General features: G+C 49.7%; 4 protein-coding genes and 2 long non-coding RNA genes across 18 annotated transcripts; 4 read left to right on the top strand and 2 right to left on the bottom strand.

The window, feature by feature from the left end:
• The first annotated feature begins 13,518 nt into the window (after positions 1-13,518).
• On the top strand, positions 13,519-29,792 carry LOC115352201. The gene is made up of 3 exons (XR_003927021.1): positions 13,519-13,769; positions 26,851-26,990; positions 28,171-29,792. It is a non-coding gene; the product is annotated as an uncharacterized LOC115352201 (long non-coding RNA).
• Positions 29,793-31,360: 1,568 nt separating this feature from the next.
• On the top strand, positions 31,361-50,280 carry RASSF7 (Ras association domain family member 7). 3 transcript variants are annotated; one of them, XM_030039993.2, is made up of 6 exons: positions 31,361-31,482; positions 45,335-45,488; positions 45,716-46,620; positions 47,592-47,760; positions 48,440-48,550; positions 49,268-50,280. In XM_030039993.2, the coding sequence occupies exons 2-6, from the start codon at positions 45,386-45,388 to the stop codon at positions 49,297-49,299; spliced, it is 1,320 nt and encodes a 439-aa protein (XP_029895853.1). In that variant the 5' UTR covers positions 31,361-31,482; positions 45,335-45,385; the 3' UTR covers positions 49,300-50,280. The 3 variants fall into 3 exon arrangements, with proteins under 3 accessions (XP_029895853.1, XP_029895855.1, XP_029895854.1); XM_030039994.2 differs by lacking the exon at positions 31,361-31,482 and adding an exon at positions 43,402-43,498; XM_030039995.2 differs by lacking the exon at positions 47,592-47,760.
• A 3,970-nt stretch (positions 50,281-54,250) lies between these two features.
• LOC115352200 lies at positions 54,251-56,633 on the bottom strand. The gene is made up of 2 exons (XR_003927020.2): positions 56,583-56,633; positions 54,251-56,411 (listed from the first exon to the last, which is right to left on the bottom strand). It is a non-coding gene; the product is annotated as an uncharacterized LOC115352200 (long non-coding RNA).
• A 3,590-nt stretch (positions 56,634-60,223) lies between these two features.
• PHRF1 (PHD and ring finger domains 1) lies at positions 60,224-94,849 on the top strand. Of its 6 annotated transcripts, XM_041129407.1 has the most exons (19): positions 60,227-60,371; positions 60,631-60,849; positions 67,530-67,644; positions 67,973-68,092; positions 69,680-69,912; positions 70,892-70,975; positions 71,976-72,097; positions 76,089-76,186; positions 76,730-76,902; positions 81,345-81,474; positions 81,835-81,974; positions 82,806-82,993; positions 83,799-83,918; positions 85,948-86,102; positions 86,960-89,752; positions 90,469-90,620; positions 91,167-91,427; positions 92,555-92,683; positions 93,891-94,849. In XM_041129407.1, the coding sequence occupies exons 3-19, from the start codon at positions 67,554-67,556 to the stop codon at positions 94,023-94,025; spliced, it is 5,124 nt and encodes a 1,707-aa protein (XP_040985341.1). In that variant the 5' UTR covers positions 60,227-60,371; positions 60,631-60,849; positions 67,530-67,553; the 3' UTR covers positions 94,026-94,849. The 6 variants fall into 6 exon arrangements, with proteins under 6 accessions (XP_029895849.1, XP_040985341.1, XP_029895847.1 ...); XM_030039987.2 differs by lacking the exon at positions 60,631-60,849 and having other exon boundaries at positions 60,228-60,371; XM_030039988.2 differs by lacking the exon at positions 60,631-60,849 and having other exon boundaries at positions 60,229-60,371; positions 90,469-90,545.
• Positions 94,850-98,018: 3,169 nt separating this feature from the next.
• LOC115352197 (malignant fibrous histiocytoma-amplified sequence 1 homolog) lies at positions 98,019-106,430 on the top strand. Of its 3 annotated transcripts, XM_030039990.2 has the most exons (11): positions 98,019-98,076; positions 99,072-99,951; positions 100,547-100,838; positions 101,266-101,452; positions 102,477-102,667; positions 102,771-103,258; positions 104,477-104,634; positions 105,145-105,304; positions 105,765-105,835; positions 105,942-106,048; positions 106,280-106,430. In XM_030039990.2, exons 1-11 carry the CDS (start codon positions 98,058-98,060, stop codon positions 106,295-106,297), a joined length of 2,571 nt encoding a protein of 856 aa, XP_029895850.2. In that variant the 5' UTR covers positions 98,019-98,057; the 3' UTR covers positions 106,298-106,430. The 3 variants fall into 3 exon arrangements, with proteins under 3 accessions (XP_029895850.2, XP_040985345.1, XP_040985344.1); XM_041129411.1 differs by having other exon boundaries at positions 105,942-106,430; XM_041129410.1 differs by lacking the exon at positions 98,019-98,076 and having other exon boundaries at positions 98,946-99,951; positions 105,942-106,430.
• Positions 106,431-106,640: 210 nt separating this feature from the next.
• IRF7 (interferon regulatory factor 7) lies at positions 106,641-110,482 on the bottom strand. Of its 4 annotated transcripts, none has more exons than XM_030039991.2 (11): positions 110,340-110,482; positions 110,057-110,219; positions 109,635-109,797; positions 109,464-109,546; positions 109,240-109,285; positions 109,004-109,126; positions 108,754-108,912; positions 108,468-108,593; positions 107,926-108,306; positions 107,670-107,788; positions 106,641-107,089 (listed from the first exon to the last, which is right to left on the bottom strand). In XM_030039991.2, the coding sequence occupies exons 1-11, from the start codon at positions 110,360-110,362 to the stop codon at positions 106,943-106,945; spliced, it is 1,533 nt and encodes a 510-aa protein (XP_029895851.1). In that variant the 5' UTR covers positions 110,363-110,482; the 3' UTR covers positions 106,641-106,942. The 4 variants fall into 4 exon arrangements, with proteins under 4 accessions (XP_029895851.1, XP_029895852.1, XP_040985346.1 ...); XM_030039992.2 differs by lacking the exon at positions 106,641-107,089 and adding an exon at positions 107,109-107,174; XM_041129412.1 differs by lacking the exon at positions 106,641-107,089 and adding an exon at positions 107,429-107,557 and having other exon boundaries at positions 107,607-107,788.
• Positions 110,483-110,787: the final 305 nt, after the last annotated feature.

Genomic DNA, 110,787 nt, shown 5'->3' on the forward strand with positions numbered 1-110,787 from the left:
TGAACTACTCTCCACCCAGAGGGCATTTGGAAGAGGTGACATGGTGCTTATCTGGGCTGGCTTTGATGCTTGGTAGCTCTGCGGGACCACCAAGCACAGGCTTCAGTGCCAGTGCTGGTGGCACTGGGACATGCTGGAGTACCGCTTGCCGGGGGCAGAAACACGTGCCTCGCTTACACCTCCCACGCGGGAGTAGGCAGCCCCAGGAAGAGGCGGCTTGAAAAGCCTGTGCCATCTCATGCGGGCGAGCTGGCAGCTCCATCTGGCTCCACTTCAGTGGAGCTCTCTGAGGAGCTGCCGAGGGTGGCCGGTGGGGTCTGTGGGTGGTGGGCCAGGAGCGGGCGAGGAGGAAGAGGTGGAGGCGGAGAAGGAGGAGCGGGTGGGATACACGTGGCCCGCACTGCCAAGTTTCTCTTGGAGGGTGCTAACCCTTCATTAAAGCAACCTCTCTGTCCCGTGGGTGGGATGGTGGGTTTAGGGGCCCATTCCTGGTGTGTTGCTGTTGCTCAGCTGGAGGGGAAGGTGCTATCGGGGCTGCAGCAGTGACCTGGGGACATGCTGGGCTTCATGCCCAGGAGCTTCATCCCACAAGTACCCCAAGCCGCCACGTGCCTTTGCCATACAGTAAAGTCTCTTTGAGGCTCTGCTCATTTTCTCAGGTCTCACACTTTGCTTTTACTCTCCAAAAAGGCGGTGAAATGTTTTTCTTCAAGCTAGTGGTGTGATAGCAGAGTCATTGAAACAGGGCAGCTGGAGTATTTGTTAGGATAAAAACACATGGGGTTAGCACCGTATCCTTCGCCTCTCTGAGCTCAAGCTAATTCACAGCAAAATTACAGTCCTTATCTCCATCCAAGTTTTGCAGCAGGGTAACTGCAGCCATTTGGTTATTGGCTTCTTCATTTCAATCTCTTTGATCATGTGCCACAATTAATCTGATCTCTACGAGGCAGGATGAGTAGGAGTTAGAAGCAAAATTGTAATCGTCTGTGCCTTTGGCATGCAGGAATGGAATAATTTTGTAGTCTCATCTCTGTGCTGGTAGCTCTAGGAAAAGCCTCCATCACTTTAACAGCTAACACCACCATGCAAGGCTAAGGGACACTGATAAAAATGGAAATACTTGGACTCAGGTACCATCACTGTTCCTTGTTCACTCATTTTTGCGGAGCTCAGCATCTCCATGCTACAAACCACCATGGTCAATGCCTGCAACCCGGTTGGTGTCAATGAGCTCTGGGCATGAAGACAAGTCTATAATAAGCTCCCGGGAACCTTGTCGGTGTTTGGTCTCACCTGCCCTGTCACGATACCAGGCAGCTAATCTCCAGCATTGTTTCATTGCCTGAGTCAAAGGAAACATGAGATTTTAGTGCCCTGGGAGGAGCGGGGCAGGTGGAAGGGGCATGGGGAGGTGACACCGTGCTGCCCAGCCCTGCCCTGGCTCTCCTGGCACTTTTTCCTTGCCACATCCCACCAGTGCAGTGCTGGCACTGCTTTTTCTAGCCTGACAGCTGAGATAGAAGTGTTTCCCCTCGTATAGCCCAGACCGCCTTTGTCCCCACTGCAGATCATTGCTTTTTGTTCTGCCTACACAAACACAGATCTCCATCACAGCCCTTTCTGTATTTGAAACATCTCCTCAGCCTTGCCTTTCCTAGACAAAATTATCCCCGTTCCTTTACTGACCCCTGCCTGATCACTTTGCTCCCCATCTGATTGCTTAACTCTCTTTGAGGGTTTCTTACCCGTCTTGAAATGCATTACCAGCACAGAGCAGAGCTAACCATGCAAGGGACCTGTTTTGCACAATCCAACAAGGCATGATTAACCCATACTGTGGATTATGATGAAAAGTACCTTTTCTATAGAAATTCTTCCTTTCCATCCTCCATTCGTCCAACTGATTATCTCATCTCACCCTCACTTCTGTTGAATTTTGTTCTGGGTGTTTTTTTCCAGAATCTTTCTCTGACTTCTCCAGACTGTTTTGAATCATAATCCCTTTCTCAGGGGTGCTGGCAATTCCTTCTGTTTGCTGTTATCTCCGAACTGAATACCTGAGTGGGTTAACAATTTTGACCTGAGCAACCAGTAAATATGCTCTGTGCACTCCCTGTGCATCTCTACAATTGTTCCCCAGACTTACCTATGAGAATATTTTATCCATTACAATGCCTGAAGTCTTACTAACATCAAAATATGTTGTCTTCTGCTTTTCCCTCTCCCCAAAGCCGGTGGCTCCACTGCAGGATGTGGTTGGATGGGTTTGACACAGCTCACCCTTGACAAATCCCAGTTGGTGATGGCAGGGGATAGTTTAGGCTTGCTCCACTCACTGGAGCAAAAGCAAGAACCAGGCGGAAGATGTGAGCAATGGGGGCTGCTCTCCATCTGGTGTTTCACTGTATGGTCTTGGTTGCATTGAAGAGAAGCCCAGGGTGTCACGCGCAGTCTGACTGGCCTTGCTAACAGTGCATGATAATAGCTGTGGATTGCATCTCCCCGCAGTCTCTCATGCTCTTCACTGCAACACCAGCACCTCCCTGCCAGGCAAAACTGGTGCGTGATCTCAAAAATAAGCATATCCCAGGGGAAGACTTAAGACGAAGGCTATCCTCTCTGGCTGTCCCTCTGGATTTGTCCCCCAGTGTCTTTGTGGTGCTTCTTGCCAGATGCCAGTCGTCACCACTGGTTATCGATAACCTTCGTCTCCCCCTCCACCCCCAGAGGCTGGCTCTGTCAGGGAAAAGCCAGCACATTTCATCTCTGTATGGTTTCCAGGTGCTCAACCCTAGCTGTCAGCCTCCTCAGAGTTTCCCACATGGAGCAGACCCACTTTGCAAAACAGTTTTAGAAGGAAGCCCAGTGAAAACCAATTTAGTCTGAGAAGCCTAAATGAGCTCTCATTAAAATACCTTCAGAGGAGGACTGGCAGAAAGATGCTAGCTCTCAGATGGGACTCCTGTCTGGCACCAGAAGAAAAATGAGAGAAGAGGAGGCGGTTATTAATGCAGGTTTACGGGCAGAGGGGTGGTTCACAAGTCCCTGCAGCCCCATGTGTGGCCCAGGCTGGGTTCAGCCCTTCTCCTGGCTGTCCCCCACCCTCAGCCTGCCCAAAAGCTCATGCAAGGAGCTGTGACTGGTGCTCACTGCTCCCGCATCCACCTCTGCTGCGGGGTGATGGGCTGGAGCAGAACCATGCTTCCTCCTCTCCAGCACTGTGGGATGCGGATGCTGATTGCCCCATTCCTCTTTCTGGCTGGGCTGGGGTGTCCAAATACCCCAAACTGATGCTGGCTTCGGGGAAGAAGTTTTATTGCCTTATGAATGACAATAGGCAACTAGTTGGCGCTCAGCAAGGTGCAATTTTGGGGTCCGTAACTGCTGTGAGCCCTGCACACATGCAAAACCTTAATATGCACCTGCACATTTCTGAACAAGCTTTGACAACTGATCCCCATGGTTCTGGGTCCCCGTGGGGATGCAGGGTGGACTCCCTCCCCACACACCCTCAGGAAGTGAGCTATTCCCTTCCTAAGCCCCATCAGAGGACAACAGGGGCCAGGGAGGTGGGAAGATGTTGAGACTCGAGGGCCGAGAACCCAAAAGGACCATTTCTCTGCTCAAGCGGTCATGCTTCTGTTCACAGCACCGGGGCTGAGGGAAAGGATTGGCTATGTTATCACTTTCCCCAAATCCCCCTCACAGACCCTGAGGGTTTCTTGGCTGCCCAGGGAAACTCCCAGGTGTTTCAGTTCTGGTGTAATTATGACAGGCAATATAAAATCAGCCAAGAGCTGTATTGACAGCCTCATTTGGAACACAATGGACTAATGGTCTCTTCAGTTTAATTAAGGATTTTTTGATGAATTATAAATTAACCTGAATTAAGAGTGTTTATTTCAAATGAGAGTATATACAAAAAGACTTAATGTGGTTCCACTAATCTAAATCTGCAGTCCTCATTAGTTTGGATTCATTTTCCAAGAGTGCACATGACATTTTTATTGGTATAAATACCAGTCAGACATGTGGCAAGTGTTTTGAAAGTGAAATGTTTTTGTCTTCTAAGGGGTGCAACACTTGATATAAACACATCTTTTAAGCATCTTGTACAGGTACTTCCTTCCCAGGCAAGAATAAGCTATGCCAATGTAAAGGATGCTGCTTTAATTTTACAGGGTGATATATATATATATATTTGTGCAAAAGAATGACTGGGAAACTTGTTCCACTTTAATTACTCCAATAGCTTTAAATCAATGCAACTTCTGAATGCTAACAAGGCTTGAAGCAGTGGCCAGAAAGTGGCAGCAGAAGTATCTGTGGTGGTTTACGATCTGTTTTCCCTCCCATTCCCTCCCCTCTCCCTCCTCTCCAAGCTGCTCAGTACTCTCTGACTGCTCAGGATTGATGCACCCATTGCAGAAACTGTGGGAAAGGTTGGGGAACCTCTTCTCATCCCCATAGCACACTCAACCAGGTGTAGCTTGGACAGCCATGGTTCCCTCTGAAGTTCCTCCACTGCCCAGCTGGATCCCTTTAGGAAACAGCCCCCACAAGTCACTTTTCTGCGCAGGGGAAGCCCCCTCAGAGTGCCCCATCCAGTGCAGCTGCTGGGTCACTGCTTCAAAAGCTGCGTAGTAATTGTATTCATCAAACTCTGCATTGCAAAAAAAATCTTTAAAGTACTATGTTTTGCACTACTGTCCTTAATGCCGTTGATGAGACTGGGTGGTTTTGAGTGCAGGGTAGGGCGGTCCACAGCCCTCTGCACAGCGGAACCAGGGGAAACAACCCACTTGTTGTGTTGGAGTTGTGGTACCACCCAGATCATCAAACAGAAACCACTGCTCCACCAGGGACGTCACCATCTCAGCACACACCACGAGGAGAGGGGTGATGACCTTTGCTTTGGAGAAGAGATGCCAGAGCCCGGACCTCAGTTACACTTCTGCAGTACAAGGAAACCTTCTGCGGGTGGCTGAGTCAGTCTGTGAACAACCTGCCTGGCATCACCCAAGAAATCAGCTGCAGAGTCAGGTGCTGAAGCCTGCTTTTCTGCGCACAGCTCAGGTGCTTGCAGACACTTGCAGGTGCGTAGGAGTGAGCTCGTCCTGGGAAAGAGAGACCAGTGGACTTTAGATGGGAGAAAAGCCATGGCTTGCCATTGCTCCCATGTCCTGCCAGCTCAGGGCAAAGCAGCAGCCAAGCTGGCTTTCAAATCCAAGCAGCTCCTCTGCAAGAAAGGGAAACAGGCCGAGAAGAAAGGAGAACTGCATTTTTAAAAATGTTTGCTCCAAGTAACCCCTCCGCCTCAGGGTCTCAGGGCTGAAAGGCAGAGAAAAAGGGCTTGTTGACCTGATGTTAACCTTCAGCTGTCAGCCCTTCAGCTCCCTGGTCCTCACATGCTGCTGCTTAATCCGGGAGGAAAAAAAGTACAAAGCCTGCCCAGAGCCTGTGCCATCTCATTAACATTTGGCTGAAGTGAGATTTTTATCTTGCACTGTGAGTGCAGTGGCTGCAGTTTAAATAGCGCTTTGCTCTGCCGTTGCCTTTCTGGGATGTCCCGGCGGTGTAGGGGTTTATCATGGCTTCTGCAGCGCCGTGCTTTGGGTCTGGGGTCCCTGAGGTGATCACCAGCTAGCAAAATGTAAGCCAGGCAGAGGCATTGGCATTTTTTTGGTTTCATGAAAACTTGAAAAGATGTCTGTGAGGTTGCATGGTCCTTCTTTTGGCCAACTTGAGGTGGTTCCCAGTAGGCACAAGACACAAACCAAACACGGGTTTGGCTGGTGCCTGGAACCTATTGTTGGGGTTGGCGATCCCACGGGGCCATAAAAGCCAGACCGCAGTGTCCAGCTTGCCATCAACACCCCTTGCCATGTGTATCCAGAAGAAGGGAAGGTCAGAGGGACAGTCAAGGAAGACATCATATGGGAGGGACAACAAGGAGCACATGGGCATCTTGAGCTTCAGCCAGCCGTCTCCTGCCCACACGCCTGTGCAGACTTCACTTCATTAAACATTAAAGCTCTGCAGTTGCCTGAGCTAGCAAATATTACATGTGGTTCAGCACACATGAAGTTGGCAGGGGGACCTGCTGCCCTGGGGGTTGGCACGGTGCTGGCAAAGGTTTTCTCTTCCCAGCTGGGAGCCGGCGCTGGTGAAAGCATGTTCCTGTCTGACGAGCGCGTTGGAGGATGGAGGTAGGTGGCTTTATGCTCTGTAACATGAGTGGTGTGCTTTTGGTGGTGGAGAAACATGGCTGCAGGCTGAATAGGGTTGCGTGAGCTTGCACAGGGAGCTTCAACCCTCTAAGAGATGGATGATCCTCTGTAGGCTTGGTGGGATTCTTCAGTGGAAGGACCTCTGTTTCTGCTAAGTTTAACAAATCACCCTTTAGCAATAAGTTGGTTGAGGCTGCGGCTTGGTTTCTTTGATGTAGGCTAGCAGCTGAGGACACGCACTACAGGGAGAAATCACTCACTGTCAGGCTTTCCTGGTGATAAGCTGTAGGACAGCTCTGATCCTGGGAGACCTAATGGGGCAAGACTGGGATCCATGTGGCTGCTTAACCACGAGTAAGGAGAAAATCCCGTACTAGGTCAGACCAAGGGTCTGAGTCGCTGAGTGTCCTAGCGAGCCTTCAGGGAGCAGTAGGTGCTCCCATGGGCAAGTTGCTTAGCACTCCCTCAATTCCCACCCCTTGTCATCTCCTCCAGGAGTGAGGCCCACCTGGGCAGAGCGTGGCCCATATGTCCCTTCACCAGTCTCTACTAACACAGGTTAAGAGCACAGCCTCACATGCTTCCTAAACAGCATGTGTCTGGTTTTTGTAATCCAGATGATTTTTTTTTTCCCCACCAACTTGTCCAGTCTCATCTTGAACCCATGAAAACGCTCACAGCTGACAGCATCCTTGGCCAAGTTGTTCCCCAGCTCTGTCCCCCACTGCATGAGGACCTGTGTGCTTTGAAATCAGCTCCAGTTTTTGCACTGGGAAAAGGCAGCAAGCCAATCCCTATCAGTCTTCTTTGAGCCATGCATGATTTCATAGCCCTCTACCATAACCTCTTCAGTCATGTCTTTTCCAGACTGAGGAGTCCTGGCGTGCACAAGTCCTTGCTTGCAGGGAAGCTCCTCCAGACCTTTGATCCTCCTTCATCCCCTTCTCCATGTTGCCCTATTATATTTTGGGTTTGAGGCTGCAAAGAGGTGCCTTTTGGGGCACAGGTCAGTACGATGGCTTGGCGAGCATGCCTGCCCTGCAGCTCTCGATCCCTCCAGATGCTGCTGTTTCTTGGCCGCAGGCTCTGCCAGCTCCTGTGATCCCGTTTGCTTAAGTAATTGGCACTGCATACCATGCATAACCAGCTTGTTATTATATTTATTTTTTTTTATCCAGGATTCTTTCTCCTCTGAAGGGAAGAGGTGGCGTCTGGGTGTTTTTATGAGCATTGGCCTGTCTCCTGACTGCAAAGCTGTCCTCCCAGTGTTAAATCTGCTTGGTTTTCCTGCACAGACCCCCCATGGTGTGTAAGGGACCATAGGTGAAAGCCTGGTGTTGTCTGAGAGCTGAAGGGAACACATTTAGTGCTGTACCAGCTCCTTCCCTTTGCTTTTCTCCCAGATAAAACGTATTTACAAGACAACATAGAAAAGCAAAGCAAGCAAACAAACCTCACTGTGGTCAATTCTCTCCTGGCTTATTTCACGCCAGTAAGTCAGTGATGGACTCAAACTGGAACTTCAAACTTCTTTGAAGGCATTCAGCCTATTATAAAAGCAAGAACTAGCTGCACGGTTTGGGTCCCGAGATGAACTTTGCTGCAGGTGAGGCTGTAATGTGAATCTGTCTTGAGGAATAATAACTCTTTTTTTTTTTTTTTTGCTACAATTTTTCCTTCCTCTTGGCCTCACCGCAAATCTGTTCTCACCACTCAGCTCTAATCTTTTCTTTGGCAGCTAAAACTGTTATCTTTATTGTTTCAGGGCTTAGCTTCTTCCTGTTAGATCTCCTAATTGGATTTTTACTCTCCTATCCATTTAGTCTCTTCTATGCGTTCAGTAAAACCCTTTAACCCTTCGGCACCCCTCCGCCTCGCTAACTGGTTACCCTTGAAGGTGCTCCTCTTCCCACGGCACTCTGATTTATCTCCTCTCCCTGATTTGCATGGGTACGGCTTTCCTAAGCAACGGCTGTCGTCTCCAGTCTCACTGTAGATAACATGCTTCATCACCATCTCCTTCACTCTTTGCAGGCTGCAAAGACTTGTTGGATTTTTACCAAGAATAAGCAAAACAACCCACATCACCCTTTAAAAGAAGGTCTGTGGCCACTCTAGGGCCAAAAATCATCCAGAAATGATGACATTTTAGCTGTGGCTAGCAAAAGGCTGCTGCTTTATCCAGATTTGCCTCCCACCTCAGAGGAGATAGACGTCCAGCAAGACCAGGTGTCAGTCCCATACTTCTGGCTGTCTTAAGAATATTAGCAGCCACCAGAGAGGTGATGTAGCAGTGGGGCTGCATCCACTTGTGGCTCTGCCATGGGCATCTGGGCTGACCGCGGGCAGGTTGCTCAATCCTCTTTGGAAAATGCAGATCATAAAATGTGCTTTTTTCCACCTCCCATCAATCTTGCTCCTTTGGCTTGCAAGCTCTGCAGGACAGGGTCTTGCCTATGCAGTGCCTCACGTAACAGGGTCGGGGTCTTCACTGGAGGCTTTGAGCATGCCAAGATTGATCCAGTTGCATGGCAGGTGCTTTCCGTACAGCTGCAATGATCTCTGTCCTCGGTACCAGCAATGACCTCTGTCCTCTCCATGAGTAAATCAGTGCAAACCTGGGAAAATCGTGCTTTGGTTTATCCAGCCAGCAGATATGCCTAAAGCTGTCCTTTGAGCACAGGTAAACTGGCAATGGGATCTGGTATGGAGGGGACTTGGGTACCCCATATCCAAAAAATGGGCTGTTGGGCCATGCAGCTCATCTCATAGGAGGAGGATGGAGCCAAGGCAATGGCATCACGCCACTGGTCTGGTTTTTTTCATCAGGCTGCAGTGATGCAGTGCTGTGATTTTCAAGCAGCCAGGGTCTTCGTTTGTATGTGTCTTTATTATAACTCAGGGCACAATGAAGCAAGCTCTACTCCAATCAAGCCCAGCGGTGGCAAACGTGGTGGAATAAGACCTCTGCTTAGCAAGATGCTGAGATGTAAGTACAAAGGGAGGAAAAAGGGGGATAAGGGATACCAACATCCCTACCACCTGGCTGCTCAACCTAGGTCCAGGTAACTGGCTCTTGACAGGCCTTGATGGACCTGGTGCCTCTCCTCCTTTCATGCTTTTTTCCAGCCTTTTTACAACCTCAGAGCTGTTGTGTTTGTAATGCTGGAGTGTGTTGCCATGGTTAAAGCTCTTATTCACAGCACGGTTCGCATCTTACCTGTGAGGCAGATAGATATGGAGGTGGAGATGTGCATGAATACACGTGTTTACCCTCATTACAGTTCCCACTGGGCACGTGGAAAAACAAATCTGATGGGGAATGAAAACCCTTCAGGGGGAATGGGGAGAGAGGGAGAGTGCCACCTCGGAGGAGTTTGTCTGAGGAAGACATAGGCTAAGCCAAAAGTATGGGAAACAAGAGATGATCACCTGAGAGCAGGTGATGTGGGGAGGCCAGAGATGGGCATAGGTTTGTGGGAGGTATTATTGGACCGAGAAAATACACAACTTCAAGCCAAGTCTATTCTAAGGGTGCAGTGTCCATGTGGAAAAGTGGGGGTCATGGTTCCTTCCCTGTACACCATTCCCACACTGGCAGTGCCAACACAGCCTTCTTCCTCACCCCCGGCATTTTCCTGGGCTCTGGTTGCTCTGAATGCTAAAGGGGTTTGCAGGTTTTCTTTTTTCCTTTTTTAGATGTGCTTATCAAATATGTATTTTTTTTTCTTAATTTTACTTTACTCTTATTTTATAATATTATTTATTTGAGGTAGGGGGAGATGGGGAATCAGGTCTTTGGCACGTTCCCGCAGGGTATTCTTGTCCAGAGAAAAGTGATAGCAAAAACTTTGGCTTTTAGCCTCTTAGGGTTTTTTGCTTTGGTGTATCAGGCCAAGATCATTTTATTGTTGTTACTTAGAGACTGATTCAGAATAATGAATCTGCTAGGAAAGACGGACCAAGTTCCTGAGTTTTGTGGCTAAAGTTATTATACAAGTTTGAACTGATGGGACAGTTCTGAACCGCTTCACTCAAACATGCATCAAATGAAGAATTGAATCAATAACTGCTGGGCCCTCTTCCAGCCCCTCCAGAAAGAGCTGATTGATTTCTCTCTTTCCACCAGCCCACCAGCTTTGGTGGTGGCTAGCTGGCGATTTTGGGCAGCTCCCAAAGGTGTAACCGCTTGAAGGGAAATCACACTGTGATGCTGCATCCAGATACAGTCTTATCCCATCGTGCCACTGCATCCATGCATGTGATGTTGTATGGCTGTGGATGGGACATCTGCACTGACAACGGTCAGAGCAGCTCTTGCTTGGAGAAGCAAGAAGGGGCAAAACTGAGCCACTGGACCCTGGAAAAGACTACCTGCTTGCTGCCCTGGATGGTTAACTGGTTGAGTCCACTCTGCTCCACCACGGTGTTAGTTTAGCACTTTTCATTGCTATGTTTTAGCCTTGTCACATGATGACACTCATAGTGACATGGTGGAGGAGGTTTCTGCTGGGACCCTCTTCCATTATAATCCTTTCAAAGGGTCCACGTTCAGATGTCTCATCTGTCTGGACGAATGTCCATTGTCCAGTGACACAACAGCTTTGCTGACAGCTGGGCTGCAGGAGAGCTGTGCAGAAGGGGATTTTGTGCTCCCTCCCCATGCTGGCAGCATCTTCAGGTCTAGAAGGAGCTGGTGAGTCCTGGAGGAGGGAGCTGAGCTCACTCGCCCTATCCACCAGCGCGGCCCATGCCTGGACAAAATGTGTGGGGCTGGTTGGTGGTGACTCCTAGCTAAGGAGTGAGGCCCAGGTCCTCTGGAGTATTTTGGTATCTCACATCCTTTGATTTTGCCTGGAGACAGGACACATCTCCCATCTAACATGAGGCACTTGACTATGCATGGTTATACCTGGCTCCTGCCTACATGGAGGAGGGAGATGGCACCTCCAGCCATCTAAGAGAGAAGTCGCTCTCAGGTGTGTTTTTTCCATTGACTGAAAATCTCCCCAGGAGACTGAGACCCAAGATTAGCTGCCTACATTAAAACCTGAGATAAGAGATGGCGCGCCAGGGGGCTGGAACTTCACTCCTGGCTCAGGTGGGGACAGATGGGTAGAGGATAAAGGGGAATGCTTCTAAATCATGTGCAAGAAGTGCAGAAATGGCTCTTTCTCCACCAGAGGAATGCTGGTATAACCCCAGCTCGGTGTTTGTGACAAGCCCCACCGCTCGCCAGAGCTGGCCATTTGCCTTTTGCATGGGTGCAACATTGCAGCTCACTGTCATGTGCTGCTACACCATGGCGATGCCCAGCCAGCCAGGTCTTACTGCTTTGCAATTTTGTTCGGCCCTCATAACCTGCTGTTAAAAGCACTAACAGCACTCGTGGGGATGTCCTTTCCTATCCACCTGGCTCCGTGCTGATACACACCTGTTCTCTTGCCATGTTGTCTGTTCCCTTTGGGAAGACTCCCAGAAATACCCTTGTTTTCTCCCTCCTGTGCTGTGTGTGCCAGTGGGGCTGCAGCCCTGCCTGACAGCTGCCACCCTCCCCAAGCTTTGTAATTGGGATGATGGAGCTAATGAGTAGGTGAAATCCATCCCATTGCTTTCTGTGATTGGCGTTCCCCTTCTCCTCCTACATTGAGTCAATGGAGAAATCTGGTATCTGAGCCAAACAAGGGACGTCTGTAACCATGGTCCTACTAGCACTGCTGGAGGCTGATGCCAAGGATGAGCAGAGCAACCTCAGAGCCACATGGACACCTCCCTGTGCATTTGTCTACTCCATAAAATCACCACAAATTAACTGTAGGTATGTCATGAAAATGAATGAGTTAAAGTCCTTTACAGCCTCGCGTGGGCCATCTTCTGCAGAAACAGTGCCCTTAATTCAATCATACCTTATTTGTGAGGTGCTGTGTCGAGCCTGAAGGCAGGGAAGGCAGTCTGGGTGCCTGGCACTGTGCAGGCAACATGCGGGTCTGCTGGGAAAAGGCTGCTGCAGCTCATCTGCGTCCACCTGCGGAGCGGAGTGGGGTGAGGAGCCAGCCTGGATTCGTTAATTGCTGCTAGCACTGGGTGGCAAGCAAACCAGCCCCAAGTGCTGGCCGCAGGAGTGGATTGCACCTCGGCAGCATAGCTAATTGATGGAGTGAAATGAGTGTTTGGGAGGTGGTATAATGGAGAGGTGAGTCAGGCACAGCAGCACACGTAGCTGATCCTACAGTTCCTCCCTCCAGCATGCTCAGACCACGCCTCAGGTCTTCTTCTCCCAGGAGCTGGCAAAACCTCAGCTGCCTTCTGCTGGGGAGAATAAATGACAGGCAGCAGGGTTAGCAGAAACCAGGTGCTTATCCCAGCGGCTCAGCATCTGCTCTGGGCTTGGAGGATGTTATCCTGCGACTTTGTTCCATGAGCAGGAAGGAGATGTGCATAGATGCCTGGGTTGGAGACTCTAAGGGGCTCGAGGGAAGGAACTCTGCCAGGATACCTGGGTGCCTGTTGTCATCCCTGTTGTCCATCCCCCTACCACCACCACCAAGATGACATGGTGGTCTCTCTTCAGTATCTACCCAGGCACCTGGACCTACCCCACCTTGAGAAGGAGCCTGGTTGGTCTAACCCTCCCCAGCTGTGGAAAATCAAAATGTACCAGTTCCCACCACTAGCACTGAAGGCACAAAGATGATGGCTGCTGCTTTCACTTAGGTGTGCACCTTGGTAGCAGCTGCGCGTGTTTGAGCAGGGAAGCCAGCATCAAGGATGGTCCGTCTGCATTGTGCACCTGAGTCCCCAGTGCTCATGAGGGGCTTTAGAGCTCCAGTTCTGGGCTCTGTAGAAAACATGTTGCAGGGTCTGGGTGGGAGAAAAAAACACCCTTGCAACTGCATCTGAGCCAGAAAGCATCCCTGAAGCTGTGAGTCTGTGGGTCCATGTCCATGCTGCATGGTCTGGGGCAGAGCTAGGCAGGTGGAAGCAGCCGCACGAGGAGCACCCTGCCAGGGCTGGGGAAGCTCCGTCGCTCCCAGGCAGAGGTGAACCGGGCGCTGGCTCTCCCCGGTGAGGTGACCACCGGGGTCTGGGCTGGAGCCAGGAGGTGGAGAGGACATGCAGAACAGCCCAGGCTTTCAAACTCGGTTTTTGCAGTCAGAGGGAAGAGCTCTTTTCCCTTCCCTTCCCTTCTCCACGGCTCTTTTGTTTTCCGCAGCCCAACAGAAGAGGCTTCCAGTAAGCGGCAGGGGTGGGGGCAGAGCCCACCCGCACAAAGGCAGCTCCCCATGGGCTGTGTGACCGCTGTCACGCTTTTTTGCTTAAATAAATGCCAGCAGCGGATGACGTGGGGCTGGTGCTCCCCAGCCCTGGGGCTGATTGGTCCCAGCTCAGGTTTGAACGCCAAGGTGTCCTGGCAACGAGAAGCAGAGGAGCCAGACTTTCCCATCCCCGCTCCTCTCCGGGAGCGCGGCGGGCGCTGGGAAAAGGCGGGCACCGCAGAGCAAGGAGCGGCGTGCGGGTCACCGGCCCTTCCTCCAGGTACCCAATGCGCGGTCCCGGCCCGTAGCCCAGCCTGGACTCTGGGGCTGGGATGAGTTCTGCCCAGCGCGGGTGTTGGGTGTTCGCCGCTGGTGTTGACTTTTCAGGGCGCTCAGCCAGCACCTGCACAGACACAGCAGCAGAGGAGCTTGTTTTAAGTGGGAGGACAGCAGGGGAAATCACTGGGGTTTTGGGGTTCTTGAAAGTGACTGTTCAGTGGGGCTTGTGGGAGGGCTGCTTGGGGAGAAGTTGTGTGGGCAGAGGGGAGTGAAGGGGCCTTCAGACAGTTGTGTGGTCAGCTCTCTTGCCCCAAGAGGACGGAGCAGGTGATTTAGGGTAGGTTTGGGTTCACCTCGCTAATCAAACTCACAAAAGCTCTGCAGGGCACCCAGGGCTAGAAGCTGTGCTAGAAGAAGGTGGCTTTAAATTGAAATGAAAGTGCTTTTCCTGCTGATAGGGAGCTGCTCTGCTTTTGCCTCAGCGTGACCCACCTGCACGCCCGTCCCCCTGGAGCCAGGGGGGTGAGGAAGGAAGGGCCCCCCGGGGCTCAGCTGCGTGCAGGGAAGCAAGGGGCATTGGGGGGGGGCACGCTGTAAAGAAAGGGCTTTTTCATCCACTTGGGAGATAGGAGCAGAGATGCAAGGAGCTGGCAGGGGGAGGACACTTGCCTGCACAGGGAGGCAACGCTCAGCACAGTGCATTTTTGCACCCATCAAAACCAGCAGAGCCACACGTGTGAAACCCTGTGCCAGGCGTTAATGATGGGGCAGGTCTGAACTGTCCAAGATGAGAAACCCCCTCCACAGGGTAACATCCATCCCAGAGGAGCCTCCTGGCTCGGTGGCAGGTCGCAAGCTTGCAGAAGGGCTGGCGTCCTGCACGGATTCAGTGGGATGCATTGAAAAGCAGCACCACAACTCAGAAAAGTCTTGGTGCCGTAATTGGGGGACAGAGTGGGCTGGCAATGCTAAGACCTTTTGGCTCACGGCTTGTGTTATTTATCAGGGCACAGGGCTGGTGGCTGCCTGAACAAGCCTTTCCCGTACACCCGAAGGCACGGGGAGACTTGGAGATCCCTCCTAGCATCATGCTTGTAGCAGAAGAGCAGTTCCTCAGCATTCTGGTGGCAGGGAAAAGCAAAGGGCCATCGCAAAATGAGCAGAGAGGGTTTTGCTGACAGCGTGTCAAGCAGAGCCGGAGCAGGAGGGGGATCCTTGGGCTGAGGGGGCATATTTGATTTGCCCCATCCCCGAAACAGCATTTGGAGTCTTTGTCCAGAGATCCCTCGGGAGCACACCTGGCACAGGGCACATGCTTTGGCAAAGTGACTGCAGCCATACAGCTGTTTCCCTCCAACTCCCCAGGCAGATCACAGCTGAATCTGTCCCTGGAGTGGGGTGATGGAGCATAGGAGCCATCCCGGACCATTCTCCATACACAGGGACTTTGGGAGCAGGACATGACAAGGGCTCCTCTGCCAAAGAAGTCCCCAAACCAATGGTGCAATCACCAAGCAGCCTCATGATGGGAAGCAAACTTCTGGTTATTGCTGACCTGGATTTGCACTGATGACCTGGAGGTGTAAGATTAGCATAGCCAGCCCATCCCCGGGCTGTGGGGGGATTAGAGGGAGGGAAAGGGTCATGCCTGTTACATAGATAATTTTTCACTGTTTAAATGGGAATATGTAGCACAAGTTGTCAGTTAAAAAAAAAATAAAATCTTGCATCATGCAGTGTTGCCAAAGTTTACAGTTTTAGAGGGAGCCTTACAGCAGTATAGGCTTTGCCTAGAAGACCCAGTTGCTGGATCTGTGAGATCAATGATGCTTTTTGTATCTAAATAAAAGTTAAAGAAAAACTTCTGTCTCATGTAATTAGAGGAGGTTTGACCTAGATGAACCTGGAAATTCAGAATCCTAAAGGTGGATGAAATGAATTGAGTATTTTAATTACTTATTCAACAATCATGGTTTTAGAGCCAATTTTTAAAGTTCAACAACTTGGGACTGGGCGATGCTGCTCCTACTTCGACCAACAGCTCTCCCTGCTCCAGTTAGTTCAAATGAGCCTTGTTTTTCTGAATGGTTAAGCCAACTACATTCTTCAGGCTTTATTAAACCCATGAACAGTAATGTCAGTCTGAAACCCAAGAGAGAGGAAAACATACCCACACCTTGCAGGCCATAAACAGGAATAAATTCAGCTCTCTGTATCTCCCCAACAGTTCTGTTGTTGAGGCAGTTTATGACCTGAGAGCTCTAGCCTCAGAGAAGCAGGACTTTCCCAGATAGTCATTAAATAACTTGTCTTTCCTGGTGTTTTATGGAATAAACACTGCCTGTTGCTCTCTAATAGCATCTGCTTTTATTTGAGTGGGATCATATTTTATAACAATCCTTCTGCTCAGTTTGCATGTTTGCAATGACCCCAGCAAGTAATCACTCTGTGGCTGGTAGTAAATTCACTCCCAGATGTTTAATGATGGTATTTACTGTTGACTGTAGGAGCTACCAGTTTTAGGGCTGTAGTGCCGATGTAGTGATTAGGGTGGGTTGATGGGACACAAGGCAGTTGGGTAATTGCTAGCAATGAGCTAGTGAACTCCCAGGTAATTGCACCTTACCTGGAGAGGTGTGTTGTCATGAGCAGTGTTTTAAAGGCAAAGCTGTGAGGTGTATAAAGGACAGTCATTGACTCCATATGACAGTGCTGAATCACGACCAGGAAATTATCCCTTCTCCCTACCAAGAAAAATAATGCTTGATCTGTTTTCTTTCCTCTTGCTTTCTTAAAGAAGACACTCATGGTAAGACTTGAGCGCCTGTCAGTCCGTGCCCCTTCCTTCTCTTCATACCCTTTAAACACTGTTGAGAAGTAGAGATGCTCTGCTTTGGGACCCCTACAAGTGTCCCAAAAATGGGTCTTGAGGGGAAGAAAGAGAAAGACAGACTCACTCACTGCCCCTGTGAAGGTCCGGCATAGACATCAGGGAGTCCTCGTAGCAGAGGGGCCCTGGCAAAGCTCACTCACCAGAAGGCTTCAGCATTAGCTCAGATCTCTTCCATAGACACGAGCCCCAAGCAATCCTGGTTCCTAGGAAAGCAGACATCATTAACGAGGTTATTAAAGGGAGACATCAATTTTACTTTTAATGAATGTGGGATCTGCAGGAATTCGCACGGTCACTTGCTAGAGCCCCATTGGCCCTTGGGCAAGATTTCCCAAGTCCCAGCCATCTCCACACGTGTTTGGGCTCCTCAGGATTACTCAGCCTGAGCGTATGCGGAGCTGGTCGTCCTCACCTAGCCCTAACATCTGGGTCTGTCTCCAGCTCTGCATCACCCTAGCGCCTGCAGTGTCCAGCCTTGGCACTTTGTGTTTTTTCACCCTGCGTAGCCATCAGTGGAGAAGCCAAAATTGCTTTGCCCTCCCTGCTCATGGAGGAGAGGGCTGGAGACTCGATTCCTATAATGCCACCCTCTCCTACCCTGGAAAGGAGTAATCCCCAAAGCAATGATGACACTAGAGTCCCCTAATGCTTCTGGAGTCTTCCTCAGCAGGTCTTGGAGGGCTTTGGGAAAGGCGCTGTATGCATTACTTCTATTTTATGGCTGGGAGTATGGAAGCAAAGCGGTGGGGCAGAGCCTTGACACACACTGCCAGAAAGAGAGCAAATGGCAGGTTTAGGTAGGGGCTCTCCCAGCAGAGCCAAGGGGCTGATAGCGTTGCTCTCACCTCACCCAAGGGAGCAGCTCGTCAGGTGGGTCTGGTACTGGGAACACTCTGGTTGAGTGGCTCATTATCTGCTAAAGCCTTTTCATTTTGCCTTGTGATTAAGAGACAAAGACAGGGAGTGTGTCTCTTCTCTCCATTTTAATGAGCTTTCCTCTCCCTCTGTAGTAAGAGCGAAAAATTGCAGCAAAACCAGCAAAACAATCTTCAGTACAACATTGTTCCAGTGATGGGGAGAAAATAAGTAGTTTATGGGCCCAGGACCACCCAGGAGGGGGGCTGCTCCTGGCCTAACAATGATTTAAGGGGTGTAACAAGTCAGGAGTGCTGACAGTAAAGCTGTGGCAGGGTTATCAATTTTGGGCAACCAGATCAGATATTTCCAGGTACAGGCTGATATAAAAAACAGTGCTGGTCCAGGTTGCTGTAGCTCCATTGCCATGCCTGGAGCTGCTCTACTGCTATGGTTAGCAATGGGAAAAGTGGCTTAAGCTGTTCTCATCCCCCAGCCTGATCCAAGCATTCAATCCTCCACCTTCTCTTTTGCTGGCATGAGCATTTCCCTGACTGCCTTATGCAGAGGCACCGAATCTGGCACAAAAAAATAACTGTTTTCTCCCCTGGGGTTTTTCTACCACTGGACCAGTCCTTGATGCAGTTCTCTGTACCAAGAGTAGAGCTGACGTGATGGAGGGGGCAGCACAGGCTGTCGGGCCACGACTGCCTGCTTTAACCAGTCCAAAATACCAGCTGGGATGAGAGGTCATGGATAGATTCTTTCCCGTGGTGCTGTTAAGGGAGCCACATGTTGATTGTGGTTTTACCAACCACTGCCAGATGTTTGAAATTATTTAGTTTAATCATTGGTCCAGGACCACTCGGTCCAGTGGCAGTGACCACAGGAGCTCTGAGCTGAAGCAAATCCCTTGAAATCTGCTCTCTGATACGAAGATGAGCACCAGGCTTCACAACACCGTTTTTGAACCTGAAGGTAGTGAGGCACAGGCAAAGATCAGAGCACGGGATTCAAAGGCAGGAGCTGCTGAGTGTTGATCCTGGCTCTACTGCCGACTCTTTTTGTCCTGGGGCAAATTATTTAGCTTTCCTTTGCCCCACTCCCATCCCCTTTCCAAAACTTTTGTCACATGAGGGTTGGGGAGAAGCTTGCCAAACGCCTGCTGAAGTGCTTTGAAGATGGAAAGCAATATGCACAAATGATAAGTTGTACAGGCAATATAAACAAACTGGCTATACATCTCCCAGGCTAGATGAGGAAGAAGGAGGGGTTAACTGGTGGGTGGCACCCACCTCCTAATTACAAGGCTTGTTTCCAGATCCCTTCAGTGTGAAGCATCCTCTTGGCTGAAAAATGGCTGATATAGTCACACCTGAGCAGAGGTAGGGGAGGAAAAACTTGTCACATGAGTGAACCGGAGTGGCCAGAAATTTCCTTTGGGAGGAAGGGGGTGAGCGGTGGGTGCCAGCAGTGGGCTGGAGATGGTCTCCTGGACCACCTCCAGACCTAAGGGTCCTGCTCTATCTCCTCTTGCTTCTTGTCTGGTGAGTTTTTCCAAGTGATTGCAATGTGGTCCTGAGGGTTCCACAGAACCTAGGGAAGTCCTTCCTGCAGCTGCTGTTAGACTCCATTTATCCTCTCTGACACCTGATTTAGCAGGGGGGAGCCTCTGGCCTTTTAGTACTCTGTTGGTCCCACGCTAGTTTGTCAACTCAAAAAGCAGCACAGCCTAGAAGTGTAAGATTGAAGAAGTAAATTGTGGGTATGCTTTGCTTTCTGAACCTTTGCAGCATTTCTGGGTCACCCTTTGCAGCATTTCTGGGTCACACTTCTAACGTGTCTTCACAACAGCGGGAGTTAAAACCTAATCGTGCGTGTATATGTGCTAAGAAAAGTGAGATATCCGCATAATCAGCTACTGTTGGGGTGACAAGAAACATGGCAGATGATGTGAGGGCTGATGGATCTTCTGAGATCAGCCCCAGCCAGGTGTCTTGGTCCTCTTCCACAATGCCTGTGGCTCTTTCCTCACTGTCGCGTCTTGCATTTCACACGTGCTTATGACCTTGCCCTAAATCTAAGTCATTCTTGCAGGCATAGCACCCCCTGAAGAGCACGCGGGATAGGTTTGCAGGTCTGGCCCCTTGTTTTGGCCGAGTACGACAGCAGTTTTCTGCACAGGCAGGGAAGTGCAGGTTTAGCAGCCTGGGACCAGGGAAAGCAGTTGTGATTCGTGCCTCTGCCTTTGATGCTTTGCATCTTGGGCACAAATCAGCCCAGACCAGTTGTGTGAAGACATATAAGTACCTAAAAATGCAGGTTGATCATAGAATCATAGAATGGTTTGGGTTGGAAAGCACCTTAAAGATCATCTAGTTCCAACCCCCCTGCCATGGGCAGGGACACCTTCCACTAGACCAGATTGCTCAAAGCCCCATCCAGCCTGGCCTTGAACACTTCCAGGGATGGGGCATCCACAACCTCTCTGGGCAACCTGTTCCAGTGCCTCACACCCTCACAGTGAAGAATTTCTTCCTTACATCTAATGTAAATCTACCCTCTTTCAGTTCAAAGCCATTACCCCTTGTCCTATCACTACATGCCCTTGTAAAAAGTCCCTTTCTGGTTTTCTTGTAGGCCCCCTTTAGGTACTGGAAGGCTGCCCTAAGGTCTCCCCAGAGCCTTGATATCTGCATGCTGTTCATTTTGCTTTTAAGCTAGCTCTGAGAATTTGGTTCTCCATTTGGGAAATAGGAAGATGTCTCTCATTTTAATAGTCTTCTCCAGCCTGAAAACCTCTGGGGTAGGAGATGTCCTCATATGTGTGCGACTGCATGTTGCAGGCCCTGATCTCAGCTGGAGACTTGTACTAAATCACACAAAACCAGCTCTGGAGCTGAGCAGCCCAAGATGCTCTTTAAGCCTTGCAGAGCTGCATGTAGTAGAGGGTATTTTTTCCCTGCTGAGCATTTGATTCCCGCAAAACTATGGGGAGAGTGGGATATCTGCACCACCTGGGTGTTCCTCCATTGCTCGCTGGGGCCAAGCAGCACCCATTTGCAACCGATGCTTCACCTTGGAAACCCCTGAGGGGTGCCAAATCTATCTGCTGCCTATTTTCTCTCCTGGTCTGCATTGTAACAGCCTGAGAGATTATTGCCCCAACCCATCCCACTTGCCAGACAGATGTTAGAGACGGTGATGGATATATCTGCTCTCAGATTAAAAAGCTGTTTAAAATGCATCCCCAGCCAGCTGTGGCCTTCTGCCCTGTTAGCTTTCCAGCACTCTCTTGAAAAAAAAATCCTCTTTTTTCAACTCAGCCCTACCCTTTCCTACAGTCTTCTCCTGCTGTTTTCTGCCTGGCAAAGCCCCAGCAGCAGCCCCCGAGCAACGTGGCACGTGTAGTGGAAACGACTTTGGCTGACTGGGATGCTTTTGCAGGGAGCCCAGGTGCTGTACACAGTACAGTGGGGAGGAGAAGACGCCTCCGGATGGAAGTTAGAGATCTCCTCCTCCTCCCTTTTTTCTCCTGGATCCAGCAATTCAGCGGTTGTGTCAGCATAACTCAGTGGCATGGGGATAGGGAGGAGCTGGAGCCTCCATAGCATCAAGCAAAAGCTTCACTTCTCTCAGTCGCCTGTTGCAGGCACCTATTTATGTCTCCTGGTTATGGAGGGAGAAAAGGAGCTGCATGAGAAGGACACCACAGGACAACTCCTTCAGGGAGAGGGTGGACGCTTTCTCCTCTGTGTTGGATGTTTGTATACCAGCTTGCCCTGCCCCGATGTCTCTTCATGGGCAAGCTCTCCCTTGGCATGGATTTTCCTGCCTTTCCCCAGGGACGCTGAGAGCTAGTCGTCCCTGGGCTGCTTTTCCAGGGCTTTTCATCCTGCCAGAGACTGTAACAGCATGGGCTGTGGTGCAGGTCTCATTCATTCCATGGGTTTGCCTTGCAACAGTGGCAGCAAGGATGTGCTGGTGTCCCTGCATTTGAACTAAAGGCTAGCAGGCTGCCCTTTTGCCTAGGTAGATTTAAAAGTCTAAGAGCAGCAATGTTCAAAAAAATACCTCCTCCTTTGGTAGGAGAGCTGGGTGAGAAATTCTGGCTCGGGGCTGATGTTGTGTTGGGACAGGGATGCTGGGATGGCAGCGCCGGTGGGAGAGGGCTGTGCCTGCATTGCTCGTGGTGGTGGAGGGGAAATCCTTAACCCGGAAAAGGAACATGTACATTATGTGTGTTCAATAGATAGATAAAGCATTACTTCTACCAACACTGTAAATTAAGCCATTTCTCCCCACCTCCTCACAGATTTTACCAGCTAAACTGGAATTTTCTGTGCAATATTTTTTTTTTTCCCTACTAAGACTTGAAGGAACTATATTTGCAAGCAGCCAGTGACTGCTTTTTTCTAAAAATCTCAATTTTCCCCTGAAGTCAGCTCAGAGCACCTGTCTCTTGGAAAACTAGGCCCCTTTAAGATGTCTCAGGCTGCTTTGAATCACTAATTGCTTCTGAATAGGCAGGCCAAATGTCTTATCACTTCAAATTCCCATAGCAATGCAAATCTATACAGCTGAGAAGCCTCTTTCTATGCATGGGGGTGATGGGTATAGATAAGGTTTAAAAATGGAAACAAATTCAGCTTGGGATGGGGGTCCTCTTTGTTCCTCCCTGCCCTCAGAGGGGTTGCCAGGGCTACATTTGTTCCCCTGCATCTTTTTTGGACGGAATCCAGGGCTCCCTGAATGCAAAGGCAAGAGGTAGAGTGGCTGGAGAGGGCTGGATGAGGTCCTAGGTACATACATATTTCATTGCCCATGCCAGGCTCTGTATTGTCTTCTTTCTCTGGTTTCACAAAGGTGGTGTTTTCTAAAACTCCCCCTCATTGAGGGCATCGTGCTCCAAGCTTCATCCTGTCTAAAGTTTCTGGCTGTTCAGTTGTTTTCTGCTTTCTCTGAATGCCAGCCAGGCATATTTCCCATGCCTGGTGGGAAAAAGGGGGATGCTTGGTAGGAAGAGCAGGACCCGCCAGAGAGCCCTTTGGAGGTGGCAACATCTGCCATGGCATGTCCTTCTCGGAGTTGTTTTGTGTGTTTTGGGGCTATGCTAGCTCACACAAGGTGTGGGACATGAGCAGCACTTTGAGAGCCTCATCGGTGCTGGGTTGCCTCTGACTCCTTTAACTAACCCACAGCCTGAAGGCAAATCTTGACTATTAAGAGGTGGAAAATCTTGGTGAGCAAGGGCAGCCTAAATTCTCCTTTTTGCTTAGATCGCCTGTTATTAGAGCTGCCTGCCATGTGCCGAGTACGACTGCGCTCAAAAATTGCCAAGAGCTCAGCATTATGGAAGCGAAAGCCAATTTACTGACTGTCCAATAGAAAGGAAGATACATGCTGAATGTGCATCTGTTGGATGATATTTCTATTTCAGGGGTGCTGCTAACATACAAATGGAAAAGGAACTTTGTCTGCATGATTTATGTAGTTACTAGAAAACCTTGGGTTAAGAATACGGTGATACTTTGTAGGCATGCGGTACTATTTATTCTTAGTACAGTAGGTAATAAAAATCTATTTTCTCTTTGGCTTTCCAAGTGAATTCCAGTTGACTGAGATACGTTACCTAACCTACTCAAGCACTCTGGACATGGAGAGCAAATACAGTATCCTAACAAATAATATCTTCATGCAAAATCAATAGCTAATAAGAGATTAGTCCCTTAAAGATGATAACAACTTATCTTTAAAATTAAAAGAAAAATGGCAAAATTTTGTCAAAGAGGAAAAAAACCAAAACTCTGCTCCTCTTTATTTAGGTGTTGTTCTTTCTGTGTTTCAGATGCATATAGGACCCACTTAGGACTTGAAGTAACTAAAGATAACTATTGTTATCTTCATTGTACTTATATAAGAGACAGCTGCTTGGGTGCTTTCCCACCAGACTGGGATTTCCAGGGAGGCACAGATGAACTGAGAGGATGTGCCAATGCCCCCCCCACCCCCAACACACACAAACCTGGAGCGATTTTAGGCCTCCATTCATCCCTGTTCACCAAAGAGCTTTGACTCAACAGGACCAAAACCCAGGCTTAAATCCTGCAGGGGTTTAAGTCTTTAGTGACGGATTGCAGCCCAGGTGTAACTATCTTGCTGAACTGGGGTCTTCATACATAACCCTGGTCTTCCTAGCTGGGGGGGGGAAGATGATTTTGAGTATAAAAATAACACAGGACAATTAGAAACTAGAGAACTTGTCTGTCCTTTGCAGGCTTGTGTCTAGAGGTGGTCTTGGATGCCCAAGTCAGTACCCAAAACAATTCAGGCTTGGGACCCTCCTCATTTCCGCCTGAGGTCCTCACTTGGGTACCACCAAGGCACAGAGCTGGTGCAGGATTGTGCTGTGCTCTGACGCCTGGCACCAGCAACTGCAGCCAAACAAGGCCATGGGAGAGGAGCTCGGGTTTTGGTGGTGGGAGAGGGCTGTGAGGCTGGAGGTGCGGGGCTGGCTGTGTGCAACATGGGGGTTTATGAGAGCACAGGCTGGCGGGTGGCTTCTGAGGCACGGTGTTGGAAAAGCAATTTGCGACCAGTGGGAATAGCATGGGTAGAGAGCAGGAAAAGGTGTCCCAAAGGGTGGAAGCCATGCTCCTCCCCAGGCTCCGGCGCCCTCCCAGTGCGAAACTTGGAGCCCAGGCAGGTAAGGAGGGGAAAAGGCAGCAGTGAGAACCGGAAAAACCTGCTCACGCCAGCCCAGGATTCACATTACTCACACTGGTTTAAAACAGGTCAGGTTCACTTTGGTTTCAAGGCAGAGATGGCCAAACTGCCTAAAGGCTGTTTTCAGCCCAGCTTAGAGCAGGTCCGAGCTCCCGCATGTCTGTTTGCTCTGTCACTGCCCCCATGCTCTCCTAACCCACCACCAGTGCAAGGTCTTACCAGGGATTTAAGTCTTTTTAAGCAAAGGCTGGGCTAGGGGCATGCACACGGGCATATTCCCCAGCCTATCTGAGGCATGATAACCATGAGCAGTGGGATCGCATCGAGGCGCTTGCACCTCCTGACCTGCAAAAAGCTTTGAAGAAGCTCACACAGCAAGTTTGCTGGTTGAAGCTAGACAGGAGTCAGCTTCTGGGGATGCTCCCCATTGCAAAGGAAGAGTGGTCTGCCTCCCCCAGATGCCATCGCAGGTGAGAAGCTCGTGGCAGTGGTGCAAGTTGAGGCTGCCCTGCTGCAGGTCTCATCCACGCTAGCTCCAGGGCTGGCTGCCCCACGCTTCTTCTTCCCACCAGAAGATGGGCTACATGGGTCAGCCCCACATGATTTATCAGGTTATTACAGTCAACTGGGTGTGCGTAGTGGGGGTGAAACCACACTCCTGTTGGGAAGAAGGAGGAAAAAAGAAGCTAACAGAGTTAGAAATCAGATTGTCCGAGGCTAATGACTGTATCTGCTTATTAGGCAGCAATAACAATAATTTACCTTGAATCGCAGTAATCCATCATAATGCTTTGCACCTACCTCATGAATCCTCACCGCTTATCTCACCCCTCTTGTTCGGGGATCTGAAAGCACTTCATAAACATTAATTAATTATTCCTCCACACCCCTGCAAGCAAAGTAAACATTATCCCCATTTTGTAGCAAGGGAAGCTGAGCTCACCTAAGGAGATAATAACTGAGCAGGGATGCAGGAGCCCAGTGAGTATGTCCCTACCCCAGCTCCTACCACAAGCACCTTTCTGCAGAGGACTCTGCAGCATGGGCATCAGGGACATAATCTGGGGTAATTCAGACCCTCACCCATGCACGTTTCTGTGCTTACCACCATTTTCAGGTGACAGGAAAAGTATAAAATGGGTGAGGGCTGCTCCTGCCTTGGAGATGTCTGCAACACAGAGCTCAGCACTACCTCACCACCTTCAAGCCTCCAACACCAGGACCAGGCACCTGCCAGTGTGAAGCACCCGTCATTATTCACAGTAGGACTCTCCCTTTTTTAATGACTACATTAATGACCCTAATCTGTTGGTGTGAATGTGGTTAATCCCACAGCTCTAGGGACTGGCAGTTCAGAAACTTTTCCTCTCCCGCCTCCTCACACCTCGCTTTGCATCCTAACCTAACACTTCAGCACCGGGATGAGCTGGTGGGACTCGTGCAAAGCAGAAGGCACCGACCCCTGTCCTGGCTTGGAATTCTGGCTGCTGTGAGTAAATATCCAGGATACAACAGTAATGAACAAGACCATCCATCTCCAACCTCTCAGCTTGGGGATGTGACGGGCGTAGTGCCATCCCGAAACAAGAGGCTTGAAGTTAAACCTGTGCTCAAGTGCTTTGATGGTTCTTGGTCCTTGAGGAAGAGGGAGTCTGGCACCACGGATATGGTGTGTGACAAAGATGTAAATTAAGGGGAGGATGTCCTGTGAAAATAATGAGCCTTGGCAGCAGAGAGGAGGATGAGACCAAAGGTCCATGTGAAGCCAGCGGTAGCCTGTTGGCAGGGGTTTGGGTTTTTTTTTTTTCCAGAAACCAACTGTTGACTTTTGGAAGCCAAACAGATGCCAGCATCAGAGCAGGAGGAGAGTCGTGTTTCATAGACAAGTCACGGTGGATTAAATGTAAATGAATCTGCAGCTTGATGGACAAATGGGATCAGTGCCGGGAACCCCATCTCCTGGTGGGGGATGGATTAGTAATGGGTACCGGTGCATTTGCACACAGGGAGGGAGTGAATGGCAAGGCAGGGAGGTTTCCAGCATTGCCCTGCCTATAGCAATGCAAGAAAGAGACATCTCCAGGCTCAAAGAAGAGAGGTCAAGCCTAGATAAACACTAGCTTGGTCCCCCATCAGAGAATCACTGAGGCATGAAGAAAAACTTTAACAGCTGCAATGCTGCTTTTGAACCTCCTAGTAAAAGGGAGGGTCAGGAGGTCAAAACTTTCAATGCCTCTGGGAAGGAGAGGACTTTTCCCGGCAAGCCTTTGAAAAACCCGAACTAAATTAGCATGACCACGCTGCTAAATGCTTGGGAAACCCGGGCGGCTAGGGTCACAGGCTCCCCCAGCAGCAGAGTGGCAAAGAGCTGTTGCATTCTCATACTAAACAGCCATAATTAATGGGGCTATTTCCTACGCGAAAGGCAGATCTTGAGAATCCTACCCAGCACCTGGATGGGAAATAAAAGCTCGTGGGATGTGCCCTGGGCATCCTCTCTCCTCCCGGCACTGTTGCCCTTTCCCCTTTCTATTTCTCCCATCCCATTTTCTCTCTCTTCACTTCCATCCACCAATGTTTTGGCTGTTTCTTCCTCCTCTGTTCCCAGTGTCGCACGGCTCAAGTCGCTGTTGAAGTGGGGAACAGCAATGAAGCTGTAATGACCCAGCCGTACTCTCCCCTGGGGCCACGGGACGGGAACGCAGGAGCTCCGATCTGATTTTTTTTCTACTTTTTGTTGCAAAAGGGGTAAGCGAGAGCCCTGCTCCTCATTTTGAGTTATTCACTTCTACTTTGAAGGCAGATTTTGCTGGTTTGGACCTTTTGCAAGAGCCATTCTAGCAAAGAGCAAGCAATGCGGGTTTCTGGAGGATGTAGGGACCTGAGATTTCTGGCTCTGACCCCATCACAGATTTTTACAATGCTGCCTTTCCCCTTGGCTCCCATTCATCTGCACTGTGAGCTTCCCAGGCACCACTTTTCACGAGACCCTTTGCAGGTCATTTCCATTCACAGCTCCCACCACCATAGGTCTGGAAAGCAGATAGGCATACACAGACATTGCAGCTGCTGTTAGTGTTTTTGGGAAAGTGCTGTATGCCTACAAGGTGCAATCCAAATACGTAAGAAGACCAATGTAGCCCAAAAGTTTATTGTCTAGGGCTGCAATCCTGCAGGTTGCTGTTGAGCATCCCCATTCCTATTGCAGCCGCAGGAGACAAGCGCTCAGCAACTTTTGCAGGCTTGCTGCAGAAGGAGAATGAATACTTCATTGAATAAAGCAGGAGGACAGGAAATACATCAAGTTTCAGAGGCCAGAAGGCCTGCCCTTGAAGGAGAACGCCTAGTGTTCCCACCAGACCAAGGTCTCTCCTTCCTGCAAGCCCTAACCCAAGCAGGGCTGCGGGTGGGACTGGTAGGCTGTGGTCTGTGGTATGCTAGCAGTCAGCTGCAGTGGCCCTGTGGTGCTGAACCCCGATTTGGCTTTCCTGTGATGCTGCAACATCTTTTCTTTCTCATGTCTCTTGTTGTCCTAGAAACAGAGGAGAAAATCCTTCCAGACAAGCCCTTTTGTTACACTCGAGGCAGCATCTTCTGTCTCTTAGCAAAACAGTGTATGGTTGCATAATAAAACCCTTGCCAGAAAACCAATGGTGGGTTCAAAACCTTCCAAAGAAACCTGGAAAAGCTTCACACCCTCCAAACTTTCCCAGTCCTAAAAGTGCTGAAAGGGTCAATAGGCACTTCCCAACCCTGCTACAAGTATATGGGGAGCAACAGGAGGCAGTACTCCTGTATATACATTATATATACCCATAAAAAATATATATTTTAATCTATATTTATACATGTGCAATTATATATATTATTTATATTTTTATATATATATAGATATATGTACATCCTCACTTCTGGCTTTGAATTACAGCTCTTGATATAGGGGGGGGTCTGCTGGAAGAGAAAGTCAACATGCCATATGGTACCAGCCACTTTTCTCTCCCAGTGCCAGGGCTCCCCTGGAAATGCTGGGATTTTGCCTTTATTTGAGAGGGAAGCTCGTCTTCTGGGGGAAACATGTCCTTCTGTGTGCTGAGCCAGGCAAGGGATGCGCTGGGTAATTTCTCAGTGGCACATGAAATGTCATGGCTGCGTCGGGGAAGAATGGTGACTGACAAATTTCCTGAGGCTCGCGGGGTCTGGAGGCGCATTCCCAAGGTCTCAAGGAGTCCACAGCAAGAGGAGAAGGAGAAGAAAGCACCATGGGGACCGTGCAGCCCTTGTCCCCCAGAAGGAAGGGGACTGAAGCTCCTGCCTCTGGCAGTGCCCAGTGGGAGACAGTGAAATAACAGATGACCTTCAGGCCGGCAAGAAGGTTTGATAGCCCTCATGATGCTGACCGGATCCAGCTCCTGTGGAGACCAGTGGATGCGGGGCACCTCTGAAAATCTGACTTCTCACTCTTTCCTTTTGGAGATCAGCCTGAAAAAGAAACTTTCTTCTACTCTCCCCTTCCAACAACAGCGCAGAGGGTTTTGGCTTTCAGCACAAAGCCAAAACCCAACAGCTCTGCAGATTCCAGTGCCTCAGATACCTATTTTCCCCTCATCCCCCACACTGACCATGCAGTGCTGTGCTTGAGCTGGCTTGGGTGGCCATCTCAGCGGAGATGTGCTCTGTTAAGAGGAGGTCACCAAGAGATGACCTGCTGCTAGCACACGGTATGTCTGTATTCATGAGGGGGTTTTTTTGTGGAAATGTATTCTGTGTCTTAAGAAACCTCAGAGCAAGGAGTCTTCTTGTTGCATTTCTGAGCACACCAGCAAGACAGCATCATCTTCGAAACTCGGATAGGGTTACTATCTCATCTGCAATAGGAAGGCTGCTAGCAAGACCGAAGGACCTGCTTGGTTATAATTCAACTGCTCAAGATGCTGAGATAGCTCCGCTCTCCTCCCGAAAGCAGCTTGGCTGCTCAGTGTACAACAAGCATGCGACTTTTCAAAACTTTAAGACGCCTCTTTAGAAAACCCAGCAAGGAACCAGCGAACACAAACCCAGAAATCAGTTTGGTCGCTATTCCTGGGTCAGTCCCTGAAGACGGCCTTGGCACTGCAGGAGCTTCTGAGCTTTGGAAATAAACATGGAGGTGGGCTGAGACACCACAGGGGCTGGAGGAGGTGGTCCATGTGTAGCCAGTCTGGAAGAGCTCACCAGTATGAAACTATCCCCTGGACACTTTCATCCATCTCGGTTGATGAAAGGCATGGAGAACTCTTTGTAGGGTGGGGGATCAAGGGATGACTCAGATGTGCGGGTGCAGAGTTGGAAGTTTATTTATTTTTTGCCGTATTAGCTTTACCTTTTCAAGTGAAAAGGGATTTCCAATCTTTTTACAAGCTGCTCTAGGTAGAAAGATTTAAAACTCAAAATCTTTTTATTAAAATGAAGACAACCATCCTCACTACTGGCAAATGAACCTCTGCTCAGTTTGTGTCTGATTAGGATCTCAGAAGAGTATCCAAGCTAATAAATAAGATATGTATCTCCTGAGAACAGCTTTTGTTGTTTTCTTATATAGATCTTTGTTCCTCCTGCTCTGTAAGGTCTCCAGGGCATGGCCTGTGTTACAGAGCGCCAGATGTATTATCTGATTTTAGGAGATCATAATTATGAGGAATATGTCAGAACAACAGAAAACTTCATTTAAAAACCCAATTAAAGCTGCCGAGTGACAGCTACATACTCGCGTGTTGCATCACCTCCTAATCCCAGCAGCTCGGATGTGGAGAAATGAGTAGTTAAGGATGTCGTAAACCTGAGGAGGTCCATGTGAGATGGGGATTTTTCTGACTATAAGTGAAAATTAATGCACATTTCGTGATGGAGCAGCAGCCCTGAAATCCATTTTAGAGCAGCCACCTCAGGACCCATGGTCTGATGGGTGGGTTATCCTTTCTCCTGAGCGGTAGGACATTTCACAAGATCTTCTGGATAAAGAAATATAAAGTTAACTGTGTGTCCGCCCCGCTGTGGGACGATGCTTGGCACCGGGGTTGCACCAGGCCCAGCATGGCTGGAGCGCCCTCGCAGGTGGAGACCCCAGGGATGGGATGCTGAGGCTGGTGCCACCACAGTCATCCTCGTTGCCTGGCGGGCCGTGGAGGAAGGGCATCGGCGTGCAAGGTGGGGGGAGCTTTCGGGTGGGGTTTTTTGGGGAGCTAGGATGGGAAAAGGAGGCGGAGGGAGGAGGTGAGGAGTTTCCAAAGCCTCCAGCACAGCAGCAGGCACCTGCTTCTTCCCAAACCGGCTGAACCTGTCTCCCTCCCCTCGCCTCTCTGCGGTTTTAGGGTGTTCGAAGCCCCCCGGCCGGCTGAAGGGCAAGGGGCGTGGGGGCCGCGCACACCTCCTGGGCCAGGCCAAGCTCTTCCGCTCCGAAAAAGGGGTTGTTTCCTCCGTCTCGCCTGGGGACCTGCTGGGGCAGGTGGAGGTCTGGGCCCTGCCATCGGACGGGCACAGGATTTTAGGTACGGCTGAGCGCTTCCAGCAGGGAATGAGCCCACCCGCATGGCCCTGCGGCGCTGGGAGCCTGGCATAGAGAAGTACAGTGTGGTTTTGTTTGGGTTTTTTGTTAAAAAAAGGAGAATTTAAGACTTCTTTTAAAAAACGTGATAATGATTTAAGACCTTTTTTTTTAAAAAAAAAAGAGAGTGTAAGACCTTTTTTTTAAATAAAAGGAGAATTTAATACTTTTTTTTAAGAGTTTTTTTTTAAAGTAGAATTTAAGGCTTTGAAAAATAAATTAATTTCAGAGTTCTTTTTAGAAAGAAAAACAGGAGAATTTAAGACCTTTTTTTTAAAGGAGGATTTTAAACTTCTTTTTTAAAAAAAGGAGAATTTAAGCCTTTTTTAAAAAAGAATTTAAGGGGTCTTTTTTAAAAAAGAAGAATTTAAGACTTTTTTTTTCCAAAAAAGGAGAATTTGAGACTTCTTTTCGTAAAAACACCGCGGAGACTATAACACTTTGGGGCGCTCGGGGCGGGGGGAGGGGCGGCGCTCACCTGGCCCGGGGGCGGGGCTGGCGGGGGGGCGGGGCGGCGGTAGGGGGCGGGGCTGCAGGTCGCCGCGGCTCCGCGCTGCGGAGCGGAGCGGCGCGGCGGGGCCGGAGCCGAGCGGCCGCCGCCGAGGAGCGGATCCGCACCCGCACCCGGAGCCGCAGCCGCCGTCGCCGGGCCGGCGGCAGGTGAGTGCGCACCGGCGCGGCGGGGCCGGGCCGGGCCTCCCGGCAAGGGGCCGCCGCCGATTTGCAGCACCGGGGCGCGGCGCGGCCCTGCCCTGCCCGCAGCCGGGCCGGCACCCCCGGGAGCAGCCCCGGGGAGGGTGGCGGCTGCTGCTGCGGCGGCCGCGGCGGCGGGGCCGCTGGCCGCGGGTCTGCCCGGAGCGAGCCGCCCCCGGGACAGCCGGCGCCTCGCCCGCCTGGCAGGGCCCACCGGCGGCGGGAGATAACCCCGTTATTTTGGGGCTGCGAAGTGCGGCGACCCGCCCGGGCGGAGGGAGCGGAGGAGGGGACTTGGGGGCAGAGTGCCTGCAGAAAGCCCAAATCCCTTAACGAGAGCCCGGGCTGGGGTGACTGGGAGCAGCTCTCGGCAGCAGCTCGGCGAGACCCCGAGCCCCTTTGCCGCCCGTGCTGGTCGTGTCCCAGTTGGTCGAGCACTGGGAGGCTTTGCCTCCCGCCTGCCCGGGGCACTGGGAGCTGGCACCGGCAACCCCAGCAGCTCCTGCCACCAGCGTGGCCCACCGAAGTCCCACTGGAAAGAGCGGCATCGTGGTCCCGGTTAGCACTGAAAACGCTGGCCAGAGCCCACAGCGGAGGAGCGGCCGAGGTGATGGGGGCTCTCGGCTACCCGTGTCAGGAGCCCCCCCCCTCACAGTCTGCATCCACGGGACAAAGCTGTCCATCCGTCCTCCCTTCAGAGACCTCTTGGGCAAAGCTGTCTGTCTGTCCTCCCTTAGAGACCTCTTGGGCAAAGCTGTCCGTCTTTCCTCCCTTCAGAGATGTCGCCAGGAGAGGGGTTAAATTCCTCGATAAGAGCCTGGCTCCTCGCTGCATACTTCTGATGCCTTCCGTGAACTCTGCCGGCAGGTTGTTTCGTAACTCCGCTTGTGGCTCGCTGCCGGTGGGAGAACAAACTCCTCTCCCTGTTTTTTCCCTGCCCTGCAACAGTACTTTGTAATTGCAGGTTAAAAACCCAAACGTGGGTTTGAGAGTGGTATTATGCGGAGGAAGGGGTCACGGCTGTGCACCTCTCACTCAGAGTGGCTGCCTCCAGTACAGCCTGCAGCACTCCCCTCAGGATGGCTGATTTCGGGAGAAATTAGGAAGAGGCAGGTGGAAACGGGTGAGAAATGATCCTAAGAGGCAAGACGGGAGCTTTGGCTGCTCCTTGCAGTAAGCCAGGGCCAGGTCCCAGGGATGCCGGTGCTAATGGCGCGCTTGCGGGCCCTGGCTCGGTGCTCTGCCGAGACTTGCCAGGCAGGCACCGGGCCCCGGGAACGTGTGGCAGCACGAACGCCAGAGCTCACCTGTCAAATGGCAGGGTCGCTGGATCTGGCCGGGATGGAGCAGCGATGCTACACTCACCTGCCCGCTCACCTCGCAGGGTAGCTGTGTGGGGTCGCACTCCTCATGCAGCAAGACCTGCAGCTCTTCTTAGGGAGAAGAGAGCAAATGTGTGTGAGCATGTGCTGTAGCTGCAGTGGTTACAAGCAGGAAGCGTACCTGAACGCTGCTTGCCTTCCCTACTGGGCAGTGCTCGGGAAAGGGGCTGCAGGGAAGGGGGGATGCTCTTACCTTCTGCTGGTGCCGCTGGAATGCCAGGAATCTTCCGGCACCCTGGTTATCTGCTGGGAAAGCCTGAGCACGGCGCCTGGCCTCCCTCTCAGCATAGCTCTGCTGGCTTCCCTGCAGCCTCTGGAAAGAAATAGCATGGAAATGGAGAAGCCCCCCCACATGCATACATCTTCCTAAAGCCTTTCTTCCACCTTTTCACAGAAAGCTGCGAGGCCGGGGAGCGTGGCTTGCAGCACCTGCGGGTGCCCGGAACCTTGCAGCATTGAGCACTGCGGGTCCAAGGGTCCTGCCCTCTGAAATTTCCTGGCAAGGGGATGCCGATTGCTCTAAAAAATACAACTCTGCAAATGAGTGCTAGAGAGACATGGGAGTTAGCTCTATCCAGGGCTTGAAGGGGGGACCTGAGCAACAGTCTGACCCCAAGATAATAAAACAACTTAAGAATGAAGTCTGATTTATTTTAATTTTTTTTTTTTTCTTATGCTTAAGAAAAGCGAGTTACAGCTGCGCTTGGTAGCTTTGGATACCCGCAGGCCCCAGCGAGCGTGTTGGGGAGCTTGCCAGGCTTGACCAAACTTTTTGGCAGTGGGTGGTGGCTGGCCGAAGCGGTGCCGCGACGGCTGGTCTGAATCATCCCAGGGTGCTCCCTTCCCTGCTCTTTGAAATATGACTTCACCAAAAAAGGGTAGTGTGGTGTAATTGCTGAAGATACAGGGATTTACTGTGCCCAGGCAAATAGAGGAGCTTCTGTGCCAAAGTATTTTGGGGACTGGATGTAAAATGGGGTTGGATGAGGGCTGGTGTGCTCCGGCAACATGCATGCTGTCCACCTCCATAGTGGAGACGTGTCATGGTTGCCTTCACTGTCACCGCGTGCTGCAGAGAAATATTGCCTGAGTGCATCTGCTAGGGTACCCACTGGTTCATCTCATCCGTGTTCTTTCAACATCTCTCTGCCCTGTCCCATTTGTGTCTTCTGCTATGCGGAAAACCCTCCAGCGGTGGCTTGGAAGTGACCCAAGCCCATGTTATGCTGACCCCCATGTGCCGGGGGGGGTGATGCTTTGGGACCAAATCCAGACAAGGGGTTGATCCTCCCTGGCTTGGAGGCCATAATGTGCATGCCAGGGCTTCAAGAGCAGAGTATTTCCTCGAGTCATGCGATGTTGGGTGCTGTGGTGAGCTAGGAAGAAGGCCGGGTGCTGCTTGACGATGGGTTGCTCTGTGCCCGAGTTTAAATACAGGTGTGAGGGATGTTTTAAGTATTAGCTCTGCGTCTATGCGTTGGTTTTAAGAGCATCTTTTTAAGGGATGTTCCTCGATCTGTCCCAGCTTGTCTATGCCCTTGTAAACCTGCGTGGTCAAATTAAGGCATAAGCGTGTCTCCACGGAAGGTTTTTAACAAAATCCTATTATTGTAAATGATTGCTAACAATTTTATGTCCTTCCATTTTTCAGATGCCAAGTTCATGAGCTTCTAAAAGCAGCTGATTATCTGGCTTTTTGTGGACTGGAGTCAGCACTTTCTTGAGGGCTGGGGTGCTTCCAGCTGCCCCAGGCTAGTCATCTAGAATAACTCGTTGCTTTAAAAAAAAAAAAAAAAAGGAAAAAGAAAAAAAAAAAAGCCCCAAACCGTGCAACACTACTTACCTGATGACATGGGTGAATCAGCCCTGAGCTGGAAACCTTGGGGCAGTTGAGCACTGCCTGAATTTGGGAAGGCTTCCCCTGCTGCAGCGCAGGACCTGCTGGAGCTCTTGGTCTTAAGAGCCGAGTGTTCAAATGTCCCCATGTCCCCCCCAGGTGCCTCCCACATAACTGGGAGGACCGGTGATGGGATGCCACAGTGCTCTCAACAGCATTTTAGGGTCCAGTGTCCCCCGTGGAGGTCTCCCATGATGTTAGACCTAGCACTGTGCTCCTGAGCATGGGGAATTTGGAGGCACCTATAGGATCCTGTAGGAGCATAGCTGGGTCAGCAGAGAAGCCCAGCGAGCAACAGCCTCCCCCTTTGCTCCCTGCTTTTCCTGCCAGCCCGGGGAAGCCATTGGCAAGAGGTGTGAGCACCCAGCTGGTATTGTGAAGCTGTGCCCGGCTGAGGGATCGCGGGGAGAGCATTTTTTAGGGTTCTTGCTGGTTTAATGATTCCTACTAGGAGTATTGCTTTCCCTGGGAGGTGCGAGTGTGTGGCAGGGAGCTAGTCTCTGCCTCTGGATGCTTGCCTGAGGCGGCTGGTGGTGTGCAGGGGGTTGGATGAACACCACGGACATTTCTAGATAAGAATAAAGATGGATTGGGTTGGTTTTTTTGGAGGTTTTGTGGTTGCTGGTTTCACTTGCTGATTTTTATTTATTTTCTTTTCCAAGTTCTGGCAATGTTTGGAGGTGGCAGTGCTTCTTTCTGCAAAGAGCCACCCATACTCATGGTGGGAAGGCTGGGTGGACCAGGCAATGGGCTTTTACCTCTTCGCATGTTGTGATAGGTGCTGGCTGGTTCCTGCAACATGAACCCCCCCCTGCTTCTCCGAGGGACAACTTGAGCTTAATTAATTGTCAGAAAGCAGCTCATGGTCTCCTTGGGCTCTTGGCCAGTATGCTCAGGTCTTTGCGTAATGGATTGTGCCTGTAGAAAGTCAGGTGTTTCCCAGGCTTGCTCTGAGAATGTCTCTCCTTCCTTTCCTCCCTGCCCTGATTCCTCTGGGATGGGGCTTTCTCAGGGCAGCTCGTCGAGTCCTTGAGGTCCCATCCCAAAGGGGTAGCTCTGCGAGGCTTTCCCAGGGCTAACCCAGCCTGGGCACCAGGTTGTACCATGTCATACCTGGTCCAAGGTATTCCCACCTGCCCCACCATCGGTGGGGAAAAATGCTGTATCTGCACAGGGACTTGTACCACAGAAAGGATTCCTGTAGGGTTTGTTTGGTTTGTTTTTTTTTAAAAAAGGTCCTTTTCTGTTGCTTGTTCTAGTCTTTTAAAAATCTTATAAACTCAGCATCTTGTGTTGTGAAAGGACATTTGCTCTCCCACTCTGGCAGGGAAATATCCCTGCGACCCAGGAGTGGATGCACTAGAAACAGCATTGCTTTGCATCTTTGAGATACTGCACACCTAGGACTGGTTGTCTATCAAATCTATTTTGCCTCAAGAAATTTTTGGAGTGTTTTAACGCGGTTTGAGGATTGCTGCGATGTTGGACCTGGTGCTGTCCTCTTTGAATTCGTTTGGCTGTTTAATGACCTGCTGGGAGTATAAAGAAGCTGGGGTAGGAGGTTCAAAAGGCTGAGTTTCCCCAAAGTGACCCCAGGTGAGCATGAGTTGCATGAGGATTAAGCTCCTAAATGCTTCTGAAAAACCAAGATGTTTTTATTGCATCTCCCCCTCTGTGCAGGAGGGAGGGCTGGCGCAGTCCCCGGCACCAGTTCCCATTCCATCTCAGTCCTTTGGGTATCACTGAGTGCCGGCAGAGCCCTTGACCCCCCAGCATTTGAAAGGAGGACACGTACATGTGGAGCGGGAGATGGAGCCCTTTGCTGGCACCAAAACCTTTTCAGCCAGAGGTTCACTGCCTCCCAGCAAGGCAATTTGGGGGATTAAAGTTGGTCACACAGCCGTGATCTCCATCACTTGTTGAAGGACAGTGACTGGTACCCCCTGATGAATGGCCCCTTGCTTTTTAGTGCCAGATAGGGGATTGAGTTGCCTCTCCAGAGATGTGCCTCCATTTTAGTGCTTTAAAGAGCTTATTATCTCTGGGTGGGTTCAGGCAGGGATTGATAGCACCTCCACCTAATTAATCATGTGCCAGGTAGTGTGAAAGCAGAGACTTCTAAAATACCCAAGTGCCTTATCAAAGGTTTCAGCCTGGATTGATTCTGGGTCTCTTGTTTATTTGACTCTGCATCTGTGTGTGTGTGTGTGTGTGTGTGTGTGTGTGTGTGTGAAAGAAAGGAGCAATTTCAGCTCCCAGCAAATGGTTGTTAAAGGTCTTTTTAATCCTACAAAGTTATAAATAAATATCTGTGGCAGCATGCACCTGCATATTCATCAGTGCATCCTCTCCTCCGGAGACCCAGCAGTGTGTCCTTGGCATGTGGCTGCTTTCAGAAGCAGGGTAGGAAACTGCGAGTTATTCTGGAAATGGAAAATAAAATCTGGAAGGTTTATCCCCAGTTTTGCATTTGCTAATTTGTTAATTACCCTCTCCCCTAGGATGAGAATTGGAGTGGAAAGAGGATTGCTAGTGGCTGACGCCAGCTCTTCTGAAGGAGGGTGGAAGGCAGGTTGGGGGGAGAATATTTGGAGGTCATTTGGCTTTTTCACGTCCCTGGTCCTACTCGGAGGAGAGGTGCAGAGCCTGAATTTTCCTGTAATCCTATGGAAATTAAATCCTTGATCACTCTGAGATGAGACGGGGAGAGCGGCAGGTCAGCGCCTGTCTCTGCTTGCCTTGTAGGTGGCCAAGGTGCATCTCATCCTCTGGGCTGGACTGGGTGAGCATCACGAGGAAGCTGCACTTTGAGGGTCGTTTCTGGCTCTTCTGGAGGCATTGGGAGAAATAGCTCGTTGGTTGGGTTTTCCCCATTTTGGTCTTGCCCTTGTGGGGGAAAAAAATGGAAATTTGGAGGAAACTGAAACACTTCTCCTCCTCTTTGGCTAGGGAGGAGAAAGCAGGTACTTTGGGTACTTCAGAGTATTTCCAAGGCTTAAACAGGCTCTTACATCTCCAGATTTGCAGCATTCCTTGTGCATCCCGCGTGATGAGAAATATAAGCTATTTTCTGACTTGGGGAATGGGCTGTGTGTAACAGCGGGAGAACAGTCACAAATTGCATCGTGCTTTCACTGATGACTGCTGTGGGAGATGAACGTGGCGATGATGCTGGACCTGCTGGCAGATGTGTGCTGGGGTTGTGTTTGTGTGCGGATGGTCTGGCAAATACCTCTCAGAGCTTGGCTTTTAAGAGCTGGATTGTGAGTCATTGCCCGAAGACAATGGGCATTTGAGCATCCCGGAGCTGCTGCGCTGGGGCTCCCAGCTGGGCAGCGGCTGCAGGTAAAGCAGTGCCTTGGCAGCTGAAGAGCAAGCACCATATTTTTTTGTGTTAAAAATAAAGGCAGTAGTTTTAGGGAAAAATTAGGCATCGGACTCAACCCTGAAAGATTTTCAAGTCCAACCACTAATCCTCAAGGCTGATCTAGGTCAGCCTAGAGCCCAAGGGTACCTAGACCTAGCCTTGCTGGAAGCTGGACACCTAAATACTTCCCCAGCTCCTCTTGGGCTCAGCATCCAGACGGGTTCAGCTGCACGAGAAAAAAGGAGCATGGCAGTTAGAGCCTTTCCTATTTCCCCTCTAATCTACATGTTGTTGCTAATTTTGCTTGGCCCCCTTGAGAAGAAACTATGAATTTACTCTCAGCTGCTTTCATGAAGTTGCTCTTCACTTGCGCGTCTGGGGTTGATGGTAATGGTTACAGCAATAGCAGGTGCTGCTAATGTTTCCCTCGCAAACCTTCATCTTTATGGCAGACTTTACTAGCCAGCCTTGCCAGCTCTTCTCCCCCCATGGACGGTAACCATTAGTGCTGCAAGGGAGAAATATGATGCATTAAGGTGAGGAAGGTGATCCTTCCCCTTCCAGGCTGAAATGCTGTAATGTGAGTGTGTGCAGTAGGTGGAGGGCTTTTTTTCCCTTCTTTTAATTTATAATGAGCTTTCGGTTGGTTGCTCATCTGCGGGCTGGACTGGCTAGTATACATCCCTGAAATGTCATTGCTGCCTGGGATCCTTGATGTTTCAATGTGGCTCTCGACGCTGGCCCGCCATGACCACAAATCTTGGCTTGTTTAAGAGGAGAAAAAAATTTCCCCAGCTCCTTCCCAGTGCTGTTTCTGAAGCCTTCATGTGGGTGCAATGCTGTAGGAGACCCAAAAGGTTGGGTGAAAGAAACGGTGAGAGAAATCCCCGCAGGTGGAGCTGGGATGGGGTGAGCTTCTTCCACATCGGCTGGGGTGGGAGCCTCCCTCCCCTAAATCCCTGCTGAAGGCCGTCACCCCAAGGCCCATCCCCATCCCATGTCGCAGCCCTGGGCAGGATTTGTCCCTGGCTCTTCCCACCCTGCCCTGCATCGGGCAGCCTCACCAATACACCCCAGGCATGTTAGTGTGGGTCTGTAATTTTGGGGGAGGAAGTAGAGCAGAAAATCCCAAAGCCTCTATTTTGCTCTTAATGGGGGATTGCTGGCACGGTGCTTATGGCTCTCCAGAAATCTGTCTCTTTGGGCAGTTCCTGCACGATCCTAATGTGTGGGACACGTCCCCCTTGGGGTGCCGGGGGACTTCAGCAGTGGTCTGTGGCTTCAGGCTCAAGTGATGCTTCAGCTCTTGAGCCATGCAAAGGCTACGGGACTTAGGTTTCCTGGTCTTGGCCCTTCAATCTCCTTTGGGTGCAAAAAGCCCTTGAAACATGGATGTAACTTCTGCAGATGCTGAGCATGCATTAGGCATCGTAAGATGCCCCCAGCAGAAGTAGCTTGCTATTGAAGCCCAATGGAACCCGGGGGTGCACGTAGGCTGGGATCCGTCCCCACATCTCTGGTAAAGGTGCACCTTCAGAGTATGTTTGCAGTGGTTATCCTTGTCCCCAGCTGGGGTTTCTCCAGCTGTGAAGGAGGGGAGAAAAGCAGAGTCCGCTAAGTCCTCATGCGGTTTTGAAATTACTGATTTCAGTAATGTGCTGATTTTTAGGGCTTGCTGTCAGGTGCACCATGGCAGAGCAGAGAGCTGGACAGGGTATGATGGGTGGAACAAGGATGTGGGAACTATTATGGCCACCCCTAAATAAGGCACTTGGGTGTGAATTAGAGCCCCGTGACTGCTGCTTCCTTGCTCCTGGGTGCTTGCGGCCACCTTGCATAAGAGCTAGTGGCTTCGATAGGCCTGGGGGGTGAGTAATGCTTGCACACCCTCCCTGTGACGGTGGAAGGATGAAGAGCTGCCGCTGTGACCACTCTGGTAGGACTCGTTTGTCACCTCTTCAGCTTGTTTAACCCCTGTCAGCTCTTTGCACTGGGATGAAGTAACCCATTTGCTGCCTTGGGCTGGAGTCAGTGTCCTGCCTGCACCCTGATGGCCCCCATGCTGCAGGAGAGGACAATGACCTCTTTGGTAGGTGGCCCTCTTGGCTGCTTTCCACCAGGCCAGGTGATGGTGTCCCTTCAGGATTCTGGGGCCAGCATCCTCAGGACGAGCATGGCACCGTGGAAAGGTCCTGCACCACGTGGCTGCGGGCAGGACTTTGCCTGGTGCTTCCTGCTGAGGTGGCAGTGACCATCGATGGTCACCAGAGTCTGCTGCATGGACAGCTCGTTCAGAACCATGGATGATCATCTCCACCCAGCGTTGGACCTGCCATCCCAGGAAGAGCCACAGCATCAAGCCTTGCAAGGCTGATCTCTGCCCAGTGTTGGACCCGCCAGAGGCATCAACCCTTGGCCACGGCCTCAACCTTGGACTGTGGCATCAACTTCTGGCCTGGGATGGACATGGCATGGAAAGCCCAGCAGAGCTGCTCTATCCCTGCAACACCCCAGCCAAGGGCAGGTGATGCTGCTCCAAAGAGGGGCCGGAGGCAGGAGGACACTCTCAATGGGCTGGAGGGGAGCCTGGATCACGGCCCGTCCCTTCCAACCTGCTGCAGGATGAGTGCTGTCAGGAGGCTTTGGTTCCCCATGCATCTTCTCCATGTTGGGTCACCTCTGCACACCTGAGTAACGGGAAGGCTTCTGTCGCACCAGAAGGTTTCAGCAGGCGGGCGAGTACCCTCTCTTCCCTTCGGTGCCCAGGAGCTGGGCCTGGTGCTTCGGGCAGGGAGGGACCTCAGGAAGCATTAAATAGCTGATGGATGCGTCATGGCAGCAGCTGATCTGTGGCGGTGAGTCACGGCCAGCCTGCCAGCACTCCGGCATGCAGGATGGCAGCACGGGGCCACTCCTCCCTCACCACTTGCTCTTTACTCATGTATTGGGTTTTGTTTTCTTTTTTACTTGTGTGTCTGCATGCAGCTGGGATGATCGTCCTCCCTGGCGTTGGGCGGGAGAGGAGTGAGAGGGTCAGGTTCAAAGCAGGAATGAAATGACCGAGAGCACCCCAGCATCTGCCTGGAGCGCATCCAAAGGGACGCAGAGCTGCTGGTCCCTGTGGACACCTTGGTCCTCCTTGGATGATGGGCTCATCACAGCCTGCTCTCAAGTACAAATACATCTTTATTTATTTATTATGAGCCTTTATAACTCTACGCCCAGCCCAAACCCTGACCCAAAAGGTTAGTCTGCTGGCTTTTTGCAGTTTTAATTAGGCTTGCTGGAAAGCTCTCCCTGTGCCACTGCTCTCCTGCCTGCCCAGCCCCATGCCTGGCGCTCTGCCAGGGGGTGGATGTAGCAAGGGAGGCAAGCAAACCCCCCAAAATGGGTGAAACCTCAGCACTGGCAGGACACTTGGCTCAAAACCTTCATGCTGGTCCCAGATGGTGCTTGTTGGAAGCTCTGATAGAGGCGTTTGGGTGCAGCTGGCCTTCCTGTTGGGTGCAAGATTGTTGTTCTTTTTCTAACTGACTTTTTTTTTTTTTCTTGTGTGTGGCAAAACGTGGGGAAAAGGCCCTTGCAAAGTGTTTGCAATCCTTGGCTGGAAGGTGCCGTCTCAGCTTCTGAGAGTCCCTGTGGGGGATGTGGCAGGGGGTCCCTGCAAATCAGTGGCAGTCCTTGCTTCTGTAAGGAGGGTGACTGGCCAGTTTTCTTCGCTGGCCGTGTATTATTTCAGGTGCAGGGAGATGACCGAACCCTTGTGAGTCCTGGCAGCCATCAGGATGGCGGTTTTCAGGAGCTGCACAAAACGTACATCCTCCCGCACGTGCAGAAATGCTCCTTCATCTCCTCTTCCTTTAGCCCAACAGCTTCAGGGGGGCTGGGAGATGGCAGTGCCAGGAAACAAAATAAAGTGCAAGATCTAAGATTGTTAATTTTTTTTAAATCTTTTTTTTAGTGTCAGCATTTGAAATTCCAACTCCCAGTTAGGAAATTTGTTGAAATTGTAGTATGAATCATCCCTACCCTCAATTTTAGGACCCATCGTGCTGGGAAGGGAGCAGAAAATTAGTCACTTTTTTTAATCTGCTTCCAATAAACATGATTTAGAAATCCATAGTGGGGGAGGGGAGAAATGAGAATAAAATGAGAGTGACTTTTGGGAGTGACCGTCATCCATCCTGGTGCCCGCAGCCACCTGCTCACTTCCCTGGGCTGTTTTCAGGGCAGCCGGCAGGGCCTGGCAGCTGCCTGCACTTCTGGTTCATGATCAAAGTGACCTCCTAGGGCAAATACACGCAGAGGCAGCTGGAAACCGGCTTCCTGCCGAGAAGCGCTTCTTCCCCAGGAAGAGTGATTCTCACCCAAAAAAAAAAAGCCCTTTTTGCTACCTGGTGGTGTAACAAAGGCACCCAATAATTAAAGCAGGCAGGAAAGCTGGGGGGGGTCATATTTGCAAGCAGAGCAATGAGACCTCCTCCCAGCTGCTGATTTTGTAATGACTGATGGTAAAGAGCTGGGGGGGCTACAGCAGAGGTGATGCTGGGGGCGAGTTGGAAGTTTTGGGGTTTATTGCCTTGTGGCTTTTAGTGTGCTTTGTTGGGTTTTTTTTTTGAACCAGGGTGATGCTGGTGCAGTGGGATATTGGGATGAGACGCTGCGTGCAGGTTGTGATGTCCCCCCGCCCCAAGCAGGGACTGGGGGGTACGAGGAGCATCACTGGTCCCCTTAGATGAGGATGAGCTGCCTTCATCCCGTCAGCTCTGCCGTGAGCCCTGGGCTTTGGGGGAAGAGGGGCAGCCAGGCTGGTTTTGGGTGGGCTGGGGGAGCTGATCCTGCCCTGGGAAGGGGCGAGGAGGGAGCAGCCCCAAGCCCTATTTACCACCCCCTTGCAAGGGGCAGATAACACCCTGTATCCAGCAGTGAGCTGGGGCTGGTGACCCCCAAAAACCCCAGGGGTTGCGGCAAGCGATCAGTTAACGGGGACCCCCTACGCTCGCAAGGATTTAAGGAAATAATAATAAAAACAATTGGATTTTGGGGTGCTGGGGGATGCGGCAGGGAGAGATGCAGGGGGGGAGGGATGCGCCGGCTGCTTTTTAGGGGGTGGTCCCCTGTATCGGGAGAAAAGCTGGCTGCTGCCGCTCCCAGCTTTTTGGCGGTAGTGTGCCGCGCGCTGGCTGCTGGTAAATGATTGCTGGGGCGGCCGGCCGAGGCGGGGCTGGAGGTTGGTGCCAGGTTTGAACCCAAACAGGTGCCTTGGACTGGCATGCCGGCGGCCATCCCGCTCCCGCACTCGGCAGTGTTCGGCAACCACTGGATTTTTTGGGCAAGGTGAGGCTGTGCGACGCGACTCACCCGGCTAGGTTATTTTTTCCTATTTATTTCTAAGCTCCTGGCCTCCCCGTGGGGTCGGGGCAGGGGAAGAAGGGTTCGATGCTAGCCAGGTCCCTGGCCAGGGTGGGGGCGATGCTCCCCGGGATGCATTGCCACCCCAAATTTGGTATCGGGGTGCCACGGCAGGGTTGGGGACGGTGGCTTCGGGGTGAGCTGGGTGGTGCCGCGGTGGCACCTGGACTTTGCTCCATACCAGGGGCCGGTTGCAGCCTTGAATGCACGGGGGCGGGGGGGAAGCGGTGCCGAAACCCAGCTTTGAAATGAAATTGGGCTAAACCTTGCAAATTTTAGTGGTTTTGGCTCACAGGGAGGTCGGCCGAGCCCAAGGTGCCCTTCACCCCCACCGGTTTTCCCCAGCCGCCCAGCCAAGGCAAACATGAGCTCAGCGCCAAGGTATTTGTGGTGGCTGCTCCGTGCCCGCGTTTCAGAGGTGGGCAGGGGGGTGGCACCAATGGGACGCAGCACCCGCAGGGAACGGCCTTGCCAAGCCGTATCTTCCCCAATTTCTCCTTGCCTTTCTCACACTGTGGCTAAAATCCCTCATCACTGGAGGCGGGACCCTTCGAGCTCTTCCTTTGATTACTCAAGCAGGCAACAAAAAAATAAGCAAGAAGTGGTGTTTAACCCGAGGTTGAGCTTTCTCACAGCCTGGCTGCAAACTTGGGAGGGCTGGAGCTCAGGGGTGGAGAGGCTGCGACCAGCCGGTTTAGGTTGGGAAAGCGGTTTGGGACCCTCTGGACGGAGAGCCTGGAAACTTCCCATACACGTTCTTCCACCCAGGGCTTTCAGATAAGCCTGATGCTAGAAAAAACAGTGTTATAGGGGAAAAAAGACATATATTTGTTTACACGGTGTTTGAAAACATCGTAAGCTCAAATATTTGAGTTGTTTACAGCTTGTGCTTAATTTTTTTTTTTTTTTTTTTTTCTTTTTTTTTTTAAGGCTGTCGCAGTTGTTGAGCTGCTGGAAGAGGCAGGAGTTGTGTGCACCCAGGCTAATGGGTGTTATTTTAACGCAGGAGAAGTAACCACCGGGTGGGAGTCGGGCTGGGCCCCGGTGTTGGACAAAGCATCACCCGGGAGCCCGAGCTTCGCCGTGGGCGTTCGTGCCTGGCTCCCCTTCCCAAACCCCACCTTTGGTCACATTTTTGTGCAGAAAGAGGCTATATTTTAATTTCTTAATCCCCCTCTGATAAATTGAGATGGAGGTAAATAGATTAAAATGTGCATTATCTGCACCTTCTCTCAATATCCAGTTGCAAGGGTGGGCAGCCGGCAATTTCTCCACCTTTTCCAATATTGTTTGGAAAATCCCCTGGTGCCGCGCTGCCAAATTATCAGAGAAATCGCAGTGAAAGTCCAGCAAATGCATTAAAAGTCTGCACTTGCAGCAGAAATAACCTGAGCGTCATCTTCTGCGCACCATGTAGGCACACAAACCCCATCATTTCCCGCCACGGGAAGATTTGGACTTGCTGCCCAGACATGAGCAAAAAAAAAAAAAAAAATGTTGGGGGGTTTTGTGTGTTGGGTTTTGATTTTTTTTTTTTTTTTGTAGGTGAACGTAGTGTTTTAATAATATCAACAAAAATGCAATCCGTGCACAGGGAGAGCTGCAGAGATGGATGGAGGGCAGCAGCGAGCAATTGCTTGGTCTAGGATACACCTTACGGGATGCTGACATTAAAGATGATTTAGTGATGCGGCTCTTAAAGGCTCTCGTGTTCCTCGTTAGCGGTTTGGGATGGAAACCTGGTTTCTTTTCTCCCTGCAGGCAGCCCGTCCTGCGATGACCCAGCACGCCTGAGGCCCGGCAGCCGTGGGGATGGAGCTGAAGGTCTGGGTGGACGGGATCCAGAGGGTCGTCTGCGGTGTCTCGGAGCAAACCACCTGCCAAGAAGTGGTCATCGCCTTGGCACGGGCCATCGGTGAGCCATCTCCATCTGCTATGGGGCTGCCCCTTTGGGGGTGGAGGCATCTGCCGAGGGGACGACCCATCTGCAGGTGCTTCCTTGGAAGAGGAGACCTTGGGTGGGTAGGGTCCCGCTCTGGGGTGGTGGGGACGTCACCAGCTGCTGGCCGTGGGGCGGCAGCCTCGGCGCACGGCTGCTGGCCGTGGCTTTCCCCATCTGATGTGCTCACCTCCTCCCGGCAGGTCAGACAGGCCGCTACGTGCTGGTGCAGAAGCTGCGGGAGAAGGAGCGGCAGCTGCTGCCGCTGGAATGCCCATTGGAGTCCCTGGCCAAGTGCGGGCAGTATGCCAACGACGTGCAGTTCGTCCTGCGGCGGACGGGCCCCAGCGTGGCCGAGCGGCCCTCCTCCGAGGGCACTCCCCAAGCCCCCGAGAGGACGTTCATCCGGGCCAGCTTGCCCATCAAGCCCAGGCCCGCTGGCACAGATGCACCCCGTTCGCGGGAGCCGAAAAAATCCATGACCTTCAACTTGGGTCCTACGGGCCCTGGCGACCCGTTCGCTGTGAGCCGCTGGAGGCAGCAAGCGCGGGAAGGGATGGACTTGGAGGGCGGTGGGGTCGTCCAGCCCTCCAAGGAGGAGCTGTTTAGGAGGGTGCTGTGGCAGCAGGAGCAGCTGCATTCCTTGGAGGCCCACGGGGACACCCTGGAGACGGACCTACGGCTCTGGGAGCGCGGCCGGCTCGCTGGCCAGGAGGATGAGATCCTCTACCTGGAGCACCTGGTGCGGAGGAACGAGACGGAGCTGGGCGAGGAGGAGTTTTGGCAGAGCGAGCTCCGGCTGGAGAAGGAGTGTGAGCGGGAGCGGCAGGAGCGGGTTAGGAGCTTGCGGGCCAGCCTGGAAGAGTACACCCAGAGGATCTATGAGCTGAGCGCCCGGACCGAAGCCCTGCAGGAGGAGATCCAGTGGGAGATGGCTGAAAGGGCCAAGAGAGGGAAGGAGACCCCTGCACCCAGCCCCACAGAGCTGGAGGACATGGCCGCCAAGATGAAAAGGGACCTGGAGGCCAAGGTCAAGCAAGGCACCCAGCTGGAGAGCAACCTGGCCAGCGTGGAGAAGGCCCTGGAGGAAGCTGAAAGGAACCTGCAGGTAGATAGGACTGCGTTGAGCAGCCCCATGGGGTGGTGGGACCTTCAGGATGGGATGGGACCAGCTTTCCGGCAGCATGGGGCTGATGGGTTGAGTGGGGTTGGTCCTGGCCCACCTGGCCGGCGAGCGTGGGGTGGGGTGCACAGAGGTGGCTCGGCGGCGGTGACCGCTGTTTGGGGGGACACCACCGCTCTTGCCCAGCCAGCACAGGGTTCCGCATCCATCGCTCTGCGTGCAAGCTGCGTCTGGGCTGGGGTTCCTGCTGGCTGCTGCATGGGGAGCACAGCATCACCCCACTCTGGCACGGACGATGGTGCTGGAGCAAATGGTCCATGTGTGGGGTCAGTGGTGTTGGTCAATGTCATCTTGGATAAAGGAGTCACGGAGTGGGATAGCGTAGGGCCCTGTGGTGCCTGTGCATGAAGCCTTTTGACCATGCAAGCTGTGTGGGGGCTTGGGCTCATCACGGGGGCTGCACACTGTGGGGCTGAGCCATGATGCCCCCCGGCTCACCTGTCCTGGCTCCCCCTGGCATCAGGGGGTCCAGGCACCGCGTGTCACCTGTCCTCCGCCCACCGGGTCCCCTTTGGTGGAGCAAAAGGGAGAAGCTTGTGCCCAGCCAGGCGGTGGTAGCCACCCTTCCCCAGGGTGGCCGTGCTTCCAGCATCTCTTCTTGAGCATCTCGTTTGCATCTGGCATCAACCAGCACCGTGGTGGCCGCCGTTTGATGGCTGCTCGCACCCTCTTGTGGAGATGCAGTGAAGCAGGGCTGTTCCCAAAACACCACGTTCCTCGTCCCCGCTGCCTGGGCACCCTGCACCCTGCAGTACCCCCGAGGTCCCCTCCGCCAGCTCCAGTAGGGTGAGCCCCAGTTGGGGGAGCAGCCCCGGGGGGTGTACGCCAGCTGGTTTTGGGGCATGGGGGGGGACATGCAGCTCATCCTGTCCCCCTCCTCGGTGTATGTTTTGCAGGCCCAGACCCAAGAGCTGGAGGAGTTAAATAAGGAGCTGAGGCAGTGTAATTTGCAGCAGTTTATTCAGCAGACGGGGGCCACGGTGACCATCCTGCAGGCCAGGTCCGAGGAGGATGCCCAGCCGGAGCCGAGCCCGCGTGAGCTGCCAGCCTGCCGGAGAAACGGAGGTCAGCATGCTGCTGCCGGCTCGGCCGGCGGGGCTGCTCCACGGGACCCCTGCCTCCTCCCTGCCTCCCCCTCCAAGGGGGTCGGCCCCAAAGCCTGGCCAGTTCTGCCCTGGGTGCTGAGGTTAGGCAGCAGGGACGGGGTTTTGGTGCTGGCATGGCAGTCGCTCACCACCCCGGGGGTTTCTCTGAGGCTTGCCAATTCTGGGGCTCCTTCTTCCACCCCATTGAAGCGTCGGGGCTGCTCATAGCCATTGTCAGGGGTTGGATGCTGCATTGCTGCTTTTGGGGCCAGGGCGGCCACAGGGAGCTTTCCTTCGCAGTATCACTGCATACCACCATGGCGGTGGTGGCAAAAAGCAGGTGGCTAAGGGCCAGCATCAGCCCCTGGGGGCTGCGGGCTGGTGGGGATGGGCTCTGGCCACCAATGACCTCCTTGTGTTTGGCGAGGGAAGGGTGAGTGTGGTGCCCAGGGCCACGTCCACATCATCGCAGGAATGAGAGGAGGCGGTGGGGGGCTTTCATGGAAGGAGATGGGGAAAACGGGGACCCAGCCGTTTCTCCTCCAGAACACCTGGAGAGGGTGACGTGGCTGCCCCACAGCACTGCAGCGGCCATGCCCGGTAAGCATGGGAGGAGGTACAAGTGCTGCCTGAGCCAGGTGTTTTTCCCCATCCCATAGGTTTTCCTCCCACCACCAGTGCCGACTCACCTCCCCGGGCCAGCACCAAGCAGCTCCTCAGCCATCCCAAGACCCTGCCGGAGCCCCTGGTGTCCAGCCTGAACCCCGAAGGTGTGTATGTCCTCACGCGCTCCCAGGAGCGCGAGCTGGTCTGGGGAGGATGTGTGGGAGGCAGGAAGAGGCTTTTGCTGCCCAAAACAGGCTGCAGAGAGCGAGCGTGTGCTGGGAGCGGGAGGCCGGAGCTATTTATAGATGCCATTAGGAAGAGCAAAGCTTACACCCCAGCAGCCTCTGCTCTGCTGCCAGGGGCTCCACACACTGGCCGTCCGGCTCTCTGCCCTGCCAGGAGCTGTGGAGGATGCTCCTCATCCCCTCTCCTGCTGCCCCGCATCCCCTGGGGCTAAGACCTTGCTAGGGTTAAGACGGGGAGGATTTGGCTCCCATCTTTTGCAGGAGTCACTTCTGCTCCATCTTGGGCACCTGTTCACCCCAAAACCCTTTCCACCTCCTGTGACCTTTTTTCCACCTTGCACCACGTTTTTGGGTGCAGCAAAAGCAAGCTGTGATGTCCCTGCCTGCCGTGGCGATGCTGCCTGCATCCCGGCATCCCATTCCTACCCATGCCACCATCCCCTCAGCAAAACCCTTCTGCCATCCTCCTCACGGCCCGAAACGTCCATCCCCATCTCACCAGATGCTGTGGCATCTGCATGTCCATCTCCCAGTCCGGGCTTTGCGCTCAGGTATGTCCCGTTTTCTGTTCCCCTTTTTGCAAGCACTCACCCACCGTGATGGGGTTGCTCAGGTTGTTTTTGTCTTGTCTTACAGTTGTATCAACCAGGCAGAGCATCTGGAGGTAGAAGGGCCCGGCCAGCGAAGGATCAATTGCCTTGCAAGTGTAACTGTATAAATAAACCATATTATATATATATATAATTAATATTTTTTTTTACTGCTTTATATCATGAATGGATGTGGACGGCCAGAGTATTTTTACAGACTGTAAAATAAAACCAGAAACTGATGACACAAAGCAATCCTCTTCCCCTGCGGATGGAAGCGACCCCCTTCTGTTTTTTTAAAGTGCTTTCTATATTCAACAGAAAACAGAGGCGCTCCCGTTCCACATAGCCTCCTCAGAAGACCCATCCTGCATTCAGAAAAGTCCTTGCTCCTTTGACTAGGGGAGTGAAGCTGAGGTGGAGACTTGCCTGGAGGCTCACCTGGATGGAGCAAGTTAATGGATTTTACAGCATCTCGCAGCAGCAAGCAGGGCCGTGACAAACAGCCTCTTCTCTGGCTGCAGGGAAGGCACAAGAGCAGCTTTAAGACAAATTTCTGCCTCCCTCTTTTTTTATTATTGTAAGAAATCTGTAGTAGAAACCCCCTTTCCACAGTGCCACAGACCAGGCTTCAAGGGAGCAGGGAACACACAGCGGGGGCTTGTTTTTCTTAAATCCACTTAATTTTTCAACTTGTTTTTAAAATAAAAAAATCACAGAATGAGCCCTTCCCCAGTGGCGGCTCAGGTGGGGAGCAGGACTGAAATGCTCTTGGTGACATTTCACTGATTTGTTTTTGGTTTTTTTTACTTGATGGCCAGTAGTTACTCTCGGTTTTTGTTCATCTGTCCCAGTGGGTCGCCTTGTATTTTAATTGCGAAACCAAAGCAGTTTGGGGAGGGGATGGGTTTGTCCAGGAGGTCCCCGAGCCTGTGTTCAATGCGTCGTATGCAAAAAATGTGACTCGGGCACAGTGTTCGCTGTAAAACCCCACTTTCCCCATACAAATGTAACTCTGTGTGCCGCAGTTTCAATTTTCAATAAATCTTTGGGAAAGGATTTGAGCAAAGTGAGCGTGAGTGTGCTGTTGTGGCCCAGGGTGAGCCGTCCCCACCGGCTCGTGGTCCAGTGCCCGACGGGCACATCCGAGTGGTTTGCATACCCCGCAGCTGCCTCTTTCCTTTCCAAGCCATCTCTTTCCATTTGCCAAATTAAAGCTGTAAGTATTTTATGACTGAATGTATCTTACGCACATGCTGCTTTTTTTTGTTTTCTTTTTTTTTCTTTTTTTTAAATCGCAAAGTGCTTTACAACCAGCGGATGAAGCTTGTTTCCGGTGAGAGGGCGGCCATCTCTGGGATGAAACATGGCAGCGTTTTAATAATGCACAGCAGCAGCTCGAAGCATTTTAGGACAGGAGGCAAAGGGGATGGTGCTCGGCTGCAGGCAGGAGCAGGTAAGGGGGAAACCTCCCATTCACCTTGAAGCCCCTCTGTCTGCACCTGGATAACTGCAAGCGAGAACATCAGCTCTCGCTCTCCATCAGCATCTCCCCTGAGACTCTGTTGGGCTCTGGTCCCTGGGGACGTGCCCCTCTCAAAGCCGATTTTCGAGGTGCCGCTGCAGCTCAGCAGGTTGGTCAAGTGGTAACAGAGGAAAGTTTGCTTCGTTGGGAGAGCGCTGGCACAGCTGCGTTGCTGGATACGACTGAAGAGCTGCCACAGCAGGGAGATGCAATTTGAAGTTGTCTTTTTTGAATCTGGGAGTGGGAGGGGTGTGGGTTTGGGGGTTGTTTTGTTTTTTCGGTTGTCCCCTCTGCAAACTGCATATCTTGGGGAAAATGAGTTAAAAATACATTTGCTCCATGCAGCCGCATTAAGGAGTTTCTCCTCTGTTTGCTTGCTTTTTGGGCTTCTTGTGCTCCTTTTCTGGACTCCCTTGCTTTTGAAATGAGACTCCACCTTGCTAAGAAGAGAAGCAGAGGGTGGTGGAGGTTGTAAAGAGTGTTTCAGTGCTGCTTGGGGGGAAAAATGCCTGAAAAACACGTTCAGAAAACCCACTTGAATGTGCCCAGATTTTGGGATGCTACGTGAAGTCTTCTGCGTGCCCTGAAAAACTGACTTCCGCTGGTTAAAAACTGGATCTTTCATTTTTGGAAGCTACATTTGTAGCTTTGCCTTCTGCAAAATAAATGGGTATAAAGAGAAAAGGGTCATTGCTTACAGCACCTCCCACTGGGAAAAACAAGGCCAAAAATTAATTTGAATCTCTGATTTTGCATGGAATTTTTTGCCCTGTGCTTCTGCTTATATATTATTTGATTATTATTTTTGTGGGTTATTTCTGTTCAGCTGTGATCTGGCAGGCCAAGCCAGCACCACTCTTTCTTGGGAAAAAAAATAAGGTTTTAAAAAATGTATGTCACAGCAGATTTTGACCCTGCAGCTGACACCCCTTGGCTGGGATGCAGGATTTGGAACGGCTGCATGGGATGGGGGACAGTGTAACTTGGCCATGTCCCCCACCGAGGTCTGAGAATCGGGTGTGGGGTTAAGGAGAACACCATGGTTGGGGGCTAACGCTCTTTTTTCAGCTCAAGGCTGTGGCATTTTGCAGACTTTTTTTTTCATTTTGTGTCCTACAAACCATCACCCAGCTGCTGCAAAGGCAGCAGTGTTTCCTAAGGTAATAAATTACTTTGATTAACGCCTCTCCCCCTGCCATGGTGCACAGTGCAGTGGGGGGAGAGGCATTAATCAAACTCATTTATTACCTTGGGAAACTCCCCACCCGCAGGTGACCTATATTCCTCCCAGCGTGGGGGGGTGTGCAATGGCACACTGAGCATGCAGGTCCCCATGCGTTATTTAACCGAGCGAGGCTCGATACCCACTCTGGCTCCCCCGCCTTTCCGCTTTTATCCGCTCTAAAGGCTGTGTCAATAATACATTTCTGCCATTGAATATTTTATTGATGGTTTGACTTTTTTGCTGCTCACAATTCCCATTTCAAGGCTGCATGATTGTTCCTAATTAAAATTTTATGCCCTGGGAGAAGCCTTCTTGCTACAGTGGAGATGATGCTGTCCTTTTCTAGGCCACTACAGAGCGGGTAGGAAGGAATTACTCATTGTTATGAGATTAAATCAAAGCAAATAAATTATTGTTTTTTCCCTTAAAAAACAAACCAAAAGCCCAGCGTACGGCGCGTACTGGAGAAGGAACAACTGGCTCGCGGGCAAGGCAGGGATCCAAGCATACCGGGTGGCTCGAGGATGCTGTGCCTGGGTGAGCGGGGAGTCGGGTCCCCCTGTCCCTCAGGCGCTGCAGGGCAGCTTCTTCCTTTCCCGTGGCAGGCAGGAATGGGCTTCAGGGCCTCTCCCCCTTCGGATGCTTCTTACTGCCAGCTCCAGTGCCACCCAAAAATGATGAAGTAGAGGATATACCTGTTTTTCACTGGTGAACAGTCCCAGCATTTTTTTTTTTCTTTCTAAATAAAATCAATCTGCAGGCTCTGTCAGCACAAGGCACCATTCAGGAGAGTAATTCAGCCGCCTCCAGCCTCCCTGGGGCTCTTCTCCTCTCTGCACTATCTGGGGTTTTTTTGTTGTTTGGTTTTTTTTTTTTAATATTGCATAAGAAAAATGGCTCCCAACTCCTCACCCATCTACCCTGGACTGTGTCAGCTTGTTAAGCCAGGCATCTGCAGATGGTGGTCAGGGCACCAGTGCTGCCCCAGGCCAGTACAGTTTCTCAAGGGCAGCACAGCTGCAGACACTTGAAACACCTCCAATTCACAGTTGTGGATTTGTACAAGTTCCTTTAGGTTTGGGTTCCCCCCCAAATTTCATCTAGAGTTCTAGAAGCATTTGTGCTGCCTCCCAGCCCCTGGATTTGGCAAGCAGCTTTTAAAGCACACACTTCAGCACCAGTTACATAAGGAAAGGTGTGAATGACTGGAGGAGAAAATGCCTGTTGGTTTTGCTCCCCAAGTGGTGTACAGATGCTCTGCTGCTTGCTCCGGGGCATGCAGCTCCTACAAGGGTAGCTCACTGCAGGTGGAGAGGAGGAAGCTATCTGAACTGGCATGCATGTCCGTGCAGGGAATGTTGTCTGCTCTCCCTATGATGGTTTTCCTTTCTCTGTCTCAGGGTAAAGACTGAGTGCATTCTACCTTGCCCTGGGAAAAAAAAAATATCATAAAGCACTAGAGGAGGCTGGGAAATTTTCTTGTTTATGGATGAGCAAGTTTCTCTCCCAACGGAATCTCCTGCCAGCAGAAGTCTGTCTTTTTTTTTTTTTTTTTTTTTGAGGATGTATTATATAAGTCCCTGCTTGCATTTAACTAACTGACTCCTCTTAAACAATTTATGTACTTCTCCTATTCCTCACAGACCAGCTTGCTCCTTTGGCGGGGCTCCCCATGTAGGACCTGCCACTGGCACATCTTATAGACAGAACACGATAGGCGCTTCCTAGCATGGTGCTTCAAGCGTTACGCCTGCTCGCTTCTCTCTGCGAAGCACTGAAACGAGAACAAAACCTTTGAGGAGCACAGAGAGTCCCTTCAGCTTAACGGGCCTGACATTCAACATCTCCTCCTCCTCCTGTAAGGCACACCCCTGCCTCTCCCCAAAAATCTTACAGGATCAGTTCTGAGCAAAAGCTTTTAGCATCCAACTGCTTGTTACCAGGCTAAGTATCACCTTATGAATTTGTTTATTAGCTACTGAAAAACATGAAATTAATGGGCATCTTAGCCCTGGTGTATTTTCTCATTGCTCAGGAGCACTCTGGGGCTCTTGGGCTAGGACAGGGGTAAGGGCACCGATGCTGGGGTTTCTGCTTGAGGGACAACCAGGTCGCACCCTTCTACTCTCCTTTTCAAGCCACCTTCACTGGCTACAGAGGCAAAGTAAGAGATGGGAGGCACAGGGCATGCAATGCACGTCAGACATGTCACTGAGAAGGCACAGCCTTCTTCTACAGCTGGTCTGGAGCCTGGATTACAGTAATAAGCACCCAAACACTGGTTTTGCACTATTTATTGAAGACTTCAGGTGACAGCACAGCAGGTTAGTTTTGAATCATGCAACAAGAATGTTAAAAACAGGAATCCAGCTGTATGCTCTCCCCCACTCTGCTTACTGGGGCGACACAAAAAAAAAGCAAAACCAAACAAACTTCACTTCAACCCCTTGCCTTTGCTTACTGGAGCTGAACAGGATGGTTCCGTAGGTAGCAGGAAGTTGGAAGCATTCATACCACGGTGCTGCTCATGGGAACTGGGACAAGTCTTGCCAGACGACCTGCGGAGCTGCTTCTGCCAGTGGCATCTCCAGGGGTTAGTCATCAGGCAGCACAGTCCCAAATGCAGGGCTATTTCTTCAAAGAGAAACAGAGCACCTTCATTTTCAGATACAGGTTTGTTACATGTGTGGTCACCTATGAAATGGGATGGTAGGGGACTGCGGGGCTTCAGTTTCAGCTCGCAGACACACTTGTACATGGGTTTATTTTGCACCAGGTTCCCCCCTCTCCCTGCTCTCCATGTGGCTATGGTGTGCTCCCGCCTGCTCAGGACCAGCTGTGGGAAGATGCTGTAGGTGTAGCTAGGGAGGAGGCAAGCCTTCTGGGGCTGAGAAAGCTGCAAACTTGTCCCGTCCCGCCCCCCTCCCCCATCAAAAAAGGCCCATTTAGCTTCTGAACAAGCGTGAAAGCAGCTTTGGTAAATCCAGGTGGTTTTCCTCTCTTTCCAGCATGTTTGAGCACCCTGGACTCACCCAGTCTGTGCGGAGCACAGAGGGAGCTGATTTTTCTTGTGGAAGAGCAGATGCTCCTCTGGGACCCAGAGGAAGAAATGACAAATGAGCGCAGGCAGGAGAGATGGGTACAGGCAAAATTTCTCCCTGAGAGACTTTATCCGTACAGAGGATGTTGCTCTGCCTTCTGTGCAATTAAATACTTACTGACCAGAGCACTGCCGATTCCTTCGGATCAAGCCTTTATGATGGTCCAGGGCTACACATGAGCAGCTCAAGCAAGAGGGGGAATACCCGAGCCCTTTCGGGGAACCTTGGCAGGCTGCGGTGAATCCTAGCTGGCTGTTATGAGCTTAAGCTGCTGATAAAGCTGTGCTGCGCTTCAAAAAAGACACTTTTCAACTACCCAGCTTCTTCACCAGCCCAAAAATTGCAAGAGAGAACTTTGTATGAGAAGCAATCTGCCTCGTCACTTCCTCCGTTTCTAGAGATGGCCACCCTGGGCAGCTGAAGGAGTCCCTGCCCAGCTCGCCTTCCTGCTCCTCGGGGCCATGAAGTCAAGAGTCCCCTGTGTGACATCGCAGCACGATCGCACGAGGCAGCTCTACCAATGCCCAGCCAGGGCTGGGGGGCCGACAGAACCCTGGCGCAAGAAGCGGAAAGTGGCGAGCAAAGGCAAGGGGCGGAATGGGAAACAAAATGGCAATGAAAAAGGAAAGCGAGGCTCGTTTCTGCTTTTCATGTAACAGACTAGACTAGAGAGTCTCTCTTTAAAGGTGACTCATCCAGGGCAATACCAGGCACAGTTTCTTCTATTAACACACCCTTGGCAATAGCAGTTCAGTTAGTCACTGACTGGGTATCAAGACGTCACCGGCTGGGATGAAGCGTCTCCTTTAACTTGGTACGGAGTCCACTAGCACTTATTTACTTTGGAGAAGAGCAGGGGAGGAGAGAGGGGGGCACGCCATCCCTCCTGTGCAACTTTACCACTGACTCTTTGCACCCGCGTGCCGGCACGGCCCGCTCCCCTCATCTCCGCTCCCGCCTGATGCACCGAGCCTTGCTGCAAGAAGCATTAAATCTTTTCACGCTCTGCCGTGCAGCGTGGCTAATTGCAGGGCACGTCGGGGGGTCTGCCGGGCCAAGGATGGGAAACCGCTGGAAGCAGGGCAGTAGCATTGGGGGGGGGGGGGGGGGCGCGACTCCTTTGCAGGCCGGAGCCCCTCACCTGGGTGGCGGGAAGGGGATGCAGGCGTCGTGGCGTCGAGGCACGGGTCCGCGGAGGCGAGGCGGCCACACAGCGATGTCCGAGGAGCAGGTTAGCCGCTGTCACACGCACAGTGGAGTCGCCGAGAGCACAATGTGCGTTAGTCAGTGGCTCACCTGCTCCTGGAGGGTGACGGGGGGGGGGTGCGGCGGGGCCCACCTGCAGCACAGGAGACACCGGGCAGCGTGAAGGATGGGGGTCGCGGCGCGGAAGGCTGCAGCTCCGCGCACCCACCCCCGGGACACGCTCCCTCGTGCCTGCCCCGGGGTCGGCGGCACCCCGCCGTTCCCGGGGTGGGGGTCCTCTCTATCCGTCACGGCCGCCGCTCACCTGCGCTCCCGCCGCTCCGCGCTCCCCCCGCCGCCGCCGCCGCCAACTTCTCGCTCTGCCCCGGCCCGGCCCACGCCGCGCGCCGTGGCCCCCTGCCCCGCCCACCCCATCTCGCCCGCCAATAGCGACGCCGCCCGCCCGCCCGCCAGCCCCGCCCCCGCACCGCAGCGCCCAATGGCGTCTCCGTTACCGCCCGCCGGCAGCGGCGGAGGGGCGGGGCGGGGCGGCCCCCCCCCCCCCGCCAGTGACAGCGGCGGGCGCGGCGCGTTCGCTTCTGCACGTCGCTGCTGCGGGGAGGAACCATTTGTACCTGTTGAACCGCCGCCCGCCTCCCGCTCACCCCGCCCCGCCGCCCCCCCCCCCCGCCCTCTCCGCTTCCCCTCACGCCGGCGGCCGCTAGCGGCACCCACCTACCCCTCCGCCGCCCCCCCGGGGAGCCCCTTACCCCACCCCCCTCCCCGTCCCCCCGTCGCCCCCCCCCCCCGCTCTCCCCCTTCCCCTCCCCTCCATCCCCTCCCCGCCCCCGCCGCGGCCCGGCCCATGGTACGGTCCGCCGGGGCCGTGCCATCAGGACAGTGTCGGGGCGCACGTAGGCGGTGCGCGCGGGGCGGGGGGGGGGGCAGCCGCTGGCGGCGCGCGCCGCGGGCGGGAACAGCGGGGTGCTGCCGGCCGTCCTCCCCCCTCGGCTGCCGCCTTCCACATCGTTGTATTAAATTTTACGTGGTTCTATTCATTTTATTTCTTTTTATATTTTTTTAACGTTGTTCCCCGCCGGCCGGGTTGGGTGCGCGGAAGACCAGTGCGGCCCTGGCAGTGCTGGGGGGTGGAGACGGTTCCTCACACAGCCAAGGGTGCTGGGGGTCCCTCAGCCTGGGAGGCCCGGCTGCATCCCGGGGCGGTGGCAGTGTCCTGGAGGGGTAAGGGCCCAGACGCCCCGTGAGTGTTCTTCCAGTAACTTCTTTTGCCCCCCCCAAAAAACGACGGGCAGTTGAAGGCCAGCTGGATGTTGTCAGTGTAACGGTGCACACCTTCCTACGGGGAGAGCTCGCTCTTGCCCATCAACCCGCGAGCCGGCAGCCAAGCAAACAGTTGAAACGCTGAAACTTTTAGGGTGCCTCAGCGAGAATTTGCCAAGCACCAAAGATAAGTGCTTTATGGATGGGTGTAGTGCTGTCCCGCGGAGGTGACACGCAGAGAGTCAGGCATCGAGCCGGCGGGCTGGCTCCCATCTGCCCAAAGCCACGTGCCTTCCTCAAGCGGACCAGAAACCAGAGCACATCTAGGGGAGCGGGCACATTTGGTGGGACCCCCACTTCATCCATACTGCTGATATTCGGGAAAAAAACACTTTGGGTGCCAACGCGGCCACTGACCAAACAGGAGCCAGGCACCACATCCCTGCTGAACTGATAATGCACGCTGTCTAGCACAAGACAAGAGCTCTGCATCCCTTGTGAAAACTTCCTTGGCATCAGCCATTGCAGCTGTGACGGCCGTTTTGCAATCTGGTGCTCTTCTTGCAAGGTGTTTTGCAGGATTTGGAAGCAAAACCCAGCGCAGGCTCCCTGATAGCTGGTGACGATTCCCCACCAAAAGGATTTCCCTGCGTGTTTTGCTGGAGCGCTTACCAGTCACCCATGGCTCTGCTGTCCCATTGCCACTGGGGAGGGGGGGACGCAGGGACAGCCCCTCTTCTGCGTGACAGCCCGCACAATGACAGCCTCTGTTGTCGTTTTGTGCGCGTGCTATGTGGGGTTTTTTTGTTTTCACCCAGCAGCTGTAGGGAAAAAGTCACGTATTTTACATCTTCCCCAGCACAGGGCTCGCGCCCGGATTGGAGTGAAATCGGCCGCGGAGCACCCCGGCCCCTGCACCCTCTGGGGTGAACCAACACAAAAAGCGAGGCACGGCCGAGGAAAGTACTCGCTTTGTTTAAAAACAGGTATTTTGTGCGGAGTAACGTGGCTGGGTACTGCCCCAACACCTCCCTGCCGGCACCACTGCTTCTGCCCGGCTGCTCCGCGGGGCAGACGTGCCATCGGCTGCTGCGCTCCCTCATCTCTTCCAGGTGGTGGCTTACATTCCAGGTTTTACTTAAAAAAAAATTAAAAAATTAAATCCTTCTGCCCCTGACTGTACACGCACAGAGAAGGAGTGTGTTTCGAAGCGGTGCTTGCACAGCTGGCTGCCTGCACAGTCGAGCCCTGCACGTTGCTCAGACCTCCCCAGGTGCCGAGTGAAACCACCCGGCGTGCAGCAGGGCTGGAGGGACGCCAGCCCAGCGGTGCTGCGGTGGGCAAAGCCCTCGCCCGCAGCCCCAGCGAAGGCAGGACGGCCGCTCGTTCCGGAGGTGCCGTTGCCCTGGCGAGGCTCTGGACCTGGTGGCTTTGTGGCAACGCTGGTGGGTGCTGTTTGCCCTCAGCCCCCGCTCCCCCTCTGGCTCCAAACGAGCTCGTGGCTCAGCCCTTAATCTCTGGGATGAAATTTCCTGCTGACGCGGCCGGTGCTGCCCCGGGGAGAGCCCCCGCTTATCCCGGCCCTGCAGCTCTCCCCTTTGTTCCCAGCTGGCTTTCGGTCCCCGCGGCGCTGCCGGAGCTACGATGCGTGTGGTGACGGGGAACCGTGTCTGCTGATAGCGGGAGCGCGCTGCCGGCTGCCCGTCAGCCGCCGGCCCTCCTCACCTGCCAGTGTGCTGCGGGGACCGTGTGTGTGGCCCTGGGGGGGGGGGAAGCCAAAAGGGGACACATGCCCCCATCCTACCCCTGGGGGCCGGCGAACGCCCTACCAATTAACGTGCACTTTAAAAGTTGCCCCATAGCAGCGCAGACCTTGTCTTTTCAAGCAGCAGGCACTTGATGTTTACTAGCTGCACCTTTACCAGGGTTTTCACCCCCACCTGTCCCCCCTCGCCCCTCTCCCAAAGCCCCGAGCGGGCAGGCAGCAGCAAGGCCAGCGCAGGCTTTACTCCGCTCTGTGTTTCCAGAAGGACCTTGTTTTCTCTCTCCCCCACCACCCCCCATCCGATTCCTGACAATGACCCGAGTGTCTGCAGGGACGGGCGCATCAGCTCCCGGTCACGTCCCGTCTGCAAGCCCAGAGCAGGGCTGCGATCCCCCTCCCGCGCCAACAGGGCCAGAGAGGGGGAAAAAAACATCCCTGCCTCCTTCACCTGCCTGCCATCGCCCCGGGGGAACGGGGACATTTGGGTTGGGACCAGCCACAGTGGAGTTAGAGGCCCAGCCCTCGCCAGCCCCCCGCAGGCCTCGCAGCCTCGACACCCGCAAGGCTCGGCGGCCTTTGGCCCCCCCCCCCCAGCTTGGGAAGACCGGCCGAAGGGACAGCGAGCCCCCCGCGGATGTCGCCCCTGCTTCTGTGGGGCAACCAGGAGGCGCCGGGGCGGCAGCCGCCGTCCCCGCCCCCGCAGCCCCCCCCGGCCCGGCGCGACCCCCGGGACCACGGCTCCCTCCCCTCAGGGCGGTGCGGCCCCGCCCTCCCGCGGCTCCGCGGTGGTACAGCCCGGCGCACCCCTCCTCCAATGGTTCAGTCCCGCCGCCCTTCTTCTCCCTCCCCCGAATGGTTCACCCCGTCGCCTCGCTCCTTCCCACCCCCTTCTCCCCCCCCGCCGTACGCGCGCGCAGTGGTTCAGTCTCGCGGCCGCTCCTGCTGGCGCCGGCACCGCCGTGACCCGGAAGTGTTCCCGAAACACTTCCGTGGTGAGGGGGCTTCCGGCCGTGCAGCCCGTTAGGCCGGCTCGGCCCGGTTATGTGAGCGTCGGGGCCTTCTCTTCGCGTGAGTGCCCGGCGACGGGGACGGGACGGGACGGGGGGGGAGCGGCGGCTACCGGGGCCTGCTTGGGCCGAGGCGGGCGGTGGCGGGGGCTGGGCCAAGGGGGGCGGCGCTGGGCCGCGGGCCGGAGTTGCGCGGAGCGGCCGTTCCCCCGCTGCGGCGGACTGCCAGCTCCGGAGGGAAACTGCCCCGCGGGAGTGTTTATATCCACTTAATTTTGTTTCTGTAAACGTACTAGTTTATTGATTTATTCTCTGAGCAGTCGCTGGCGGCTGTCGGAAGATGCGGCTGAGCGGTGCCGCTGCGGGGGGGGGGGGGGGGGACGGACACTGCCCCGGCCCGGCCCCCCTCGAAGCTGTTTTCCGGGCTGTCCAGAGCCGGGCTTCTCGTGGAGATGATCCCGCGGGGTATAAAGTGACCGAGCAGGCGGCGACGGCCTCTCTGCGCGGGGAGGACCGGGGAGCGATCCGGAGCGGTGGAGGCAGCTTCCCTTGCTGCTGCAAAGGAGATTTGCTGAATAAAACCAATTCCTCTGCGCCTCCCCCCTCTTTCCCGTGGTTTGTGGTGCACGCGTGGGTGCATTTGAAGAAGTTGTAAGCTGTTTCAGCCTTCTACAGCAAAGTCAGTGGGCTTCTCGGCTAACAAACATAAATGAGGTTTTCATGCAAGTGTTTTTTTTAACGCACGTTAGCTTATTGCAAAAGCATGTTCAGGCTTAAAAACTTTGCCTTGAGGGACCTGTGCTTACTGACAGGTTTTTAAGCTGTGTAACTGGTGCCCTTCACTGGGCGCCCCATGTTCAGTAACAGCGGGGTGGGTGTGCTTTTTGTGGTTGTAGCTCCTGGTTTTCCTGCTGGTTGTTGCACTGATGCATTGCTGGTGTGTTGCAGAGGTGGTTACTGTGTTATTTCCTTTCTGGAAGGTCAGTAGGTCTTGGTACCTTTTGTTATGGTTGTGCACAAAAAAAAAAAAAATCATAAAAGTGCAGGAGGTTTTGTTTGGTGGTGTGGGGTTTTTGGGGGGGTTCCCCCCCAGTCACGCCCATAAACAGCAGGGAAAGCTGTAGTTAAAGGTGGGAATGGTGTGAAAGACTGATGCTGAAAGGCAACTCACTGGTAAGGGTGACTCTTCTTAAGAAAAGACGCCTGTTGAGAAAAAGAAGGATGTGCAGTGTTGCAGAGTATTTGATTCACAGCTGGAGACGAAGGCAGTGGCTCCAGGGAATTGCAGGATGGGAATTGCATAGAGCTTGGCTGCTGTTTTGCATGCAGAGGTACAAAATGCCCAGCTGCTCCTCTGGGTAAGATGCTGCACTTCAAAAGTGCCTTTGCAGAGCCTGTGCGTTGCTTTGTTTGCGTTGCAAACTCCCGGAAGTGTGCCCTGTCAGCTCCTGGGGAACCTTCGGAGGACAGTTTTGGTCCTGGAATTTAGGGTGGCTAAATTTAGGGTAGGGCCAGGATGGGGTAAAGATAAGCACTTCCTTACCTACCCTGGGATTAATTTTCTCTGTCTTATCTGTTAGGTTCTTAGGCGCTTCCCTTATTTAAATCATTGCATGGGTAGTTCTGATAGTGGTATTTTAGGAGTTAATCTTTTTGTAACTTAAACAGGGCAAAGTTAGATCTAAATTTAGATTTAGAGAGCTTTTTTAAAGCTCCCTGTGCATGCTAGATTGGCACTGTGGGGCTCTAGGCTGTAGGAGTCTCTCATTAATCTGAATACTTTCCCTGCTTAGTTCTCTTACTTTTACCTTTGGAATGTGGGGGTGGCAGATACTAGTCACACCATATCCAGATGTTTTCCAACCAGGTTCAACCATGATTTTTACAACTCTTATTTTCTTTTCTTTCAATGTAGCATATGAAATTGGAAACAAAGCCAAATGCTTTCTGATGTGTGACGTTGGTTTTCCAGAGGGAACTGAATTGTTTGGTCAATTTGGGGGGGGGAAAAAAAAAAACAAGAAACAAAACCCCAAAAACCCCAGCAAACCAACAAATAAAGCGGATGTGCCAATGAGAACTGAAAGCTTGTGTGTTTGAATATTTAGTAGACTTAAGTTTAGTTATAAGTCCTCTTTGGAACATGACTGCTCAATAATTGCCAATGAAATGATCAGCATTCAAAACCACCCTGTGAGAAAATGCAGCTGACTTGTTTTCTTTGCCTGTGTATAATCCCAAATCTTACCCAAGCAGATTAAAATAAATGCCTTGCCTAGTAGCTCTTCTGTTTCTAAAAAGTAGAAACTACTGTAAGAAGTTGGTGATGGAGGAAATCTGTTGGTGCTAGAAAGGAAGGTGTGTACAACTGTGTATTGGGTTTGTGTGGCAAGGTTTTGGTAGCAGGAGGGTTACAGGGGTGGCTTCTGTGAGAAGCTGCTGGAAGCTTCCCCTATGTCCGACAGAGCCAATACCAGCCGGGTCTAAGATGCTCCTGCCGCTGGCCAAGGCCGAGCCAATCAGTGGTAGCGGTAGTGCCTCTGTGATAACATATTTAAGAAGGGAAAAAAGTTGCAGTGGGCACAGAAACGGCAGCCGGAGAGAGGACTGAGAACATGTAAGAGAAACAACCCTGCAGACACCAAGGTCAGTGAAGAAGGAGGTGGAGGAGATGCTCCAGGTGCCAGAGCAGAGATTCCCATGCAGCCTGTGAGGCAGACCATGGTGAGGCAGGCTGTCCCCCTGCAGCCCAGGGAGGTCCATGGTGGAGCAGATATTGATCTGGAGCCCGGGGAGGACCCCACGCCGGAGCAGGTGGATGCCCGAAGGAGGCTGTGACCCCATGGGAGGCCCACCCTGGAGCAGGCTCCTGGCAGGACCTGCGGATAGAGGAGCCCACGGAGCAGGTTTTCTGGCAGGACTTGTGACCCCGTGGGGGACCCATGCTGGAGCAGTGTGCTTCTGAAGGACTGCACGCTGTGGAAGGGACCCATGCTGGAGCAGTTCGTGAAGAACTGCCGCCCATGGGAAGGACCCACCTTGGAGAAGTTCGTGGAGGACTGTCTCCTGTGGGAGGGACCCCATGCTGGAGCAGGGGAAGAGTGTGATGAGTCCTGCCCCTGAGGAGGATGAAGCAGCACAGACAACATGATGAACTGACCGTAACCCCCATTCCCTGTCCCTCTGCGCTGCTGGCGGGGGCAGGTAGAGAAACTGGGAGTAAAGCAGTGCCCAGGAAGAAGGTGTTTTGAGATTTGGTTTTATTTCTCATTACCCTACTCTGGTTGATTGGCAATAAATTGAGTTAATTTTCCCCAAGTTGAGTCTGTTTTGCCCATGACAGTAATTAGTTGAGTGATCTCTCCCTGTCCTTATCTCAACCCACGAGCCCTTTGTTATATTTTTCTCTCCCATCCAGCTGAGGGGGGGGGAATGATAGAATGGCTTTGGTGGGCACCTGGCGTCCAGCAAGTTAACCCGCCACAAACTGGAAAAGTCGCTCGCTGTTGTAGGCGGCTGTGTTGGCTTTGTATCAGAGTGAGATGGAGCTTGAGTGTGTTTTGCAGACTGTGGCTCCTCTGATGGTCAGAAACCTGCACTTGCGTTCTAGCTGGAACATACTCAGAGTACATTAAAACACTGATTTGGGGTAACGTGTAAGGATCTTGGTTCAAAAAACTAAATGTTTACTGAAGGCTTGTTTGACAAACACTTGTTCTGGAGGAAATGCTTAATCTTCTCTGTTCTTAAAGCCAACAGAAAACCCTGTTGCTAATATGGCTTGAAGAAAGTACTTGTAATTGCTCTTTGATTGTACAATTAAAATTACTTAAGGCAGCTCGATGTAAAAATGTAATCTGTCTTAATAGCAAAGCCTAGGCTTTACGATTTACAATGCAGCAGAGCCAGTGCTGTGGTAGGCACAGAGCGCTTGGTGCAAACCCAACTTGACCCTAGTGAGGTTGTGCCTTTGTGAAGGGAACCTGGGGCTGGGGAGAAGCACTGGCACATGTAAAGCGATTGAACACCTGCCGTGTACTCATCATTTTTGCGGTTTAATGTTTTGTTAAAATATTGTGAGGTTCTAAATGAGAATTTGAAAACGAGGGGATGTTAAGGAGGATCACGGTGTCTGCCTTTAGCGGACCTAGTGTGCAACCTGTAATGCAAATATTGGATGTGCTGTGCGCAGACTGCAAATCTGTGAATGATGCACCTGCCTGGGGAATTGAAATGGGTTTCGCTGTAAGCAGTGACACCTTGCGTTAGTGGTATTGAGTCCAAAGACAAGGGATCTCTGTCCAGGTTACCCTGCGTCTGCGTTCGCGAGCTGCCTGCTGGGACACATCTTAAATTACTCTGAATAGATTCTTCAAAGTGTGATGCTGAAGAGAGGATCAGCGGATGTGAGAGCCTCCACCCTGTATGCAGGGTACTGCACACCATGGGATTTCCCAAATGAGCAAGCAGTGAGGGGTTGGGTACAGTGGGGAGGGCAGGTCCTTGGCACCCCCAAAACTGAAAGCAGCTGAGGTTGCCTCAGTCAAATGGCCTTTGGGGATAACCGGTTGCTTTTTAGCAGTCTGGGCTTTTATGTTACAGAAGCGCACAGTTAAGGTTTGCCTCAGAGGGATGACTACAATCTCCTTCTTAATTAAACTTCTGGGTTTACCTAATAATAATAAAAATGCTTCCTATCTATTTTGTATCTGCTGGTTCCATCTCAGGGTGGGGGGGGCGGGTGTTAGAAAAATTCTGATGTGGTAAGTGGTGGAATGAAAGCTGGGCTTTGGTATAGGTTGGTGAGCTGTCTCAAGTGTATCATGAATGTGTTTGTGTTTCACAGTGGTAATTTGTTTGAAATGTCTCCCATAAGAAACAAAATTTGGAAGTGCTGCTTATTGTTCTTAAAAAATAGGAGAACAAGCTCTCATGTTAGGTGTATAATCAACTTTGGTTTCCTTCTTTTTTTTCTTAAGAGCAGCTGCCCAGTTTGGAAAAGGTTGTTAGTAAAGCAAAATTTGTGGTGTGCTTTAAATTTCAAATTCATTTTATCTCACTTGGTTTCTCCTTGTCTATTGCCAACTATCCACAAACCAGACTTTTTTAACTGACAGGATTTGATTGTTTGCTGCGATACCAGATTTTCCTTAACTCCCGAGTTTTGCCTCCGAGCAAAGTACAAGCTTGCATTTGCAGCATAAATATGTCAGTTTAGATTGTCAAGTCACAAGTGCTGATTTGTTTGCCTCTGTGCTTAAAGGATATCCTTCCGTGGGGTAGCAGGGTGAGAATAACATGGGTAGTTGTTTCATTTCACAGCAGTGAAGAAATGCATGCTGTTTGGAAATGTAGTTAAGTATATGTTGGTCAGAACTGTGGTTTGTGGGAATCGCTTTCAAAAATAAAAAGATCCTTTTCTCACTGTGCTTATTGCTTTGCTTTAAGGAGAACCAGGGAGCAGGGGAATGAAGGTCATTGTGGTAGCAAAGTGAAGGCTTACCCACGGTTTTACGCCTGCGGTGGCTTTTGTTGGCCTCTGTTGTCCTCAGTGGCTTGGGAGTGCCGTAGCTGGCTGGACGTGGCACTGGTGGGTCAGCAGGAACCCGCTCTATTCCCACAATCTGCCGACGGAGAAGTGATACAGGCAGAAAATCTAAATGCGCTATGTAAATTCCTGCTACATACATAACAAATACACCTGCCACTGCCCTGCTATGGGACTGGTGTTGCCAGTCTCTGCCCTTATGTATCCTGCTGTAAAGTCGCCACAAATTTTGCAATGCTGTAGTTAATTTAAGTTTTGGGAGGATATTATGTAATTGAGTTTCAGTTTGAATAATTCATACATATGCACTGCTGAAACTTGAAAAATTCCTAGTGTTTCTTCCTATTTTTTCAGTTACATCATGGAGCGACTGGCTTTTGATGAGTCTGCGTGTTTTCAGCCAACAAATTGTTTTTAAACACACTCCTGTTAACAGCCACAAATTTAGCTAAAAGTTTAAACCTCTATTTAAGCAAGATTCTTGCTGAAGTTAGGAGAAATCTTTACTGAGAACTTGGTTGTGTTGAAGCTCGATCTCTTTTCTTTTTAGCTTTTTTTTTTTCCCTGAGGATTGAAGACTCCATTTGCAGTTTAGTCTGGTTTAGCAAAGCCTACATTTTTGAGGCTCTTAAGTGCAGAGCTGTGCTATGTGGCTCAAAAAGGGAGTGTGCAAGTAAAGATATGCATCAAGAGCACTTGAATAAAACATAATGTTTTGTTCCAAAAATTCTCTTAATACGCAAGATATGTAGTGTGGAGCAGGGAGAGTGGGAGAAGAGCACCCAATTGAAACTTCTTTGCCACACTTGTAGAAGAATCCGATATTTTTTCTTCATATGAGATATGACATCTAGCTTTATAAGTGTCAATTAATTATATTTTTCCATGACTTGCTTATAGAAGCTTGCAGGGATCTGTCTTTTTTTAATGCTTTGTTGCGTTATATATTAAAAGCTCTGGTTTGATTGTCATTATGAATTTGGATCATGAGACGTCTCTCAGTATCTGTCAGTTTTATTGTCAGTCTGTGCTAATGCACAGCAATTAATGTGATTGCATTAATATGCACCAGATCAAGTCTCCTCCTTTCTGTGGAATAATGATTGTGAGGTCTGAGACTTCTCTATTTCATGACAGAGCTGTGAAAAGGCCTTTTTTAAAAAAAGACCTAAAATATGGAATCTTTCTTTTTGTTTCTTTTCAATTGAGTGAGAGACTATTTTGATTTGAAACACATATTGTCATCCTGTTGGGCCTTGTTCAAAGGAGTCCCTTTCAGTTTTGCATTTTATTGCTAGTCTACAGGATGGTTTTGGTGTTTGCAGGTTTTCTATTCCTATTTTCAGTGGGGAGTTCTGGTTATACGTTTTTCTGTCATCCAGGAGCCCAAGACAAAGCTGAATCTTTCATGTAAACTGAGTTCCACAAGCAGCTGGTTTCATCCAGCTCAGTAGGGATATGAAACTTCATATAACGGTAACTGCTTACCTGTAGCCACCTCTGACTTGAAACTGGGAAAACTAATCGATGGTGTGAGGAGCCTTTGCTGTAGAGTGATGTCCCTTCCACAGTTCACATCTCCGCAGATGTGTTGGATGCTCTTTGCTGGGCTGACGCCTGCTCTGCTTGCAGAGGTAGTGCACTGCCTCACTGAAGTCTGCCTTCTTGCAGGGAGTGGATTTCCAATGTCCTGCCATGGATGATGACAGCCAGGATGAGCTGATAAACAAGAACGCTGCGCTAGGCAAGGGCAAAAGACAGAGTCTCGCACTCCTCAGTGAAACAGGTAAATGCAGCCTCTGTGCATGTGCCTGTTTCTAGTTCTAGGTTGGAGAACCTATTGGTTTAACGTCCGAAGAGAAGTAAAGATATATTTGTGACCACTTATTTCTTTTTCCCTGACAATTTTTTTGGTTTACATCCTAAAATCTGTATCTCAAACTGCTGGTGTGCTTCCCTTGATTTTCTCGGAACAGGCAGCTTCGATACCACTGAGGAAATCTGGGTTTTCACTTCGTATATAACATCCTGAGCAGGAGTTCTGGTGTGTCCTTTGCTGTTCTGTCTGTCTGTCTGCATCAAATAGGTATTTCCTCTCTTCTTCTCATTTCAAGAAAGCAATGGTGGAAATAGCTGTGATTCAGATGATACTGGAAGTGAGGAGGAAGATGATGACACTGAGGGAGAGGGACGTGAGGAGGACAAGGAAGAAAGTGAAGATGAAGAATTAGAAGGTAGGTCTGTTAATGTGTGTTAACAGGCTTTTTTTTAAATAATAATTGGAGGAAGATGAAAGCTTTTCCTCCAGAAATTAACCATGAAATGTAAATCCACAGATGCTGCTGTGTCAGGCTGATGCCCAAATCCTATGGTAATAAACAAACAAGTAATACTCCCCAATTCCTAAGTTTTTAAAGCATTGGTATGTTTGAAGACTATCTGCTAGCCAAAGTGGTGTAGTTATAGTCAGTAGCAGTGAACTCTGCCCCAGCATGAGTAGAAAAAAAGTCAAAATTGCAACAATGGCTCATGCTGTTTTTTCACTTATGAAAAGTGTGTTTATTTATTTGCTTTGGCATGAGGCTCTAAAGTGAATGTTGTGATGGGGAGTTTTGGAAATAAATTACTATTGCTGTTAAGCCTAGGGTGGAGGGAAGAAGACTAATTTTTCTTTGAAAAAGGGGTGTGGATGTTACTTGTTAATTTTACTGAAAACGTGCTCTGTAGATGCATGTACTTCTGAAACTGCTGCACTCAAATTATTATTTGGATAGAAAAAAATTTTTTTATCACATCTTAAAGCTTGTTGGGAAGGCAAGAGCACAGTTTTCCAAGTTACTAGTTAGACTGATTTGAAAACAGACTAAAAAGTTGACACCAGGTGCCAAACAGCTTTATTTATCCATTGTGTAGAGTATTCTCTGCTATGTCCAGACAGGAGAATTAAATAGAAAAGACAGAAAGACAAGAACTCCATTTTCATTATGTGTAAAAAAAAAAAAACAAAACCAAAAAAAACCCCAGCAACAACAGCTGCCCCCCCCCCCCCCCCCCAACCCACCACCAAAAAACACCAAAACCCAAACAATGAAACAACCCAAAATAAGTGAGAGTGGGTTTTAGGTAACTTTTCACTGCTTCTTGAAAATGTCAACTTAATTCACAGGTTTTAGGGAAAGACTTACACATGTCTCTATTTTGTACTAAAAATAAAAACACCTTTCAGTAATGTCTGCTGAGTGTTTGTAATTAATTTTACTCAAAACCAAGCTTCTTTAAGCAGCTTCCAGCTAGGTACCCAGATCCCTTGACTCAAAATCATGATTTACTGGTGAAATCTTTAATCTGTTCTTCTGCAGCTGAGCATATTGCTGCTTCTTGTCCTCTGGAGTGTCTTTTTTAAAAAAAAAAAGAAAGGGGGGGGGGGGGGAAGTTGGGTACATGATAACTTTATTATAACTTTATTTTTTAACTTCAGTATTCAGTGGTAGCCTGACATATCCTACTCTCTTGTTGTTTTGATAATCTGTTGTTTTTCTGCTGTCTGTTCTTTTAATCTCTTGCAAGACTAGTCACGTTATCAGGCTTTATTTTTCGCCAGAGTAATCCATTGCTTTTTAGTGAAGGGATTTAGGAAAAAAGAAGACAGCAAAAATTACTGCCGCAAACTGGGGAGGCTGTGCTTTGCCCTTGCAGCCCTATTAAAATAAGCTTACTTGGAATTTTCTGTGAGCTGGTACCCCATCCTGCCCACCCCCTCTGTCCTCGCTGCTGAAGCCCTGCAGCACACAAGAGTTGTTTTTCATCTCTCACTTTTTAAGATTGTGAAGACGATGAGGAAGAGGAGGAAGAGGAGGAAGAAACTGAGGCCTCTGTGAGGGGAATGACTGATTCTCTGAAATTAGAGCCACACATAAATGGAGCGAACATTTCGTCTGATGAGGATGGCGAAAACTGCCCCATTTGCCTCAACACGTTTAGGGATCAGGCTGTTGGGACTCCTGAGAACTGTTCCCATTACTTCTGCTTGGACTGCATTGTGGAGTGGTCTAAGGTGAGCTGTTTTGTCCCTGATGTCCTGTGGCCTTTTGGTGTGCTCTGCTCTCTCCCCTCTGATCATGCTGTTCTGCTGTAATGAGAACAAAACACTGTGATATTTATATTTGCTTTCTTAAGCTTTTTTACACGGACTTGGGTTACTGCTCTATTTGGCAGGATTCGTGTTTGTGAAGTGTGGATCTGTTTTTCTTGTACCCATCCTCATCTGTCCTGTTCTCTGAAAGCTCTAATGTCATAAGCAAGTGTGTTTCTAGGCATCCAAATTTTTTTTTTTCAAGTCAAGACACCAGTAATACTGGTTTTCTCTGTGTGTGTATGTATATATTTCTCTGTATATCTATCTCTTGTTGAATTCTATGTTGTGACTGTTGGATGGGGGTCTGTTGTGACAGTGAACTTATAAACATAGAAAAGATATAAAAGACTACTGACTAAATCAGCAGTTTGCTCTCAATTCAGTTTTCAGAGTTCCTTGCCACCTAACGGTGTGGTTCCCATAATCATAATCCAGGGTGAGAATTACAGCAAAATTTACTGTGCATGCAGCAGTACCAGTGGTAATTAAATTAAAAAAAAAAAAAAAATCTCAAAAAATCACTCTTACTGAATGTATTTGTAAGCCATTTCCAGTTGCTCATTCATCCAAAAGAAAGAAAATGCCCTAAAACATGAACACTATTTCAAGGCAATGTTTGGCAGAACTTTTATGTTGTTTTGGCAGTTGAATAATAATTAAATTACCTCAGTATAATAAATGCTTTTCTAAAAATATGTGTTTTCTCTGATACAATAAGTTGCTTGTAAACCAGATAAGTCAGATTAAAGTACTTAAAATATCAAGACCAATAGCCGTTAAAATGATTACTACATTAATTTAATGCTTATTACGTTCATAATTGAAGATCACCTTTTTAAAAATTGAATCAAGAGATGTGCTTATTGACTATAAGGGGAAGTTTTTTTTTTCTTTCTAGAATGCAAACTCCTGTCCAGTGGATCGAATCCTGTTTAAGTACATTAGCATTCGGGCACGTTTTGGTGGTAAAATCTTAAAAAAGGTGAGCTCTCTACTGTAGCAAATAACAAGGCCAATTGCCACAAAATAGCTATTCAGAGGTTTACACTTCTAGCATGTTTATCTGATATTTGGTATCTGGATGAATTATTTCTTTCCTATTTTGAGATTGCCTTTTAAGGAACTGTTACAATTTTTCTTCCTCCTTATCCATGTTTCCCACAGTATTGTGTGTGGATTGAAGTGTGGCATCATTTGTGATGGCAAAAAGGGTGGTTTTCATAACCTTCATGCCATTCTTGCATAACGGACATTTGATTCTAAGCTGTTCTGCATTGATAAGCCTGTCCACATGGGCAAAATGCCTCGCATACTGCAAGTGCTGTTATAATATGAATAGGAGTAATCTAGGTTATACATGATCTCTTCCTTTATGTCTTGCTACCAGCTATACTGTGTAGCGGTTGGGTTTGTAAGGCAAGAGAGACACAAGGCAATAGTAGAGCTCTTAAAGGCACAGGTTGAGTGAGCTACTAGTTTCTCACAAAAGAATATTGAAGGGTTGTCATTGCTCTTTATTAATAATCAGAAGCATGTTGTTTTTCAGGGGACATTTAGGAGTTTGATGCTCTGTTTTGATAAACTGATGGTTTATTATTAAGTGTTTGCATTTTTAACAGAAGTGCGATTTAACATTTAAATCCTCTGTGTAGGGGGGGAAAGCTAAGCATGCTCTATTCTCTTTTCTTGTTTGGGGTTTTTTTTGTTTGACTACTTTTGATCTTATTCTGGAATTTTGGTTTCACCTGTTTTTAAAATGCAGTTTTCTATAGTTGTTGGTATCTGACAGTAGACAAGTTCAGTAAATGTTTTCAAGCATTTGATCATGTCCTACATGTGCTGAATGAACTAAATGAAGGTTCTAGTATGTAGCAGCCATTTTGGTTCATTCACTTTCAGATTTTGCTGCAGGTGCTGTTGATGTGACAATGGATTTTACAATTCTGCACATTCTGCATAAAATGTGAATTCCTCTTATTTAGATTCCTGTTGAGAACACAAAAACTCAGGGTAATGATGGAGAGGATGATCCAACCTTCTGCGAGGTGTGTGGCAGAAGTGACCACGAGGATCGCCTGCTGCTGTGTGATGGCTGTGATGCAGGGTAAGAAAGGTTGAAATAAATGTAGCACCTGCATGATTGCAGGTGGCAGTGCAGGGCTGGCCAGTGCAGGGCTGGCCAGTGTTTGGTCCACAGGCACTATCTGGTCTGTAGGCTGCCCCTTGCTACTCTCTTCAGGCTCATCATGTGTCCAGACTTGTATCCATGTGCTTATAGCACAGACGTCCCCATGATGTGATGGATCCTTTTCTGGTCATGTAGCAGCATACGTGTGGACCATCCTGCACATATCAGTGCTGCAGACCACCAAAACAAGTGACCATAGCTTCAAGTGATGAAGATGTTTGTGCTCATCCATGCAACATCTGCATGCACAGAGGGTAAAAAAAACATACAGCCTTTATGTCACCTTGAGAGGGTTTATGACTCGTCCCAACTGACTGGGTATTAGTGCTGTGTGGCATTAGCTTAAGATTCACAATTTCATGAAATTTTGAGGTCTTTTCTTTATAGCCACAGCTATTAAATGATTCCCTTACTCTTGCTTACTTCTGTCTCTGCCTAACATATTTTTTTCCCCCCTCCTTGATTAATAAAATAAGTTTTTAAGTAGAGGCATCAAAATACTTGAATACAACTTTGGGCCTAGAGTCTTCTGCTAGAATTTAAAGCTCTTATACTGTTTAATCAGTCTTGCAGCATTATCAGTTTGATGGTGTCAGAAGTTACCCATTGAACAGAGAGAGATACTTGCTAGCAATGAATATGTAAAATAATCTTTCAAAAATTACTTCTAGCAAGCTAACTAGATACCTGGTTAAGTCTAGTTTTGACTTTGTGTTCTGTAGTATCCACATACACTGATTCACCTTCTGGAGAAGAGACAAAATCAGGAACACTAAATATTATTAAGCGTGTCATCAGAACACTGAGTTTAAAATACTTAACCAAAACGAGTGTTTCATAGGTCTTATCTGAAGTCATGTCTTTCAGTTCTTTCTGAACTTTCATAAGCATTATCTGAACTCAGGGTATTGCTTCAGGTTGTCCTTCATGGTCTCTCAGTAGTTCCTCTGATTTTTTTTTTTTTTTTTTTTTTTTTTTTTCCCCCCAAGTCTGATACAGTTTTTGATTTTTATCTTCTTTTCCTAAAATAAATTCTTTATAAATGCTTGACTTCTAGAGTTAGCACTTCTGGAAGCACTTCCTGAAGAAAGAACTTGTTTTTACTAGGTCTCCATGGCTGAGATTCACTCTAGAAAAATGTATAATAGCTTGCTTCAACTCCTAGTTTTATTCCTCTACATTTTCTGTCTGACCTGACACTGGAGTGAAAATTTCATCAGTTATTTTTGCCAACAATTCTAAAGCCAATGGAGTCACCCTGTATTTCTATTGCTTTTAGCTAGATGTGGCTTTCCACAATGTTTAAACTGTGTGGTATAATGCTATTATCTTACAAATTTAAGTTATGGCTTAAGTAATCAAATCTCTTCCCATTGAAACCATTTTCAGGTAAGACTTGTTGGAATGTGACTACGTAACTTTCTGAACTGTGTATCAATAGCATTAAGACTGGTAGGAATACAAAAGTGCACATGTCTAGATACTTGGACAAACAGTAGAAAAAGGGTTAGTTGCATTAATGGTGTGGCACATTAATGTGTGACTTCGCTGAGGTTACCAAGCAGCAAGAAGAGAGTAACACTGATATAGAGATAGGTGTCAAGAAGATGAAGAATAGATGTCATTTTTCTTACTGTTCATGAGTACTGAGACAAAATAGTGAAGCAGAAGCATCCATTCATTCCTTAAAGGTACAAGAAAGAAGTCCGAAATCAGTTCTTCACTGCTAGTCACAGAGCCCAAGAGATATGTTGAGGGCTTGTTGGCCAGTCTCTCTTGCCCTCTGTGTTGCACACAAATAATCCTGGCCAGACCGCTTGGGCACACGGAGTCTTTGTGCTTGTGAGTAGGTGGGTGCAAGAGTGCAAATAAATGAACCTGAGAGAATGAGTGTGAGTAAAATCAGTTTACTTCGAGTTTTTCTGTAGAACAAGTATCACCTTATACTTCTGTAAGATCTGGCATTGAGTTTTGTTATGATGATTTTCCATGTGAAGAGGTTCTTTCCCTATCCAGGGCACTCTAGATAGCTGTTGCAATAGGTTCTCCAGTGTCCAAAGTTTTAGGGCTGAAAGTCTTTGCTTGTCAAGTGGGTCATAACATGACTTCAGAACTCCCAGAGATAATTTGAAAAGTATGTAATGAAGTTCTTGCTAGAAGTACTTTTGTTGACATCAGCCTGAACCTAACAATATTATTTGTCAGAATACTACTTTGGGGAAATGATCTCATTCCTGGTAGCTGGCAGTTGGAGAACGAGCTCTCCTTTCCCAGAGAAGGAGAATACTTTGCTACTCTAATTTTAAAGTAATGTTTTATTGCAAACATTATTTTTCAACTTCATCTTAAATCTCTGAAAGAGTGTAAAATCTCATCTGCTAAGGTGTACTCTTTCATGCAAGAAGGACATGTTATTCCATTTTTTTATTGACAATTAATATATTTTAGTTTAAACATAATATTGGCAGTTTTGACAGTTTAGCTGCAAACTGAGTTTACCACAACGTGGTTTGGAACAGGTTTGAAAGACACAATCTGAAGTTGGGGTGATGGGTGGAAGGTAGATTAACAGCTGTAGTATTTCTGGGGTTTTTGTATTGCTATAAAATGGGATTAGAGTGTCAGATAGACGTTCCTTCCCTTTCCTTACTCTGTGGCCAGGCACTGAGATGTGTTAGTATGCAGTGGATTTTGGCATGGGAAGGTGAAACAGAGAGCTTCGCTCTTTTTCCTTTACTTAGTACAGCATTTAACTCTGAAATACATCAGAAATAACAGTAAGGTTTCCCCTTTTAGAAAAAGAACAAAGTTGGTCATAGAAATGTTGCTAATTTGAAGCTGAAACTCTTACTTGAAGGCTGTGGTCTCCCTGTGTTCCATGCCTAGGGAACTTGGTCTAAGCACTTGGTTTTCATGGGAAGCATCTCATTTACTTGGGAAATCTGTTTTAATTCTTTTTAGCAGTGTAACTTGAACATGAGTTGCTTCAAAAATTCTGTGCTACTAACACATGTTGCTTTGGCTGGGTTTTAATTGCTGAAAATGGAATTGAACAAATTACAGAACCCAAGCTGGGTGATGTTGAAAGACTCTCCTGGGTAGCTTCTCTGTAAGTGGTTGGTGAAACTGTTCAGTCTAGCTGCTCAGCCTGTTGGGTAGAGAACACTTCAAAAGGCCTACCTAAGGGAGCATCATGCTCTCTTCTTTCCCTTTGAGATTTGATAAGGATGAGCACAGTTCTCAGTTGGATGGTGTTTGGAGGTCAGTTTGGTTAATCTCCAGTCCTGCAAGCAGCTGTATGAAGCCACTGACTGACCAATGCTCTGCAACCTAGCTTGTGCAGTTGTGCAGAAATCCTTATCACCACTTGTCTTAATCATGTCAGGCATATGTGGGATGCAATGTGTTTATTCAACATAACAAGGCATTGCAGTTGACCTGTGTCTAGTCATGCAAAATAAAATGTTCATAAGTACCAGTAACATTAATACTATGTTGGTTTGCAGGAAACTGATGTTGCTTTCTGATTGCCTGTCTCCCCAGCACCTCAATACTTCTCTCCTTTCTCTTTGCCACCATGAGTTTTGGCTCTGCACATTTGTTGCAGCTTGGGTTCAAATGGCAAGCAATGCACCATACAGCGAGGGAAAACCACTCACTTTTCTGAGCTTTTCTGAGCCTAAAGTGATCAACATACCATCTAGAATTGAAGACCTTTATATAAGTACAGGTAGCGTTGTTTCTCTGGAGATTGGTAGAAGCAGATGCATAGACCATAGTTTCAAGCTTAAGAAAATGTGTCCGCCTTATGTAGCATGTGGACAGAGGTAAAAGGTTCTCTTCCCTTGGTAAGGAGCACATTGTTTGATTTTTATTTTACTTTTTTTTTTTCTTTTCTTTTCTCAAGGTATCACATGGAATGCCTTAATCCACCTCTGAGTGAAGTCCCTGTAGATGAATGGTTCTGTCCAGCCTGTGCCCCCATGGGTGTCAGTGCTGCTGCAGGTAAGGATTTTGTGGTATCCAGTCAAAGTAAATATTTTTCTCCTGGCTTAGATGATGTGAAGCATGTGCTGTTTTGAAGAGATGTTTAACCCCTGGTTTTATCTGTTTTAAATAATTGTTTTGATAGGCATTCTCTGTTGAACCTGAAGAGTTGACTTGAACTCTTGACTGATAAGAGGATCTTGTTTATTAAGATTTTCATCTGCAGTTACAACCTGTTGAGCTGCTGCTTATAAGCATTCTTTAACCTTCCTGAGGCAAGCCCAGCACCTTAGTGCAACTGCATTGTATTACATTGGAAAGAATTTATTAGTATCCTGATCTCAGATTGCCAAGGTAGCAGCAATTTCTGTGACCTAGAAAATTGTCTTTCTGTGTAACAGTCAGCAGTGGTGTCTGTGCTCATTTCCTTTTGAGAGGATTATGTCTGCTTTGGAGGTGACTGGTTTAAGAAAGGGCATACTAACTTTTTTTTTTCTCCAAAATTCTGGAAATGCTTTCACCTGTAGAAAGACAAGTGACCTGGGCATCTTTTCTTTCAAGATACAGATCATGTCAGTGAAGAAGAGGTTGCTGCCCTCATGGCTGATGTTATTCCTACCACCAGTAGACTACGCCCTCATGTCCGAACCCGAGCTATAGCCAGAACTCGGCAGAGTGAACGAGTTAGGGCAACAGTGAACAGAAACCGGATAACAACAGCGCAACAAATTCAGGTATTTAGGAGTATTTGCTAAAGAGCCTCTGGAAGAACGTTGTGGAAGAGTTGAAATAAGTCCCCCCTTAAGTAGCTCAGCTGTCTGTGTTGGCTGTCCGCAGCACAGTGATTAGTAGTTGTGGAGCTCTTTTAAATTTGGTTGTAGAACACGTGCAAATGGAGTGCAGCACATGACCAAGACTCTCTGTTTTGAAATCTGCGGTAGCTTCCTCTCTTAATCTGCATTTTTATCACCTCAGCTGTGAGCAAAATTGTATTTTTATTCCCAGTGGCTGTTAATGCACAGTTTGTGCACCAGTTCTGGTTTTTTAGCAAGGTTTTTTGCAGAGACAGGGTGTGTTTATTTGACATTTGTGTATTTGCTTGTTTGTCCTCCTACCCCCTTTCCCATAGCAGTAGAACCTGTTGGCCACCCTTAGCCAAATTGAAGAGAAAAACTTTGAAATTTTAAGGTTTCTATGTTTCTGAAAATCAGCCTTTTCTTGAAAAGAAAAAAACCAGATGCTAGTGTCCTTAATGATGTGGCAGTGTGAGTTCAACTACATTAACAGGTACCAGAGAATCTATGCAAGAAAGTATCCCAAATACCCGAAATCCGTCAAATCCTTTACTCATTGAACTGTTTACTGAAGATGACTGCAGCTGAGATGGTTCTGGATGTTTCTGTTTGCTGGGATAATTACAATCCTTTAGGTAACAATTAGTATGCTGCGAACTGAGAATTTTCAAACTTGGGGATCTCCTGCCTGCTCTGCCCTCTGGCTTTAGCTCTACCTGTCAGCTACATAAATATAAAAAGCCTTAAATTGCACAGGAGCATATAGTGACGTAGTGTGTAAGCAGAACCTGTAAATAACCTCCATGGGACTAGTGATATGTTAGTTGGTTCTTCATTAATGCTGCTGTTGGATTTGGTAGAAACGTGTGAAATTCTACAACTTTTGAAAGAAGAGGAGGATCTGGCTTGACATAAAATTGTTTTTCCCTTGGGGATGGTCAACCGTGGGAATAGGTTGCTTGGACAGTTTTTGAACTCTATCTTTGGTGGCTTTCAGCACCTGCCTGAAGAAAGGCTTAACCAACCTGGTTTGAATTCAATGTTGACCAGTGAACAGAAACGTCAGACCCTTCTGAGGGACACCCCAAGATCCTGTCCAACCTGAATTACTCAGTGATTCCATGGAAATAAACTTGGTTTCATTTGACAATAACATGCTGTTTTGATTGTATTAAGTCAGTTTTTTTCCAAAGGTAGGAAAATGTGAAGAGGGAGAAGGGAAGAGTGGATAAAACTAAGTATTTCTTCAAGTTGGTCAGTTGGCTGTGTATTTCAGGTTGGGTCTGCTATAAAGGCTCTTCTTGGAGTGTGAAGCGCAGACTGAAAAAGACTGATTTGGAGGTGGGAGGTCTGACAGATTAAGCTTTGCCTTGTAATCCAGTTGTAAAGGTCAGGTGAGAAAGAAAAAGGGAACGCGCTTGAGATTGTGAAGTGCCTCACTTCATGAGCTACACTTCTATAGTCTGTAACTTCAGGCAGAAGAAGAAATAAAGGTAAATAAAGACAGGCTTAAGGGAAGCAAAACAAAATGCCAAAATCTGGGGGGAAAAGTGGAGGTTTTCCATTCTTACCTACCTTCTGGGTGGGAAGAACAGTCTATTGTTAATTAGCTCCCCAGAGTTTACCTGTTAAATTTCTCATCAAAATCAGTAGGAGGAGAGAAATTTGTAACAAATCCCAAATGATCTGAATTACAGCAGTCAGTATAGTTTGAAACAGGTGCCATGAATGAAGATCTAGCCTGCGTTAAGTTTTTGTCATGTTTTTTTCCCCTTGATGTAAGGACTTCCTAGAGTGCTTTAGCAGTCCTTAAATTCATTATGTCCACCATGGTGGAGATCATCTTATTTGGTTGCCAACCTCCCTGTCTCCAAACCCAGGCCTTTTAATTTCAACTTTAGAAGAGTTAATAAAATAGAAAAACTTGATGAATGATTTGATGCATTGTTGTTAAGCAATTACATCTGAGTTATCAGGGCTATTTGTTGAAAAAAAAAAAATAACCGTAGAGGAGTGTTGTTTGAGGTGAAAGGCTGTGCAAGGTAACTGCTAGTTTCTTTCTTTCCCTACCTGTTGTTTTAGAAGTAGTGTGTAGCTGTCTCCTGCAGATGAGAGGTGGTGCCTGGGGACTTTACCATTGCATAGTAGTGTAAGCCTGGGAGCCCACTACTTCCTATTCAAGAAACCATTGCTAGCTCCACTTCTCAATATGCAGAGATTATTACAAACTATACCTAGAAAGGCACTATTACTTAGAGCCTTTGTCTCTGAATAAAAGTGCATCTTATTCTAGCTTGTACCTTGAGTTGACTTAAGGAGTGCGTAAGGTGTTGTCCTCAAAGCACAGAGAGATGCTGATTTCACATCTTTGGAAAGCTTTAGTATTTGGGGAGGCAGTTTGTTTTGTAATTCATCTGTTCTGTAGGTGCCTAAACTAGTGGTGGTTAACTAGACACACTGTTTTAGGTCCTTCTAGAAAAATAAATATGTTTAGGCTAATGTTCAGAGCTCTCCTTACTCCATCCTGTTCTCCTCCAAGTTAGAGAACCTTATGTAGTAGTTACTGGCACCCATGATACTTAAAACAATGGCGTTCTAATAAAAATAGCTCAGCAAAATAGTTTGGAGCCTGCATTAGTGACACTAACAGAGAAGCCTCGTGAAATTACTTCCATACTAAGATGAATTGAAGCATATATTTCTGTTGGCATTTTCTGTTTTCAAACATTTTGCAGTCTGAAGCTTCTTTGCCACTGCAAGATACTCTAAAGCCATTCTTCTCTAGTGTTTGTACCACATATACACTTTGTAAATGAACAAGGATCCAATGCATATGCTCTGGTAGAAAGTAAGCGCAGTGAATAATCTGAAGCATCAGAAGCATCTCTCCATCTGCTCGTATGAAACTTTATCAAATCTTGATGCGTTGTAGTTGCCTGAAGAAAGGAGAGGGGGTAGGGACGATGTCCCTGCCTGTGGCAGGGGTCTTTAAAGGTCCCTTCCAACCCACACCATTCTATGATTCTATGACTCTGGCATTTTAGGAACATGGTTGGTGTGGACATGGCCAACTTAACATACCTGTTGAGAGAAATCTGCTCTTAACGCCTTTCCAACTGAAGGAAGGAACAAACCTGTGCTAAGTTTGCCCAGCAAGGAGGCTTCAAGTTCACATTCTGAGGCTGGTGGTTCAGAATCCATACGCTTCAGATGTGTTTGTTTAAATGTGGTTGACCCTTGAGTATAGAGAGGAAGAGGAATTTGAACCTTTTATCCTGGTTTCGGCTGGGATAGAGTTGATTGTCTTCCTAACAACTGGTACAGTGTTATGTTTTGGATTCAGTACCAGAATAACCTTGGTAACACACTGATGTTTTCAGTTGTTGCCAAGTAAAGTTTAGACTAAGTCAAGGACTTTTCAGCTTCTCATGCCCAGCCAGCAAGAAGGCTGGAGGGGCACAAGAAGTTGGGAGGGGACACAGCCAGGGCAGCTGACCCAAACTGGCCAAAGGGATGTTCCATACCATGTGACATCATGCCCAGTATATAAACTGGGGGGAGTGGGGCTGGGAGGGATCGCTGCTTGGGAAGTAACTGGGCATCGGTCGGCGGGTGGTGAGCAGTTGCATTGTGCATCACTTGTATATTCCCATCCTTTTATTATTATCATTACTAGTTTCTTCCTTTCTGTTCTATTAGAGTGTTCTTATCTCAACCCACAAGTTTTACTTTTTTTTTTCTGATTCTCCCCATCCCATTGGGGAGGTGGTGTGTGAGCGAGCAGCTGCATGGTGCTTAGTTGCTGGCTGGGGTTTAACCACAACAACCCTGTAGGAGCAGCCCCTGCTTATCACAATGAAGTGATGCTCTGGAGGGGGACTCACCTGCCATTTCAGTGAATTCCCTGAGGTGTGTGTTTGAAATGCCACCTCTGGACATGTTTCACAGTATTAGGTAAATCTGACCTAAAGAATGAGGAGTTTAAGACAAGGGATCTCTACTGTGTTGGCTTTTCAGTCTTTGCTCATTGCACTTTGCTGCATGATGAGCCAGAGGTCAGTTAGGTGGATTTGGGAAAGTTCTTAAGCGAACTTTTTCATTGAGGAAATGTCAGTCTCTGGGATTGTTCTAATTTAAAGAGTCAGTTAGGCGAGCCATGACTTGTAATACTGAGCGAGGCCGAAGAGCAAGGTCATGTTCTCCTTAATATGACAGTCAATAGGTGAGAAAGGTCACATAATTGCTTAACTGGCAGCTTGGTCATACGAATCTGGCAGCTTCTCATACGAATCTCAAATCCATTTTTCATCAAATGCTTTTATAACTAACTTGTTGCTGACCTTTAGATACCTGTATCATGTAACTTCTAATCCCCCACACAGCACGTGCCAAGTTACCTCATGTCCTCTCTTCTGGATGAAACAATTGAGGCAGTTGTAGCAGGCCTAAACACAGCCATCTACCAGCGTCCTCTTACACCGCGGGCTCCTACTAGGCAAAAAAGAAAAACAGGTAAGGGCATCAGACACCTCCTATGGTTCTCATCTGCAAGAATAAAAGCTTTGGGAAGATAAGCCTGAATCATACACAGTACTCCAGATCAGCTGTATGCTGCCACACCTGTGCAGCTACAGAAGTATACCACGTGTTTTCTTATTTCCCCATACCGCCTCTGCCCAGAAGTGTCTTGAAGGTTGCTTTTAGATAAATCTGAATGATTTTACTTTTTCTGCTCTGCTGGTTTATACTGTTGCAGCACACTATAAGTCTCTGAACTGCCTTTGTGTGCCATGGGGGAATGAAAAGGGGAGTACAGGGTAAAATGCAGTGCCAGCACTTAGCCAGATACTTGGTTGTCTTTTGTTCCATCAGGTAGGAGAAAGAAAGTAGGAGGCAAAAAAAGAACTCAGACAAAATCTTCTGCTGGGAAGAAGAGTTCAGGGACACAGCTGAAGAGACGCAAGCATCTGATAAAGAAGAGAAGGGGGAAAAAGATGAGAGTAAGATCACATGTGAGTTTCTGCCAGTGTCAGTATCTGCCATTTTTCAGCCATCTGTAAAAGCACTATAACATGGGATTCAATGGAAAAAAACAGTCTTATAATGATAGCAGATAACTTTTTTCTGGTGGGGGTATATGCAGGATGTGTCCAGTGTACTCCAGAAAGATGCTGTATATGGAAATGAATTGCAACTTCCAGGAAGGCCTCCTGGATTTGTTGACAAATCCTGTTACCTGAACTGCAGGGATCACACTGTAAAGCATATCCTGCAGGCTTTGTGTTATGCCTTGCCATTCAGCTGTAGTGTTTACTTGGTACTGATGCAAGTTCAGTTGAAATTGCCACCACCTATTCTTTTTAATAGGCTATGGATGTTTGTGTCTGTGTTGTTGCAAACCCAGTTAATCAGCCATAAGGGCTCTGAAAATCCCTTTCAGTTGTGGATAGTGTTCTCACATGAACTATACTGAATACTTTGTACGAGCCTCACTTTGGTCCTCAGCTACCTTAACTAGAGTTTACATCCTACAGTCAGAACTGTCCCTCCAGCCTTTATTATGGAATTGACAATTTTGAATGACATTATTAAAGATTTTTAGAAACTTAACTTATCAGGTCACTTAAATCTGATATATGCAGTCTCTTTATGAAGTGACATATAGGCCATAGTTAGAAGTTTTTAATAAATGCTTTAAAACAAATGTAGAGAATAAATGCACACCTCTTTTGCTACCGACAGTAGTAACCCGATGACTGTACTTAAGTGAAGAATTCGGGGCTTTAAACCCAGGCTACGTGCTACCCTAATATAGAAATAACCCAATCTCTTTATCTATGCAGGTGAAAAATGAGGCTACTACTCGCTCCCGTATTGCAAGAACTCTTGGTCTTAGTAAACCTCTGCGTGGAGCCTCGCTTCCTTCCATGTACAAACCAATGGAGCCCTCACTTGGTCTGATGAGAGCAGATATCGGTGCAGCCTCTCTGTCTGTGTTTGGAGATCCATATGAGTTGGATCCTTATGAAAGGTAAGATATCTCTGGATTATTATCAGGGACACGATAATTTCACATGCGTCAGGTTGTTTGTACATGCTACTTTTTGCAGAGTGTAGATCTTGTGTCTGAAGACAGCTTTGGGACACAGTTCATAATAACACATTGGCCTGTTCTTTCTTTCCTTCTTGACCAAGTTGCTGAGCTCTTTAAGAATCAGCCTTCTTTAAAGAGGTTTGCTGAAATAATAAGCCTCATGAAAACCTTTAAGATCTATGGGGTTATTCAAAGGCTGGAATCTGAAGGAGCTGGATCCTAATCAGTCATTTTCTATTTATTTTAAGTGAAGATAGCTAGCGTATTTGGTATGCAATAAACAGTGACTTCACATATAATTAAATGGACCTGTGGAATCTTCCATGTTTCTCCTTTTCCAATCTTCACTTTTCCAGACACTTCAAATTCAGGAGGAATCCTACTGTGCCATAGTTTGTGTCACTCTTTAAGCTTTTGATTTTGGGGAGGAGGCATCTGAAATTATTGTTGGTGAAATTTAATTTTCCACTTAAGTATTTTTGATCCTTTCATAAAAGGAAATTACTCATTTAATACTTTAAAAATAAAAATCTACATTTTCATTTCTGCTAGCTGAATTACACTGTTCTATTTATGTGGCCACAGAAAATAAGTATATTGCACAAATCTTTTTTTAGTGTATCATAATAAAACAATCAATGCTCTCTAACCATATCTGTCCTCGTAGTATTACCTACTTCACCTATTTGACATAAAAAACATTCAGACAATTTCAGGATTCTTATGTGTGTTTTACCCACAGTAATGAAGAGGTTCCAGCAAATCCAGATTCACCAGTGAGTGCCAAAAGGAGAGTTCTCTCCCAGTCAGCGCTGAGGTCTCACCGTCCTGTAGCTAGACCTGTTTCTGTGGGACTTCCCAGGTAAAAATCCATCAAGCTATTTATTTTATTTAATTTTTCTTAATTTTCTAATGACCTTAACAAAAGAGGAAACTGGGTGATCATCCTGGGTTAACTCTTTTCTTACCCCATGTATTTTGAAAGAGTGTGTGTGTGTGTGTGCGCGCGCGCGCACCTGCACATGTGTAGATAAATAACCACAGCATTTTATGCAAGAATTCCTTTTATTATGTTGAAGGGCACACACTTATTCCTTCATAATAGCTCTAACTATTGCATTGAAATTTTAGATTGGTATTACCACCCAAATGTGACTCTTCTTGCTTTCTGTTTTGGGATTGTTTAGTAACCCCATTAGTAAGTTTTAACTCCCAGTCTCATTAACCTTTAAAAAAATGCTTGCTTATTTGAGAGGGCTGGGGAATCTAATTGCACATCCAGAGGAGGAGGTGAGGGATGTACCCACCTCACCCAATTCTTCTGCCATTTGTTGGAGCTCAGAAAATTGAGAGAAAACTGTTTGTTTGATCCTGCAATTTAACAGTTGCTTTGCTGTCTGACAGATGTCTGTGTGTGTGCAAATTGTGTGCCCCTGTGCCTCCCAGGGCCAGGGAATGTTGCTGGGTGCCTGCCACTGGCAGCCGCAGTGGGTTTTCAGGACTGGGGTGTAGGACGCAGTGCAGAGGAGCTGGATACAGGGAGCAGGAGCATGACAAAAAGAAAAGGAATGGGGAAAATGACTGATGCAGGTACCAACCAAGTTACAGAAAACTGCAAGGCTGAGGGAGCTGAAGACTAGGAGAAATAGAGGGAGCTCAGCTTAAATGATTAAAGGTGTGAGAGGTTTACATGGCTGTCCTCTAATGCATCTCACGGCAAAGGCTGGTTTCTCAGAATTAAGATAGCATATTTCTATGATAACTTGGAATATTTCTCTACCTTTCCCATCCCAATCCCGAAGGAAGCCTTTCAGGAAGTTTTCCATGTCCTCCGAATTATTTGAGTAGCACATTGTTTAGAAGGTAGAACTGTTTACCTGAAATTCAGCTTTTCTGAAGGCTTGATTTACCTGGACTACAGTGAGTTTCCTCGTCTGGCCTGGGTGGCCAATTCTTTTAGCCTTCTCATTTTGTCTCTGTTGTATGTTATTACAGGTTTTTGGTGTACATTGTGTTTGGAAAGCTTGCTTTGTTGTTATACAGAAATGAAATGTAGCTCCCTTGAAGATCGGGGTCTATTGGTCCCTTTTGAAGTTGGGCGTTTTTGTGGGTTTTTTTTTTTTTTTTTAAAACCAAAGAAACCAACCCCCAAATCCCACCAACACAGAAGCGAAGAAAGAAAAACAAAAAAGCCACACCCCAACACCAGAAACACTCAAACTTTTTCAGTCCATATTTCAAGAACACAAACCATTAAACCATTTTTGTAAGACTGAGTAATGCATAAAGGGGAGTGTTTGTGTTGTCCTGTGTGTGGGAGCATTGCTTTTGTTTTTCAGTGTAATTCCTCCTATGCCATGCTCTTAGCTACCCTACCAGTAGGCACCTATGTGTATTCTGACTGGTGCTAAATACTGGTTCAAGCTGCATCAGTTTTTTTTAAATAGCAGTGTAGGCCTGAGGAATACATTCGTGATCACGATTTGGTGGGGGGAAGAGAGGCAGCTGGGATAGAAATATCTCTGAAGTGCTGAACAATGGTTTATGCTTCAAAAATGCATCTTAAAGGCCCTGGAAAGTTAATCTTGATACACAACACAGTGAGCACCACTCTTAAATAAGACTAAAAGCATTTGCTTACCAAAGGTTTCTGGTATGATTACATGCTTTCCTATCCTGTGGTGTTCCTGTGGGAAGTCAGTAAAAGCTTCACCTTCTGTTTGTCAGAGGGAGATGGGGGCTGAATGACTCTAGTGAAGCCAAAACTACAGGTGAATTCCCTGGCTGACCTCCGTTTATGCCCTTGATTTTGGTTTCTTTTTAATGTAATGTGTGTGTATAGAACAAGTGCTGTAAGAGTAAAGGAAATATAACCCCTCTGAAACATGCAGAAGCAGTGTACCTGCCTTGAGTCCTGATCAAGAAGCAGAAGCTGCCCCTGTGCCTGATCTGTTGGGAAGTATCCTGTCTGGACAGAGCTTTCTCATGATGAGTAGTTCAGATGTGGTCATCAACAGAGATGGTTCGCTGACGGCAAAGAAGGCAGGTAAGGGTTTGGCACTTCACAGTGCAGTTAGCCTCTTTGTTTCATCCACATCTGCGCTGGTCCTACAGGCTGCATGGTTTCAAGCAGAGGGATACTCTTATTGAGCATTTGAATATGTAGGACAGATTCAATAGTTGCCAGCAGTAATCTGTCTAATAAGATTCTTATGTATGCTCTGAAATAGTGTTACTTCTCTCTTAATTGCAGAGCTGAGATGTTACTGGAGGACTTTGGTTTTAATAGGTAGTTTTCTTCTTTAAAAATACTGCACTGTAGTTTCATGCTTTGTTACAAAAAATGGAGGACTGGATAGAGCAGAGGTGCCTTAGTACTCAGTTCTTCTGGCATTTGTCATGCATTGCTACCATGCCTGTGAACTGTACTTTGGTTTGAAGAGCAGTGTTGAGGGCCTTGGCCAGAAGTTTCTTTGCAAAAGTAGAGCTCTAGAATACATGCTAGCATCTTCAGCTCTGTCTTCCCTTGGCGTGGTATTATTTGGAAAGAACCTCTTCAAATTTAATCTTAAAGCTTTATTCTTAAAATAAGTACCTATAACATCCTCTGTTACAGTAATTTTTATCAATCAGTGACTACAGGATAATAAACATGAGTCTGGTGATAGCTACAGAACAGGGTAATTTATTTCCTAAACATTAGTGTTTACCCCAAAGGTGCATTTGTCTGGCATTAAACCTTGAGCATCTGACCAAAAGAACTATTGGACCACCTTATTACTGTGTGTTATGTCTGCAAACCAAAGTGGAACTTAAAATAATTACCTCAGTACTTCTTTTAATGTTGGGGGAAAATGTCCAGATACATACTGAAAAGCTTAATTGTTTGCTTGTATGCCATAGCTCCACTTCATAGAAAATCAGCAAATGACTCGAGAGTGGATGATGGTTCAGGACATAACACTCAACCGAGTACGGTGCACTCAGGGACCACAGCAAGCAGCTCCATTGCTGGACCTTCAGTTTCCTCAGGGCTGAGTACTTGCACCAGACCCTCCTCCTCAAGCTTGTTTTCATCGCCTTCACCCTCATTGAGCAGGATTGAGCCTGCAGCAAACCCTGCACAGACTACATCAGAAAAGGCAACTGTAAAATCAGAATATTCAATGACACCCAGGTCGGTTCAGACTCAGAATATAGGTACTCTGAGCAGGCATGGCTCCAAGTTAGATGAAATGCGCAGATTTAATGGAAACTCTAAAAACTTTGCACCCACTGACTTATCTTCAAAGCCCCTGAGCTGTAACTTGAATTCTGGCTCAAAAGCTGTAACTGTGAGGCAGCCATTAAAACCACCTCCCAAGAGAATTGACATCTTTGAGCTTCCCAGGATACCAAAGATTAAAAAGGAAACCAGCAGCAAGCAGGTGGAGCCAGAACCCACAGGAAGCCAAAGCTGTGACATTCCCAGCTCCTGTATAACCCAGCTGACTGGCAAAGAGAGCACTAATCAGCCGGGAAAGGGTACCAAGGTGGAAAGTCAGAAGTCAAATGCCAAGGAATCTCAGCAACAAACATGTACAAGCGGGGTGTCTTTTTCTACCAATACAGGTGTGTATAGCGGTTCATCACTGCTGGGCACTTCGAGGAGCAAAGGCCCAAGCTCTTTTGAGAGTTTTAAAATCAATATTCCTGGAAACACAGGGCATTCCAGCAGACTGTCTAATCCAGGATTTTGTAACACCTTCCGCCCTGTGGAGGACAAAGTCCAACAGAAAGAGAGTCCTTCATCTCTTTTCTCAGTTAAGAAAAAGCAGGTCAAAAGTGAAATATATGATCCCTTTGAACCAACAGGATCGGACTCAAGTTCAACAAGTAGCAGTCCTGAAAGGCTTGGCTCAGGGATCCCACTAACTAATATTACCAGGACTATTTCCATTCAAAATCCAAAAGTTCAAACATTTCAAACTGTCCGTCGTTTCACCCCGTACATGGTAGAAAATATATTTGGATCTGGGGCTGACTCTGACGTACCATCTAGTAACACAGAGTCTCGTGATGATGTAACAGTAGAAAGCAGAATTGTAGAACAGATCTCTGATACAGAGGAACAAGACAATATGGATGAGGAAGACTTTCTAAGCAGCCCTTGCACTTCATCTGCTCTTAAGCAAATTTCCAATGCAGAGTGTTCAAAGGAGGAAAGCAGAGAGGGCCCTAACGTGTTCTTTAATGCTGAAGAATTTATTAGACCCAATAGTAATGTGAAACTAGATCCAGATAGTCCCTCAAAGAACAACGGGCAGCAGAAAGTCGAAAAGGTAGAACAAACAGAGAGGCGATCGCGTTCCAGATCTTGTTCCAACTCCAGCTCCCGAAGCAAGAAGAAGGTGAAAAGGAAAAAGGCCCTTGGCAAAGAGCATAAGAGATCCCGATCAGGGTCTAGGGATAGAGCACACTCAAGGGACCGAAGCTCCAGATCTACCTCTTGGTCAGGTGGAGAAGAGCATAGCAAAACACACACATTGAAACCCAAGAGCAGGAGGTCTTCTACTGACCGTTCTAGCAGTCACGAACGATCTAAAAAAAAGAAAATGAAGGATAAAACCAAGGATAAAAAGGCAAAAACTTCTTGGTCTAGGGAGAGAAGGAAATCTAGGTCACGTTCAGGTAGTCCTGGAAGTACTTCTGAGTTATATGAAAATAGGAAAAAGAAAAGACGGTCTCGATCAAGATCAAGACGGAGGGAACGTTCCCGATCGAATAGCATTGAGAGGACTAAAAGGCGGAAACACAGGAGAGACAAAAGCTATGAGAGGTATGATAAAGATAGTAGCTTGAGGTCAAGGGACAGAAAGAGGTCGAGATCCAGGTCTCGGGAGAGGAGAAAGTGGAGGTCTCGGTCTCGGTCTGCATCTCGATCTCGAGAGCACAAAAGCAGCAAATCAAAGGAAAAAAGACCACAATCGAGATCACGTTCCAAAGAAAGAAAACACAGATCAAGAGAGACCTCACTTCCTCCTTCATCAGAAAAGGATCAAAAGTCTCCAGCTGAAAATGTGTCCAGGTGTTTGGAGCAACCCCATTCCTTCAAACAAGAGCCAAAGGAGGAACTAGTACTAGAAGAGCTTTCCATAACCATCCACCCAAATGTCAAACTTGAGGAAATACAGGCTGAGACCCCAGTTCAACTGAGAGAGGCCCAAGAAACTATAAAGGTAGAGCCCGTCTGTCAGGAAGTGACCAGGGAAACTGCATTCCCTGTGCCAGAGATCACAAACATTTGTGTTCCAATTGGCAATGTGGATTCTTTCACTGAAACAGAATTAATGAGCAGCAGTGATCCAGCAGTGCTTGGTAGCTGTAGCAATACAAACCTTGAGATTACAGTTAAAATAGAAAATACTGCATTATGTCCATCTCTGATGGAACCAGCCCCAAAGAAGGAAGTGATCATGCACGCTCCAGCTGAGGCTGCACCAATTCAAAGCTCACCTAAAAGCAAAATAACAGATTGTGTGAAGGAAGTTAAAGATGAGTGCCTTGTGTCAAATGAGAAAACTGGTACTTTCAGTAAGCCTGAACTGGAGGTGATACCTCAGGGTCCTGTGTTGAAATCAAAAGCACCAGTGAAAAGAGTTACCTGGAATCTTCAAGAGGAAGAAAGCGGCACATTGTCTGCTGGAAAAGCTCCAAGTAAGTCTCTCTTTTGGAAGACAAAACAGCAGTTGAAGCAGGCTGTATAAGGCTTAGGGTTTCAGTGCCTGGCTAAACCTGGTTTTAGTGTAACACCTCTGTCATCTGAGCTAGGGTAATCCTGTGGTTTCCAATCCTGAGAACTGGCATTTTGCACTCGTTGAAATCGTGAGGTGAGTTGTGTTAATGAATCAGAGAGGACATGCTGTCAGCACAGCTCAGCTAGCCAGCGGCAGCTCGTTCAGGCGTGAAGCGTGTATTGCAACCCGATCTCTGAACTGGCAGCCTGTGTTCCACCCTTTCTGCATTTAACTAGAATGGTTGTTTTGCCTTCAGAGTTTATAAATATTTCTCGGAACTGGGGAGCGTGACCATTCTCTATAGCTCGCTCCTGTGAGCTCTGCTAAGCCAAAGCTGCTAGAAACAGTTTGGCTTGGGACCCTGTGCTATGTGTGTTGACAGAATTGCTTGTGTGGTTCTCGTTGGTTACTCTCATGGAAACCCAGTAAAAAGCAATTGCTCAAGGGGATGATAAGTCCTGTATTATCAGAAGCTTTAAAATGTTGATGACTGCTAAACAAAATCCTTTTATAGCTAGCTGCTTTATAAGATCCTTTTTATTTTAATTTTTTTAAATATAATTGGCTTTGAGTCTTTGACCCATTAGGTTTATTTTGGTCTTAAATGTTTTCTTTTCCTTCTCTTGGGGAACCTAGGGGTGCCATTTTACAAACTTCAGCGAGCAAAAGAAGGGGCCTGGAAAGCAGAGGACTTGAATCAAACATTAAATCAGGTGCAGTTAAATGAGCCTCCTCCAACCAATTATATGATTCCTGAGCCTATGTTTCCTGATCTAGATTCCTCTCAGGTTGGTTCCTATTCTGGCACCCAAGTGTCATGGAAGGCATCCCACCTCATCTGTGCCCTCGTTGTGCAACACCCTCCTCTCATGGCAGAGTTCGCCTTCCTCTGCGTGTGGTACATTTCATGTAGCCCATACACCTCAGCAATCCTTTAATCATTTAACCTCCCAGGTGGTCCTTACGGTTGAAGCAGCACATTTTCTTTTAATTCTGCTCTGTACATGAAGCTTCTGTTTTCAGTAGTAACCTGCAGAAAGATGGTGCTGTTTGAGAAGCTGTGAGCTTCTCCCTGATTGTGATCAGGCTGTAAAAATTGGCCCGGTGGCATTGGGCCGTTCCATCAGTCTGTGCTGTCCACCAGTTAAAAGGTGAATGGGGCTGGTGCTAGCTCCTGGTGCATGGAGACCTAGTTGAGGGCTGGGATGTTAGCCTCCCTGACTTAAACTGGTAATTACTTGCCTGTTTAAGTGGATAAACGGTGTTCCAAAAATCCTGATCTGATGCTCTCTCTTGTAAGTACAAACATTTACAAAATTCTATCTGTTTCACAGGTGTACTGTCAAAATATACCTTTGACGCCACCTCTGCCCTCAAGCCTTCCCCCCTATGCCCCTGTCAGCCAGCCCACGGTTCAGTTTATCATGCAGGGTAGTCTTCCAGCGCTTGGCTGCATGGCAGGACAGAGCCTGACTCCGGAGCCGGGCAGCCTGGCTACCGCATCTGAACCAGGAATCCAAGCTGCTTCTGTTGGAAATGCAGAAGAAAAGATCAAAGCACCCAAACCTCCAGTGGATAAAACAAAAAACGAGGAAGTGAGTGAATGCTATCAAGTAGCAAATGCATAATATTAATGAGCTGTTTATTTGAACTTTTAAAGTTTGGGGGTTTAACTTTCTCTGTACTGTATTTTCCCAGCCCCTGTTGTCACTGTTGTTTTTGGTGACTGACTATGCGAACCCAGGAGCGGCAGGCAATCCTTTCTTTGAATTCTTTTGGGACTTACTCCATTTGATGGTTCCACTTTCTACTGCTTCATCGCAATAAGACAGAGAGGAATTAGAGCATCTAAAATACATTCTTAAAGTTCTGAAACTTTCTTGCGTGAATGTTTGGAAGGGACTTTCCAGAAGCCAGAATGTCCAAATTTCTCTAAACACCTGGTTTTCTCCTTTCCCCTCCAGCTTTGAAATTAACGTCAATTCTCATAACAGTCCTGTAGAGAGGTAGGACCATATCTTGCTGCTTACCAGCACTGAAAATGCAGAGATAATAAAATACTTCAGAGATTTTGCAATGCTATTCCCTTCCTGCTGAGTTTTGGGTTTGCTGTATAGACCATCTGCTCTAAGCATGGTGGATGTTAAATGCAAGAACAGGAACTTCTTCACCAATTATTTTACTTTCTACCACAAAACGAAACAGTAAGATACTTTTCCCACTGAACCTCCATTTATGAGAAGCAGTTTTTATGAACTTGTTTTGATAGAATGTGTTCTGATGTTGTCTGTAATCCTTAATTTATAGGCAACTCGGCAATTTTCAGAATGCCTTTAGAGCTACCTGAAGCTTTATATTCACAGCTATGACTTGCTGCTTTTAGAATCTGATGCCTTTTGATGGATGTGTGTTTACTTCAGAGCTGTTGGAAGGGAAGGAGGAGACCAAAATTAATAAGTGGACATTGTAGTCACTTGCTTAAAACACATTATCTAAGACATAGAATAAATGTTACATAAAACAAGGGTTCCTCGTAGCACAAACTGGTATTTGTTTCAAGACTGCAGTTTACCATAAAGGAAATCACTTTGAGGCTAGCTCTTGCTTGGGTCGTTGAAATTGTGGAATAAGTATTTTCATTGTTAGAGCATTTCTAAGAAAAATAGATTCAGAAACCATTCCCAAGATAGCACAAGGTAATGAACTTCTCCTTGCTGTGCAGTACATGAAGAAGCTTCACATGCAGGAAAGGGCTGTGGAAGAAGTGAAACTTGCTATTAAACCTTTTTACCAGAAGAGGGAGATTACAAAGGAGGAGTACAAGAACATTCTTCGAAAAGCAGTGCAAAAGGTAAGGTGGCAGTGAAATGGAGAAGAGGAGCTGTGCAGATCATTAAATAAGTGGCAGTACTTTGGATTGCACTTGTCAGCTTCAGCAATTGCATGCTGTAACCAAGTAGCAGATCTTTGGACTCTGACTCATACTCTGCAGTCTTGTGGTGAAGCAGTAGTTGCTTTAAGCAGGACTGAGTGGTGCCATTGATGAGAGCTGTCAGACTGTTCCTTTTAGAAGGTGGTGTTTTCAGTGGTCCAGAACATTGCTAAGCTTAAGCTGTCTGAGCTGAAATGTTACATGGTATGTGCCTTAGGTGAGAAGGGTCAAATCTTTCTCATTAAGAACTTCGTCCAGAATTGTCATGCTGTTTCTGATAAAGTGAGAAAATACTTTGTGCGTTAATTCCTTGAGCATCTGTGGTGTCCCTGAACTGTGGAAGAGGGCCTTGCAATTTGTCTGATGTTGACTTTTGTCTCAAACCTTAGTGCTGACCAGATTGTGGCTAAAAAAGACCTGATCAGCAGGTAAATTTTGTGAGAGCAAGTAATGCTCTTGTGGTCAAGGCAGTTAAATGATACCTCAGAGAACTGTATTCTCTCCCTGCTCTGCATTCTTGCTATCACTGAGAAATTCTGTCATAAATCAAAATTAGTGAGAAAATGGCTGCAATTTCACATCTTCTCTGTGACCCATATGAACGTCAAGTGTGGTTTGTGGGAGAGCTGAGCAGCACTAGTTGCTGCTAAAGTCACTGTGAACTCTTCTCTGAACACTGAAAAGGTTCTTTGTAGAGTCCATTCTCTTTCTCCCATATCTCAAAATGGGCCCTCAAAACTGCCAGATTCTTTTAATCTGAACATTGTTTCCTCAAAATCATCAGAAGAATGGGAAATCAACACTTCCTTGGTTACCATGTATTGTGTAAAACCGGCTGGACAGAAAAACCTGTAGTAAAAACGAATAATTCTGCGTTCAGAGATGTTTCTGTGTTCAGTTAGTGCTCAGTAGATAAGCCCTGGGCCATTTCTGGAATGCTTAAAGTAAAATACTACTCTTATCCTCATTGAGTTTTCTGCTTTATGTATCCTGCTATGAGACTGGAGTGCCTGTGCAGGAATCCATTCCCCTGGGAAGCTTAGGTCTTCCCTATCATTTGTCCGTTGCCTGCCTGAACTGCTGTAATACTGTTAATTGACCAAATGCCTTTTCTAATCCCTTGTAGATCTGCCACAGCAAAAGTGGAGAGATCAACCCTATGAAGGTAGCTAATCTGGTGAAGGCATATGTGGAAAAATACAAACATATGAGGAAACATAAGAAATCTGATGGTGAAGATACACGTGAAGTGGAAAACTGAGAGGAAGCCGCAGCCAGCATGACTTGGACTGAACTTATTCTGGCTGTGAACGCTATGCCAGAGGGAATAATAGATCTGCAGTTGCATCTCGTTGAAAATAAAGCGCAGAGAAGCGAGATTATAATAGGATTTATCTGCGGAACCTTCTTTTGAATTGTTTCCATATGGGAATGAACTTGGGGGTTTTTTGGATTACCTACAGATGTAGAACTAAATAACAATCAAAAGCCTCAGACCAGCAGAGTAATTCGAGGGAAACAAGGAAGAGATTAATGTTTGGGACTCCCGGATTGCTACAGTTTTCAGGGTTAATTTGATCACATTTTTGGGCTGTGCACCTGTCTTGCTAAAAGTTTGAAACTAGACACCACTTTTCATATGCAGTATATTGAGAGCTGTATACTGTTTCCCTTGTGTTTATTTATCGAAATACGGATTGTCTTTAGAAACTTCTGATTTAATACTTGAAATGTATTTTTAGCCCATTCGATGGTGAGCGAAGCTTTACTTGCTCTGTCATTTGGGGATTGCAGAAATGAGCTAACCTTTATAAACTGACTTCAGAAACACTGCTCAAGCTGTGGTGTTTATTTACGTTCTGTTGGAAGTATCTTGTTAGTGAAAAATTTAATTTCGGGGTGGGAGACTGTGTTGCACTTCTGTAAATAATGCACTGATGGCTGGTTTTGTGTCTGCCTTTCAGGAGAAAACGAAACAAAAAGCAAGCATTGTGAATTTTCAGTAACAAGCTGGAGGGATAAGGTTGAACCAATGTACAAAGCAGATATGTGACAGAATTTATAAAGTTATTTTGAATGGTTTTAGTCCTATAGCAGGTGTCATTTGTTTGTCTTACAGCTACCTCTTGCCCTGGCTGTTCTATATAAACCTGCACACTTGGCTCTTGGCATAAGGAATACTGTGTTTCTAAAAGAGGATTGGAGTTGGATAAGTAATTGTTCCTTCTCCTCTGTAGGAGGACTGGTTTTCGTATCAAGAAGCAAAGGAGTCCAGCACAGGTACTGACTTCTTGCTTTCTTTAAAAGCGCTCCTTTTCTGCATGTACTGCAGAGCAACTGATCTTTTAAGTGATCATCTGAAATACAGTCACTTAGAAATATATTCAGCACCCTTGAACCTGACAAAAACCATCATTCCCCATGTAACCATGTTAGGGAGAAGACATTTAACAGGGAAGCTGAAGAGAAAACCAGTAAGTTACAACTTACAAACTGGCTTTCCCTTCAGTGGGAACTGAATGTACGTGGCTTGTTGGACCAGATGGCAGGAACATGTCTTGCATGAGGGCTTTCCTAACCACTTAGAGTGCACTTGGAAACTGCCCTCTTCGAGGATAGTCTTGCTGCCTGTCTTCAAAGAGAAAATAGTTAGGCTTTCTGGGATGAGTTTTATAAAGCAAGTAACTGCAGCTCCTTTTTTTTTTTTTTTTTTTTTCTCCTTCTGAGCATAGGAAGACTCACAAATAGCAAGATCTTTGTTTTCTTGCTGGCATTCCTAACTTTTCAGTGAACTCTGATTTTGATCATAAGATTTTTGTCTGCATACTATAATTTTGGCTGTGGTTCCAAGTAGCTGATGTGGGGACTTTTTTTTTTTTTTTTTTAATTTAAACAAAACAAGTCCGTATACCAGTACTGTCTGGACTGGCAAGATGCTTCATGCCCATCATTCACCACCCTACAGAAGTGTTTATGGATGAGCATTTTGGAGTTGATCTTCCTTGGCTCTGTTTGCTTCCTGTATGAAAGCACAACCTGAATGGAGCACAAGGGGTTGGTAACTTTGGGCTTCAGTTGAAGATTTTGGAACAAATGCTCACTAAGGCTGCAAAAGAATAGCTGGAAGAGAAGCTTTAGTTTTAAAGCTAAACTTGTAGCTAGAATATATACCTTCCAGATGGGTGTGGGGTTGTAAATGCAAAGAATGCTGAAAGATTTCTTGACAAAGTTCAGAAACTTTTATGGCACTGTTGTCACAAGAATGAGAGAATGTGATCTCGTTGGGAATAAACTTAGGCTGGGAACTGGACACCTTTGGATGTATCACAGAATCATAGAATCATTTAGGTTGGAAAAGACCTTCAAGATCATTGAGTCCAACCATCAACCCTGCCCACTAAACCATGCCCTGAAGTACCCTGTCTACTCGCTTTTTGAACGCCTCCAGGGATGGTGACTCAACCACTTCCCTGGGCAGCCTATTCCAATGTCTGACAACCCTCTCGGTAAAGAAATATTTCCTAATATCTAACCTAAGTCTCCCTTGCTGCAACCTGAGGCCATTTCCTCTCATCCCATCTCCAGCCACCTGACAGAAGAGACCAGCACCCACCTCACTACAGCCCCCCTTTCAGGTAGTTGCAGAGAGCGATAAGGTCTCCCCTCAGCCTCCTTTTCTCCAGGCTAAACAGCCCCAGTTCCCTCAGCCGCTCCTCATAAGACTTGTGCTCCAGGCCCCTCACCAGCTCTGTTGCCCTCCTCTGAACACACTCCAGCACCTCAATGTCTTTCCTGCAGTGAGGGGCCCAAAACTGAACACAGGACTCGAGGTGCGGCCTCACCAGTGCCCAGTACAGGGGAACAACCACCTCCCTGCTCCTGCTGGCCACACCATTTCTGATACAGGCCAGGTGCTTTCTTGGGCACGCTGCTGGCTCATGTTCAGCTGGCTGTCAACCAGCACCCCCAGGTCTTTTTCTGCCGGGCAGCTTTCCAGCCACTCTTCCCCAAGCCTGTAGTGCTGCATGGGGTCGTTGTGACCCAAGTGCAGGACCCGGCACTTGGCCTTGTTGAACCTCATACAATCTCTTATAGGCCTCAGCCCATCGATCCAGCCTGTCCAGATCTCTCTGTAGAGCCTCCCTACCCTCCAGCAGATCGACCCTGCCTCCCAACTTGGTGTCGTCTGCAAACTTACTGAGGGTGCACTCGATCCCCTCATCCAAATCATTGATAAAGATATTAAACAGAACAGGGCCCAACACTGAGCCCTGGGGAACACCACTTGTGACCTGCTGCCGACTGGATTTCACCCCACTCACCACAACCCTCTGGGCTCGTCGGAGGAACAATTCTGGAATAACCTGCCTGCAGGAGTGAAAAAGGGTAGGTGGTGTGAAAAACAAAGCTTGACCAAATAATAGAAGCGACTACACTGTTGCCCAAGACAACAATGTCAGTCTGTTTTGTTCCTCAGCCTGCCTCGCTGCTTTAAATTCTTGGTTAGTGTTATCCTTGAATTAGTAGTGAAGATAACAGCCTGTTGCAAGATATATTAGGAATGCGTGTACTGTAAGGACTGTTAAATTTCAGTTACCTCTGCACCTGCCATTCCCTGGAAGAGTAATGAAGCTGAAAACTATACCTTCTGCACATGCTTTTCCCTGAAGTTATGTGAACAAGAATAGTGGTTCTTTCATTCTGTCTACTGTTAAAAATAAATCCATCAAATTGTAAGCTGCCCCTGGGGAGAGGCAATGAGAAACACCTAAAAAATGCCTCTTCTGACATGTTTTTGTAGTATACTGTGTATGCTACTTGCACTCTTCCCCTTTTTCCCCCTTTTTCCCCCCTTTTCCCCCTTTCCCCCCCTTTCCCCTTCTTTTTGACCCTCTTAGATCAGCTGCTGCCACCTGTTTAACAGAAGAAATCTTTTTTATTCAACACGTGTGGTAGTTTGGTGATAGCATAACTTCTTGTGAGTGTCCTTTCCCTCCTCTGCAACAGTCGTAATGCTAAAAGCTTCTTTAGCAGAGGCAGGGACGCTGCTGTAAAAAGTTGACTCGGGCACTGCCCTGCCACCACCTTTGTTGGTAACCTCCAGAGCTGTTTTCGGGACACATGCTTGGCCCTGATATCTGGCCAGCAGTGCTCGGGTTGTTGGGAGCTGCTCTGAGGATGGATGGAGAAAGAGAGGGTGGAGTTCCCGGGGAGGCGGGGAGCGAAAAAAATAGGAGGAAATGAAAGAGGCCGAGTGACTGGGAGGATCCAGCTGGTGCCACGCTGCAGGGCCATGACCCAGCCCAGAGCCTGTGAGTAGCCGCCCCAGCTCTTTGCTGCTCTGGTTCAGAGCAGTGGTGGGAGCCCTTGGCTTCTCTCTCTGATGGCGCCAGGGGAGGGACCGGGCGTTTGGGAGGGGGTGAAAGCTTGCTTTCCTGTTGGGCTTGTTGCATGTCCCAGGTTTAGGTGGTGATGCTGAGAACTGACGATGAGTCGGTCCTGAGCAGGGTGCCTTGCGCAAGGGGATGCCGTGCTTGGTGTCATCTGGTGAGGAAGTGAAAAAAGGGAGAGGAAAGCAAATCTGACCATGTTTTGTTCTAGTGTCGTGTGATCCCCATCTCACATCTCCTGGCACTCTTCTTGCCTGCAACCTTCTCTGCTCTAAATGCCCTCTTTTTGGGGATGTTTTTGGCCATCACCGAGTCCCTTCTCGTGCACCCTGTCCTGTGGGGGGCCCTACTGTCCCTGCATTATTCCCCCGGTCTCCTGGAGCTGGGAGCATCTCTGCGGGGAATTGTAGCGTGCATCTGGAGCGGGGGGGGAGGATGTGAGAGAGGAAGTGTCTGAAGTCACTAGCCCTGGCCTCAACACATGTCTCTAGCTGTGGTCAAGAGCTGAGGGTGGACTGGGCAAGTTACTTGGAGAGCAGCTCTCCCGCTGACATTGGCTCTGCCCCGCCAGCCTGCTGCTGGGATTAGAAACCTGCCAGTTTCGGGGTAGATGCATCTGCAGCTGGAGCTCTTGCAGTGCTTTAATGAGAGCAAAGCTGTTAACGTGATGCTTGGGCTACAGGCCAACGTCTGGTGGCCACCGTTTCTTCCTGTGTCTTCAGGCCCAGCCGAGATCCTTGTGCCTCAGCTTTGGTTCCTCTCTTGAGAGGACAAAGGACCAGCTCCTATGTCTTGCCTCTGCTTTTCCTTGCTGGCCAAAATGATCCCAAAGTCGTGCAGAGCTCAAGAGAAAAAATGTTCTGCAACCCAAAGGGTGAAAGTCTCTCTTAACCACCTCCCCTGTCCCATGTGTGCAGGTCAGGAGCAGGAGGATGGTTTGCGTGAAGTGACTCTCTCTACCCAGAGGCTGCGCGTGCTGCCACCGGCAGTCCTGAGCAACCCCGGGCTGGAGAGCCTTGACCTCGACAGGAACAAGCTCAGGAGCATCACCGGCATTTCTAAGCTTTGCAACCTGAAGAGGCTGATACTGTCCAAGAACGAGATTGTGGACTTTCCCACTGAAATCCAGAGCCTGGTCTGTTTAGAGAAGCTTGAGCTGAATCAGAACCAAATCCGGGTCATCCCGGAGGGGGTTTTCTCCCACCTCCCCAGGCTTAAACACTTGAGGCTGAACAACAACCGTCTCGGTGCCCTCCCCAAGGACCTGACGGCATGTCAAGGCAGCCTCCAGTACCTCAACATCTCCAACAACCTGTTCCGGACCTTCCCCCAGCCTGTCCTGCAGCTGGCACACTTGCAGGAGCTCCATGTGCAGAATAATGCCCTTCGTCAGCTCCCCAGGGAGCTCTTCCAGGGGCAATCCCTGAAAATGTTCAAGGCCAATGGGAACCCCCTCCGGGAGCCACCCAGTGAAGTGTGTGCTGGTGGCATCCAGCAGATCCGGAATTACTTCGACCAGCTTCAACACGGTTCGGGGCAGGAGGACAAGAGGGTCAAGACCATGTTCCTGGGGGCCTCGCTGGCGGGGAAGTCCACCATCTGCAAAAGCCTGAAGCAAGGGCAAACCAAACTGGTCCCCAAGGAAGAGCGAACGGTTGGGATAGAGATCAGCAAGTTCCGGATCGAGGACTTCACGTTTCTCTTCTGGGACTTTGCTGGCCAGCTGGAATACTACATGACTCACCATGTGTTCATCACCCCACAGGCACTTGTCATCCTTGTCATCAATCTCCACATGTAAATGCTGAGCTGGTTTGGATTCAAAGTGGCGTGCGAGAAGAAAAAAGGGGCTGGGCAAGCTTTCCCCTGCGTGGGTTCACACCATTTCCATTGGACCTTGATGCCTGGTCTTCTCACTGCAGGAGTAGCCCCTCTCCCTCTCCCCCTTTTTGCAGATCACTCTTTTAATTAAGCCACTAGATCTGTGATCACCTTACCAAAGTCCTCTGTTTTGAGGGGTTAGATGAGCATTAACTCCTTATGTGACTTTGCTTTCTGCCTTGGAAATACATCTACGAGCCCTCCTCTATCTTGTGGTGCTCCCTGAACATGGAGGGAGCATCAGGTTTGGGCTTTGTGGTACAGAGGGATGCTCTCATCCATAGCAGGGACAGACTCTGCTACACCCCATAGCTTTAACTGGCTTAGCTTAAGGATGGGAAACTTACGGATGAGCTTGGATATGGCCCGTGACAGCTTAGGACATCTGAGCTCTTCTCCAGTAAGCCCCTGGGACAGCATAAGGTGCATGGTCAGGCCTGTGCTGGTGGAAGTTGGTGTAGAGCTGGCGGGTTAGATGTGAATTTGGGATTTTCTTTCTCTCCCTTCCCAGGTACCAAACTAATGACAAGACTTTCAAGGAGCTCGTCGGTTTCTGGATCAACAACCTGTCCATGCGAGTTCCAAACTCAGTGGTGCTTCCCGTGGGAACCCACGTGGACTGCTGCCGGGAGGAGGAGGTGGAGGAGAAGAGGTGTGACATCATGGCCAAGATCACAGCCATGCTGATGGAGAGAAAAAGCAACCTCGCTCACTTCATTGACAACCTGGAGGGCAGCGAGGAGCCCGAGTTTTACGTGGACCAGTGGGAGAAGCTGAAGGAGATGGAGAGCTGCACTTTAACAGTAGGCCTGAGATAATCGTGGTTCTTTGCTGTCTGTGGTCACCCTATTGTCTCTGGCAGCCCGGCATGCTACTGGTGATGGTGACCTGGTGCTAATGCATCAGGCTGCTACTGCAGCCACTACCCAGGGCTAGGGTGGATGTAGTAACCCTTGGCTGTGACCTGCTGCGTCCTTGTCCCTGCTCAGTGGTGAGCATCTCCTCCTGTGGCTTGTAGCAAGTGCTTGGGGGGGGGGGCATTTACCATCCCCAGGTGATTTTCCGGGAACTGCTGCAAAGCAAAGGTGTGAAGGAAGTGCCCTCTGAAGCTGAGCCAGCGGTGTGTCCCATCCTTGGTGACCTCTTTGGCATTAGGTCCCTCCTTTACCTTGCAGGCTAAAAGACTCCTCTGGATGTGCTTTTGGCAGGTGTGTGCTTTCTTTCTTCCAGATCTTAAACTTAGTTGCTGTCAACTGCACAGATCACCACGATATCAAAAAGCTCGAGGCCACTATTCTGGAGCATGTGAAGAATGAGGAGCTCTTCCCTGAGGTCGTCCGAGTGCTGCCGCCCATCTACAGGCAGGTGGAAGCTGCCATTGTAGATATTGCACAGGGCGAGGAGATGGCAGACCACGGTGAGTGGTCCATGACCCCCACTGCACCTTCCTGGGAGGACCTGCTGTCCTTCGGCTGGGATGGGCTCTCCAGTGCTTGCTGCACCTTCTGGCCCCATTCACGTGGTGGTGGGGGTCACCACTGAAGACCTTGCAGTGTTATTGCTGGAGCATTAATTGCTACTACCCAGTTCTGTCATTACGAGCGTCTGCCTCCAAGGCAGGTACCTAGGGAAAAGCATAGGAAAAGGCCCAGTGTGTCTTCACCAGGAGGCTCTGCCAGCATCTACCAACCTGTGGCTGGAGGTACCTGGAGCTGGCCATGTTGTCTGGTTTCTTTCTTTCCGGTAACATTGTTCTTTCTCCCCTTTGCCCTATATAAGCAATTAAAAAATCTTGCAGGAAGGAGCTCCACAGTTTTAATGCTTCTGTGTGGTTTCCAAACCTACATCCCACTGACTTTATTTAATGGCCCCTACCCCTCCTTAGCCCCTTCTCCGTGTCTCCTGTGACTTAGCAGGACTAGCAGGCAGCCCCAGCTCCTTGCTTACGTACCTAAAGCAGGTAGGAACACCACCAGCACGAAGGGTGTCATCTCTGGCTCCCCTGGCCACTGTAGGATTAGAGGATGAGGAGCAAATGCTTTTCTTTTGTGGAGATAAGCCAGGTGCTGTTGCCTGTCTCACTGCATGACTAAATGACAATCTGAGGTTTTCTGGCTGGAAACAAACCTGCTCTCTCAAACCATGATAAAACGCAGTATTATTAGCCTCATTTTTCAGCTGCTCTGTTGAGGTCCTGGCAGGCTGTTGGCACCGCTGAGGCAAGGCAAGACCATGGGAGCTGCAGGATGGCAGTGGGACAGCTGAGGATGGGCAAAGCATTTTGGACCACAGCCGCCAAGCATCGTGCTGGTCCCAGCTGCTTCCCCAGGGATGGCATGGGTGACATTGGGTGCTGCTGGTGTTTGTTGGCTCTCTAAAGCATCTGCCTTGGAACACTGGTGTCCAAGAGATGTGTGCTGAGCTCCTACATCTCCCTCTAGGCATGATGGACCTCCAGTACCTGCTCAGCAAACTCTCCCAGTGCGAGCACCTGGCTAACCTGGGCAGAGAGCTTCTCCAGGACATCTTGCGGTACCTCCACCGCATCGGGCTTGTCATGTGGTACGAGGAAATCAAGCACCTGGAAAGCACTGTTTTTCTCCAGCCTACCTTCCTAATAACTATGTTCAAGGTGAGCATGGGGATCAGGACTGTCTTCTCTGCAGGTCCCGAGCTCTGCAGTTTTGCTGGGCTCCTCTCATTGCCGCCTCTTCTCTCCTTCTCTTCCCACCCAGCTCCTTGTGAGGTACCGCCTAGTCCAGCAGCTCGAGAGCATCTCTGTGGACACGCTGATTGGGGAACACGCTACCATCAGAGACAGGTCCAACTGGGTGTGGACTTTCAAGTCAAAGGCAATGCTGTGCCACCGGGCTGTGCGTGCCTTGGTGAAGCACCAGCTCTGTTCAGCAGGGATGCGGGACGTCTTTGACGAAATCATGGGACACAGGCCCCCCAGCAGGAGAGGGAAGCTCTTCAGCCTCCTGGAGCACTTTGAGCTCTGCCTGGAGGTGAGGCACACCGAAGCACTCAACCCACAGGCCAGTGAGTTTGTGCCCGGGAAGCCATGGGAGACAACGCGGGGCCAAGGCGAGTCCTGGTACTTGTTCCCAACCTATCTGAACCAGACCGAAGAGGTCTCTGAGGTGTGGGGAGGAGATCACCCCGAGGACCTCCACATCCGTGCCTACTTCTCACCCGAAATACCTGAGGGTTTCTTCCAGAGGTAAGCAGTGGTCTCCAGCCCTCAATGAGGCTGTGCAGTTCAGGGTTTGCTCGACGTGGCACCAGTATGACCGACAGCAAGCCCTTGGCTGTCAAGACTGTATCAGCTGAGGCATGAGGCTATGACTCAGGAGACCAGGGTGGCTTCTCGGCTCTGCCACAGACATGTGGAGCCCTGGATGAACCATTTTGATGTTCGTTACCTGGATGTGAGCAAGGACCATGGTCCTTCTGCTTCACCTTTCATCTGGGGTGGTTTTTGGCTAGTCTGTGCCCATCCAGGCAGTCAGAGGCAGTCGCACCTGAGGTTGGGCCAGTTTTTACAGGTGCTGGGACTGTTCCAGTTTCTGGAAGGTCTCCTGGCCTTGTGGGGTTCTTGATTTGTGTCCAGAGCTTTATCTGATGGTGTTGTGATTTAACCCCAGCCAGCATCTAAGCACCACACAGCCGCTCACTCACTCCTGCCCCGGGTGGGATGGGGAGAGAATCAGAAGAGTAAAAGTAAGAAAACTCATGGGTTGAGATAAGAACAGTTTAATAATTGAAATATTGTAATAATAATAGTAATAGTAATGTTGTAATGAAAAGGAAAATAACAAAAAGAGAGAGAAATAAAACCAAAGAAAAACATGTGATGCAAATGAAATACAATTGCTCACCACCAACCAACCGATCCTAGCCTGTTCCCAAGCAGCAGCCTCCTGGCCAGCTTTCCCCAGTTTATATCCTGAGCACGATGTCATATGGTCTGCAATATCCCTTGGGTCAGTTTGGGTCAGCCGTCCCAGCTGTGTCCCCTCCCAACTTCTTGTGGCCCCCCCCCCCCCAGCCTGCTCACTGGTGGGGTGGGGTGAGATGCTGAAAAGTCCTTGACTGTGCAAGCACTGCTCAGCACCAACTGAAAACATCAGTCTGTTATCAACATTATTCTCATCCTAAATCCAAAACACAGTACTATACCAGCTACTAGGAAAAAAATTAACTCTATCCCAGCCAAAATCAGGATAGATGGCCAACTCTGGAAGCAGCTCTTGACTTAAGAGGCTGCTCCTGCTGCTTGAGCTTTCAGTAGGGCAGGGTCCTCATTTGGTGTCTGCCTCTGTTTCTACTGAAATAATTGGGTTCATATTTTTCAAGTCCACCTGCTGCCACACTTCCTCCCAGTGTCAGAGATAAGCAGGGAGGAGAGTGGTGAAAGCTGTGGACAATCTCCTTGCAGGTTCCTGGTGAAAGCTTGTTCCTTCTACTCCACACACTGGGTGGCCAAGGCAACCTGCCTGCTCGTATGCAATGGCAAACCTCTGCTGATCAAAGAGAATAACCAGAGGGCCTACAGCTACCTGGAGCTCCGATGCAGAAAGCCGGCAGGAAGGACAGGTGAGGATCCTTATTTCATGACTCCCAACCACACGTCTCTCCTTAGCTGCCACCTCCACTCCTCTGGGCAGAGCATCCCAGAAGCCTCTGCCACGTGTCCTACTCTGGCCAGGGTCCACTAGCAGTTCAATTAAAGATTTCCCCTTTCTCCATGCAACCTGGTCAGGATTCCTCTCAAGGTGTCACATGAAAGTAGAAAGTCAAGTTTTCAGTATTCTCATGGAGCAAACAGGTCATCCTTCCCCATAAGGTCCCAGCAGAGTATGGTCTCAGGCTGGGTCTCCAAGTGATAAACAAAAGGGCCATCTGAGTTGGGAAGCGCTTCCAACATATCTTTCAATTCCCTTTGAAGGCTGGTGGGCCTTGGTTAACTTGAGAAATGGAACTGGTCAAGCCATTCTGGCTGTGGTCCGGCAGGCTGGAAGCGATGCGTCCATCACCACAGCATCTCCTGGGCTGCCACAGTTGGGTGGCTGTGAGTAAGCAAGATGTTCTCCTTTTGCCTGGAAGGTTTCCAGTTTGCCTGGGACTTCCTCATGGCGGTTGTCTTCATCGTCCAGAAGCTCGCTGAGGAGTGGCCGGGGCTGCACGTGTGCGTGAAGACACCCTGCCGAACGGCTGGTTGTCCTGCAGAGCTCATCTGGCCAGACATGGATGGCACAAATGCCATGTACGTATGTGCTGCGCCGCTCCAAGCTGAGGGCTGGAGCTGGGTGGTTGGTACGGCAATGCTGGTGGGGCTGGTCAGCTTCCAAAAGCCATGTGAAGTTAGTTGCAAAACTCACTGGGCACTACGTCACCCTTCTCCTGACCGTAGTAGCCCGTGTCCCATGTGGTGGTAGCATTTACTTGTGTGGGAAATTCAAGTGCGGAAAAAAAGGTGAAAAAGTTGAGACTCTGGGGCTCAGGCACATAATGTCCACTCTGGACAGGTGCCCACATGTCCCCCATTTCATGAAGAGCTGAAGGTGCTCAGGTACCTGGGAAGGCAGCAGCCATCCCACTGACAGCAGGACCTCATGTCAGGGTGGAAAGAGGGAGCCTCTTCCATCGCCTTGGCATTGTCTTCCATGGAAGGTGCTGAGGGGAGCTGCTGCTCCTTCTTCTTGTCGTGGCTTTTTCCTCCGCAGGACAAAGGAAGACGTTAAAACCTGTGGGACGTGTGGGCACCGCTTTGGCGCAGAGCTGCTCCTGCCCAAAGGTGAGCCCAATGGTCCTAGTTTTGCACTGCAGCAGTGCTCGGGGGGGAGGAGGCCTTGAGGGGTTCATGGAGCTGAGGTGCTGATGGTGTCCCCCCATCCCCACAGTGCCCAGGCAGCTGGAGGAGCCCCCGGCGCAGCCCTCTGCTCACTATTACGTGACAAGCTACGGGACCACCACCTTTGGGCCCAGCAGCATCCACGTCAATCGGCAGGTAAGGAGGCTGCCACCTCCCCTTGCTCTGGGTCCAACATTGATGGCCAGGCTCATCCTCTCCTCTTGCTCCTGAAATGAGGGGGTGCTGCTGCTTCCAGCCCAGGGAGGGGACACCCCATCTTCAGGCAGCGCTCTGGTTACCACGCTCCTCCCTGAGATACCTCCACCTCTGCGCCTCGGAGCTGAGCTCTGGGTGCTTCCTGTTGTGGTTACTGCCTTATTTTTCCAGAACATCTCAAGTGAGTAACCCTGGGCCAGCGGGGAGGTGCTCGCCGAAGAATTATTTTTTGTTAGCCAAAGCCAAGCCGTCCTCAACGCGCTTTGCTCGCAAGTCATGTTTGCAGCCTCAGTGCATGGAAATAAATGCATCGATAAATGCATGCCTGCATGCGTGGGAAGTCACCTCATTTACACAAATGTTAACGGGGAGAAGGTGCTGACAAGCGCTCTGCTACGAGCCCGCTGCCAGCAGGGGCTTTGCTGGGACAAGGCTGGCCGTGGACCCCCATGGTGTTGGGGGATTGCAGGGGGGTGAAAGTCTCAGACTGATAGTGGGGACAGATGTCCAGGCAACATCAGCAAGCAGGAAGCACCTTTCCATACATATATATTTAAACTTACAAAACTTAAGAAAATAAATCTGTAAATGACCACACTCCACAAACGCACACGTTAGCGGCTGACGGAGGGGAAAAGCAACGTGTCAGCTCCAGGACCAGCCGGTGAAGCTGTCCTTGCCGGGGCGGGGAGCGGAGGAGGAAAGGTCCCCACCATAGGCATTCCACCACAGCATTCCTGGGGGGATGCCGGTTTGCACGGCCTCCAAAGCCCGGTGGTCCCCCGCCGGCGGGTGCCTGTCCCGGGGGTCCATGGGGAGCGGGGTGGGTGGGAGTCAGTCTATCTGCATGTTGCACTGCTCAATGAGCTCGAAGAGGCTGAAGGAGTCGGAGAGCTGCAAGCTGACGGTGCCGCTGTCGAGAGAGGAGGCTCCCTCCCGCAGCACCTGGTCATACCAGTACTCGCAGAACTTGGGCACCAGCTGCGGCAGCAAACCGTCAGGGTTATGGGCAGGGTTAGGGGCAGCTGCCTGATGTGGTTGCAATGCCCTGCATGGCCCTGTCCTCCTGGAGCAGAGGAAGGAGGTGTGCGGGGCACCCTATAGCTCCCCCAGACCCTGAGGGTCCCCATCCCCGGGCAGCTGCCTCCCACCCCATCCTGCCCAGCCCCCAAGGGTCCCCTTCCCAGGCACCAGCCCCCCCCCCCCATTTCCCTTGTTCCCCAAGGCTTCCCTTCCCTGGGCACACAGTCTCCCATCTCCCCCAGCCCGAGGGCCCACCTCCTCAGGCACACAGACCCCCCTCTCCCCCGGACCCTGAGGGTCCGCCCCCCCCAGCTACTCAGACCCCCATCTCCCCCGGACCCTGAGAGTCCCCACCCCTGGACCCCAAGGAACCCTCATCTCCCCCAGCCCCCAAGGGTCCCCCTCCTCAGGCACCCAGAGCCCCATCTCCCACAGACCTCCAGAGTCCCCCCTCCTTGGGCACCCAGACCCCCATCTCCCCTGGCCCCCAGGAGTCTCCCCCTCCCTGGGCAGCAGTGGTGGGTGTTGGCCGCTGTACCTTGACCAGGATGAGCTTGGACTCCTTGGGCCTGGCCTTGGAGAAGGACTGCCCAAAGCAGAGGTAGATGGTGAAGTCAGGGGACCGCTGCCTTTGGCCGTTGCGGAAGTCCCTCAGCTCTGCACGAGGAGACAGGGCTCAGTTTTGGAGTGAGCCCGGACGACACAGAGGGGCTGGGAGGTTTCAGATGCTTGTGACATCCTGGAGCTGGCTCTCACAAGCTCCAAAACCAGGATGGGGGGGTGCCCCTGCCCACCTGTGCAAAACTCATTGAAGTCAAAGATGGGGGTTTCCTGGTCCCGGCAGAGCAGGTTGCGTGGGGGGTCCCCGACGCCCTCGAGCTGCTGAGACAGCGCCCAGAAGACCTTGCACTTCTTCAGGCGGGTGGCAAAGAGCTTGCGGGCACGTTGCTCCAGCTGCAGCCCTGCGTTGCCCAGCAGCTCCTCGGTGAAACGCCGCTGCTTGCTGTCAGCCAGCTCTGCGGGGCTGGGGAAGTGCACCAGGCGCCCGGGGCGCAGGACCACCGCTGGGTCAGACAACTGGTACGCCAGCAGGCACTGGCTGCCCCCCACCTCCTCCTGGTGGAAGAGCTTCCCCCGGTAGTAGATGCTGATGTCCAGGATGGGGATGATGCCATCTGTACCAGGCAGTGATCAGCAGCCGAGTCCCCCCAAACCCAAATGGTCCCCATCCCCAAAATGTCTCCCTGGGCATTAATGACTTAATAATTACACTATAGTATTTATTATTAATAATTATAATAATTATTTGTAGCTATTAATAATTAATAACCCTCACCTGTGTTATCCTGCGGTGGCGGTGGCAGCGGCACAGGGCTGGTGGCGGGGGCGAAGAGCATCACCTCCCCTGGGGACAGCCCAGGGACCGTGATGTCTGGTGGGTGGCACGGCAGTGGCATGGCCCCTGCGGCAGGAGACGGGCAGCGTCAGCATCGTGATTTGGGGGTGCAGCAGGGTGGGAGGGGTTGCTTCAGCATGGGGTGCATGTGGCAGCACCCCGTCCTCTTCCCGCCCCATTATGGCAGTCCCACGCACAGGGCTGGAGCCGGCCCCACAGCACCCACCTGGCTCCTCCAGCAGAATGGGGTCTGCGGGGCTGTAGGCGCCCAAGGGGGGCTGCTCCGCCGCGGGCACCCATTGCTGAAATGGCGGCGGGGGGAGGCAGTTGTTTTGGTTGGGGTCTGGGTGAGGCTGGAGCAGGGTGTCCTGGTGAGGAGCATCCCCTGCAGAGAAATCACCGGTGGGAAGGGGCTAGGGTCACCCACCCATGGGGTCACTCCCCACCCCGTGCCCCACGAGCGGGGTCGGTCTCACCTGCAGTCCCCCAGCATGGGGTCGGGTGGTCAAGGTCGCGGGGGGAGATGTCACACTGCTTCAGCACCCACTGCAGGTCCTCCAGGTCATCCACCGTCGGGGGCTGTGCGGGGTCAGTGCTGCCTGACAGGGGGCACAGCAGGTGGGAGGTCTCGCAACCCCAAAATCAGCCCCAGCTGAGCCTACTGGGGTTCCCCCCCCCAAAAAAAAAATAAAATTGGGGAACCAGCACCTACCTGGGGGAGCGATTTCTGGGGGCACATCTTGGGGGTTAAGCTCCAGCTTTGAAGGGAAGCGAGATGGGGTCTTACTACTGTGGATGGGGGGGCCCAGCCTTCCCCTGCCCCACGTTTCAGCCGGATGCTGGGCTCCAGCTCAGGAGCACCCCAAGGACATGGGGGTGCGATGCCTGAGCGGCAGCAGCGGGTTCTCCCCCAGGCCACCACGCCCTCCCTGTTACCTGCGGCTGCTGCTGCAGCGGCTGCTGGTCCACCGCAGGGTCAGGGCCGCCGAAATCTCCCTCCTCACCACGCCAGAGGGCGGCTGGAAGGAGAGCGGCGTGAGTGGGGTGCCCTGAGATCGCCCACCTGGCTCCTACCCCCAACACAGCCCTCCCCGGGGCCAGGCTGACCTGGGGTGATGGCAAAGACCTTGTGCGGGTCGTCACCACACGTGGAGCGGTCATCCACCAACACGAACATGCGGGTGCTCCTCAGGGCGCAGCGGAAGTTGGTCTTCCACTTGGGTGGGTCCTCGGGGCACCCCTCATACCGCCCACTCGCCTTTGCCCAGGCCTGGGGGGTTAGGGGGGGAGGGGACGGGGGTGAGCACGGGGACCCTGGCTCCAAGGGCGTGGAGGTTTCAGGGATGCCTGCTCTCCCCCCCGCCCCGTCCCCAATTCCCGCATCCCACCCACCTGGAACACCTTGAGCTTGCTCCTGGTCGCCCCCATCCCACCCACCTTGACAAAGACCCTGAGGCCGCAGCGCGTCACCTCCAGCCCCCCACCCCGAAGGTGCGAAGCTCTCCCCGGTCGCCCCCGCCCCCCCCCACCTTGAAGACCTCCAGGTCGCTGCTGGTGATGTCCTTCCTGGCGTTGTGCTTCCAGGGGACGCGGAATTTGCTGCGGGCCGGGTCTGTCCAGCGCAGCCCCTCGTAGCTCCCGCTGCTGACGGCGCTCACCAGCCAGGGCCCGAACCGCAGCTTCTGGGCCTCCCTGCGGGCGCGGGGCCGTCACCGGGGGCGGGCGGGGGAGGGACACCCGGGGGGGGACACCCGCGGCGGGACACCCGGGGTCGGCGACCCGGGGAGGGCCGGGGGGGGGGGGGATGCTTACCCCTCGCCCTGCAGCGCTGCCATGGTGCCGTCCGGTGCCGTCCGGTCCCGCAGAGCCCGTGCCGGGGCGGGGGGGGGTCACCTCGGCTCGGGGCGCGGCCGCCTCCCGCCCGGCCCTTTTATCCGCCCCCGCCACCCGCTCCCGCTTTCCTGGAAACCACGTGACACTTCCGAAAATGAAAGCGTCGCCGGGGGCCGCCCCCCGCCGCGGGGGGGGGTGGGGGGGTCACACGCACCGGTCCCCGGTGATGCACCCGCGGAGGCGGGGGGGGGGGGGGGGGGGTGTGCTCTGGCCCCAGCCTGGTGCACCCTCCCCCCGGGGGGGGATGCTGGCCGCCGAGCCCTGCACAACCCCCTCCCCAAATTAACACTAATTAATACTAATCTAGACTTCCACCTTGCCCTGCACCGGCGTGGGACGCAGACCTTGGTGGACAACGGGCAGGATC

This window comes from Aquila chrysaetos, chromosome 16 (genome assembly GCF_900496995.4).
Source record: "Aquila chrysaetos chrysaetos chromosome 16, bAquChr1.4, whole genome shotgun sequence".
In the NCBI taxonomy this organism is placed as follows: Eukaryota; Metazoa; Chordata; class Aves; order Accipitriformes; family Accipitridae; genus Aquila; species Aquila chrysaetos.

What these genes read in the sequence shown, in the direction of transcription:
- LOC115352197 (XM_041129410.1), top strand. Translation starts at nt 98,975, where the DNA reads ATGATCCCAAAGTCGTGCAGAGCTCAAGAGAAAAAATGTTCTGCAACC. An exon ending in AAAGCCGGCAGGAAGGACAG is followed by an intron (nt 104,635 to 105,144) that starts GTGAGGATCCTT and finishes TTTGCCTGGAAG; the next exon opens with GTTTCCAGTTTGCCTGGGAC. An exon ending in AGAGCTGCTCCTGCCCAAAG is followed by an intron (nt 105,836 to 105,941) that starts GTGAGCCCAATG and finishes CCATCCCCACAG; the next exon opens with TGCCCAGGCAGCTGGAGGAG.
- IRF7 (XM_041129412.1), bottom strand. Translation starts at nt 110,362, where the DNA reads ATGGCAGCGCTGCAGGGCGAGGG. An exon ending in GGTCTTTGCCATCACCCCAG is followed by an intron (nt 109,547 to 109,634) that starts GTCAGCCTGGCC and finishes CTCTCCTTCCAG; the next exon opens with CCGCCCTCTGGCGTGGTGAG. An exon ending in CCCATGCTGGGGGACTGCAG is followed by an intron (nt 108,913 to 109,003) that starts GTGAGACCGACC and finishes ATTTCTCTGCAG; the next exon opens with GGGATGCTCCTCACCAGGAC.
- RASSF7 (XM_030039993.2), top strand. Translation starts at nt 45,386, where the DNA reads ATGGAGCTGAAGGTCTGGGTGGACGGGATCCAGAGGGTCGTCTGCGGT. An exon ending in CGCCTTGGCACGGGCCATCG is followed by an intron (nt 45,489 to 45,715) that starts GTGAGCCATCTC and finishes TCCTCCCGGCAG; the next exon opens with GTCAGACAGGCCGCTACGTG. An exon ending in AGCCTGCCGGAGAAACGGAG is followed by an intron (nt 47,761 to 48,439) that starts GTCAGCATGCTG and finishes CCCATCCCATAG; the next exon opens with GTTTTCCTCCCACCACCAGT.
- PHRF1 (XM_041129407.1), top strand. Translation starts at nt 67,554, where the DNA reads ATGGATGATGACAGCCAGGATGAGCTGATAAACAAGAACGCTGCGCTA. An exon ending in GCATTGTGGAGTGGTCTAAG is followed by an intron (nt 69,913 to 70,891) that starts GTGAGCTGTTTT and finishes TTTTCTTTCTAG; the next exon opens with AATGCAAACTCCTGTCCAGT. An exon ending in GCTGACGGCAAAGAAGGCAG is followed by an intron (nt 86,103 to 86,959) that starts GTAAGGGTTTGG and finishes TGTATGCCATAG; the next exon opens with CTCCACTTCATAGAAAATCA.